Here is a 134,290-nt window from a genome sequence, read left to right on the forward strand (position 1 = left end):
ATTTCATCGGAAATTTTGCTTGTATTTGAATTTATATTTCGAACAAATGTCATTTTTACTTCTACTTGAGTAGAACTTTACACCATTGATGCTTCGAGGTCAACGGGGCAGTTGTTTTCATCATTCACGACGACAAACTTCTAGGATTCGATTTCAACATTTTCTCAACAAGTTTTCGACAATTTGTTTTAGCTCCGGCCTTTTCGTCTTTATTGCATTTTGGCGAGGTTTAAGTGTTGTAAGTTTTGAAGCCCATCTTATTGGCTTTGATCGGCGAAGATAGGTTTTTGAAATTTTTAGTTGCCTGGGTGCAACCCTTACCGATCTGTTCGGGTTTTCTGCAAAAGTTTTTTCATGTTTCTCGTCAGTGTTTTGGTCTGCTGGCGGACAGGTCAACAAGGCCAAATTTTATTTTTTACATTTTCACGATCCCTAGATATGTGTAGTGTATGATGAATTTTATCCGGGACATCGCTTGAAGTGGTGATGAGCCCTTTTCTGATTCAAGAAAAACACTTTTTCGCACGAGTGGCAAACTAATTTTTCCACCTCCTCAACATTTCGTCCTGTCATTTTCTAACGAAAAGAGATAATCAAATTCTGTTTTCGGTTTTAGAAAGCTTATCCAATTTGCTAATTCTTAGGGTTTTTAGATATGCAAAATTAACTGTTAACAGGTTGAACCAATAGTGGGAACCTTGACATTTTCAATAAGGGGACAATTCATATTATTTTACCTGCCGGAACTCTGAAATTCATAATAATGCAGCTCGAGGCTCTGGATACATTGGCCGAGGAAGTTGAAAGCAATCGGGTACTTACACTCGACCAGGGAGACGAGTTAAATTATTAAAAATTATTAAAAGGACAGCAGAGCTACGATGAAGTCAACAATAGTAGTACTGTTTACTTTTGAGTCAAGTCAAACATCGCATCTCTTTGACAGACTCGGCCAGAGTTAAAAAAACTACCATTCGAGTCCTTAAAGGCGTATCTACTGCTGTTCTGTGGATTTTTACGTGCAGATTTTCGCCGTGATAGCGTCAAGCACCACAACCCACACTGCAGTTCCTTCTGTAGACAATTCGTCCCAGACAGCCCTAATCACACCCTCATCATCTTCATCTTCTTCGCCATGTAGATGGAACTATGCCTTGTCTGAAGCGAAGAAAAAGCACTCACGTTAATTGCAAGCAGGATTTACATTGCTAAATTGCATGAGGTGGAGCAGTCAAGAAGACGGGTTCAAAACACATTGGGCCTTGTGCAAAAGAATCTCTCTGTATCGCTTTTCCATATTGGAGCGCAGCTGAAGATTTCATAGAGGCAAAATCAGATTATGCATTTGCTGATTCTCCAACAATTGGGCTTGGAACGGTCATCCTCTGCTGTTGCTGTTCCTCATTCACCGTCGTGATCATCATCATCAGTTTCTGGATACATCAAAAACTAAAAAAAAGTTTTTTAATATTTTAAATTTCTTGTTCAATCGAACATAGGTATATGTAGTCCTTTTTCGTATAACAGCGCTATCATGAAATGTAGTAATCTAGTGATGTCTAATCGTGTATGCACTGACAACTTTTTAATACCAATGCAATTTAATCGTCATGTGAATGTTAAAATGATACGTGTTATTTATTACAATCATGCACAAAATAATTGTGAAATTATTTGTAATTTTAGTTATAGCTGTAATTATAAGTTGTAAATATATAAAGTAACATATTAAGATTCTTATTCTTACTTATTCAGCACAAGCAGTTTTCATTGATTACGCCTTTCCTACCGAATAATACGCTCATGGCATCGCATCTCAGCAATATTCCCGTATTGGAGCTGCAGCTCGCCCTCCTCATGCAACATATTAAACCTACACACTCTACGAATTACTTTATCACGTCTGGTCTCTTGGCATAAGTCAGAGTCCGAATCGCTTGCTGCTGTGGTGGCGGTGGTGGTGGTAGGCTGACGCTCTTCTGTGCCGACTTGGTTTGTTTTGTGGGAAAATGAAAATCAGTTAAATTCTGCATAAGCTAATGAAACTAAGAATATGATTCATTACCATGCTTGTCTGCATATTTCAATGGAATTAATGATAGTGGCGGTGGCGGCGGTGGGACTGGAAGCCTTGTGGTGGTAGCCGGCTCTGCAACGATATCTGAAAAACGGTAAATTTAGTATTTTCATCGCCCTCGCAGTTGTTTTATGAAATTAAATAATGTATGCTTGATTGTCACGTCTCTAATTAATTCTCACTGGCCTGGTGGTGGTGGAAGTGGTGGTGGTGGTGGTAGTTGGCCTCATCTTCAAGAGAGTTTTATCTACTCAAACGCGATTTGATTAAATGAATAGAATTATGAATTAGAATAGTACAAGGACCAATTCCCGATTGATTTATCGCACGGGACCACGGTTGCCTTTCATGAACCGGTCTATAGGTAATATCTCCTATTTGCGCCTCACAAGATGAAGGAAGTGTACCTGTATCAATTATGTTATCTGCAAATTTAATTAGATGCCGACGAAACATGCACAATTTACATCATCTATATATTATTCATGTATTGCATTCAAATATGTATCTAAATTGCATACCTGTGCCATGATCCGTCCGTCACTTCAGCCAATGAGTTGAATGTAGCAACAAAAGCACTATTCTGTAGTTGAAAAACCGTTATAATTTATTTACAGTTTGTTGGTTTTGTCAATATTCAACCATAAATCTAATAACGTTAATCACTCATTTCAATATCACTCAGCTCAGTTTAATATGCAGTTGATATTAAAAAACGGCCAATTTTTAGTTAAAACTTTGCGTATTCACGCTCACGTGTGGCTTGACTTTTGTCGTCGTCGACGCATGATAAGACGCGGTGGTGCTCCCATTCGTCCTCGTCGTGCATGGCTGTGGGGTCGACGCACCCCATTCGCCAACCTCCTCATGGCTCCGCCAACGGGGCTAACCACCCTATCGCCAAAATTGGTCCAAAGCCTTAATTAGTAGGCACAAAAGCAGTTGCAAAAAAGACTAGAATCTTTGAAAATAATATTTTACTTTTTTCTTTGCCGTGGTTTGGCCCTAGAAATCCTATGATTTTCGAAAATAAGACAAATGATATCTACCAGCATATTATGTCACTTAGAAATGTACACTGATGCATCATTTCATTCTTCACTTAAATATATGAAGTATAAATATAGAAATATATGTGAGAGGACACGTCTTGATGGCGGTGGTATAAGCTCGTGGTATAAGCTCGGTACCCATCAGCATTGTTGTCATACCGCACCCCGCACCAGTAATAAGGGTTTACACTCTTCAGGTTTAAGTATTGATTTTTCGCAATATATTAACACCACATCGTTACCGGTTGATAATACCAGTGGGACGGTATTAAAAGTTTTACAGAGATTAATACCTAGTTTCTAAGCGCGTGGAGTATTGCATTGCAAGAAGTCTGGAGACGCCATTATAACATCTACCCTAGTTAGATTATAAATAAATGAACTACATTTCCAAAATTATAATAGATTTGTGTGCTTAAAATTTATTCCCAGTTCGAAACATTAGCATATTAAACTTGAAGGAATATTTTGCCCAAATCTGCTCCCAAATTTACTTGAAGAGTGGGTACGAGCCGTCCGCATTTTTAACCAGACCCATCGCTTCCATTGGGTCAACTTTTGGCGGACCGTCTTCCAACTTCATCAAAACCTCGTCAAACACCAGAGTGGATCCTATTTATTGGGTGAAACAATTGAACAAATTTAGAGAACATGAAAACCTATATAATAAACGCCACTTTGAATTTGCGGAAAACAGGCAAGTTGCCCCAATTATTGGATATGTAGATTCTACACTCGCAATAATTTTATGATACGATTGTTACCGGCGGGGGAATATGCAATTGTACTGCTTCGGTAATATTTTATTTTCCGGTGAGATGAGTTCGCGTCATCTGATCACAAGAAGATGAGTTTGAGACGAGATGAGGCTGATAAATTAGACAGATAAAACGGGATGAGATTAGTCACGAGCTTTACTAACTCATTTTGCTTTCATCTCATCTTTCCCGGTAGTGAGATGAGCTGGGTTAGTGCGAGTGCGTGAGATACAACGGATTTCGGTCTATCTCACTTCATCTTGTCTCACCGGCAACTCTACCAATCCCTCAGTAGCAAAAATACCTCCAACACGGGAGACAGTTTCATACCTTGAGAACGTAACTTATTAAGTTGTATCGTGTTACCACGTGGTGGAATCACATCGAACCTCCAATGCCAACAATGGTGTCTCAAAATTAATGAGAGTGTAGAATTAGTAAAGTTTAATTGCAACCGCTAGACATTACCGTAAACTCAATCGATATTTAGCCCTCTTACCAGCTGGAATTTGCCCATAGTCCTTGTCTCCATACGCTAATGCAGCCGGCATTACATTGTGACGTCGTTCACCTTGCAGTTCATAAGAAAAAAACGTAAGAAGTAATTATTCAATGGAAATTTTAGTTTTTTATGGCCTGGTGCTACCACATTTTTCCCATGTATGAATTAGTGGATTTTTTTGTCTTGGATAGTCAAAAGTACCTCGCTTTAATATTTTCGAGTAAAACTAAGATTTCAGATTTCTGAACAGATTTCTGGCAGAAGTTTTGGCCGAATCTGTGCAAAATGTTTCTTTGCTTTTTCAAATTCTAGTAGCTTTAAAACATTTTACGGAGCGTGTTGTACAGGAAACTATCCAGATTTCTGTACACAAGAATCTTGCGGAATAAAACCCATTGCAATTTTCTGCAGGATATCTGTCGTATGCATCGAGCTTTGGTTGAAAACTACACAATTCGACACGGTCATTTTTACCCGGGAACTTTTACAGTTCCATAGACATGGCCTTCCGAATTTTAGAAAATGATTCTCCTCGTGATTGCGGGTTTGGATAGCCTACGTATATAATCAATTTTTAGAAATTAGACTAAATCCTCACCCACACACATTCCCATGGCGCCAATTTCCGCACCCTTGATGACCGTTCCTTCTCCCATTACGTACGTCATGGGTTCACCTCGGTCCCAACTGGAACCAAATAATTTAATTAGTCATTAATGCCATATTTAATTAAGTCCGGGATGAAATAGGTACACGTCTCCATTTTGACCCAAACCATCCCCTCGAGTTTAACCTCCCCCCCATAGTACATAATAATCAGAGGGCGGCTAGATATATATTTATGAAAAATCGCTTAAGTACATATATATTTATTAGTTAGAAAACAAATATTTACGAAATACTTTCATTTTGCACAAAAGTCTTATTTATTTTTGAGCAGAAAATTTAAATCCTTTGTAATCCTATTTCTTTGAGCCGACAAATTTGCCACAAATTTGATATATTTCAAATTTTAGGCTTTTCAATTGTTTGACTTTAATTTTTCTCAAGTAATGGCGGAAATAATTATAATTATGTATTCGTGTCTAAAAACCAAGATCTATGTAATACAATAAATAGGCGACCCCTCTATTTACCACATACCACATAAAGTCATCCGGATTATATGTAGGAACAAAATGAAACCGTTAATATCCAGAAGTTAAGTTTAACTCGTCTCACATTCGTGTAGATGTTGATGGTGGAATTACTATTACAAAAGTTCATTCCTAAAATATTTAGACAATTGTGATAGTTTCCAAGAGCTCGTGACCAAGGTTGGCGACGTGTGCAACATATATTCTTAAATATTCTTGTTGGAAAAATGTATTGCTAAAATTTAAAATCGGTTTTGCTTTCTGTACACAGATACATAATTTCGGCCAAGATGTGTTTTTCTGAATCAACAATTCATGTCTTCATAGTCATCCTACTTTCCCATCTTCACCTTATCAATACATTATCCCTAAATTCCCTTATCTCAAAGATATCTACCTCGCACGAAATAAATTTTAGGTTGTCATTCCACCCCACATCTCCACGTCGGTTAGTACTAAATTCCTGCTTTGATCTACAACTAATCAAGGGATACTCCATCACGGTATTCTACAGCCTCGAAAGAGCTTCTAATTCACAAGACGACGAAGAATATGATCCCGTTGGGAAGGAAGGTTATTACCTTCATGTCCCACCGACACGATATGGCGGTCAAAAAACCAAAATTTTTATAACGATTGCAAGAAATATGAATGATTTGTCCTTCAAGATTGCACAATCTGGACATGCATTGCGAAACGATCGCAACGTTATATTTTACAATGTTGCAAACTCCGGCGAAATCAAGGGACAGGTTGGGGACCTTTCGAAATTGGGATTCACGTGTCCCATGACCTTCATAACGGTTACAAACCTGGAAATTGCCTTGGGTCATCAACTCTGTTATCTTTGTCCATCAAACGACCGTCTGGTCGAACTTTCCATAAATACTCTTCAATATCCCGCAAAAGTTGGGGAAATTCACACAAAATTATCTTCGAACGGGCGAGGGGCTAAGATCGCTTTCAAAAAAAGTAGAGATTATTTCGCGACGGAAGAGAGCATCAGAAAAAATCCAAAACTGGCAAACTGTCAAAAGTATTTCGACTCAGAACCTGGCTGCCAAAATAATTATCCAATCTATGAAATTATGAAGGAACGGCTGAATGCATCGATAGAAGGTAGAAAGATTTGTTTCTTCAATAACAGCAAAAAAATTGTGAAAAAATCCAACATTCAACATTATAATGACCTGAATTTTTCGACTGGTTTTACTTAAGAAGGTAGATAGAACAATGAACAAATTAGCAAAGTTCTAGGCCAGTAAAATATATCGATAAACAAATTAGGGAATTCTAGCCAAAATTGACTCAATTTTTACACAAATATCAGAGATTTAATTCGTGGATTTGTTTAAACGCATAAACTCGATTCTTTAATGCTAGTTAGCTTTCAGCAATACAGATACTTTTTAAAGATTGGATTACTCAAAATTATGTTTATTTGAATGACCAACTTCCGGATTGACTTTAAGAAAAGTCGAAAAGTTAAGGTCTCTCAATCCTACATTTAACAAACTATACTAAGTCCAGATTAACGTTGCCTTGATAAGGAGCAAATTCTACTCTGGATTTAGTTTACCTTATATAGAGCTCGGATTGTGCTTACTGTGCAGAAGGGTAACATTACACCAAGCGTTAATGAACTAAGCCAAGGTAAATGAATTTTTAATGGATTGATAAATTTGTTCGTACATAATATTCTCAGAATGGAGTACTTGCCCACCACTGGACGATCGAGATGAATACGAATGGGCCCCACTCTACCTGTGCGAACGGCCCATTACCATGAGCCAACCACAACAATTCTCCGACTACCTTCACCCACTTCTTCTCGCCTTCTTTCAGCGGGAGCTGTACCTAATTTACTGCATCAATAAGGCCGACTACGCCGCCCCTTCTTGGGCATGGGTCACCACACCCTTTGACAACCCGACTTGGCTATGCCTTCTAACCACCTTCGCCCTATTCGCCATCATTGGCCGCCGACTCTCCATGATGTTTGACGCCTTGTACTTTTTCATTTACATTGGCCCCCGTAATTTTAACCATTGGAAGAATCCCGCTGTATTCCTCGGTCTAGCGGTAACTTCATTTCTAAGCTATCACTACGAAGCCTTCATGACGACAAGTATCACAGCTCCGTTGGAACTACACGTATTCCTCGATATAAAAGAAGCGATCGACAACGGGTTTCGACTAATTATAGCCGATCTCAATGTCTTGTCGGGATTAAAGCTTCTAATGGGGGTAGAAATCAAGCAGCAAATCGAAAGAAACTTGTCCGATGGAGATGTAGTTTTAGATGTAGGAATTGAACAACTAAATCAGCCATTTAATGTGACATGGCGCGACAAAATGGCTTCAATTAAGGGAACAATTTACATCTATGACACGTTGGCCTACAAGGTGAAAAAGGATAAGGTTGTGAGTCAAGGTGACAACGTTCTCTGTTTCGTGATTAGGAAACCCTTTGGTCCATTTACGGTCACGGTGAACGGCTATTCAAGCATGGCGGCCTCGTGGTTTTTGCAAAATGCTAAGCTTTTTAACGGTCCTTCTGGTATTTACAGAATGTTTCAGGAAAGATACTTCACTAAAGTTGCTAGAAGATTGGGAAAGGATAGAATAAAAATGCTGAGTCTAAAGTACAATGGAGAGGGCGAGGTTGCCGCGCAGATTAGATTGAAACTATATTCAAATTTTGGTATTTTATTTCTTTATTTAATATCTTTTTTAGGGATTAGTTTCGTTATATTTTGTATTGAATTTAGATATAGCTTAGTTTTGACGAAATTCTCTGAAATTTGTTATGAGCGATATAAACTGATCTTTGAAAGTATTACTCGAGCTTTTGGTAATGTGAAGGGAATATTTTCAAAAATTGGTAATAGAATTTCTGAATGTTTGAATTACTCGAAATCAGGTAAATCTTTAAAAACTAGTTGTAACTAATATAGCTGGCCCCAGGCTTTTCACTTCACCATCACTTGCTCCCCTAATCCGAATTTTTAATTGACTAAAACAAATATCACCACGACAATCAAAAATTTCGAGTCGAAATTTTCGACCAATCAAAAATTCTGATTAGGGCAGCAAGTGACGATGAAATGGAGTATGGATCCAGCTTATGTGCATATGTGCTAAATATGTTGTACATGTTCTGAGACTGTCTTTATATTAAGATTATTTGACCTTTAGTATATTTATTGTTTTCGTTCTTGCAATTCGATAGTGTGAAATGTAGCTGCTCGAGTTTGCAATTTTAAAATTACGTGGTCCAAATCAATACAACCAACTCTTCTTGGGGCAACCGCAATGGTTGGGTTTGGTCCAAATATTGGAGGTCCAGGTTGACAAAATGGATGATTTCGTGCCTCACTCCGTCGTCGAGCGATCATACATCATCGTTGACACCACACATCTGCAGTTTGACGACGCAAGTTGCAGCATACGTCTGATTTAGATTACGGCACGTTTCTCCACGATCACAGGGCAGCACAGGATGCAGAGTATATGTAGTCGACGGAGAGAACGGGGGTACATACAAATGACAAAGTGCACGTAGTCGCACCCAAAAAATTAGACTTTCCCCTCGATGTGGAATTTGTATCCATATTTAGGGAAACTGAGATTTCGTGCAAGTACGGAAAAAGTGGCGAAATCTAGAAACAAAGATCACTGGATCGACAGGATACAAAAATGCGACTGTAATTATGTAGTGAATTGTAGGTCCTCTTATACCTGCCAGTATCTGCCTGCCAGTATTACAATTCAATGCAAACTGTGATGTAGATTTGTTCAACGGAACTCCAAAAACTTTAATTTCGTCATACATTGTGGTTTAAGGTAGTTCTAGTTTGCTGCATAATTATTTAAATCTAGGATTACTTAATTTTACTTAGTTTGAAATTTTGTGTTGTTGAACTTGACCATCCAAACAGGCCAGAATGTTTAGAAACACGTAAGTACGTAGATGCATATTTGAGTGTATTGAGACTCAAAATACATGGGCAATATACATGTAATGCCAACTATGACAAAAACCTTGTTCATGAAAAGTATGAAAGCTACAAGGGGAGGAGGTGCATTCTTTTGAGAAAAATATCCGCGAACTCTGGTCACTTAGTCCGCGTCCCCAACCTGTCAGACGTGCCATATAAGTATGTACTTATAAACGGCCACGGTCCCCCGTGACCACAAGTCAATAAACTTACACGACAATGAACAAGTTATAAAATTGCCGTACACTTTAACCCCTAAAACCCATGATTTATATCAAGACGTTCAGCGCATTAGAAATCCAAAATAAATCATACGAGAAAAATCCAAAGCTATCCAAAATAAATAAATTATCTGTGTCGAAATTTAGGAAACAAGAAAGGGAAAGAAGTACATACTTCTGATTTGGTAAAAAATACTAAATGTCACGGATCTGCTTATATAAAGTGTGCGTGACTTTCAGTTTACTTGTGTACGTACATATATGCATGCGTCAATTTAATTAAAGATCTACACATATTTGCCTGTGTATCTACTATTACTTTAGTTACATTTGCAGTCTGTTTATGTATGTAAATATTTAGTCACGAATATACATATGCCTAATGTTCATACCCCGCATAAATATTTTTTTATAAGGCCCGAAATATTTATTTTATATTTTTGAAAAAAGCGCCAAAATATTTATAAAAAAATATTTTTATTTCAACATCTAAAGACTCATAAATTCGAGTATCAACTATAATTCATCAACCTATAAATAAATTAGGCAGAGGTAATTAGATTTTAATTATCAAAATCATCATTCAAAAGTTCAAAGTGAGAAATAAGTTCCACTAACAAGGGACACTCACGACCTGTCGTTTGAGTCCAGGGTACCCATTATGTTTTTTAGAATCTACTAGGACCCCAGATGAAGGATTCATTCATATTTCCGTGTAAAACTCATATTTGGCGCCATGGCGTGGCGCCAAACTTCAAAATTTGTATTTTCGACCAGTTTCAAACCCCCATAACTTTTGCAGTTTATGTCGGATTTTCAAAATTTTATACTTAAAATGATCACAAAAGTTGAAATTTTTGAGAAAAAAATAAAAATAAAAAATTTCTAATTTTTGAAATATTTTTAGCATTTTTTCGACGAACCCCCGTTTATAAGAAAATTACGAAATTTTGCGAAAAGTTAAAAGTGATAATTTTGGAAAAAATTTCATTGGATACGAAAGTTGAACTCCTTGTCATGATTTTTGCCAAAAATTTTGAAAATCCGTACAGGTTTTCAAAAGTTATGGCGGTTTCAAAAATAAAAACATGCAAATTTGGCGAATTTGGCGCCACGCCACGGCGCCAAATATGAGTTTTACACGGAAATATGAATGAATCCTTCATCTGGGGTCCTAGTAGATTCTGAAAAACATAGTGGGTACCCTGGACTCAAACGACAGGTCGTGAGTGTCCCTTGTAAGACATGCTGGCGTTAATCCACAGCGTCTGTCTGAGAAGGAGAGACCCTCTACCTACATGTCATTTTCAGATCTTGATCAGATCTTGCTAAATTGAGGACATTCCACTTCTCACGAATTATTCAAAAACGCTCAAAATTTCAAAAAAGTTGAGACATTTACTGGATACGATTATACAAGTATCTAGGATCACAAAAATGTAAATTTTATCAAAATTCGAGCAAAATTGGATTTTTGTTGACAGTTAAAGAACATAAAAAGAAGTTTGTCAGTGTTGCAAATAAGTCTAGGTTCATGTGACACTTGAATTTCGTCACTAAAAGCCTTTACCTTTATTTAAAAGTCTTTTTTTATCATTTTGGGAATATTCCCACCCATAAACTAACATGTGTCAGTAAAATCACAATAACTTCCTACCCCCACTCATGCTTCGCGTAAAATTTTGTTGTTGTTAACTATGTATTTCGATATTAGATCATAATTTCAAAAAATTGAGAAAAACATGAATGGTGGCAAGAAGTTACAGCGCTTCAAAATTGTCATTCAAAATTTTGAAAATTCAACTTTTGAAAATTTATCAAGTAGATTACGGCAAATAAAATAAAGTTTAAGTTGGAGTAAACTGTTTCAACGATCTGTTGCACGTGATATTTCAAATGCAACGCGTTTTTAAAATTTCGAAAAAAATAATAGCTCGGCCAATATTTGAAATTTAATTTTTTAATTTTTTTGACGTTAAGTTCTTTTACATACTGGTGATTATTAATAAAATAGGGGACAAAATCTGACAATGCGATGCACAATGGGGCCGCCTTATGGTAGGAAATATCAGAAATTATTTTAGGACTTTTTTGAGCTGTTTAGGCATATGAGGTAATTTGGGGACGGATGATACAAATTATATGACTGTAGTGCCATCACACCCCCTGGGAGGAGTTATACCCATTTGAAGGGGTGTGGCTTTGAAAACTATTGCATTCGATAGATCTTTGAAAGCTCACCCAAATTCATATAAGTTACACCAACGTACGACGCTCCAGAGCAAAGTTATTGGCCTCCAAACATCGAAATTTTGCATTCTGCGCCAACTTTGCGCCCTCGTGGCGCAATGCGCGACCTCATTCGTGAGTTAGTAGCTATCTCAAACGATGCTATCTGTGTTGGGCTCTCACCCCAAGAAAGTCGCCAGGTGATTACACGCCCCGTTTGGACGCAGGAATTTTGTGAAAATCTTCCAAAATATAGCCGAAATAGCCTAAATTTTCACACTAAAAAATATTTGTGAAAATTTATTTAAAAATCGTAATGTATATGACTTACTTGCTGCTAGCATTAAACCTAGTAAAGCCCGGTATATGGCTGAAGGGTGAGAGATTTGAGGATGAGGTCCAGCAGAAAAATTGTAAACGTTTGAATTTTGGTTAATAAATACCGGAAGTGTAACCCTCCGATTTGGTTGAAATTTCAAAATTATGTTGTCCAAGTCAATGCAACCAATGTTTCTTGAGGCAGTTTGTGCGATGGTCAGGATTTGTCAAAATAATTGAGGTAATAGTTGAAAAATGGGCGATTTTTCCCTTTGAAGTGAATGAGAGTAGGGTTTGCTCTCTCCGCTTGGTAAAAATCGCCCATTTTTTAACTTTGACGTCAAATATTTTGACCAATTCCAACTATCGTACAAATTGCCTCAAGAAACGTTGGTTGTATTGACTTGGACCACATAATTTCAAAATTTCGACCAATGCGGAGGGTTACATTTCACACCATCGCATTGTGAGACCTATGCCGCAATTGGAAACAGGCCTTCAAAAAAACTGAGTCTATTGTGTTGTAATTCTTGTCTTTATTTAATGTATACATTAAATAAGGACAAGTGTATACACAATGTGTATACACATTAGGAATTAGTGTAATAAAATATCATGAAAATAAGAAATTACGCAAAAGTAAAAAAAAATCAAAAATGCCAACAAATACATCAAAAAACCCGAAAAAATTCAGCAAAAAAGTAAAATATCACGAAAAAAAATATATTTTGTTAAAATATGGAGAAATATTGACGAAAATATTTATATTTGCGAAAAGTCCAAAATATTTTTTTAAAATTGAAAACATTTTTGAATTTTTGATAACCACAAGTGTTGATAAACAACCCCACAAAGTATGGGGGTCGACGTGCTTGAAATCAAAAAGTCATAAATAAATAAATATCCGGGGTATGCTAATGTTATTGAATTATTAATAACGGAATTATCATTTGGCTATCTCGCTAAAATGGAAAATACTCTTAAAACATTGTACATGTACGTATGTATGTTTAGGAATATTTCATGGGAAACATGCAACCATGTGGAACACATGTATTGTACACTCTTAAAAATAATAGAGAGAAACTGCGCTGTAAATTCCATACCAACAATGCGATGACGCCTGTAAATTTTCAAATTTCAAAAATGAAAGAACATTTTTGCACACAATTACATTATGTAATTTAAGAAAAACCTATTTTTCTGAAACTGTCAGAAGCTAATTTTCCATATCCATGGTTTGCTGCATTTTGCAAAATTTTCTAAATTTTCAAAATCTCAAAATTTTTTAGAGCAAATTAACCTCGAAAAAACACTTATAACCCACACAATTTAAGTTTAAACGAAATTATGATGGAATACGTATGTACGTAAGCGAGAATACGCAGCGAGCAAACTTCAAACTGCAAATTCTCTCTCGCTGAGTCCATCTTAACTACGTTTAAACTGCTCATTATAAAAAATTCTGAAACAAATAATTACACTGAAATACATAATTATCGTGGTTTCGTCAAAACCTGAGCGAAACCGCTGGCGTCATCGCATTGTAAATATACTAAATTCAGGGTAGACTTTTCTCTTTACTAAGGAGGGGAGCTTGCGAGGTTGATAATAACAGATCCTGATGCCCTTTGGATATGTGGTAGGGTCCCATGAGTGTACTAAAACCCTGAAGTGGTTTGACTCCATGGCCACATTTGCGCCCGCCACACCCACTCAAAAATGCTCAAAAACCGCTTTCACTCCGGTTTTCACTCACTCAAATCCACGCCAAAAATCCAATTTTGCTCGGATTTTGAAATTTCTTTCACCATTACACTCCCAGATAGTTGCTTTCTTCAATTCGATATCAAACTCAATATTTTCGAAATTATTAGTATTTTTAAAATTTAAAATTCTGAATGAGCATTGTTGTAGTAATCAACAACGCAAATTATCCCTGCGAAATAATCATCAGCAAAATTGAGTTTGATATTGGATTGAAGAAAGCAACTATCTGGGAGTGTAATGGTGAAAGAAATTTCAAAATCCGAGTAAAATTGAATTTTTGGCGAGGTTTTGAGTGAGTGAAAACTGGAGTGGAAGCGTTTTTTGGGTATTTTTGAGTGGGTGTGGCGGGCGCAAATGTGGCCATGGAGTTAAACCACTTCAGGGTTTTAGTACACTCATAGGACCCTACCACATATCCAAAGGGCATCAGGATCTGTTATTATCAACCTCGCAAGCTTCCCTCCTAAGCTCCGATAATCTGATTACGAGTCAGTGTAGCCATATAGCTCAATATAAATATTTAGAATTGAGACTGGAATTACTTTTCAATACGGCAACATTATCTTTTAGCGTGTATTTCCAGAACCCAGAAGAACTGAAAATTTATATCACGCCAGGGAAGTCCGTATTACCCCGGAACGGTTTATACATGTACTTATGTATGTATACCAGAAAAAGTTATCGGGATTATAAAAATAAATTAAATCGTTATAATACATTTGCTAAATTTAACCCGTCGCACATTCGTGTATATCTCGATTGCTGAATTACCCTTGAAAAAATTTTACATCTAAAACATTTAGATGATTGTGATAGTTTCCACAATCGTATAAGTTCGACGATTGGTGATGGGTGGTCTGGTACTAGCATAGATTCCCGTTGATTTTCGAACAATCCGAGTAAAAAAGTACATAGCAGGTAGTTCAAGTTTGCCTTCATGCATACATAATTAGGACCAAGATGTATCCCTCTGAATTAGCAATTCATTTCTTCATAGTCAGTATAATTTTCAATCTCCGCGTTATCAATGCATTATCCGTAAATTCTCTTATCTCAAAAATACCAACGCTTCACGAAATAAATTTTAGGTTATCCCTCCATCCCACATTTCCTCATCGTTTAGTATTAGATTCTCCCTTAGATTTTCATCCAGTCAAAGAATATCCCATCACGATATTTTATAGCCTCGAACAATATACTAACTCGCAAGACGACGAAGAAAATGTTCCCGTGTGGAAGGAAATTTTTTACACCCGTGCCCTACCGAAACGATTTAGCTTACAAAAAATCAAGATCTTTTTTACAATTGCCCAAAATATGTACGATCTATCTTATAAAATTGCCCAATCTGGACACGGACTACGAAACAATTATGACGTCCTGTTTTACAATTTTGCAAATTCAGACAAAATACACGAGAAAATTGGTGACATTACACAGTTGGGGTTCACATGTCCAATGACCTTCATAACGGTGACATCCAGAAACGAGGAAATTACCACTGTCCACCAACTCTGTTACCTTTGCCCATTATCGCACCGCATCTTCCCACTTTTTAGCCCAAGCGTTCTCCAACATGCTTCCCAAGTTATGGAGATTCACGCAAAACTATCATCGAATGGGTACGGGGGTAAAATCGGGTTCAAAAAAGGCAGAGATTATTTCGCGACGGAAGAGAATATTAGAGCAAATCCAAAATTAGCAAACTGTCAGAAGTATTTCGATTCAGAACCTGGCTGCCAATCTACCTACCCGCTCTACGAAATTATGAAGGAACGGCTGAATGTTTCGATGGAAGGTAAAAAAAATTCTGTCCAAAGTTCGATTTTATAATGGATAGAATTATTAGGCTGTTTCTACTTAAGCACTTAAGCTAAATGGAACCATCTCTTTCACTAATTAAACTATTAAAGTTCTAGACCAATTAGATGCATAAGTACAATAAAGACAGAGAAACGTGCACGTTGTTGCCCATATTAATTTAATTTTGGCGAAAGGCAAACCGCTCGTGGACACATTGCCGGCTAAAGATTTATTCAAAGGAATGATAAGCGGCACGTGATTTCTAATTTTTGGTATCATTTTGTCGATTTTGACAATCCCGATGAAGAATAACATTAAACATTACGAGATAATGAAGTGGAGTATAAGAAACAAATTTTTAAGGGATTTTTATATAGTTTTCAACTTTTATGTTCGTGCATAATGAGGGATTTCACCTAAAGTTTGTCTGTCCAGAACTGCGTTAGGTTTGCAATTTACTCACCTTTGATGTAAGTTTGACTTTTGCAACATCTTCCTAATAAAATTACTCATATACATACCCCGCAACAAGCTTCATTTCACACGAAAATTCAAATATTAAACAATCGGATACGATCCTAAAACGTGCGTTTGCAGTTCGTAAGTTTGGTAAAAGTTCGTAAGTCAAATTTGTTACAAATGTGTAAAAGTTCGTAAGCTTGCAAACCTTACACAGTCACGAAATCTACAAACTTCTTAATTTCTTTGACCCTCAATTTTCCTGCAGCTTGGAGTTCCTGTCCACCGCTGGACGAAGGGAATGATTACGAATGGGCTCCACTCTACCTGTGCGAACGGCCCGTTACCATTAGGCAACCAGAAAAATTCTTCGACTACCTTCATCCCTTTATGCTAGCTTTCTTTCAGCGGGAGCTGTATCTAATTTACTGCATAAATAAGGCCGACTACGATCCCCCTTCCTGGACTTGGGTCACCATACCTTTCGATAACCCGACTTGGCTAGGCTTTCTGTGCACCTTCGTTATTTTCGCCATAATCGGCCGCCGACTCTCTATGGTGTTCGACGCCTTCAACTTCTTCATTTATATTGGCGTCCGTAATTTTAAAAATTGGAAGAATCCCGCCTTATTCCTCTCTCTAACTGTAACCTCGTTTCTAAGCTATCACTACGAAGCCTTCATGACGACGAGTATCACAGCTCCGTTGGAACTACACGTATTCCTCGACATAAAAGAAGCTATCGATAACGGGTTTCGACTAATCATAGCTAGTGTTAATGTCCTAGCGGGTCTAAAGCTTCTAATGGGGGTAGAAATCAGGCAGCAAATTGGAAGAAATTTGTCAGATGAAGATGTAGTTTTAGACGTTGAAATTGAGCAACTCAATCAGCCATTTAATGTAACGTGGCGCGATAAAATGGCCAATGTTAAGGGAGTAATTTACATCTTTGACGTATTGGCGTATAAGATGAAAAAATATAAAGTTGTCAGTGAGGGTGATAACGTGCTATGTTTCATAATTACGAAACCTATTGGTCCGTTTACGGTCATGGTGAGCGGGTATTCAAGTATGACGGCCTCCTCATTTTTGCAAAACGGTAGACTTTTTAACGGCCCTTCTGGTATTTACGGAATGTTTCAGGAAAGATATTACACCAAAGTTGCGAGAAGATTGGGAAAGGATAGGATAAAAATGCAAAATGTAAAATACCATGGAAAAGACGAGGTAGCCGCGCAGATTAGATTGAGACTGTATTCAAATTTTGGTATTTTGTTTTTCTATTCGCTGTTTTTTTGGGGGATGAGTTTAGTTATATTTTGTATTGAATATAGATTTAGCTTATTTTTGAAAAAATTTGGTGGAATTTGTCGTGGGCGATATGATCTCATTTTCTACAGTGTCAAACGTGGCTTTGGGTTTGTGAATGGAATATTTTCAAAAATTTGGAATGGCGCTTGTGAGTATCTGGATTATTTAAAATCTTGCAAATGCTTAAAAATAAGTTGTAAATAGTAAATATTCATGTCTAGGATGTAACAACCTGCCATGCTCGTCCTAAAATAAATCCGTCCTAAGTACTAACACGTAGGCCTGTTAAATAACATTTCTTCGTTCAAAATCATTTTGAATTAAAATTTGGCAAAATTATTCTTTAGTTATTCAATTATTCAAAGCTTGAAAATAAATTTACTAAATTGTAATTGTTTATTCGTTTTGCTCGCAGTAAATTTCTTAGTAAACCTCCTTGTGTTAAGTATGGTTTCAAAAATGATGAAAAGTATTCATTAATCCTACGTAAATATGAAATGCATGAAATGAAATCGTAGAGAACGTACCAAAGTGGCTTCACATTCAGGCTAAATGTGATTGAAGTCTTTCGCTGAATGATTCAACGAACGACTTCAATCCCTTCTGTAAATACTGTATAATTTATCGTAAGCTTTGATTTAAAAAAATGTTTTAGGAGATTTCAAGTTTCCAAAGGTATTTTGTGACAAAAAAGGTTTCTTGTTTAGAAATTTGTTGTCCGGGACCTGCATATCTTCGTCCACTTCAAAATTAATTGAAAAATCGGATAAATAGATATTTCGTGAAGTGGGTATTTTTCATTGAAATTTTTAAACACAGACTACAAGCAATTTTGTGCATGCATTTGTAACACATTTAACCCAAAGAATAAAAACCTTGATTACACTACGATAATTGCATATTGAAATTTGTCATTTTTTTCGTCAGATCTTAAATTTTGAAAATTTTGTGTAGCCGATGATGTGAAAGTGATAAGTTGAGAGAATCACAACTGGCTATATTTATCTGCGGTTTAGTACCATGCAGAAATTTTGGTTCAAATCCGTTTCCTTCCTACTTTTCTGAAGTCGCTATTGATCCACCCCTCGTACTCATGGATGCATGCACCAACTTATAGATACCGTAAAAACTCAAATAGTACCCGGGGCTACTATTTACAAAATGGGAGGCTGGGACCCGGCTACTGTTTGGGTGAGGTCACTCTTTTTAAAATTATGAAAAACGGCAGGACTACTATCTGAGCAAGGGTACTATTTGAGCTTTTACGGTGAGTACACATACAAATGTAAAAATGTCACTAGTTTGGTCCAAATCGGCGATCATACATACATACGAAGGAAGACCTCCATGGTTAGTGCATATTTATACGCATTAAATAAACCGGTCCAAATATCGGGGATTTAATTAGGGCAACGTTTCTCTTAAATGTTGTCCAATTCATGACTTCACCACGACATGAATCATCTCCATAATTTGAAGTTACATAACCCAATGAGCGTAGGTATGTACCTTTACCTCCAAAATGTGTTGGAGCACCCACAAGTAGGTAAACTTAACATGACAAGGATACGAAAAAAGTTGAGGGGCTGGTAGAAAAAAAATTACAAATATTAAAAAATGATAAGTACACTCATGTGCCCAAGATTAAGATGCATGATAATTGTCTTACATACATATATTCTTGCCATTGTACGAACATTATAGCAAGATATGTGTATATACCAATATATTCACACTCTTATAAAACTAGCATTAAATCATTATTGACCGGAGGAGGACATACTAAGTCTACCGGCAGTGGTATGTAATAACGGTATATACTTAATTACTGTTAGCGATGCTGTATGTAGTAATGAAGAATTTACTACTCATAATAAAACTAGTATAAATTGGGTGGGAAGTTAGCATGTACCAAATCATTTACACGCTACCAGATTTTTAACAGTGTATGGCTCGTTTTGTGATCCATTGTGCAAAATACTTGTTGCAATGCTTATATCATCTAACTCGTGACTGCAGTATGACTAATTTTTTCTTATACAACTTTTTTTATCAAGATTCCCATTACTCTCGTTCATTCCTTGGGTGTGCATGCATTGTATTTGTCACACTTGCCAGACAGCAGTCCTGCTACATACATATGTATTGCAGACATGCGTTTGTCCATCGCATACCATTGCCTTATCACCTATGTATGTATGTACATATGAATATGTATGGGTCCAACATACAGTGGTCAGGAGTGAGCAGTACCGTACCAACCGTGGTATATGGTGGTACCAAATACCAGGCCCGGGGCCCGCGAGGGCCCGGGCCAGGTCGCTACCTTTACACTAGATATAATGGACTTTCTTGAGCATTGAAGATTTTACAAAAAAGTATTCCACGCAAATAAATTTTCTTACATCTAACACAAAACTGCTAGATCTTATTTGTTTTTCAAGTTCAATTATTTGTGTATGAATTTCATTGGCTTCCACTTTTGTATGAATTTAGAGCTAACGTACTTATGATTTTAATTTTAATATTTGATTTTCGAATTTTAATTAATATGCTAAATTATGATTTTAGCTGAAACTTAATTCAGAAATTAAGTAAAAAAGAAATTAAGCCCATTCAATAAAACCTAAAAGTATGGGTCGACTTATTTCTGAGCTTGAGCAATTTAAAATTTGTGACTTGTAGGGTAAAAATCGGAGAGGATCACTTCATGGCTACCCATTTTTAGTTACAATTTCGACATATGTAATGCTACATATTATACTTATTTTGTGGGATTGTGAGGAATTCTGTGTATGTAAAGAGTTACTACATTACAGGGTGGCCCTTCGTAACTGGTAGTGAAATGAAACGCTGTAGCTTCAACATTTTTCATGCTATGAATTTCTATTAAATTTTACTGGAAAGCCAGTTAATTTTTGAGTAGAAAACAATTTTTAGTTTTCTAAATTTCCTCCCCACGATTTCATGCAGCGCTAAAGACGCGGCTTCCAGCCCTTGATTAATGCACGCACTGAATTCTCGACAAATTGTCTCATTCCGTGGTCAACCATTTTTTTAGAACTTCCACACTTATATGAGGCTTAGAACACACCTTTGCCCCGAACTTTGACCAGCTTTCGTAATTCTGGCATTGAAATACACGAAGTATGATGGATATTCCGAATTGGAGATAAAGTTCGGAATTTAGTTTTTTGGTCGCGCTTGCACCATTTTTTGCAATAAAAGCTGGTGCCGAGTCCTGCTGGAAGGTCCAGTCGACTCCATTGAATACGATCTCATTTAGGGGATGTACCACGGACTCGAAAACATTTTAAGAAATTTGATTCCATCACCTTCCCCCCATTTTTGACAAAATGTAGCGGAATTGCCCTATTTAGCTCTCACCTGTCAAACTGATCAAAAGACCTCGATGTGGTGAACTTTTGACCTTTTTTCTATATGTGGGGATGTCTTAGACATATTCTGCGCCGACAAGGTCTTTTTGTTTGTTAAAAAATTCCTCCACAATGAAAATCTCCTCCTCTGTAAACAGAATCGTTTTCACTTTTTTGGAGCGTACCGCTTCAAGTCGGCCCTGCAGTTAATTCGATGGATAAAGTGCATCGACACTGTCAGCTGTGAGGCTATTTTCCGGTTTTTTAATTTCTAGAATTTCTTCGGATTCTGAACTTCAGCGCCTTCACGATGGTTGTGGTCCTTGTAGGTTTTCAATAAATTGTTCTGCGACTGTTCTTAGTCGACCTGGTCCCCACGAACGTTTTTATAGTCCGTTGGACTAAATTAAAGTGCACGTTCGATTCCTGTCACACTTTTCAAATTCGCCATTTCTCCTCTCATTTTTTTGGTGAAAAATTATCGCCGCCTGCGTGCCTTTAATATTTTCCCTGTCGATATGCTTTGTAATAATTAAACAATTAATTATTGGTTTTTATGCAAAATCGCACGACGAATCCAACGCACCTATCAGATTTTTATTATCTCCAACGGTTTTAAAGTTAAGAGCTACTTACAGGTAGCCTGGGCATGCTATGTATTACCTAATTTCTTGAAACCAAAAATATGCTAACTTTGCAAAATTCAACGTGAAAAAAGCAAAGATGCTTTGTGGCAACTCAAATGTTCCTTGATAGGGGGCAAATTTAGCTTAACCCAGGGACAAACTTAGGTAAATATGAACTTAACTGACTCTTAACTTACAATGCGATGACGCCAGCGGTCTCACTCCGATTTTAACAAAACCACGACAATTATGGAGCCTTTTTACAAATAATAGAAACCGTGTTTCAGGATTTTTCATAATGTTCAGGTTAAACGAAATTATAAGTTTTGTATTGTATTGCTTTATTTCACCACTCTTTCGGGCCAAGCGCCCGATAGAGTACGACAAGAAAATTTTGCATCATTTAACAGTAAAACAATTACATATCAAACTTCAATTTTTCAAAAACAACAGATATTACGAACTTCGATTCATGGAAATAACTAACCAATTTGACAGGTTTTAACATTCTGTTCAAGTTACATAGCAAGATGATTACCAGTACAGTTTACATGACAAGTTTCATACACTAAACGAAATTATATGGAATCGGAACGAAATTATATGGGTGAGAAAGAATTTCCATTTTGACCGTAACATTTTCTCGCTAAGGAGAAAAATACAGATTCTGGCTTACGAATTCCATCATAATTTCGCTTTAAAATGCGTGGGCATGAACTGGTTTCCTCGAATTTTGACGCGGCCAATTTTAAATTGCTCACACAAGGAAATAAGCTGACTTCATTTTCAGCCAAATTTGGATTTTTCAAAGTGATGAAAATTTTTAAATTTTGACCCTATTTAAAAAATGAAACAACATTTTTGCAAAGAATTATATTAAGTTTAAGAAAATTCTACATTTCAAAAACTTTGAGTTTGAGGATTTTCTGGTCTGGAGCATATTTTCAAAATCCCGAAATTGTATACAAATTTTGAACGTTAAAAGTTTTTGGAAACACAGTTTTTGTAAATTTATGGAAGTAATTTTGAGCACTACGTTCTTTCACTTTTAAAATAGCGTTAAACATTCAAGATGAACAACTTTGAAAAATCCTGAATGGGCTGAAAATGTATTGACAAATTCTGACACACCCGAAAACGCGAACATTCAGGAAAACGAAAATTACGGGTCGGGTTGTTTCAGTGTGTGAGTAATTTAAAGGTGGTCGGGTCAAAATCGGAGGAAACCGTTTTAGGTCTACGCGTTTCAAGTTTAAACGAAATTATGATGGAATTCGTAAGCCAGAATCTGTATTTTTCTCCCTCGCGAGAAAATGTCACGGTCAAAATGGAAATTGTCTCTGACGGATTCCTTTATAATTTCGTTTAAACTGAGCATTGTGAAAAATCCTGAAACACGTTTTCTATTAAGTATTTGTCTAAGGTTCCATAATTATCGTGGTTTTGTTAAAATCGGAGTTAGACCGCTGGCGTCATCGAATTGTTAGTCTGACTGCTTCAGGCCCAAATGCTTACAATTATTTTTTTTATTCTTACCGCTTGGTACAATTTTAAAAGTATCTTCAGCTAAACCGTTGGGTTTTCACCATACTGGATGGTTTTGAATATGTCCTGAATTCAAGAAATAATACAATAAGTGGTCTAAGAACTAAAAGGAATTGAGTTTTGGGACCTGCATTTTCGCCAATTCGAAATGAGTCTGGCACTTTTTCAAATTTTTAAAATGGATAGAAAAGTAATTAATCGCAAAGGGTTTAGGAAGCTTTGGGAAGTAGCGAAAAGTATGTCATATTCGCATATTTATGAAACTTAGGTTCATATAATTGATTTTTCTCCGTCCCGCCGATGTTTTCAAAAATATGGCTGAGTTAAAAGCGCAAGTAAATGTCACCATTTTCCCATGGAACTGGGAAAATAATGTGCTCTTAATACTCGTAGAATATTATCTACTTCGTTCCAGAATGCTCTAATATTCTGGAGCGAAAACGATAACATAATATCGAAGATATTGAACTTATGAAAGGGCCCGGCACTTAAGCTCATACCAGGCCTGAAAATTTCGCGGCACGGCTCTGGGAGTGAGTATGTACATACATACATGTATGCATTGTATGCATTGCTTATATGTATATAAGAACCAAGATTTCCATGGTGTTATAATTATTGTTTAAAGAACAAATAACGTTTCTACAGTTAATTGATTATCTACATTAGTCATCCTATCGAACATTTTTGGAAGAAACGTATTTATGTATTTATATATGTATGTATTTAAGCATGCCGTGTAGTTATGTATAAACTTGTCTATATTCAGTAAGTAATTACTAGTGGAACAGAGGTGAGTGATATTTTTTATTTGTCGGTCTTAAAAATATTAAGGGTATTCTCATCGTAAAATACTTATCCTGTTCATGAAGGAATAAAGCTTCATAAAATCGTGAGTTTATTAGTAACGGGCATTCTAAATAATTTGATCACGAATTTGCCACCCTCTGTGTTACTATTGTGCTCAATTATTGGGTAATGGTAAAGTGACGCTTTGTCACTAAACGGGAAATACGTGTAAAAAAAGTGGAACTAAGCACACGTGACCTACACGTGACGCACAGGTGAGAAGTAAAAAAATTAACACTTTGATATTAAGAAATTTGTGTTCGGATAAAAATGCTCAATTTTTTAACATAACGACATCACTGTTTTGTTTATGCGTGTTTGATTTATTTTCCGTTGGCGACATAATGTCCCTGTATCTATTACTAAATATCAAGCGCTATGGTTCCTCGTAGGGTGACGATTTTCTCAAAATTGTTTAGAGTGTTTGACGCTTTTAAATACAAAATTTCGTAACTGTCATAACGTAATTAATTTTACGACAGGAGAAATACTTAGGGTGAACCATGCTCAAAAAATATTTGGTTTTTAAAAATTCAATCAACAAGCTAGACAATTTGAAAAAAAAATATTCAATCAGTATTGAATTATTACAAATTTATTATTCACACAAATATTTATTTATAATGTATTCTTTGTTAACTTTAGCCTCAAATTCGCCTAATTAGCTAGATTTCGCAATACATCCCATGTATCACGGATTGAATGAAAAATGACTAACTCATTGAATTATTTATCGGTTTTTCATGCATATTAAATAAATGAATAGTAATTTATTCAAAATTTATGGAACCAAAAATTGTAAAAAATTATCTCTACTATTAAGGTAGAACGCGTGGTCTTGGTTCACTGCGAGGTTGCCACATTCTCTCGCTCTCCATGCGCTCCCCGACTCAGCCAACCGCCCTGTCACTAGCACCGGCAACATCGCAATGAATGCATGTACTATGTGGGGTGACCAGACTACTCATTAATAGATACAGCCAGGCCAGCGGCGGTAGCGCATTTAAGGCTAATTGCCGACAATGAATGCATTGAGTGCAGCATATATTGCGTGACTATATATATAGACTTATATTGAGTGCATACGCATGCATATGCACACATTGAGTTAATTATACACACTCGATGCTCTGTTGCACTGCTGTTCGACAAGAACATTATAAATTCAAATTTTTAATAACGCTGTAACTTTTCGAATTTTAATCCGATTTCAAAAGTTAAACCCAATTTTTGCTCAGAATAACTTCCCTTAAATTTAAAAAAAATTAAGAAATTAGATATATTAATGCCATGTCTGAATTTTTTAAAATGCCAAAACCAATAATTTTTTCAAATAAAATTTTTGTTTTAAATTAATTTTTGTAATTTTATGGAAGTAATTGTGTTTAATTTTTAAAAATTGCTTTCAGGTAGTATACTTCAAGTAACTGGGTTACGACACTTAATTTCCACCTATTAAGGCTTTTAGATTTTTCTAAACATGCGCCACGTAAGAGCAGGGTTCGTCACTCCGGGTTTTTGGGGGTTTGGGGGGCATCAAATCTCCGGAGAACCCCTAATGATTAATGGGTTTTTGTGTGTTTTCGCGGGGATTTTGTGGATTTTTGCTGGGTTTTTACGGGGTTTTTGTAAGATTTTAAGGCAGATTGAAACAAAATCCCTTAAACTACAACTTAGATCAATGCTAATTAAATTGTCAGATTCACCATGAAGTTTTGACAATTTTTATGTGCGACTTGAATTTCCAAGTATCATTGCATATTTCCAGATCGACTTGTTAAAAAAGAATTTTCGATTCAACAGTCCAAGTAAATGATAATGCTTAATTAAAATTGCACGATAAATTCGGCATTTATAATTCCACCACCACCCAAATCCACCCCCACTTTGGGGGTGGATTTGGGTGTGGGTGGGGTGGGAATTAGAAATGCCGGATAAATTCGTCTATTAAATAAGTTTGTCCCTAATACATAATTTTAGGAATTTTGGTTCAACCTGCCCCAAAATCTACAAAAAACCACAAAAATCCCAATACCCCCGGAAAAACCCCCGGGGTTGGGGGTTTCGGGAAAAACTCCGGGGTTAACCCTGCGTAAGAGCCTGTTATAAGTTCTGATATTTTTTAATTAGAATTAAAAAAAAAACATTTTCATTTCCCGATGTCAATTTTTATATCTTCCTCTATAAGGTCAAAGGCGTCTAGATATTTTCAGAAATTTGACATCGGAAAATGAAAATGTTTTCCACAAGTTAACCATGAAGATAGCAGAATTTAGCACTATCTTTTTCTAAAATTTCGAAAAATTAAAATTGTTAATCCATAAATTGATCCTAATGAAAATAGGAATAGAATGATATCCGTACCTGCTTTGAGTGTTTGCTTTTGATGAATGGTTTATTCGTAATTTGAAAGAAAAAAATCGGAATTGAAAATTTGCCATAATTTCGTAAAAAAAGTTAAATTTCGAAAAATGGGTTTGGGGTAGTCTTTCTCGCCGCATAAAGAATGAGTTTAAAATGTCAGAGTATGAAATTTTAATGCGGTCTCCCTCATCAGTACTTGAAAAAATTGAGCCATGGAGGTTAAAAATGACTGAAGTGTACAAAATATGTACAAATACTTTTGTTGCAATTATATGTGAAATATAAACTACAAATTTATATTTAGTATTTACACTTTTTTGTATTTAAATTAATATGACTTTCGACTAATATGAGGAATATTTGCAAAATGTGTACGTTCGGACTCGAAGTTGGAACATCGTACTATTTGATTATGAGGGCGGACATTGCTCTTGGCTTATGGGTCTCCATCTCATATCTTAGCGAGGCGCAGAGCGCCGGGGGGCGAGCGTAGCTAGTTTATCAATTATTCATTAATATAAAAAATAACGAATGACAATTAATTATTTATTAAACAAATGAACAGCATACAATACGATAAAATAATAATGAACACCCTTAATAATTTACACTTTTGATATGAAAATCCTTAAAAATTGATAAACTTAATCAAAATTTATTTCATTTTTCAGTCCAACAATTTGGCCGTTTTTCCTATCATAACATAGAAAACCCAGAATGGCGTCCCGATCCCCTCAAATGGTCAGCAGCACTCCGGTCATCGGTTTCATGGACATCGACGCATTCGAGTGTCAACTCTGGCAGCGGGAGAATCCTGCCACGAGATCTTTACCCTGCGTCGTTGCCACCCACTCGGAACGAATCGTGTCCGTAACGCATGCCGCGAAAGCGCTCGGAATCAATAGGAAGGACACCCCGACGGTGAAAAAGGCAAAAAACAAGTGTCAAAATTTGCACGTGTTTACCAAACCGGACAAATATGGGAAACAAGACCAGTCAAAGTGTCGCCTGGGAACGTCGCAAATCGTGAAAGCAATCGAAAACTTTTTAGCCAAGCGGGACATCAAAGACGTCATTGTTCAGGTGGAGTCTTCGGACGAGGTTTATTTCGATATTTCCGCCGAAGTTAGTCGAGGTATGGAGTTGAAGGAGAAAAAACAAGTAGCAATGGCGCGACGTAGAACAAATATTCCAGCCAATATTATCTGGGAGCGGGAACGTGAGACGAAAAGGGGACCATTTAACTATTGGCATCCCAATCAAGTGAGCTAAATATTTGGACTAGACAAATATTTAATGATAATCAAACACATTACACCTAGAACAACATGTTCAAACAACATGCCTTCATTGAATATAACAATTTAAAAAACATTCATCATTCCAACTAATTTATTCAAAATTTTGAACTCAATACTTATTCAGAAGTCACTATTCATATCTTATTCGTTTCATCTCAAATTTGCCTCATGAGATGGACTTCTTGTTAAGAACATGATGAATAGTGAATAATGAATAAAAATATTCATTCATTCCTTCTTCATAAATTTGTTGAATAGTTTATTCATTATTTATTGAATAAATGAATGTGAACAAATTTGCTAGTGTTTAACTAATTTGTAGCCGACCACCAACAACGTCGGGATGGCGAAGGACAACAAGTTTTATGCCTACAAGAACCAGGAGCGTCTCATGTTTGGCGCCCTTTTTATGAACAAGCTTTGCACCCACGTGGAAAATCAGACTGGGCTCAAATCCTCCGCGGGCGTAGCGAAGAATAAATTAATGGCAAAAGTGGCATGTTCTTTAAACAAGCCGGGCAAAATTACGGTTCTGGGGGACGAGGCGTTTCGGAGGGTGTCCTCTCTCGTTAATATTTCCAGCATTCCAGGCCTCGGTGGAAGTATGGGTCAAGAACTGATGGAAACGTTTAGCATTGTCAAAGTTTCCAAAATTTTTGGAATACCCTTCGACCAATTGAAGGACAAATTTGGAAACATTGCAGCTCAAAATATTTACAGTTGGGCACAAGGCCGGGATGTGGATCCTGTCGTGGCGAAGGTTATGAAGGATAAGATTAAAGTGAATAAACCGGCTGGGGGTAAGTATAGAAGTTTGACACATACATATGTAACTATTCGTTCAAGAACTAGCGACAAGAGAATATCTGCGACGTTGTCAGACAGAGTTTATTTAATAATAATTGATTTATTGCATCATAGCCAACAGCCTTTGCACATCATGAATGGTTACATATTGAATATCGTAAAGTTAAATAAAATTAAAATAAGTAATTATTGATCAGAACATAGGAATAAGTAATTATTGATCAGAACATAGGGACAGAGTTTATTTACATGAACCAAAAAAATAACAAAAAATGTAAATACTTTTGTTGACCTCTTTTTTGAACGCGCAGTTTACTAGTCTACGAGTATGTATTTATGTATGTAGTTGAAATTTTGAGAATCTAATCAACTTTAGCCCGGAGGGAGACGGGCTTACACGCTAGTGTTGCATAAAATGTATACAAACTTGTCGATTTCTTCACTCGACAGATGTTCGGACCTTGCTAAGATTGGAGTCCATCCTGTATAATCTCATTTTAGAAGTCGGGGAAATTTTACAGGAGGAGGAATCGAGATACTTCCGAACAACTGACACTATCCGATTGGAGTTCAACCTTGCCGGGGATAAAAAGGGATTCAGTGAAGACTTCCGTATTTCAGATAAGGACAAGTTTAACAAAATTTTGAAATGCATCGTGCCAACGGCAAAGTTACAATTTGACACGGACAACGTTGTCACGTCTCTGGCTTTGGTCCTGAAAAACTTCGAGCCAAGGTAATAAATAATCACATATTTACCTTGGAATCCCAGAATTTTTCAAAATATTAAGGAGATTGCGAGTTTAGGTGGTGCAGTAATTAATATTTCTACCAAACCGGTAACACCATTTTGTTTCCTTCTTTCGTTAAGGCGCAATCAAAACAGTCCCAAATTAAACTTGGATTTGGATACCTCTATGCAAAATTTATCACTCGGACTGCCAAACACATTGAAGGTCGACACCAAATCCCCACCGACTGCTTCTGACCTCACTTTTCGTCACAGTCCTGTCGGCTTCTTCAGGATAACGAAAGATTTAACATTCTCCATGGAAAGCAAAGACGCCTTACCGCGTTTAATGGAACTCGAAGATCTCCACTCCCTTGTGGGGTACAATTTATTCAAAGCCTTTAATCCTGCCACACGTCCAACCGTAATTACCGATTACACTTATTACGACGAAATCAAGCATCGCTGTTTCAGCGAGTGGCTGCGTTTGGAGGGGCCCAAATTCAAGGTAGAGTTACCGACGAGTTGGCCTTAAATATGGTACAATTAGCTACCAACTTGTGCATAATTAAATTTAGCATTCAGCATTTTTCTCCCTCTAGATAAATTTGCGATGAAAAAATTTCAAATATCTATCTACATATATACATATATGTATACAAAAAGATTTTTATTTATTTTGATATCAAACTGTTACTAACAGACTGTTAGTAATCAGACGTACTCAAGCTGGCTCAAAATTTTGGATCTGAATTATTTTTGAATTTCCTTATGCAAAATGTATGTATGTGGGACTCAATACTTAAGAATTCAATTTTGCAAAAGTTGGTGACTATTTAAACACAATTTATAATTGGACCCACTTCTTCATGAGAAACCTATATGTACATACACAAATGGGTCCAGTTTAAATACACACACTATAGTTGTTACTGTTAGCCGATTTAGACCTCGTTACAAAACTAAAATTTCCAGGGGAAAGTCCAGTTTATCTCATTTCACGGGAGAATTCTCCGCTCACTGAAGACTATCTGGAACCAGACGTTTGGCGAATGGGACACCTACGCGATGAATGTAAACGGAACGATTTATCTCTGGGATGAGAAAACTCCTCGACCAAGATCACAATCATTCCACTATGCGAGACAATTTATGGGGTGTCTGTTTGAAAATTTGACAACCGGAAAGGGCAAAGACGGACTACCTGAGGACGATATTGAAAAAGTTGGTGTACAATTTACTTACTTTAATTATCAAGTCTTAAAAATTTTCCCGATCTTCACGAACGTTAATTTGTATTAATGTTCAATTTGAATATTGAATTCCACACGATATCATAATTATTCCTACTAATTTGGGCAAATGTAACAAGTAATACTTATAAGTTACTTATTAGTAATACTTATTAGTAATAAGTGAGCCAAATGCTCAGCTAATGGGAGCTTTTTCAGGGTTTAGGGCATAATGAGGACAAACCACTATATTGATGCCATAATACGGACAAAAAAAATGAAGATAAAAAATATCTGGATAACGTTAAAATAAGGACACACTAATGGTGGAAATTTCTATTTAAATTAAACTCATAAAAAATAAGTGTTGTAGGTCTGTAATTTTATACAATTCGCCTTTACATATACATGCCAGTTTCACAAACGCTAATTTAAGGTTCCCAGGGATGACGTAATCTCACTTTGCCCCTATCCAATGTATTCAAATGAAATTTCTAAAATCTAATCAACTCCATGAGTTTTGAGATAAATACAACTTTTGATATTTGAATCTAAAGCTAATTTTTGGTACTATAAACAAGTCGATTTGAAAAAAATTAAAAAATTCGTTTGCCAATTTTTCACAATAAATTTTCATGAAAATTAATTTCTTAATTTTTTTCAAATCGACTTGTTTGTAGTACCAAAAATTAGCTATAGATTAAAATATCAAAAGTTGCATTTATCTCAAAACTCATTGAGTTGATTCGATTTTAGAAATTGCATTTGAATACATGGATAGAGGCAGAGTGAGATTACGCGCCAACGCGTCATCTATGGAACCTTAATAATTGTAGATCTCAAATATTTGAAACCAGAAAGTTTAAACGCTGATTAACTTTCACATAGTACGCTAATTCACCTGTTCCAGGCCTAGGGATATATTACGTAGCAACTACTGACTACTCAAGTTACGGAGTTTGCTAATTCAAAGCTGACCTTTACATTTTGGTGATCGCAAATATATATATATATATTTGCGACGCATCCTTATATAAGGATGCGTTTTTGGGAAATACTGAAATACATAGGCTACTTTGTTACTTCCCAACAATACATGAGTCATTAAATAAAAATCGATAAACTATCTTAAAGATCTTAGCCTATTTCTGATCTCACGCGCTTGTCCCTTTTTGCAATTTTGATAATCAACAAAATTAAGAAGAGAAGTATTAGTTTTCATCATAATAAACCGTTACAACGCATGTAACCAAGGGGTGAAAGGAGTGTCATACGTCAATGTGAATATCAAATTGTTCGAAAATTTGTTAAGATTGACACTTCTGACGTGTTTTCGACTTTTGTGTCTTATTTGTGTCAAATTTAACAGTTGATAACCCTTATGTGACCTTTACATGACCTCTGAGGTCAAAATGGAGGTCACCATTGAATTTGACATTGAAAAATAGTTAAAAATGATGTGTCACATGTCAAAACTGACAAGTGACACTTTTTCGTCACTTTTCGTCACTGTGACGATGTCATCGTCACAGGTGACGTCCAAACACAAAATGACCTGAATTTTCGAATTCCTCGTTGAAAATTAGTTAAAAATGATGTGTCACATGCCAAAACTGACAAGTGACACTTTTTCGTCACTTTTCGTCACCGTCACGATGTCATCGTCACAGGTGACGTCCAACCGCAAAATGACCTGAATTTTCGAATTCCTCATTGAAAAATAGTTAAAAATGATGTGTCACATGTCAAAACTGACAAGTGACACTTTTTCGTCACTTTTCGTCACCGTGACGATGTCATCGTCACAGGTGACGTCCAACCGCAAAATGACCTGAATTTTCGAATTCCTCGTTGAAAATTAGTTAAAAATGATGTGTCACATGCCAAAACTGACAAGTGACACTTTTTCGTCACTTTTCGTCACCGTCACGATGTCATCGTCACAGGTGACGTCCAACCGCAAAATGACCTGAATTTTCGAATTCCTCATTGAAAAATAGTTAAAAATGATGTGTCACATGTCAAAACTGACAAGTGACACTTTTTCGTCACTTTTCGTCACCGTGACGATGTCATCGTCACAGGTGACGATGTCACAGTGTCCATCTTCGAACTCGTCCTGTCCATTGACGTTAGGAGTTTACGTTCAAAATTTCAAGTGTCTATGTCTTTTCGTTCAAAAGTTATCGGAGCTACGGACAGACAGACGGACGGACGGACGGACGGACGGACGGACAGACAGACGGACATAACGATCTTATAAAGGGCTTTCACCCCTTAATAATTTTAGAGGACGCAGTAAGATCTACAAGAAGTTAGAATTTAACAAGTGAATGAACGTGGGTAGGTCTACAATAGATTTCAAGAAATTATATGAAGATTTGCAGCACGAAAATATATAAATTTTCCACATTATAGTGCTGTCCATATTGCACCCTTGTCCAAGTTTTTCTTGTCCGTATTTTTTATCCGTATTTTGTCTTGTCCAGTACCACGTTGTCCCCATTATGCCCGCAACCCGCTTTTTCATGTTCAGCGAAGCTCGACTGAGCTTTTTCTGACGCGATCTCGAGCGAGCCGAGGCATTTTGAGTTTTATGCAAATCAAGCTTGAACGAGCTTTGTATGGATCGAGCTTTTTGAGAAACGAGGTTTTTGGGAATTAATTGAGTTTTATTGCGAATCGAGCCTGACCAAACGTTTTACGAACCAGGCATGAGAGAGTCGAGCATTTTAAAACCGCTGTTAGACTCACGTCTAATAAATTCAAAATGTGAAAACTGCTAAATAAGACCAACCAATGACTAAAATTCCTAGTAAATAGTATCTCTTAACACAAAGTACCATTTCTGCCACTTACCATTTTTACCACCCACTTAAAATTTACAGGTTTTTGTCATTCAAAAAGTACAATTTGGCACGCATACGCTTCTCCTCTTGAACAATGTGGATGCTCAAGACTCTTCCGGAAATTATGTGCAAGTCACTCTTTCCGCGGATCAGACTGAATTCAAAAACAACAACGCTTCCCTGGTCTTAGAGCTCAATTTAAAATTGTGGGCGCAAGCAGTCGTCTCGGGCGCGGAGAGATTGGTCATTGGAACTAAAAACAAGAAAAACCTCTTGACTCGTGTCCAACTCCTTGAGACGGACGAATTTCGCGCTACACTTATGAAAAGGGAGGAAATGGCGAAATGTTTCAATTTTCAGGACCGGTTATTGACCTTCATCAAAATTCACTTGCCAGTAAGTTCACGTCATAAATACTTTTTTCCTCTAAACTATTTCTTCCTACAAAATTCATTCAGTTTAAAAATTAAAAAAAAATATTTATTCGTTATTCATTTATTCAAAATTCAGAAACATATAATTATTTATTAGCATTCATTTTATTCCAAAGTTTGCTCCCATATATTAAATAAGCATATAGTAGGGTGAAAAATGAATAATGATAAAATTACGTATTCATTTTTCATGAATACGAAATGAATAAACATTTATTCAAAATTCGATGAATCAAAAATTAAAAAAAAATATCCATTCATTTATCGAGTACTGAATGAATAATTAATTAATTCTGTATTGAATACATAAATTTGCACAGTTATGCTCCATAGTTGTCTTGCAAATAAACAAGTAAATTTTAAATCAATTTTAGGAACATGATCGTAAACTGGTTAAAAAATTTTCATGGTGTCCTGGGAAACATAACGTTGCCGTGAGCACGGTTCCAGAAGAGGAAGTGGATAATTTACTAATTCCCAAGATTTACTTGAAATAAATTGCACGGATTAATTTTGTGCATTTATGTATTTGGAACTAATGTGATATATATGAGCCAATTCACGTCAACCTTCATTCAAAATTCTGAATGGTTACCTGGCAGATTATTTATTTTTCAATTAGCAACCAAATAACCTCTCAGAAAATTACGGATGTACGAAATTTGACGTGAATTTTCTCAAAATTTATGTTATTTAATTTATTTTCGTGAAATTTAAATAAATTTTTACCCAAATTAATCCTACAAATGTATGTGTATGTATGCTCACTCTAAATAACTTGTTGATGGGATTGTTAAATACCATGTATCATTGAAAAATCTGAAGAATTTTCAAATTCTTTTTGTACAATCACCAGGAACCTTTAGTGCATATTGCAACCAAAATCCAATGATTTTCAATGGTTTGAGTCTCAACCGTGATAAAAGTTAAAATTAAATTATTATTTTTTGACAGGCTGTCAACAAATTTATGCCTAAAGCTATGTAGCTATTTACCTCATGTTTTTCGAATGGAAATGCATAACTTGCTTACATAAACACATTCAAATACAAAAGCATGCAGATCTTGTATTTCAATTAATATATATGACACTGCTGATGTTTCAAGAGATGAATCGAGATGTTTTTTATAGAATTTGTGAATTCTAAAATTTATACAGAATCTAATCTGTAATCTGAGTTTATAAATAAACTCTGAAATACTAACTGCTTCAGGGTACATATGTAACAAGGTTGAGAAAATTACGAGTCTCTGACTTTGATCAAAACAACGCAAAACTATTCGACTTACTGTTACCATAAGCATGCGTATAAATTTAAAGGTCATACGTAGGAACTACAAAAATATTTTGGTATATGCATTTTGGCATATGTACGTAATAGATGATATAAATACATATAAATATGTCTCTAAACAAAATAAAATAAATAAGGCAAAATTTCGGTAACTAATGGAAATTTTTGAATTTTCCCAACTGAAAAATTTGCCATTGTAACCTGACATTTAAACCACCCTGCATATGTACACATACAGGTTTGAAGACAGTGTCTCCATCGTTTCGGGTATGAAAAAGGGAGCAGTTTTTTTATTTCAAAATTTTGAGAAAACTGTATACGTTAAATTTTAAATTTGACCATCACTGTCACCCATTTTAATGAAAGTGAACAGATATGATTATGCATAAGTAGCTACACATAAAACTGTGCGATATGGGTTTTTGTCGTAATAGATGATGCATAGCCAATGTGACCATTTTTCCCTTAGTCGTAATGAGTAAATGCATCATAATCATACCATTTATTGACTACCTTATGAGGGCTGTTTCATAAGTTTTAATTAAGCTTTGTAAATATTCATTAACTGCTGGTGTAGAATATTCTGCTGATTTTATTTCACTCGGAGAAAAACGGTGTTGTATATGTAATGAGGAAACACAAAAGAAATTACTTCTAGAAATTCAAATCAGCATGGTTAATTGAATCTGGGGCAGGGTAAATAAATATGCTACGCGAGGTTTGCTGGGCTGGGTTTTTTTGCGCTTTTGTAAGATTACGTTGTCAAAATATGTATGTACATGTTAAGGTAGAACTACCGTAAAAAACTCAAATAATAGCCGTTGATCTACTTACTGGGCCCACTGTAGCTGTACTTAGCGCTTATCATTAAAACCGCTGGAAATAATGAAAATCTGATATGTGCATTAGATTCCTCATCCGATTTTGCATGAATAACATTGATCAATTTGTAAAATCTTGCAAAGTATACCAGCAGGGAAAATATTGAAGAGACACGGGCGGCGATAATTTTTCACCAAAAAACTGGGACGAGAAATAGCGAATTCGAAAAGTGTGACGGGAATCTAACGTGAACTTTAATTTAGTCCAACGGACTATAAAAACGTTCATGGGGATCATGTCGACTTAGGACAGTCGAAGAAGAATTTTTTGAAAACCTCCAAGGACCACACCCATCGAGAAGCCTCTCAAGCCTGGAATCCGAAGAAATTCACGGAATTCCAACGGAAACCGGGCTCACTGCTGACAGTGTCGATGCAAATTATCCAATGAGTGCTCAAATTGAACCTTAGACTTAGGACTTTTAAATGTGGTACTTGCCACAGCCTGATCAAACCCCAAAGGGGCTAGATTAAAGAAATGCAGCAGTCACCTCAAGCGGTACGCTCCAAAAAAGTGAGCAGGATTATTTTTACAAATGAGGAGATTTTCACATCGGAAAAATGTTTTAACAAGCGAGTTGGCCTAATCTACGCAAAATCGGTCAGAGACAGCCCCCAATATAGACAAAAGGTCAGAAAGTCACATTATCCAGGTTTTTTGATGATTTTGACGGGTGGGAGCTAATTGGGGTAATTTCTCTACATTTTGCTGAAAATTGGGGGGAGATGGGGGAATTAAATTTCTTAAAATATGTTTTTGAGTCCGTGGTACATCCCCTAAGCGACATCCAATTCAATGGAATCGATGGGACCTCTCAGCAGGACTCAGCACGAATTTATAGTGCAAAAAATGACCCACGCGTAGCTAAAAAACCAAATTCAGGTCTTTATCTCCAAGTAGAAATGGTCATCATGTTTGCTGGATTTGAATCACCGGAATATGAAAAATGGTCAAAGTTAGGGGCAAAGGTGTGTTCTAAGTCTCATAGAAGTTTAGAGGTCTGAAAATTTTTTTTGATCACGAAATGGAACACTATGTCCACGAATTCAGTGCGTGCTTCGGAAAAGGACTGCAGGCGGCGTCTTGAGAGCTGCATTGTTGCGGGGGGAGGAAATTTCGAAACTAAAAACTGTTTTCTAATCAGAAATTAACTGGCCTTCGAGTAAAATTTACTAGAATTCTGTAACGCAAAAACTGTTAAAGCAATAGCGTCTTGTTTAGCGTACAGTTTCAGTGGGCCACCTGGTAATAGTAGCCGTGCTCAAATAGTAGCCGTGCTCAAATAGTAGCCGGGTCTATTTTCATAATTTTGTAAATAGTGACCTTGCCCAAATAGTAGCCGGGTCCTAGCCACCGATTTTATAAATATGTAGTAGCCCCCGGCTACTATTTGAGTTTTTACGGTAATTTATTATTCGAATTTAGCCTGAAAATTTGAACATTTTCATATGCAACTTGAGCTAGCAGGTGGAGAATTCATCTTTTGCTGCAAATCCTCGTTTCTGATTTGGCTTACATGTTAAAAATTATCTTTTTAAGTTCATATCAGATATGAAAATTCATGAAAGTTCTTGAATATTGAATTTGTTTCAATCCAACATGCATTTTCGACAAGTTGGTTCCAACTCGTCCCAAAATGTACGAAAACCCAACAAAGAACCAAACAAAGCCATTTGGGTTTTCCAGATGGTGTGCTTGCAACACATTAATTTCTATTCACAAATTTACGCAGCTAATGGATTGGCACAAACATTCCTGGAGACGGGAACAGGTTCAGATCATAATCATACAAGATTCGTATAAAATAAGGCTGCACAAGCAGGCAGATCATCAGTTGAAAATTCAACAAGCAAGAATTGACAGCAATTTTCATCATCGCGATACAGGGCATAATGGCCAAGTTGATTTTTGTTCTGATTTTTATTTGTTCCCTTCTCATTCACTCGAGCATGGCTAGCCCAGAGCAAGGTAAGCAAATAGCTCAGATAACATTTTAAAAATTTGAGATATATTCGCTGAGAATTCTACACGAAATGCCCACCGAATCGAAGGCAAGGTTCGGTACCCTTGGGTTTTTGTGAGTTGTGCTTTTTGTGGTTTTTGTTCATGTTAAACATGAAATTTTGACTTAAAATATCCTAGGCAATGAAGATATTTAAACTTTCATGCTGGATTCGAATATTTAATTAGTTTTACTCTAATATGTGACTTTATGAATTTTGCTTCAACCCGCTCTAAAATAAACAAAAACTCACAAAAACCGCTTAACCCAGGAGAAACCGCTGGGTTTTCCGAACCCTGATCAAGGGCGAATTCGCTATTCGCTAGCGATTCGGCGGACATTGGGAGAAAATGCGTAAAGAATTCTCAACAATTATATCTCAAAATGTTGACTACTCGTTTATATATTTCTACTGGTCACATTTAAAACTTTGGTCTACGTACAGGTGAATGCTGGCCAAAAATGTCCGGACATTCTCAAGCAGTTTGTATGGACACTAACTCCTGCGCTAATATCTGCCGCGGGGATGGACGTACGGGAGGGTACTGCAGTTGGTTAAAATGTTACTGCACTGGATGCTAGTTTAAATCTAGTTTGGTTAAATATTAGATATCCTACCTGATATATCGTATTTTTTAGTTCGTCTGCACTTAAATAGTAAATATGTTGGTACATATGTAATTGTCCGCCTTCAAACTTTATGATTAGATTTAGTTGAATAAATGGTTTGTCAACAATGTAATTCATATTCAGAAAACTGTTAGTAGCTCATAACTAGAAAAAACGCTCAACTGAATAAAATTTGCAACAGATTCCCCCGCGTTAGTAAATTCTACCAAGAAGTACGTAGATCAGACTGGGCCGTCATTTTATCTATATATTTCCTAACTATACAACATTTGGTCAAGTTCTAAATTCCCTGTAGAAAAATATGTGCAAACAGTTGGTACAAAATACAATAAGTATAAGTCTTCACCCTGGAGTAGAAACAAATTATGGGTTTATAAGTGTTACCCAAATTATCGCATATTAGATACATGGGGCAGCCATGGACGCAAAACTTATGACTTGTATAGCTTAACTTATACATAATAATAAATATTCCTAAAATATGCCTACATAATTACTTAAATATACACTTCTCGTTTTCTTCCGGGTACAGACTTGCCGATGCGCAGTGCATAGATATTGCTATTACTATGATGCTGCTGATGATTCAAGAGATGGATCGTGATGTTTTTTTTAGAATTTTTAAATTCTAAAATTTATAATCTCAGTTCATAAATAAATTCTGAAGTACTATGATAATTGCTTCAGTGTATAATTACAGTGTATTACATACACTGTATGTATGTAACAAGGTTGAGAAAATTACGAGTCTCTGACTTTGAACAAAACAACGCAAAACTATTCGACTTGCGTAATTATTGTTACCATATAAATTTAAAGGTCATACGTAGGAACTACAAGTACACTGACAAGGGAACATACCGAGGTGTCCAACGAGTTAAGGATCGACACCTATACCAACATGACCACAACACATGACTTATTAAACAAACTCAAGGAATTTCCGTGTAAAATTCGCTTTTCGTCGCGTCGTGACGAAAAGTGAAATTGTTCGAAGTACTTGGATTTAGATAGGAAACCTCCATTGTAAGAATGTTCGTGCCAAGGATCCGTTTATACAACGCGTGCGTGACTTTCTGCCCAAATGTATGTACCAATTTAATTAAGTATTAGTCTATGCATGTGTATTTAGAAGGACTTTAGTTATATACATATTTATTAGGGTTGCCCCGGGTACCGGGTAACTACCCGGTACCCGGCATACCCGGCCTGTTTTGGGATACCCGGTACCCGGCCGGGTACACTTAAGTACCCGGCCGGGTACACTTAACTACCCGGTCTACCCGGCCGGGTAATTGAAATATTCAATTTTCTTACTTGAAATGCAAAAATCTTACAGAAAACTATAATCCGTCGGAGTTCATTTATCTACTTGGTATAAAATAATATACCTAGTACTCGCAAAAGAAGTGTTACAAGATTTCCCGGGTGAATTAAGCAGGCTAGACATTTTTTTAGAAAGTTGTACTACTTTTTATTGAAATCTCCATGCAATTGTCCGTCAGAAACCATGTTTAAAAAAATTTTGTGACCCAAGGTACCAAATTGATAGACTGGTGAAGAAGACATGTTGCGATTTTTTGGCAACATTTTGGTAAACAAAAAAAAATCATCATTTTTCAATTGCTCAATAAAAATCCGAACTGATCGCAAGATGAGCGACCGAACTATACAACGATCCACTGACACCAGTAGTGTTGATGAGTGAAACAAAGGTGGAAAGGAACGGTCAAAAAGGTCATAAAAAATCATGAAGGTGCAGAAAACCTGACTTTGTCCAAATTCATGCCGGACCCTAAGAAAAATTTCCCTGCTAATCAACGGGTTAAGTAAAACTATGTCCCGGGCCCTTAATCTAGACATTGGACTTATGTCTTAAAGGCGTGAGGAGAAATACTTGCCAATTGCACGTCAAGTAAAAATAGAGCCATAAGAAGCCAGGCGCTGATCGTGCGGTACGCGCTTGAAAAATGAGAATAAATATTTTGAAAAGATGAGCAAACTTTCGCCCTTGAGGCCATACAAAATAAGCAAAAGCACTGTGTCTACACCCCACTAGTCCATATTATTTACACAAATTTCAAAAATATCAATTGGACCCACCATACTGCTTCTGTGATTCTTTAACTGGGATTTTGTCGGAAAAGTGATTTTTCATTCTCAGAGGTCGAAATTTCGTGTCAAAAAATATTTTTTCGAGTTATCGAGCGAATTGGGGTACTAATGAACCAATCTCGACTCAAAAATAGTCACTAGTCATTTAAGGATGGCTCAGGTCCTATTCATGAAGCCAAAATAGTAAATTAGTGATTAAAGTTCAAAATTCTTGACTCCATTTCGGAGCAAGATTAAAATTCATCATCGCCGAACCTCAACCTTCTGGAATATGATATGTGGTCCAAACTGGAGCTAGATACATGTGCTAAACCTCACACAAGTTTGGAGTACGAGAAAAAATCTATCCTCTACAAATGGCACCAAGATCCCTTTGAACGCATGCGTACCGCGATCGTGAAGTTGACACCAAATCTCCTGGCCCGTGTCGCCTAATGAGGCTGAAATTATGAAAGGTGAACAATATTTCCTATAAAGAATTTCATGGGCTTTTCAGTGATGTGCTTATTTTTTCAAAATTCGACAAACTGTGGTTGCTACAATAAGTTGTTCCTGTAACAGTTCTTTTGCGAGTACTGGGTATTTGGAAACAATGGGTACAACCTTGGCCAGCACTTATTTGGAAATTATGATACAAATTTCAAAATTAGTTTGGGCGCACTCACGTGAGCGAATTATCAATCAGTCAAGAAATAGATTTGTTACGCCTAACAAGTTTGCTAATTGATTGCGATGATAAATAAGACATTGTCATGAGTACGCTCTTTGTGTGTCAAACAGGAATCTTTCATTTATGTAATATCCACTTTCTAGCCCGTTTCATTAGTCTGAGAAGTTGAAATTTTTAGCACATGCATATTGGACAAAGACATGGCAAACAAGTTCAAAGATAGGCTACATCGGTCACCAAGTTGACCTTTGGTTGGGGGTCGTATTGGAGCAAAGTGTAACCATAGTGAACCGAACCTTAGAGAATGCGACCCGTACCAAATTTTACAATATATTACTTTCATTTGAAATTTGGTACGGAGGTTAAAAATGAAGTCTGCACTGTAGAAATTTATGTAGCTTGTAATTTTTAGAACTTACAAAATTGTTGCAAATTCTAAAAGAAGTAGACAATTGCCCTTATTTTTAATATTTAAAAATTACCCGCTACCTGGGTACCCGGCAAAAAGTTTAGGCCGAGTACCGGGTAGCCGGGTACCGGGTAGTGCCACTACCCGGGGCAACCATAATATTTATATTGCCAGCCCTTGCAAACATTTATGTAAATAGTCACATATTGAATTATTAATTAACGAATTGCCACGTTGCTGTCAATTCAAGGTGGCACGTACTCAAAAACAAGTTATACATATTTTAAAATCCTTCACGCGAAGCATGCATTTATGTTAGAAATACATAAGCAGTCTAGCATGCACTGTAAAAAATAATGTCGGCCTTTTGATACATAAATGTGTTCTTAGTTCTGTATTATTTAAGTGAAGTATACTAAAGCCAGAGTAATGTAAATCTTATCTAATTTACTCTTTAAATTGATCATAAAAATCTTTCCGTGATCAATTTTGTCTGATCAATTCATTTTTTAAAATTTTCACTGGTAATTTATTCATTTTGTTTTTGGATTTAAAAAAACGCTCGATTCGGGCTGTAGATAAAAAAATTAACAATCTTTATGTGCTTGTAGCATCTCAATGTCTTTTTCCATCATCGAAAAATCCATTTTGCAACTTTCTCCCCCCCCCTTGGATGTTCGTCACACCTAAAATTTTTCGGGATTTTCGATAGTTCCCGGAAATACATCAGTTTGAAGAATGCTGACGTGTGAGACTTGCGTTGACTACAAAAGTTTGTAGCTCATAGTTCAAAAAGTTTTGCACTTACATAATTCTGGCCAGGATGTACGTTTTTGAAATAACAATTCCTTTCCCCGTAGTCATCCTAATTTCCTATATCCACCTTATAAATACATTATCCCTTAATACCCTTATCTCAAAGGTATCAACCTTGCACGAAATAAATTTTAGATTGTCACTCCGCCCTACATTTCCTCATCATTTAGTATTAAATTCCAACTTGGATTTTCAAGTTATCAAGGAATACCCCATCACGGTATTCTACAGCCTCGAAAAATATGCTAACTCGCAAGATGACGAAGATACTGCTCCCGTTGAGAAGGAAGCTTATTACCTCCATCCCCAACCGAAACGATATGGCTCCCAAAAAATCAAAATTTTTATAACGATTGCTAAAAATATGAATGATTTGTCATTCAAAATTGTACAATCTGGACACGGATTACGAAACAATTACAATGTTCTATTTTACAATTTGGGAAGTTATGAAGAAATGATGGGTGAAACAGGCGATGTTACACGATTGGGGTTCACGTGTCCCTTGATCCTCATAACGATCAAAAGCCTGAAAATTACCTCGGTCCATCAACTCTGTTATCTCTGTCCATCAAAAGATCGTCTAGTCACACTTTTTAGTGTAAACGTGCTTCTAGATCCTCCAAAAATTGGGGAAATGCACGCAAGATTATCATCGAATGGGTACGGGGCTAAAATCGCTTTCATGAAGAGTAGAGACTATTTCGCGACGGAAGAAAGAATCAGAAAAAATCCAAAATTAGCAAACTGTCAAAAGTATTTTGATTCAGAACCAGATTGCCAAACTGGTTATCCGCTCTATGAAATTATGAAGGAACGGTTGAATGTATCGATTGAAGGTAAATACAAAGAGCTCTTTTTACTACTAAAAGCTATGAATTTGTATTTTCATAATTTTGCTTAAGTATTACATACATAGGTTTTCTTTCGAGTTAAACTAGGGAGAGCGGAGTAACCAAAGTGTAGAATAATTTTCATTCAAAATTTAGTCATCCTATTTTCTGAATGAAAATTTTCACTCATTTTTTCATAGCCGTTGAAGTTCACTAAATTAAGTAAGGATTGATGAAGTTTTAAATTTGTAATAACAGCTTGGTCTACCTGTCTACCACTGGAGTATGAGGAAGATTACGTATGGACTCCCCTTTACATGTGCGAGCGGCCCGTTACAATGACCCAACCACAAAATACGTCAGAATACCTTCATCCCGTTATGTTATCCTTCTTCCAGCGGGAACTGTACCTAATTTACTGTATCAACAAGGCTGAATACAACCCGCCTTCCTGGACATGGGTCGCCACACCCTTCGATTACCCGACTTGGCTCAGCCTTCTCGCCAGCTTCGCCCTTTTCGCCTTAATTAACCGCCGACTCTCTCTGATGTTCGACGCCATCAACTTTTTTATTTACATTGGTCTCCCGAATTTTAAAAATTGGAAGAATCCCGCCTTATTCCTCGCGCTTGCGATGACCTCGTTTCTAAGCTATCACTACGAAGCCTTCATGACTACAAGTATCACAGCTCCGTTGGAACTTCACGTATTTCTCGATATAAAAGAAGGACTCGACAACGGGTTTCGACTAATTATAGCCGATCCTGGCGTCATAAACCTATTAAACCATGGAATTGGGTTAGAATTCAAGGAACAAGTAGGAAGAAATTTTTCCGAGAGCGATACAGTTTTGAACATTGAAATTGAGCAACTCAATCAGCCATTTAATGTAACCTGGCGCGACAAAATGGCCGCCATTAAGGGGGTTATTTACATCTTTGACGTGTTGGCGTACAAGATGAAGAAAGACAAGATTGTGAGTCAAGGTGACAACGTGCTCTGTTTCATAATTAGGAAACCTATTGGTCCGATTACTTTCATGGTGAATGCCTATTCAAGTATGACGGCTTCCTGGTTTGTGCAAAACGCGGTGCTATGGAACGGTCCTTGCGGTCTTTATGGAATGTTTCAGGACAGATATTTCACCAAGATTGCGCGACGATTGGGGAAGGATAAGTCAAAAATGCGAAAAGAAAAATTTGGTGAGGAAGAGGAGATGGAGGCAGAGCTTAGGTTGGGACTCTATTCAAATTTTGGGATTTTGTTCTTGTACTTGATATCCTTCTTGGGGATGAGTTTGGCCATATTTTATATTGAATTTAAATGTAATTCAATTTCGATGAGATTTTCTAGATTCGTGAATGAAGTAATGGTTGATAGTTTTAAATCCGAGATGAATTATGTGAAGGGAATAATGTTTAAAATTGGGGAAAGAATTAGGAATTCGGTTAATTATTTAGCGACATTCTTTTCCAAACTGTATTGGCTGTCTTTTAAAGTTTCCAGATATTTTACGCGAAATTTCTCACGCCAAGCACATTTCGTAAGGTAGTACATATGAAAAGCTTTGTGGTTTGCCACTTTTTGTCAGTTGCCAGGCCAGAAGTTAAGGAAAGCATTAACTTGAGTAACGAATTAACGATAAGTCGATTGGACTGTTTTTGGTGGTGAAATAAATCTCAATAAATACCAGCGTCAAAATGCAACACATTTATTATTCAAATTAATTAAGTTGGCATTGCTTTCCACACTTTTAAGTAATAAAAATGAAAATTATTTAGCTTTATTTATTTGTTTAAAAATTAAGTTTAACACAGAAATAGATACATATATTTACATATATTATTTATCTGGTATTTATGGATTCTTACACCGAATTCAAGTAATCAGTGATATTGGACAAATGATTATCAAATCAGACAAATGATATGCAATTTGCATAATGCAAATCACTCTGTACCTATACATACATACATTCAGCTGTTTGCGATATCAAACATATCATACATACAAACCATGACTGCACAGATAAATAAATACCAAGTTCAACATACGTGTGCATCAACCGTATGATGCATACATACGACTGGAAATTACGTTTTCGCACATCGTTTATTCCCATTTAGGTGATGCCACGTAAACTAATGTGGTCTCCATTCGTGTAAGTGTGTACATACATTTTGTGTTCTTGACGGCATGAGTAATAAATATAGTTTTCTAGTCTAAATTGAATCCAGTATCCTTAGAAAGTGTGCACTAGTAATTGTCTAATTGAAATACTTACGAGGTGATATTTTCCCAAAAAATAAATATGGATAAGCCAAAGTCTATCCGATGTAAGACAGCCGACGCGTTGGAAATTGATTTGGTGAGTTTTTTTACTTGCATAAATAATTTGAAATTTGTTTAAATTTACTCTATGTACCGGTGACTGGAAATGGATGTTATTTTTGTGTCTTCATTTATTCAACAGATATTGGAAAATATTTTCAAGTACTTAAAACTTAATGATGTCGTAATTTGTCGGACAATTAATCGAAACTGGTGCTACGTCGCGACGCCATTTTTTAAAAGGATGATTTCCCACTTTGAGCTTGATTTGTGTAAGTAAAATATGAAATATTTCGGAAATAACCAATTTGAATAGGGATAGTCCATTTATTGGTTGTAGGTCGAATTGCATAATTTATTAGGGATAATGCAATATGGTATAATTTTTTTTGGCATAAAACAAATTGGTATAATGGTACATAAGGGATAATTTAAAAAGGGATAATTATGCGAAAATCAAAATTAAATTTTAAATTAAATTTTAAATAGTCATGTAGTTGTGAAGGCATTTTCCAATACCCTTGAGATAGTCGAAAGCGTCAAGATCAGTGTTGCATGATTCTACAATCAAGAGGAGTCGCTTATCCAGGTCCCTGTGAATTTTATGCTGTGGCTCTACTTGCCAGATTTCAATTTTTCGATTTCCAAATTCCAATGGCTTGGTTCATTTTGTAAAATTTCAATGGCTTTCCACATAGTATTTATGCGTAAATGCCAACCCTCCACTGAATTGTTGATACAAGTGCGTGCAAATATAGTACTCTGTGTCATTCTTGCAGTTGATTTTTTGGTACAAGTAGCGTAGTAGTTTTCAGTGGACATGGTTGTGAATGTGAGTGTGGAGTGCAAGGAAAGAAAGAATGGAATGAATTTCGGTCCCTTTAAAGCTTAAAATATAATTATCCCGAATAGAATTATCCCTGAGTTTCATTATACCAAATGGTTCCCTTAAATTATACCAACAATATTATACCAAATCAAATTATACCAAATTGTCGTTATACCAAAAAAATTATGTAATTCGACCGCACACCCATTTATTACGACTTGCAAAGGGTTGGGTCTATCTTTCTTGTGTTAAGCTTGGCATGACTAGGATATTGAAGAAAGGGGTGATGTTCGTCTCAAAATCGAAATTTTTCGATGACGTAATACATGGACGTTCCCATAATTTGATAAATAATTTGATGCTTCCATTTTCTCAGCGTCATACGAAGTTCCCCCCGAACTTACTAAATATTGCGAGTACGTATCTACAAGTGGACCGAACTGTGTGAAATACTCGAATTTCAAATTTTACAAGCCGCCAAGCGGAGCCTTATTTTTGGAAAAATGTGGCGAGCACGTGACATCCTTAAGATTTCAGTATGTCTTTGTGGATTCTCTGGAATTCTTGACACAAATGTTAGCACACACCCCAAATCTGGACAAGTTGGAAATTGTCTGGTTATCACTGGACGATCGTTCTACAACTTTTCTCCAAGATAACGTCACCTGGGATAAGTTAATTTTGCAAGTTAGGACGATTTGCATCACGCACTTAGACGGGTATCCAGAAGTAGGACAACAATTTCTGTTAAGAATGTTTCGAGCGTGTCCGAACCTAAAAGAAGTCAGAACCGGGTCATATAATGCGTCATTTCTTCACCAACTTTTGTTAACAGAACGGTAATGAAGTTTCACACTTTTAGTTCAAGCAATCCTATAAAAATAGATTGATTATAGTATTGATATTTCATCAGAATTTTGGTAAATCCGGTAACAAGGTCATTATTATTACCGGTTGTTATATATGCCGCCGTTGTAAATTCCACTATGTCATCTTACGTACACTGAGGGGATAAATTGTCCGTCACGGTTTAACATAGCTATATCTCGTACAATTTCATAGATATCAATTTGAAATTTTGCATAGTTGTAGACAATCGCATTTGTGATGAAATTGGACTCATAGGTTGAAAAAATAATGCAAAGGTCAAAGGTTACGATTTTTTGACCTAAAACCTCAAAAGTCAGCTACATCAAGAAAATTTTTTTCTTGGTATTTTTATTTTTATAAAGTTAGGGCAAGTCATCCTGAGCATTTTGATATGTTGGTCACCTCTGTGCGATTTTTTTTGTGCCCACAGCGATTTTTTGAAAAGTGATGTTTTGAAAAGTTATAACATTGGGCTTACGGGAGAAAATTTCAAAACATCACTTTTCAAAAAATCGCTGTGGGCACAAAAAAAATCGCACAGAGGTGACCAACATATCAAAATGCTCAGGATGACTTGCCCTAACTTTATAAAAATAAAAATACCAAGAAAAAAATTTTCTTGATGTAGCTGACTTTTGAGGTTTTAGGTCAAAAAATCGTAACCTTTGACCTTTGCATTATTTTTTCAACCTATGAGTCCAATTTCATCACAAATGCGATTGTCTACAACTATGCAAAATTTCAAATTGATATCTATGAAATTGTACGAGATATAGCTATGTTAAACCGTGACGGACAATTTATCCCCTCAGTGTATGTTGTAAATAATCATAGTACAATTTACCTTATTTAACTGAATAGTTCGAAATCGGTAAAATTACAAACCAAGAATTAATTCATTTCCCGGTATTAAACTCTTAGCAATTGGTATTGAATCTTCACCGACCTGCATACTTATGTATTTATGACTTCACCCCTGTCAGTCTCAAATTCACCCGGAGGTCATAGTTTGCGGGAATTTGAGACTGACAGTGGCGTATCCTTTCTGCTTTGGCAATTACTAAATACAAAGGTTCAAAATATGTATGTAAGCAGCAATATTGATACCGAATTGGTTACAATCCTTGTCATAAAATTTTTATAGTTAGAAAAATTTCTTCCTGAATAATATTCTTACGAAAAATGGTAAATTACATATCCTAATTATTTTCATAGTGCTGGAAATTTGAGTCATTTAACCCTAGGACGAGTGGATGATCGAACTCTTGAAATTTTACACACAAACAAGAACCAATTTCACTTGAAGTTTCTCAAAATCGGGCAACTCCAACTTTCCGCTGGTGAAAGAAAGATGCTAGAATTTCTACAAGTCCAAGCAAATAGCCTAGAAAGCTTTATCGTTTGTGAACTTTCGAACGTTTTTCCCCACACAAATGGAATTGCGCTTCCTGAACGAATGCCAAAATTGAAACTGTTACGGATTGGTTTGAAACGTTGGGATTCTCCGGAAGGGGAAGTTTTAATGGTAAGACAGCATTTCATTGGACTAATTGTTAAATGTAAGCATAACTTTATCTGTTAAAAAGGGATGTATCAAATTTTGAATTGACGTCAACGTGGTATTCGCATTGCAACTAATTGGCAAAATTGCGAAACTTAAAAAATTGGGTTGTGAGGAAATTCGCAAATTTTTACTCACCAAATCAAGAAAACCTTGCAAATATTCTAGAAGCAGCCTCTTTCATGGATTTCTATATTTTCTCTTGTTTTCGATGGCGAGAATTAGTTTGCGAAATAATTAAAACATGTCAGATTGTAGGATAAATTTGCGAAGAAAAATTATGTACATAATTATGTTAATATTTTCAGGCACCTCTCAACATCCCAAGACAATTCCCGGCCTTGCAAAAACTTTTGATTTCTGGATATGGAAAGCATATCAATTTGTCGGCATTCTTATTAGACAATTGGGATCAGGCGGCGCTCTCCGTGTGGGGATTAGAACTTCCCGCGGGAGGATTGTCGCCCCCAGACATTAAAAAGTTAGGACACTTTCTCCCTAATTTAACCGAATTATCGGTCGGATATCAGTCTGGGCAAGTTTTACGGGAGATTTGGACTGCTTTCCCGGGCGTGGAGTCATACACGTTGTCGGTCGGATTGGACAAAACTTGTAACATTGACACGACCGGATTTCTAAAATTGGACGAAATATTGACCGGGTTTAGTAAAAAGGAGATGAAACGGGCCAAAAGGATGTGTGGAGACGTGGGGAAACCTCGGTTTGAAGGCATCACAAATTTGAAAAGTAATTAATTTTGTTACATCTATACGTTGGGTGCTAAAATCCAGAATTTTTGATGTATATGGATGTCCCAATTTCCCGGATTATAAGATTTTAGTCCGTCAAAATTTGAAACTAACGGCATTATTTATTTAGACTTGAGGGAATTCACTCTTAATAACGGTCCGTTTCGGAATCGAGTAGGAGGAAGGCGACTTAACAACGATCGTGTAACCGACATTGGAGCATTTTATGCCTTGCAAAAATTGGAGTCACTAAAATATCTGGTGATCAGGGGGCACAAGGTATAAATTTTCATGCATACATATTTAATAAATTACCTAAAATAATGTTACCCCTTTGAATACTAAATACACTTTTAATCCTAAATTACGTAAAATATTTGCACTAACCATTTGCATGCCCGACATGTTTCTCACGGATCTTTTTACGTTGGTGTTGCACTCACAATGCAAGTCTTTTACGTGTATAACTCAGATCTGGTTGGGACCAATTTTATTTTGTTCACCACAAAAAATAAGCATACCCGTATTTTTTCATTTTTCATAATGCGCTAATTTGAGCGCGAGGCGCGAATTTTAAAACATTTTTCAGCCAAAACCTCGGTTTTTAAAAATTCTGTAAATGTTCGAATTTTAACACGAATCGAAAAATTCGAAAACATGTCTCTTCAGAATGACTTACTTGACTTAGGAAAAATCCAATTGTCTCGAAATTTTAATTTCAAAATTTTTTGTCAGTTTTTGAAATACTTTAAAATTATAAACTCGTCTAAATTTTAAATTTTTCAAAAACTAATGTAGAAGAATTTTTGATAAGTCAAAGAAGTCGTTCTGAAGAGACGTGTTTTCGAATTTTTGGATTCGCGCCAAAATTCGAAAATTTACAGATTTTTAAAAACCGAGGTTTCGGCTGGAAAATGTTTTGAAATTCGCGCTGCGCACTCAAGTTAGCGCATTACGAAAAATGAAAAAATACGGGTATGCTTATTTTTTGTGGTGAACACAATAAAATTGGTCCCAACCAGATCTGAGTTGCACACGTAAAAGATTAGCATATTCCTGGATGCAACAAGGTTTTAAGTGACAAAAACTTCGTTTTCACCACGTTAAGTCAAGTGCATTTTCAACAACTTGAAACCTTGTTAGATCCGCGTTAATTCTGCAAAACTGCTCAAGTGCCACACCAACTTTTGTTTGTGATTAATTATTTGATTTTTTAGTGCTGATTTTCAAAAAATCCATGAAATCCAAAAAATCCATGAGAAACATATCTGACCTGTGCATTGTACGAAAGTCAAGGGAAAACTTTACTCTTTATCAAGTCGCCGTTCCTCTGGATTTAGTGTAGTTTACTAAAAACAGGATTAAGAGTGTATTTACTTTTCCAAAGTGTTTTGCATTATTTTAAAAGTGTGCTAAATAAAATAAATATCACGTGCATTTAAAAACAGACATTCAAAATTAAATCATTAATTTTAAAATACTTCATATATTTATGTACATATTTACATATTTAGATTTCGCAACCTGTAATGGACGAATTGTGTCGTGTTCGAGAGTTGTATAAGGATACTACATCTTCCTATTTGAGGTTGACGAGCCATCCGAGATCGCGATACGACTCACCACACGTCATGTGTGCGGACGACGATGTGAATTACGTCAGGACTTGAAGTGTGAAAAAATAACAGTTTGTGATTATTTGAGTGAGATTTCTGTACATTTCATATCTTTGATTTCTTGACACACTGCAACATTTTTGTGGGAGGTACGGAGTATGAGACAATTATTTTCACTGCTTGTGCAATAAATTATCCCAACGTTTATTCCAATCGTTCAGACCTGTGTGGTTTGTTGGAGGCTGTTCATAAATTATGCGGAGGAAAGATCGCGATTTTCTAGACCCTGTCGCCCCCCCCACTCTTAAAGACGCATCACAATATTATTGGAGCCTTAGGTTCCGCCCCCTCCCCCTCCCACTGTCACGTTACATAATTTATGAACGGCTCCATACCTACATACATCTTGTTATCGGTTCCATTCATATACATTTGTAGTAAATATTAATTATCATGTATGTACGTAGACAACTTCATTTCAGTGCTTGTGCTATTACAATGCATGAGGATGAATGAATGCGCAACTATTTACACGGTTACGAAGATGCTGATGTGAAAACCGTGCAACATTTCACGAATCCAGAATTTTCATGCTTGAGACAAATACCTACATAGGTTGAGTGAGTTGTGAGGAAATACAATATCCGAGGGGATCTGACATAAAGCACGTGGCCAGATTATGATACCATGGAAAGACCCACCTTTTGCTCGTGCAATGCGGACATTAACATAAGGAAATAAAATCCGTCACATCCATTCCGTACGACCTCAATGGATTTGACGTGCAGCGAGTACAACATGTGTTCTCGTGAAGAATAACAAGTGCACAAATCTTTACTTTCCACGTTTGTAAATTTAATAGTTGGAAGAAATTGGTTGCGAAATTATTTCTCAGCTGCCATGCACCATTACCAAATAAAATTAGCGTACTCAAGTTGAGTAGAGTATTATTTATGTATCCCGGTGTTGGAAAGGTGGCAAAATTTGGCTGAAATTAGATCTCATACGTGATTTACGCATCTGTAAATATTCGTAAAAACCAGATACATTTTCACAGAACGTTTATTTTCACTCGGGTGATGCAGTAGCGGAACTATAGATTCGGGGCCGGTATGTGAGCTGAAATTAGGGGCCTAGGTAAATCTACATAAATGAACTGTTACAAGTGGGAGCCAATTTTTTTGTCAATTCTAGCTACGAAGTTTAATGCTACACTCTAATTCTTCTATTTAATATACATACTCGGACCAGAAGTTCGCGCAAATGCATTTCTGGTGATAATTCACAATGCATTACAGAGTTACAGATCCTATTTGGACAGTGAGAAAAATTGACCAAACTCTTGGACGGATAAGCTTTTTGTACTTCCGCAATTTTGCTCTCAAAACGTAGTGGTTTAGGGTGAATAAGATGTTTGATTAACAAAAATCGGTCAACAAATGCCAAAGAAATCGGCATCCCAAGTTAACCATCTCCTTACGCATTTTTCAGAAGGAAAACTGTCACGAAGGAAATTTGTGGAGAAGTTGAAATTATCCGGATGCAGTGTTGCTCGTTCTTCACCATATCTTGAACTTCATTCCGCTTTAATGAGATCCATATCTAAATTAGCGGGATTGGCTTCCCCAACAAACTTCCAGCTCCCCAAAAAGTTTTCGCGTATCCATTTTCGAAAAATCCACGCCCTTACAAAGCGAAAAAATCTTCTTACCCAAATTGGAAAAGTTGTTAAAATATGTCAGCCGCATGTGAGTTGCTCCAGCGACGACAAACTTGTCAAAAAGGGTCAAAGTTTAGCTTACACGAAATCAAACTTTACAATGAAAATCTAATCGAAAACGATTCAGTATGCAGCTGAGGATGAGTTAAAAGAAATGCTAGGGATTTCAATAATTCCTAATTCCTAGATACCTGCGACCAGTCCTGATGCCACTCCTTTAGATTTTTAATGTGTTTGGACTACTGAAATAAGAGCTTCATTTCAGACGAGCTCTAGTTGCTTTTGGTGTTTCGGAAAAATCTTCAGGATGAGTTGGAGATGATTGCCCTCCAAAATATAGGATAACTAATGAATTCGTGAAAACGGTGATATAGGCTGGCTAACCAAAGGTTAGCCAAACAAATTCATCGATGCCGACTGGAACTTTAAGGTCAATTTTAAAGCCTGTGCAAATACGATCTGTGATCACCAAAGAGCAATTTGTTAGAAACCTTTATGGATGAGCAAGGCACTAATATTGTTCATAAATCATAACTCGTTGTTCATGATTGCGTTCTCCGGCTTGTACGCAAGACTTACGTGTGGCGGAGACTTCTCAATCGCGGCACGTACGGTTTTGATAGAAGAAGCCAACAGTTCTTCAATTGGTATGACCTCAGGCCTTCCACACTGGGAGATTTAGAACAGATGTACTTGTTTCTATAATTTTGATCATCAGTCTTAATTTATAGGATCAAGGTGTCAAGAAGCTGAGGACCGTTCTTTGGATGAAAAAATTCATAAAAATTCGCCCGAAACCAGGTGTTCGCAATTTTCTGTAAGAGCAGAATTTAGTACAAAGGTCTTATGTCGGTTATCGGAGAGTTCGTGGATTTAACGATTGGTCATTTGACGTTGTGAAAATAATTTTTGGCTCCAAATTTTACCCTTTGCGGCAAAAAACAAGCAGAGATTTGCTTTCTCCAGCCAAATCGATCCAATTCACACTATTGTGGTGACTTCATATTAACTTCCACATACTTTAGTTGATTTCAGACAAGTTTGTTAAGCAAAAATCTGCCAATTTTTTCTATTGAATTTCTCTCCAACTGTGAAAAGTCTGGAACACGTTTCTCATGAAAAAACGCGCGTGCCGTGATCGAGCAGTCTCTCACGATTTAAGTCTTGCGTCCAAGCCCGTGCACGAAATCTTGAAAAAAAAGTTATGATTTTTAAACAATATTAATGCCACATTCATCCATAAAAATTTCTAACAAACAGATCTAATTGTTTGCTAATTATCAACAGAAATGCATTTGAGGAACTTATAGTCCGAGTATGTATCATACAGCCTGCATATAAATGATTTTTGTGTAAACTAAAAACAACTTGTAAAAGTGCAAGAAATGGTAACAGATTTAGATTTGCCAGTATATAAATTAATTTAACTAATTATTCCTGTTTTTCCTGTTCTCCTGTTCCTGTTTACTTATTCGTCAATGCAAAAAAATCCAATAATAACTACACACAAGCGTCCGACGGCCGGGGCCGTCTCATCTTGGGGGCCGATATGTGGGACCTCCCCCACCTACCCCTATTTACGCCAGTGGGGTGATGTCAGTTAGATTTGAATTGTTTTAGGTTATGTGATTAAGTTTAGATACATATTTTGTGTTCTCTCGAAGACATAACAGAGTTGTGTTTTCCGGCCGAAATAAAACTGATTGTTCTTAAAAGCTGTGCGTTGTTAGTTGATTTTGTCCAACAAAATTCAGAGGTTATATTTTACTTAAAAATGAATATGGACAAGCCAGAATCTGCCCGATATAAGATAACCGAAGCGTTGGAAATTGATCTGGTGAGTTGTAATTTTTGAAAGTTTCCAGAAATTATTGATTTTTGTGTTCTCATTTACATATGTATGTATGTATGCAGTTATTGGAAAATATTTTTAAGTACTTAAAACTTAAAGATATCGCAATTTGTCGAATAATTAATCGGCACTGGTGCTCCGTCGCGACGCCGTTGATGAAAGAAATGATTTCACAATTTACGCTTAATTTCGGTAAGAAATATTTTCGAAAACTAACGTTTTTCAAGCTAAGCCGATATTTTCTAGCGAGATACATAAAAAAAGCCAAAAATTAAGAATCACATGACGCTTATCGTTCTGTTTAATGTCCCCGTAGAAGAACCATATTGGCGGCAAAATTCAATTTACGGGCTAATTTTCTCCCGCCTTTTCCTCTACGGAGATACCATACCTATCCAAAAACAATTTTCATTCAAAAGTCATTCATCGACATTTCTAACTGAAGATTTTCATTCACATTCAGTTTTAAGCTAGTTTCATTTTATTTCATTAAACTTCATTTCTTACCTCGGCCCATGTATTTGGCATAGGGTAAAAAATGAAATGAGTGAGAAATCATTTAATTCTAAGGCATTCGTGTGAAATGACTGAATCCTTCAATCATTTTCATTCAAATCATAGGAACTTCATTTTCATTCACGATGATCGTTCACCATCATAATCAGTGAAATGAATAAAAGTGAACAGGTATGGGAGAGACAAACAAGGCGGACGGGTAAATTTGCCAAAAATATTTTTCTTCAAAAGGGCCATTCAACCGCAATATATGATGAGTGCCATGTTATTCCTAAATTTGTTGCTTGATTTTTTAAAATCTAACTCGACTCGCTACAAAATCCAGGTGTATCTTGAAAAAAATTTCCATTTAAGGAATAGTTTTCAAAAATAAGTAGTAAACTAATTTATTTTCTTACCAAGCTCAATCCGACATTACTAAATATTGCGACTACGTGTCGACCAGTGGATCTGACTGTGTGAAATATTCAAATTTCAAATTTTACCAACCTCCAATTGAGTCCGAGTTTCTGGAAAAATGTGGCGAACACGTGACATCTTTAACATTTCAGTACATCTACCGAAATTCTCTGGAATCCTTGACACAAATCTTGACACAAACCCCAAACCTGGCCAAGTTCGAAATCGTCCGATTATCCCTGGACTATCGGTCTACACCTACTATTCTCCAAGATAACGTCCCCTGGGATAAGTTGGTTATGCAAATTAGGACGATCTCCATTACCGCGTTCGACACGTCTGAAGAGCTAGGACAAGAGTTTCTTTTAAGACTATTTCGAGCATGTCCCAACCTAAAAGAGGCCATAACGGGGGCAAATAATGCGTCATTTCTTCACCAACTTTTGTTCACAGAGCGGTAATAAAATTTCACACTTTATTTTAGAGGTAAAAATCCTTCGCGAAAATTGTCCTTGTGAAAAATGGTAAATTATCCCAATTTGTATATAGTGCGGCAAATTTGAGTCATTTAAGCCTAGGACACGTGGATGGTCAAATTCTAGAAATTTTATGCACAAACAAAGACCAATTTCACTTGAAGTTTCTTAAAATTGGTCAACTTTTAGCAGTGGAAGGAAAGCTGCTCGAATTTTTACAAGTCCAAGCAAATAGCCTCGAAAGCTTTATCGTTTGTGAACTTTGGAGCGATTTTCCTCACACGAATGGGATCACGTTTCCTGAACGAATGCCAAATTTGAAATTGTTACGGATTGGCTTGAAACGATGGGATGCTCCATACTGGGAAGCCTTAATGGTAAGACAACATTTTATTGGACTATTTTTTTTAACATATATACCTGTTCAAAAAATATTTATTCATTCAAACTTCATTCATTCAAAGCCTTGAAAACAATATTCATTCCTTATAAACTCATTCATAATTTGTTAAAAAATATTCATTAATTAGATATTCAACATTTATTCATACATAATTCACCATTCCTTCAATATTCATTTTATTCAAAATTCACAGCATTGCCCGGGAGAATGTACCCGGCTACGAACATACCCGAACATCAATAAAACCGATTTATTCCTGTTTTCAGGCACCTCTCAATATTCCCAGACAATTGCCAGCCCTGCAAAAACTCTTAATTTCTGGGTGTGGAAAACATCAATTTTTCGACATTCATATTAGAAAATTGGGATCAGGCGGCGCTCTCCGTGTGGGGATTGGAACTTCCGGGGGAGGATTGTTACCACCCGATGTTCAAAAGTTGGGTCGTCTTTTCCCCAATTTGACCGAATTATCGGTCGGATATCAATCTGGTCATGTTTTGCGGGAGATTTGGACTGCTTTTCCGGGCTTGGAGTCATGCACGTTGTCCGTCGGATTGGACAAAATTTGTAACATTGATACTACCGGATTTCTGAAGTTGGACGAAATCCTGACCGGGTTTAGTAAAAAGGAGATGAAACGGGCTAAAAAAATGTGTCGGGACGTGGGGAAACCTCGGTTTGAAAGCATCACTAATTTGAAAAGTAATTAAATTTTGTTACATTGAGAGTATTCAAAATTATGGAAAAACTGTCACCATGCCATGACGATTTCCATTTTCTGCAGTGCCAAAATATTCATTAAGTTCGAGTTTGCATATGCGAAAATTTTTCGAAGTTCGAACTAATTAATCGATTCTGCAGAGATTGCAAGTAATGTTTTGCAATGAATAGTCATACAGTCAAAACAAAACGGTGTCAATATATGACTTAACCGCCTTGGTTACAATTGTGATTCCGGGTAGTAATGAATTTTTTCCGTCCGGTCATAACATTATAACTACAGGTATCAAAATCATCATAACTCGGATTCAACATTGTAACCAAGGCGGTTAAGTCATATATTGACACCGGCGGTGTTGATTTGACAAATTTTTATTTTGAGTGTACATAAGCTCGATTCGGGCTAAATGCACAAAGCATTTTTTTTAGTTTTAAAATTATTACATATGTCCATATGTATGCAAACTCGTCACAAATTGTCTTATTATGAAATTTGAGTCTGTCAGAATTATAAGGTATTGAATGACATTTATTTATTTAGACTTACGGGAATTGACCCTGCATTACGGTCCGTTTAGGAATCGACCACCAGGAAGGCGACTTAGCGACGATTGTGTAACCGACATTGGAGCATTTTACGCCTTGCAAAAATTGGAGTCGTTAAAATATCTGGCGATCCGGGGTCACAATGTATGCAAATATTTACAAAATTGAAATAGGGTTATATCTTTGCAAATTAATTGCACTCTGAATTCTTATAAAGTAAACTATACTTACAATGCACATGTCAGACATGTTTTGTCACGGATCTCCTTAAAACCAGCACTAATGTCAAGCAACTTAAATGCTTCAAGTTGTGAAAATGTGCATTTTCACCCTGGGAAAGCGTAGAGATGAACGTCACACATTTTCGCCGTGGTGAAAACGTGCATTTTTGCAAACTTCTCCGTAAATTTCGCAGAATTCCTCAAGTCCCGCACTAATTAATTGTTATATTTAGCTTCTTGATCTTTTAATCATGATTTTAAGAAGATCCGTGAGATACATGTCTGAAATGCGCATTGTCTGTAATTCCAGCGAAAATTTACTCGTTATCAAGTTAACTCTGGATTTAATCGAGTTTACTTGTAATATAATTTATTGTATTTAACCCTTCAAAAACTTATTGTATTTAACCCTTGTGTTCCATTTTTTTAAAGAAAATATATCGTAAATTAAAAAAAATCAAATTTCCTCATGGAAAGTAAATACAGTCAACAATTTTAAAATCTTTCTAGATATCGCAACGCGTAGTGGACGAATTGTGTCGTGTTCGAGAGTTACATCAGGATACTTCTTGTTCCCATTTGAGGTTGACGAGCCATCCAAGATCACGATATGACTCACCACACCCCATGTGTACGGAGGACGATGTGAATTATGTCAGGACTTGAACATGGTTTGGTGTGTGAAAATCACACCTTGTGAATTCTACACGCTGTGATTTCTTGAACAATTGAAATTGCGATACGAATTAGACAGTACAAAATTGTAAGCTATGTATGATGAAATAAATTTACTCTTTCTTCATTCCATTCCAAAATTAACAGATCCACTTTAAATAAAAATAAATAAAATTTACTTAAGGTTGAGTAAAAAAAAATAATGTAAAAATATTGCCATAAAAAACGTAAAATTCACTAAAAAATATATCCTTTCATTCACAGTCACTCATCTGAAACGATCGAATCTTTCACTCATTTTCATGCAAGTCAGATTAAATTCATTTTTATTCACTATCATAATCAGTCACATGAATGAAAGTGAACAGGGACATGTCTTTGATGCACGAATTTCATGAAAGCGTTCAACATATGCGAAGCCGACATGCGAGAATTTTCATGCACGAAGAACAAAGAGTCGAAGCTGTAAGGGAGTAACATAAGGGGACCGTGCATAAAGCATGTGAATATGTATGTACACGAGACTGACGTATTTTCATGTCCAAATTAACAGGGGTGGGCAAGATAGTTTGGTCGTAAGATACAAGATACAAGATAAGATACTTTCTAGGATAAGATATAAGATACAAGATAAAAGATACATTTTGTTCAAGTACACAAGATACAAGATACAAGATACTTTCCTAAAGATTGAGTAGTCAAGATACAAGATACAAGATATGTATCTTAAGATACTTTTATACTAGATAAGATACTTTCTTTTTCTAGCTTGGTATTCATGCCCAATTGGTCATGTTTAATAATTTAAACGAAAAAATCTAGTGAGTACAAAATTTAAAATCATTCTATAATCATCTTACAAATTTTGTAGACAGTGCTTATACTTCGAAAAATTTCGAAAAACTAGAACTCTACCTAACATACATATTTTGAAGAAGTTGGTATTATTTTTACAATATTCCCTGCTTATCTAAACCCTATAAGATATATACACTAGTTCAGCGTAGGTACATATCATGTAATGTGCATGCATGTGTACAAATGTACTAGTACACATGAACATATATACATATACATATATATATGAATATATGTACATATGTATGTAGAAGTTTTTTACAAATTGGCAAAACATAAACTAAAAATTCACCAAATTCTGGTTACGACAAATTCATGGTCAAATTGACTGCCAGTAGTACGAAATTGACTTTGACTTAAGAATTTTACGGAATTTTTAGAAAAAGTATCTTGTATCTTAACAAAACTATCTTAAGATACTTTTCTGCCAGGCATATCTAGATAAGATACTTACACAAGATACTATCCGACTTTCTAAAAGATAGAAGATACAAGATACAAGATACTTCTCTGATCAGGCGACCAAGATACAAGATAAAGATACTATCTTGTATCTTGTATCTTTTATCTTGTATCTTGACCAAGTATCTTGCCCACCCTTGCAAATTAATAATTAACAAATCATTACTAGGATAAAAGGAATCTTTCAATCAACTGAGTTAAGTCGATGACATGCATTCTGCACGACCCCGAATGATTTAACAGCTCGAGTCACGGCGAGTGCAATAAAACATCAACATGTGTTCTGGTGAAAAATATGAAAAGCAGAAATAATTATTTGTTTAAAAGTTGGGATAAATTGAATTCAGAAGCTGATCAAAAGCATACTGATTAACTAATCGCATTACAAAGGTTAGTAAATACGCATAAGTTAAAAATAATATTATTTATTTGCTATTGTCTACAGATTGTAATTTCCTAATAGTAAATTACTATGGGGAATTGGGGAATACGGTTTACGAAATATGAAATACCTAAGTAGATACTCATACTTATAAAGCTTTTTTAAAATTAGAATCTTAATTAAGGTGCCAGAATAAGAATTTCGCTGAGAAATTGTCGCGTCGATTGGAAAATTTTCCTATCCAAGGGACATAACCAAATGTGGTAAAATTAAACAGGAATTTGTAAATTTCAATTTTAATTAACAGAGGTCAAATGATTTTTATCAAATGTAGTTAAATCATTTGATCAGGTTTTAAAAAATCTTGGGTAGTTTATTTGCAAGGTTTGCTCCATAGAAATATTTCTTAATGGACAGAATGATAAGAGATCGCAAACCGGAATTTTTCCAAGTTCCCAATATTCAGCAGTCTTTTTGCAACTAAAAAAGTTTTTCAACTTGCCCCAAAAGAAACTCAGGGTGCCCCACAAAAGTTTTTCAACTTGCCCCAAAAGTGTCTCAAGCTGCCCAAAAATTTCGGTTCATACCAAATTAGAAATGTAGACGAAATTCTTATTCTGTATTCTTCAAAATAGGAAAGAACTCATACTGCCATGGAAACCAGAACCGTGGAACAAGTCGCATTGGACAATCCCATTGTATGTAAACCTAATTTAATAATCCCTAAATACATAAATGAAAATACGAATTTTTAGTCATCTTCCCAACCTATTTCTTTGTAGATTTTGACGCAAATTTTAAAACAGACCTCCGCCCCACTAAAAACTGCTCGTTTAGTCTCCACTTTCTGGAACGATCTCGTCCTCTCCCTTCCAAACAGCAAACTCTCATTAAAACTGGGTCACGATAATCTAATCTCAAACACGGAAGAGGATCTAATTCTATTTTTCGAGCTATGTTTCGCCCTCGACGCCCGACTTGCGAAACACATTTCCGCAACAAGTATTCGCGGTCGGACGCCGCTTTACTCTTTCGCCACGAAACTGATGCACACCTGCGACAAATTTAGCGACACGGTGCAAATTTTGGACGTTTCCATTGCCCATGAAGCCTGTCTCTCGCCGGTTTATCAAGTTTTGAAAAACTGCTGCCCGAATTTGAAACAAGTCCGGATTTCTTGCACATTTCTGCCCGTTTCAAATTCCGGTTCGGATGATCATGCCGTAAGTCGGGATTTGGTTGTGGGGAAAAAAGCAAATTTGACCGGGTTCGCGTTCACCTCGACACGGGTGACGCCGCGGGTGCCCAAATTAATTGAGGCGGTGGTCGCCGCCGCGCCAAATTTAAGGTAAGACTCATCGCCAAAATTAGCACATTTCTTAACTCTGGAAATTTATTTTTTAATTCTGCAGTACAAATTTGTAGTACGTAGATTAATAGAATGGCGATGAAATTTTTTGGCCGGTTTTAATGGGTTCTAATTTTTTTGGAGGGTTTTTAACAAACTTTTGATCTCTTAGTTCAAAAACTAGAAAACCTTGGAGTCGAGTGCATATTTTTTTAATGAAAAACTGAAAAAAAGTGTAAACTTATGCACTCCAGACTCAGACAGTTTTTCAAAGAGGAGATCTAAAGTTTAAAAAATGCTTCAAATAATTGGAACTTATGAAAACTGGTTAAAAAAACTCACCGTTATCAAATTACTGACTCGACAAATGCGTGTCCCAGAATTTTAAAATAAATTTCCAGACCTGGGAAATTATGAAAATTGTTTAGATTTTGCCAGTCTTGGAATCCTAAATTCTTTCAGAGAAGCCATCCTTCCCTGGGGAATCTATCCGGATTTCGCAAACTCCAAGTTTCTCACCTCTCTCAAGATCTCGCTAGATGGCGTTCAACCAAATCGCCCCGGCCTCGTTGACCGTAACCTTGCCGAACTGACCCGGATGCTGACCCAGGTTTCCGACCGACTTGAAAAGTTATCCTTTCGCCTAAAGTTTTTCGAGTTTAAATATTTGCGAAAAATGTTTCGAACCGGATTCCGCTTTCCGAGAAGGATGCCGAAACTACGCAAATTTCGCAACGAATTAGGCGACGTTTTAGTGAGTGCCGATTTCTTGCGGGATCTTGAAGCGATGCCGGTTTTACAAACGCTCGTGATCTCGGACAGATTGAGGAGGTCGAAAAGTTTGCGTGAAATTTTGCAAAATGTTTGCGACGCGGAAAATAATTTTTTTGCAAATGTAACGAAATTAGTGCTGATGGAGGTACACGATCCCAGACTTGTTGGCGGATTGAAGACAGCATTTCCGAACTTGGAGAGCTTAAAGGTAGACACGTATGACGAGATGGATTCTGACGGGCGAATGAGCAAGATGGGGTTGGGCGTCGTTCTTAGCGCGTGTGTGGGTTGGGAGAGGTTAAAATGCTTGAATTTAGCGCTGCCCATGTATCCAGGAAGGATTGGGGATGTTATTGAGGCTCTAATGGATAGCAGAGAATTGTATACGCGTGAGTGCCAATTTATTTTAAGGAAATGTCGATGATTCTGGTAAAAAATTAACACATTTTTAGTAATTTTTCGGCTCTGGGAATTTATTTAAAAATTCTGAAAGTCAAATTTTGTATGGCAAGTTCCGTACAATTTTTATTAAACACTTCAGATATTGGAAAGAGAAGATTTCTAGTTTATGACGCCCTCAGAAAATTGGTTGTAAATAATTTTGCAATAAATTCGCAAAGTGGAGAAATTTTTTAAGATGTGCTGATTTTGGAGATGAGTAACCCAGTGCTATGTTAATTTAGCTCCTCCATATGTTCGCATACATTTGCGTAATGTCAAATTACGCAAATTTTATTTGGCATAATCCATCATAATTTCTCCCTTGGTTTAAAATTAAATTTAAAAAAATCTTAATTCATTCTGGATAAATTTCAGATCTTAAGACGGTCCTAATTAGGACGTACAGTGAGAGCCACGTGCTCCACCACGTGGCAGAGGACGATATGGATCGGTTCATTGAACTACTTATCGCAATGAATGGAATGGAGGAGATTGTAATTTCAGAACTTTATGTGAGTTAAATAAATAGTTAACTAAATTTACTAAGTTAAAATTATCTGACAATTAGTGGAGGTATCACACCTACTTATTAACGTCGATTTTAACAAATCAGTGTGAACTGATCAATTTTTCTATTAATATGAAATTTGCAAATAGCACTCCGCAAATTTGGCAGAGCCATTTGTATCCAAAGAGGAGAAAACATGCATGAAGGTTTGAAAGTTTCAACTTCGAAGCACGTGTTCCTCTCTTTGGACGCAAATACATATCTTCACCAAACCTGAGCATCGGAAATTAGTGTCATATCCAAATTTTATGCTAATTAAATTTGTGATCGATTTACAATAATTTGGTAAAAATCGGTCAGCATACGCTGCAAAACCACCATTCTCTGTAAAATAATTCTAAGTCTGACTGAATTTGTTATTATTTGCTTACAGTTTTCTAACAAATCAGCCGAGAACTTAGACGCTTTCATGGTGTCGAATAACATGTTGAGGTCAAAATTCAGGATGATAAATACAGACTTTCCGTACGAAGCGGACCAAGATAACTGTGATGAAGACTTCAGTTCTAGGAATATGAGGAGTAATAATCCCACTAATGTTAATGTAATTACGTAATTCGTTAAATACAAATATTTGCTGCTCGTTTATCCAAATATGTACATATAAATTATTACTTATTATCGGATTATATCAATCTGATTTTAATCTTTACGATCATTAATCGTAAACTGTCAATCAACATGCTTAATTTGTAATGCTTCGATCAGAATTGCGTAAAAAAATTATGTTCTTACATTATGTTACTTTGAACCTGGTGAACCAAAGTTCTACGGTATTACCATGTATAAAGTCATAATAAATTGAAAAAAATAAGTATGAAAGTAAGTATGTACATACATAAGTATGATGCAATACCAAAATTTAGGTATGGGTTAGCCTCACCGGCTAGAGGATTAAATGTATGTATTTATATATTATATAGTGTTTCATAAGACAAATAAAACGGATAATTATGTTCAAATATTTATTTCTAACTTTGTCTTTATAAAACAAGAATGGAACTTGAATAAACAAACTAGCGAGATAAATGAGTTGGTACGTGCATACGTACGTATGTACGTGCGAAGTGCATATGTAATTGATTATTGTATAATTATGTTTTTAGAGTCTGGTTATTTATTGCGAAAAAATCGCGGAAATAGTTATATATTAAATTGAGGAATCATGAGTTGTATTTATTTACTTAATGCAATACAATTTATTAACGCGTGTGCATGTACATACATATGTATCTGCTGCATAAATATGGAAATATTGAAACTATTTACACCCTAAGGAAAAACGTAAAATTTATTCTCGGTTCAATAAAGTAGAGCGTCGTTCACCGCTTTATTGGCCAGCCGTAGCATTCTGCAGATTTCTGAAAATGAATAACCGATCTCTACTGACTATCGATTAGCAACAGAGGGACTGAGACTTAAATAAATGTTTGGTACAGTGGAAAACTGTACTAGAAACATATTCAGTGGACTATTTTACTAGCATGGAAAATAATGGGTAATCCTCCTGTTTTAACGTTATCCTATTTTTTCTTGCTTCCCTCTTTCAGTCAGGTTGACTTATTTTTTGAAAATTGTATGGTTCACGTTACATCAAATAATCGAATTGATTTAAATTACAATTTCTTCGAGGATTCGTCAAGCCCTCGGATTTGGTCGTCACTGGAAATAAATTATTCGGATTTAGTACTAAAAAGTGGGTGGAGGCCGCGTGGTCATGGTGATCCTTGCGCGGTGCTTGTCATTCTGGCTGGTCGGCAGGAGGAAGGCTTAAATATGGCGGGTATTATCGACTTTATGAGGCGGTCAGGTTTTGAACAAAATGAGGAGTTCGTGTTCGTCATACTTGTGGAGGAAAGGAATTATTTGAAATTTGTGACGTCTTGGAGGAAACACGTGATCAAGGAGGAGTTTTATGCAAATGTTTTGATTGCGGAGAGAAATTATGGGGCGAAAAGAAGGGATGAAATTAAGGTAAGGATTTTGTCGTAGTAGAAACTAAAGGGTGACAAATAAGTAAATTGAGCGAAATTTGCTGGGGCGAATTTTGAAGGGTGCACTAGTTCAGCGGACTAATTAAATCTGTTCAGGCATCGACAACCCTAATAGTTTCGATGAATTACGGATTAAGTCATTAAAAACTTTCTTGTAATCATAGGATTGAAATTACTTTGCTTAATTAGATGAAACGGATTTAATCTAGGATTAATTCATTGTGGATTATTTTTTTAAAGTTATTTTAAAATTTCTTATGAGATTACTAGATTACGAGGCACAGTTATTCAGATTAACTAATCTGATTAAAGTAATCCTGGCGTTGACAATCCCTGAATGAGTTAGGTTGATATATACTTAACGCGTACCAACTTTCCAATTTTGGTGATGCTTACTTTCAATATGCTTTATCCTTTCTAGTCTTCGACCTTTAAACATAAAATTAGTCCACAAATCAAGTAACGAATTTTATTTCCCGTCAACAGTCCTGGATGCCCTGGTGCAACACAAGCCCTACAAAACAATCCACCTTGGCGGGACAAAGTATCCAAAACTTGAGGCAAATTAAATCCATCTTCAAAAATCTAGCGCGCTCAGTAAATCACACCTTCGCTAGCATCTTCCCACTCCTGGGTTTCAGCAGATTGGACGCCTTTCGGCGAAAGGATGCCGACACTAGGAGCTGGTGGAGACGCGGGAAAATGAGCCCAATCGATGAAATGATCCTCGCCTGGATGGCGAACCGATACAATTTTATAATTCCTTCAAAATCTCAACATCCCCGCGCCACTATATGTTTCCGAGATTGCGAGTTGCCCCGAAACAGTGGGAAGTCTCCGAAAGTCGTGCTACTCCAGGTCAACCGGGTGTCCGTGATTTATTGTGTGCTCGTCAATCAAGTCACGCTGGACGAGGTGGACTGGTTTTTTCCCCTGAAAACGTTCGGATCTCAAGTTTGGGCTGCGATCTGTCTGGTCGTGGGGGCAATTGCGATTTCACATAGGAATTTGGGGGCAGGATTGTATGTGATTTGGTCCTTTTTGGGACAACACGGGAAGGTATGCAGAATTTTGAAATAATTTGCACCCGTAAGAATTATGCAACTTTTGAATTTTCCTCGAATTCAGTTGATCATTTTCAAAAGACTGTTTTTGGAAAGTTTCGTTCACGTGTAACAATCTTGTAGGATGTTGCAGAATTATGCATAAATGGTCTTTCGCAACCGTACCGTGTCTGTATAACATCTCTGTCTGATCATTACTGCATAACCGTTTGTGCATAATTATGCAAAATTCTGCGCAGTAATATCGTTCTGCATAACCATTTTTCTGCCGAGAGTCAGTTCAATTTTCTGCAAGAAAGCTACATACAAACGGTCGATTTTAGACCTTGCCCCAATTATGCGTAACTATGCATAGTTTACTCTGCATACATTTTTTCGGCACAACCATCAGAAAATTTTCGGCACGAAAACAGCCTTTTATGCCGAAAATATTGTACTTTTAGACTTGGTCGTCCACCTCGATCTGCTTTTTCGCGCTGCCCGTTGTAATCTTGCAAACGTGGTATTTGTGCTGTTTCACGTCCCATACGATTCTTCCCCTGCTCCCCACCAGGATTCAAACTGTTCGGGAAATGTTTTCTGCCGGGTATCGAATCGTCAATCCAGAGTGGACCATTGTCCTAGGAAACGTAACTCTAATGACACATCTGGGAAGTAGTGACGTTCGCAGGATGCCACAGCTGACCAAGAATGAAACCGTTGAATGTAAAGCGATGGGAATCTCGTGTCTTGCAAACATGGCGGGATGGGCGAGTCGATTGGTATATGCGGATTATGCGGATGCCTATATTGCCGATATTATTAAGGTTGGGATACTATTGTTTGCAGTAAATTTTACGTAAGGTTTATGCAATTTGATCCATTTTCGCATGCACGTATAAAAAGATGTAAATCGGTAAAAAGTTTTAGATTTGGGGAGGAAATTTTTTTTGACAGTATTTTACATTTTCAGAAAAGCAGGCAAACAATAATTTAAAATACAGGTGTCGTATTGACAAATTTATGAAGTTACAAACCTACGTGAATTTTTTTAAAAATTAGTAAAATAAGAAATTCTTAAGTTTTGTTCAAAATAAGAATTGAATTTCATTCCATGTTGAACCCTAATTTTTTACTGATATGTATGTAAAATGAGTCTTGTGCAAAGTAGCTTTATGCAGTGGACATTATGTAAAGTGTCCGAAGGCCTATATTTAACTGTAAATACTTTTAGTTTTTAACCTTTTGCTAGAAGTTAAGAAGGTTTGGCTCTATTTTTTAAACGACATGATAGCAAATTATTCGAATTTGGCCTGGTTTAAATTCTAAATTTTAATATGTTCATGTACCACTTCTTTTTTTCTCAGGTTGTCCCTGGAGTATCGTGTTACGCAGTTAGAGAGCCATGGACCACGGTACGGAATATTTTTACGATTGAAGGTCACCATTCTGGACCCATCTACCGTGACATTTTAAGAATTCAGACAGTGGGAATTATGACCTTGTGGGACATGAATTACCGTTCTGCCGTGCTGCTGAAGGCTCGAAGGATGTTGGCGATTAGACTGGCAATACAACTCGGGTGGCACAGGATCTCGCTGAGTAGTCAAATTTTAGTGATATTTACCCTATTCGCGGTTGCCTTAGGGGTCGGGGTGGTCCTCTTTGTGTTGGAATACTTGTGGTATAGATCAACGAGTCGGATAAAATACACTTTAAGAAATCATGTTCATGTATTACAATAGTACCAAGAGGTAATGATATTCCCAAAATGGTAGTGATAAGAAATGCTGTCTAGTAATAGATTTGTATTTAGTTTTACCATATCAGTTTTAAATTTTAATACCAAGCGGTAGAAACCTTAATAAAGAAAGATTAAGCTATAAATTGAAATCTTTCGAGTTTTGACTGTATTATATCAAATTAGTTAATGATTGTCTTAGTTCTTAATGTTTATAAGTAAGACTAACATTTTATGTACATAATCGATTTTTACTACCCCCTGCCCTCTAAATTAAGTTATAAATAATTGACGCACAAAGTAAACCACGATACTTTCACTTGTGAAAGTATTGTGTATTGTTAATTTGATTGTAATCAGATTAACATTTAATAAGAACAGTTAACATTTAACATTTAATAAGAACAAAACTTAACTAACTTCCGCTGCAAATATTGCAAATTAGTTCTATCGCGTAGAACAATGTACAAGTCGTGATTAAAATGGAATATAGATAAAATACAACTAAAAAATTTCCTTATATCTTCAAACTCTTTGGATCATCATTATTTTTAATAACTGAACGATTCAACCCATTGAACTTAATCCTTCTTAAAAATCTTAAATATTTTGTCCAGAAATTTATCATCCCTGCCTGAATTAAATATTGTGATCTCACCTCCAATTTAGCATCCAAACTATAAGATACCAACCATCCGAGTTCTTCCTTAAATAATTCATCCTTCCCTTTAGCAATATTGGATTTTGGTCTCAAAAATTTCAACTTGGCTTCATATTCATTAATATCACTTCCATAAACCACCATGGCTGATTTATTGCAGGACACAATCCCATCCAGAAGGGTATATTGTGCTCTCGCTTCACAACGAATAGTCTGGATTATAGATGTTGTTCAAGGGCTAAAATCTTCTCGGAGCTATAATCTGTTTTATACTATTTTAGCCTCATTCCGAACTCGTGAAATGAATTGGCCAGTCGTGAATACGAATTTTGACTTTCCATGAACATGTGTCGTATGGGGTGATAATACTTGAGCACGGGAACAAATAAGGTGAATTTGTGGTCTATTAACTCCTTAAAGTTAGATATGAATGTACCCTTTAATGGTGAAGTTAACTCTGTTACATTACTCCCTCTGTATCCATTACTAAGAACGACAAACATTAAAAGCCATGGCGCCAAGATGCAAGTCGAAGACAGCAGCTTGTTTCTAAAGGTCGGAATATTGATGCCTTGTTCTAGCAAAAGAGCTAGTGCTAGAAGTAACGTATCGCTTAATACTATGACTTTCCCCGAACTGTGAATAAATTTTAAAATTATGGCAGAAACGAAGCCTAGAACAAGTAAAGCCACCCATGCCTCCATGCCATATGCGGAAACAAGGTTGCCAAATTTTGGCCCACTCAATTCCCCTTGCAGCAATCCGTCGCAAGTTAAAAATTTATACGAACCTGGCGACATACGAACATTTGGAGCCTGGGTTGGTTGGTTTATGTAAATTACAATTTTTCTAGGCTCACCTATGCTTGCAAGGTCATTTGTACGACTGGAAATTTGGAATATAAAACTATTGTTAGGATATATGTAGGAAAAGGTTAAAACATCGACGGTAGCATTTGTTGATATTTGGTCGAATTTTGTAGCTGTTCCGTCTTCATTGAGTGGACAGGAACTTCAGAAAATACGTCAGAAATTTGAAACTTGTTATCGGGGTGAAAAGTAGTCGCGATTTTGTAAAACGATTCAACTATAGTTGTCTGATCAGTTGGGATGTGTTGATGAAAGGTGAACTTTTTCGGGTGACATGTCCGACAAGAGATGTACCATTCGGGTAGTTGGGTGGATTTCGAAATGTATACGATCCCAGTGTAGGATTGTGCTGAATGAGAAAAAAGTAGCTAATTAAATTTGAGTAGATTTGGGTATCGAAGTGTCATCAAATTGGTAACAAATATGTATAAACCAAGAAATTGCCCTTACTATACCCCAAAACGGGCAATTCAGTATCCCACAAAGTTAAAATATAGAAACATTTTGACTACCTTTTGAGCCTTGAACGCGTTCAATTCCTCTCGCCCATGTTGCCCAATTTGTAAAGAATTTTCGATCAGTGAAATAAATCCAGAAATCTCGATGTCGAAAAAGGTTGGAAAATCCAGCCTCTCTTCCACTGATAGGTCCCGTCCAATACTCCTTGTAATAATGGGGGCATTCAAACTGGCTTGCATAGTGCACGGTGGTTGGCATTTCAGGAAATAAAAATCCATGGAAGACACATTTCCACCGGAAACTATCCTTCTGACGACGTGTCAAATTATCTTCTAAGCGTTCAATGTTATACCCGGGGTCTTCTAAGACTATTGGTATTTCGGGTTGATGAATATCCAGATGTTTGTAATTTATGAAGTGTATCAAACAATTAGAGAATTGGTTAAGGAGATCGTTAAGGTAGGACACGTTGTATGCACTAGGCAACGTGTTTGTATTCGGTGTTGCATTCGACATACCCAAGCTTTTTGAAAGGCTTGCAGCAAAGGAAACAATGTAGACGCAGAATTTAAACAAAGTTCCCATTTCTGTTGTTGAAGTGTATACAGTGAACATACGTCGTCAAGAGAGTTATAAAACGTTACGATTCCTCAATCATTATATGAAGCATCATGATTCATGAAACGTTATGTATCGTTACGATTTGAACATTTCGAAATAAATACAGGTCTTTCCTGCAATGACAAAATTCAGTATCACGAAAAAAATCAGTATTGCTTAATGTGCCCCATTCATTTACATAACTCATAGCCTTAGAGTTCACCTCTAAATTATAGATCAGAGTCGCAGATACCTAGCAGTTTGCCCACTATTTTTCTGAGCTTTGACCATTGATGCAATAAACACATCGGATATTTATACCCCTCTGGAAATCAACACTTTGCGTTCTTTACAGGAAGTGAAGTTGATAACTGTAACACTGGTTGAGCATAGCATTCAAGCCGTTCTAAATTTGGAAACGGTTGACGTACCTCTTCAAACATGTATGATACTTCCTCGTAAAAGTGCGGATGTATTTATGCTGACAATGTACGTGGGATCTGTTACAGAGACACTATTTTGTTGTACACCCATTCATCCTTTTTCACAAAAGATATGTACAAGTTTTTGGTAGGAATTTCCTGCTGAATAAAAAAGTTTTGATGTATAATTTCCCCAACATTTCCCAATTTTTGTATGTGCTTACCTATATATTAACCTAGTCGTGATTGAGAGAAAATTATGCATATGCACAAATAAATACCTATGCGTGCCCGGATCATATTACTGAAACGAAATTATTATCACGCAACTATAAATTATAACCAACCCTTCAAACTACGAAATAATAGTTTGAAAGTTAAAGAAAACACTGTTTTCTGAAACTATACTGTCTGCAACTTTTTGTTTTCTTAAATATGTATGAACTTAAAACCGAACAACTTGTTACATGGGTAGCAGACGAAGAGGGAACTGATTTCAAATTTATGTTAATTCAATATACAACCAACCATTCGTAACGTTTAAATGTTTACCTTCTTCCTTACAACCATTTACATAAATAACTACGTAAGAATACACACCTTTGACGCTAACAAAAGACAAAGCCTCATAAAGGATTTTTTAGCAAGACATGTGTATCTAAATATGTACGTATGTAAATACAATGTAGCCAAGGTTAACTATTACGCGAATTATACATATATAATTAATTACGATTATAAACTGAAATCTTAACTCAAAGTCTTCAGAGTGAACAGATTTATCTTTCCAATCAGTTAGAACTATGTACAAAGGTATGATTTTCCTCCAGCAACGGAATTTGGCACACACTAACGATGGTGTGTAAAATTAGGGTGGTTTTTGGTGCCCTGAGCTCCCAGCATAACCACTGTAAATATCCATTAGACGCAGTTTTTAATACTAGTCCTATGATGTAACAAAATTTCCGTGTTAAAATGACATTTGGTCCAGTTGTGACGACTTTAGTGACACGCGGAATGGTCACTGTCGCCATGCTTTTACTAGCGTTTCACCACACGAGGAAAAATTTTCCATTGTACCGTGACATTTAAACCACCCTGTACATACCTCATAGAAATAAATTGTTCGGTTCTAAAGATTTTAAACCTAGTGGACCTGGTGAATTTCGATAATGAAGCATAACACTTATCATTACGGGAAACTCGGGGAGACAAAGCTAATTGATACTTGAAAATAATAGGATTTTTTAAAAGAATTTTTACTTTATTATTATCATTTTGCGAACACATTCAAATCAGGCATTATATTTGTACATTAGAAAAGCTGACTGCGAATGAGTCGAACATAAAATTCCCTAACCTGAATAAAAAAAGTCGTATACTTAGCTAAAAATGAAGAATATGAATTATAATTCGCCGTGTGTAGCGGTGTTGTAAATAAAAGTATTTGACGTATAAAACTATGTAATTGCGTTGTTTGCCATAACCAGATTGATTAGATGACTGGTAATTAAAATATCATAATTAGCACTCGTTAATTATAAACTTATGTATGTAAATATGTATGATAGTTACATAAATAAATCATTAAAATACTGGATATGCCGCATTTCCATGAACAGCAAAAAACAAAGTAATTAAAATTTACAACGTCGGAGTTAATTTCTACTGAAGTGAAATGACGCACATCTGGTCGAATTGCTCAAATAAGTCGGAACATTTAGAAAGCATTATGTACATACTTATGATTGAAAAGTTGAAGTAAGTTATCCATATAACTTGAAACACGTACTTGTACAAGGGGACCAAACAAATGGAGTCGGTGGGGTGGATCAGCGTCCGGTCCGTTCTTTGTTGTTTTCAAAAATATCTGATCCAATCGAATCTGTTGTTCGAAATTTCGAATAATATCATATCCTATCCGGTTGAATGGCATCGGGGCACGGATTATAAAAAAACGTTTATCCGACCCAACTCTGCTGACAAATTAAGATAAGGTACATCTTTCTACGATATGCAACTTTTGGCCCTTACGTAAAACCAACAACAGGGTATCTTATGAACTAGAGACATTACATTAAGAAGTTATTAATAATTTAATGGCAATGTGTTTTTCGTTCATGTCTATGGTTTATATATGAATTAGACTTTTTTTGAATAAGAAGCACACACAAAAAGGGATCCAATTGTAATCGACAATTACCATGGAATAAGGAAATTCTCTGCCTAGAGTAATTACGTAGGCGGTAATTAATGTGTGTGACACGTATCCGCCTAATGGCGAAAGTGTTTCGTTGAGCGATTTGACACTTAAAAATAATGTTATAAATATACAAAATTAAATATAATAATTAAATATAATAATTAAATAATAATTAAATATAATAATATAATAACAATTAAATATACAAAATTAAACATTCATAATAAAAATTACGCTAAAGGAGGATAACACAACAATTGGGTAAAATTTATACCACTGGTCGGACGAATTTTGCACAAATGTTTTACAAATTTTACCCAATTGGAAGCCTTTCTTGGATAAATTTAACACAACTTTGCTTAGAGTGCAAGTAAACTTTGTTCTTTACAAAGTTAGCGTTACTCTGGACTTTGCATAGTTTTCCTAATATAAAACTCGGAGGGCATTTATTTTTCAAAGTGTGGGATTATTTTTTAGCGTGCTCACGATATATGTACACACATCTATAATTCAACGAAGAAAATGGTAACTGCACACATTTATTTCCATTATCACCATAATGGGCGTACTCACGACAACTTCTTATTTCGCATCGCAACTCATTTAGCAAACTTGCGAAGATCAAAATAATTCTGTCGTGAGGAGATTCGCAAAATATGACTTCGCAAATCTCTCTAATCTCGCAAAACTACTGAAAAACACCTTTTTTGGTATTATTTCCATAGATTTCTGTAATTCTCTTGCTGGTGATGGCAAGGATGAATTTGCGAAACAGTTTTGCGAAATAAGAACATGTTCAATTGCTTGGTAAATTTGCGAAAAAAATCCCATGGTTTTACAGCAAAATTTTTGCGAAATCTTGCATATAGGTCGCAAAACTTCGCAAGTTATATTTCTATGCTCAATTTTCGAGATATGCGAGATATGCGAATTTTGACGTGAGTACGCTCAATCTATTGGGCACATATGTATTCCCCCTTGAGCGATGTATGTACATTGCTCCCATTTACGAATAATTAGGGAACGTCCATAAATTATGTCTGCAAAAAATTCCAAACCCTGCCGCTCCCCTTGTTCCACGTTACATACATACACTCCCCAATTATAAAAATGTGGCACAAATGACAAATGGGCCTATGACGTAAAACTTTTACCCTCTCACCCGCCCCGTTGTATGTCACATAATTCGTGGACGTCGTCTTATACCAGAGAAATAATCGCTCCTGCGATAAAATGCCTATCAATTTTGGTACCATTTGAAGAATACAATTTAGAAATTGGTGCATTAATTGAGCTGCTAATTGTAACAGCACACTTGGGTAGCTTCTTAAGCAGCTACGGTGTTTATAACTGTAGAAAATTTCTACTAGAAATATATAACAAAGGAAAGGGTCATGCAAATAGATACATACATACGTAACCTACCTTCTCACAATTTTAATTAAATCTTCCTCAGTAGTACTTATCTTGATCTACACGTGGAGCGGCGACACCAATACGAACTACAATTAAATAACTTGTTTCCTTATAACCGCTGCACTCTTTGCAAAATGGTATTGAATTATTACCGACCAGAGTAAATACGTATATTTTTGACTCACCGGCCCGGCACGTAGTGAGTATGCGACTTCACCACATTTCTAAGAGTGTAGAATATCTTATTATTTTCTGCTTAGCTCGTGCTTCATATCATCTAGAAGATCTTTTAATTAAAGGAAGTATCATTTTCAGCAGTGCTTTATTTTCCACATACTGATTATCAAGGTTCTTCTTCCCCTTTCTCTGATTCATCAATGCACAAGCCATTCTTAAAGTAATATTTTCCCCGAAAAATTATGATTTTCGCTTCCGACAAATATTTGCGGCTTCAACTTTCCCTTTCTGCTCGTTTCTCCTGCCTCGACTTTAAATGGAACGAGGCAACCAAAAAAGTGGTCAAACTTCGTAAAAACTCCAACCTCCAATTTAAAGTAAAGCTCAGCAAGGTAATCAATCTCGCCTATGTGATACTCCAACTTGTCACTATTCTCGGAAACGATTCCACCACACCGGAAAAACTCGAGGCGCTCCTGTTCTTCTCCATGTACGCGATCGTGGTCGCTCTACGATTCGGATACGTTGGCATAACGCCGGGACAAATGCTTAACTCGCTGGACTTGTTGGAACAGAAATATGGCAAAATATACGGTAAACTTAGTTATGTAGAAATTTCAAATTGAGGCAATTCACGTGGTAAGACATAAATTAGGCGATTTTTGTAAATGAAATTTACAAATCTGTACTAATTAAGTAGATGCCCTTAATGAACAAGTTTGCATAAATTTTATTTCGAATTATTTGTAAAATTTTTAAATGTTTGTACAATTTATAATGTTCTCCAGGAATTGCCACGTATTAGGAAACTTAATCTAGATTTTTCACCAAACTATATTTTTTCAGGGTCAAACATGCTCCCAAACAGAAAAGAGTTCCTGATCGCACTTCTCCAACCAGTTTGTTACCTGAGCTGTCACGTGATTCCTGTAACGCTTATCGTCTTACTGTACAACCGACCCTACCAGCCACCTTTTCTTGGCTCAATTCTCCACCGTAACCATGGCTACGTGGCCCGATTCGCCATCCTGTTCCTGGAATTCGTCACATTCACCCAGGTCGTCCTTTCCGGCTCGTTCTACATCCTGTACGTAGTCTTCGCGGGAATCTGCAGTATTTTAAAATACTCTGGAGCAGTCTTCTCATCCCGCCCCGCCTGCCGGAAGGAAGCCAACATCTTAGCATACCGTACCCTCCACGTGGCCACGAGCCATGTCAACGACTGCATTAGACACACCCTTCTCCCCGTCTGCATCATAGGTCCACCCATTTTGCAAATGTTGGGCTCATTTGCATGCATAAAGCTGCGAACCGAAATAGATTGGCCGCTTTTCGCAGTGTTTCCGGTGATCGTGTTGATCTCCTTTATTCTCACGGTGATGCCGCTGCTGGCGGCGGGAAGGATATATGTGACTTCATGGAGATTCATGAACCAGTGGAGGTCGAATTATTTCGGAAGGGAGAGCAGGTATTTTAGGCGAGTTGGAAAATCCATGAAACCCTTAAGGATCCATTTCGGCAAGAACTTCGTCGACGCGTGTACCCCGCTGGTCGTCCAGGATTTTTGCATGAGACAGATCGCAGGATTGTTGATGTATTATAATTCGTATGAAATGTAGATTATTTAATTGGTCAAACGAGTATACATACATAGGTATGTAAATTTAGGACGAAAACTTTAAGCAAAATTATTTATTGTATTCAACAACTTGTGTCTGTATGTTAGCTAATTACGGGGGCTGTTGAGATAATGTTGATAGTTAGTAAATTTACGTAAGCCTACACTCTTAAAAACAGTGTTACCCTTTTGGAAAATAAGTGCGCTATCAATTCTAGATTAAGTAAACTATACTAAAGCCAGAGTATGTATTTAGCTAAATCTATAGACCTAAATCTAAATCTAGCTAAATTTGAGCTAAATTTAGCTAAATCTATTTATCTAGCTAAATAAGTTGGTAAAACTAAAAGTTAGTCTGGATTTAGAATACACTGCCGAGCGAAATAAATTGTACGGATGCTGCGTCCAGATTAAAATTGCTACAACTTCACGAGTTGTCGGGCTATAATATTCAACTTTATTTTATTTTGTGACAAAATCTCATAATTTAGTACCAAATGAAACTCTACTTAACATGTAGGTCCCCTTTAACTTGAAATCACTGCATTTTCACAACCAGCTTCTTGTAGCTTCTTTGAGTGAGAAATCAGAGTGCAATCACTTTTCAAAAGGGTAACATTATTTTTAAGCGTGTATGTAGCTAGGGAGGGGTAGTCTAATCTTATTAATTTACTGAATCGCTGAGATATTAAATTGTAATTTAGTTTAGTATCGATGGATTTTGGAATTCAGCACTTATTTTCCACCTTACTATCTGATTCGTATTTAACTAAAGGCATACTAAATAAGTATGTAAATATACCAATGTATTTTGCAAGGTAGGAATAATAAATATTTAATTATATAAGCTATCACCGATAGCGAATATTGATGTTTATTTAGGTAATTAAAGCTACTTACATACGTTATAGCAAAGTTTCCACTGATAAATTGCATACAAGAAGATGGCGAAAATGCATGAATTAATAAGAATCTCATTATCGCATAGAAATTTTAGCTTAATGAAAACCAAACTCATCTCAGATACAAAAAGTAGATTTTTATATAAATTCAAGGGTTTTATACATATAGCTGAATTTATTAGAATACGTATCTTAAGACAAGGATTAAATTTGGTTGCAATCTAGCGAATGCTTATTTGGCTTTCATTTAAGTATGTATTATGCATGCCCTGTCATCCAATCAATTATTATATACGATTCGCTTTAATGAAGAACAACTTCTATAACGAATAAATAATTTATGGACAGAGATGTAAATATATGTATGAAAGTATCGGTTTATGACGTAATATCAAGCTGACAATCGTCTCAGGAAGTTAACCCCCACTCCAATGATTGTAATTACCCTGTTAATATGTCCCTGGAATTTACATATCTATTCAATTAAATTTCATGATGTGCTGTAGTGTTCTCAGTAACAGCATGCAGCATTCGATAAAAGAGGATCTATTTACATAGCAACAAGAAGCGACCGTACAGGAACGCAACACTATCCGAAATGACGGAAAAAATTATTTCCTCACATTTGAAACGTCATTTAAACCTTGCCACCAAAATATCCGCTCTAACGTACGTTTGGGGCGATAAGGATGAAAAAGTCGGTTCGTTAAGAAAGCGTAGATTAGTCAGGATAACAATTGTTCTCCAAATTGTTTACTTGATCTGTGTAATATTCGGTATTTGGGTTAAAGACGTCCCCACACGAGATAAATGTGTATCTATGTATCTTCTATTGCCCCATTTTACCGTGGTAGCTCTTCAATGGGAATGGGAACCGAATCCGGAGTGTGTTCAACTATTGAACCGAATTTGTCGTGGGAATTCAAGTGGTTCTAGTAATTTAATAAATATTTTAATAAGTTAAAAGTGGCAATCACTAATTGTTACTTACTTAAATATAATTTATGTGTACAAGACTGAATACAATTTTTCCAACGATACGGAATTTTTAGCAAAATTCTGAAAATATTAATACATATTCGCAATTTTCCTTATACACTTTGTATATTAGAGAGATTGCGCAAGAGATATTTTTTGTGATTGTAATTTTGATTGTAAACACATTGAATGTGTATGCATACATTTGTGGCCCCTCTACAATCAAGATTATAACCACAATCACAAAAAATTACTCCAAAAATTACTCAAAAAATTATTAGAGAGATTGCACAAGAGTAATTTTTTGTGATTGTGGTTATAATCTTGATTGTAGAGGGGTCACCAATGTATGTACATATGCACATTCAATGTGTTTATAATCAAAATCACAATCACAAAAAATATCTCATGCGCAATCTCTCTAATATTGTTGAAAAACACTTGACAGATTGATATTCCTATATTACAGGTGATAAATCTATTCCACGGATACTTCCCATCCTTCTAAAGCTTCTCTTATCCTCTTTGGAAACCAGCTTTGTCATCTTTCCTTGTGTCATTGGCCTTGTCACATTCTTCAACCCGTGTCAAATCCCATTTCTTGGTGGTCTGCTTTTCAACCGGGAATCGTGTCTGGATTTCTCGACAAAAATTTGGATTCGACTTCCCCTCGCACTTTTCGAATTTGGCGTCATGCTCAGACTCTGCGTGATTGGAGGATTCTACGTCGTGTATGTCCTCCTCATGGGCATCCTCCATTTGTGGATCGAGTCGATTTCCGGTCCGACCTTAACATTCAGGAAATACAGAAGGGTACAAATTGTCGAAAAACTGGTGAACGGTTGCAACCGATTCCGCATCTTTCCTACGGTCGCAGTCATCTTTCCCGCGGTGCAAATTATTGGAGGATTTGCACTGATTAGGTGAGATGAGAGGGGCACATTTACATATATCATACATGTTCATATTCAATTCAATAGACAATGAATAAATTATTCACTCATTATTCAGTAAATTCAAGAATAATTTGTGAACAATTTCCTCAAAATTTGTGAACGAACAAATATAAAAAAAAAAATTCCTTCATTTCAAATTCATGAAGAATGAATGATTGGATGTATTATTCATTTTTCACCCTATGCTTAATACGCAGGAGATATGGAGAAATACAATTAGTATGACGGATTTGAGTTAAAATGAGTGAAAATTGAATATTCAAATATGTATATAGTTACTTTCAAAGTTTGCATAAATGAATAATGAATGAATAATGATTTTTTTCAATTTCTACATTGATTGATAAATATTTTATGAACAGGTATGCATCTGCTATATCGGTGGCGCAAGTTGTCTTTCTGGTGGCACAATTTTGCGATATTTTCGTCGCCAATGTTCTCCTGTTCAGTGGATCAGGGGTGGTCAATCGGAAAAGTGCGGAAGCTGTCAAGGTGATGCAAATGAGGGTCGGGCCTAAGGGGAAAATTGAGAGAAAGGTGATTGCATCTTTGACCACGGTGAAGGTCTGGTTTGCCTCAAACTTCGTGGATTCCTGTACCCCGCTAATTATCCAAAGCTTTTGTGCGAGCCAAACTATGAATTTGCTGTTATTGATATGAATTTCAAATCTAAGAACTTACTTAAATAATTGCTTTCATAACTAAATTTTGAAAGGTTTAGCGTTGATCTATATATTTTTTAAGGTAATAACAAAGTTTAAATCACATATATTTAGTTCTAAGTATATATGTAGTTTCGTAATAATTATTTAACTTAATTAAAATAAAGATTGTTATACATATGTATTGACGTGGACTACATAATTTTAAAATTTCAACCAAATCCAAAGGTGACACTTTTCACCATCGAATTGCTACATATGTATGTAGGTGATAACATACGCAAAGTTATAATGCATCGTATTTATATTTATGTGTATGAGCGATCTTGTAGATATATACGACTAGCTTTTACACGATTCCTCCGCGGGTCATCCACCACCACCGCTGCCTCGAATCTACCCTGCTCGATGTCTTTCTCGCATGGTGGTGGTTATGGTTATGCGTGAACCAATCATAATGTTGCAGTCTGAGTGCTAATTGCACTATTCTCTTGAGTATTTTCTTCCTGGTACTAATCTTACAGACGAAAAGACTGTGTATTCCTCATTCCATAAGGATTGCTGTTCTATGATAATACATGGAGTTTAGGGATTTAGTTGTGCAGAGTACAGTGGCAGTGCTTTTATCTTCACATGTAAACAAGCAGATCGGGGTGGGGTCCATCCAAATGTGTATATAAGTGGCTCTATAGACCGTGGTCAGAAGCATTAGGTAAGTATTACGCAAAAATTATTTTGTAAATAATTGTCATAAAGAAACAATAAGAATTTGATGGTTATCGTAATTTGATAGTTACCATAAGGACATGGTACCTGGAAGATGACATGAGTTTTAACGAGTTTTAACCTCGCAGAATCTATACATACAACAAATGCTTCGTGTATGTGTGTATGGGATTGTAGGTTACTGTGCATTTATCATAACTGATCCGCGATTACATTAGCCTAATGAGCGGAATTATTTTATTATTTTACACCAGTTATTTTTACTTTGGCTTATAAATCATACGAAATTGTATAATTTAATTTAATTTTCTTAAAATATGAAATACATATTAATTGATCCTTTCAGGCCGACACCGTGCGTATCAAACTAGAATTTGTTTCCTGCTGAAGATTTTACCCTGTTTGAGATATCCTGTCGCACAATAACATTGCTATTTACTTAACTTTAAAGATCAAATTTTCATTTTCTAGTTTATAGTTTATTGTTTCAATTTCACGAAAAAAAATTTGCAATATCATTTAACTAATATTGAAAATAAATCATTATGAAATTTGTTACCAGAATTATTACCGCGTGGTTTGATTTGTAACGATGAGCAAGCAAATGAGGTAATAACCGTAACCAGATGATAAATAAGCAGTAGTTACCATGATGGTAATTATTCATTACAAAACAGTATAGATTTTATCCCACACTCTTAGCATAGCGGTGTTAAAATCCACAAAAAAATCATAACTGTCCTTCATAGATAACAAAAATGACCGGTACGGACATTCATAAGTAATCTTGTCTCCAAAGGTGTATCCGTGAAGATAGAAATGTAACACCGTTAATATTAATCGTGGTCTCAATAGTGGGATGGCTGGCTTAAAAAATTGCTTTGACTAAGGAATTTTATATTGCTGGAGGATATAAAAGGACAACTTTTTGTGCGCGATAGCCTAGCCAGGATTGCATCTTATTACACTCAACCGGATTTGCCTGTGAAGCCATTTCCGCCTTTAGAGGCGATGGCTAATACTGAGGTATACTTTATTAGCAGTCGGTTTCACTGGGTATGCAATTCTCTTATAAATGCTAAATTTAAGCACGCTTACTTTTTCCAAGAAAGGAAGACTCAAACAAAGAGTTTTACGAAACCTAGGACATTAATTCCTCTTTTTCTACTAACCGAAACAAGTTTAACAATAAGTCAACATCCCACGAGGACTGAAAAACCTGATAGTGAATGGAATAAACAAATCCGTTGATTAAAAACTTATGATACATTAATTACACCATCAAATTTGTAGAATTTACATAGTATGGGATGGTAAAATTTAGGAATAAAAATCTTTTTACCCGTCCATTAGCTACGTAATTTTCTTATATAAATCCGACTAATTCTAAATACAACTAATACACTTTGGGAAATAATGTTACACAAGTTACAAAGTGTCGTCCCTATTTTCGCAATTTTTTGCCGGATATAATTAATAGCACCTATAAAAATCTCTAGGATTAGCTGATATCGTTCATGAACAATTCTAAAATATTTGACTATAAGTAAGTTGCACTTAAATTCAATACAAAATATAACCAAACTCATGCCCAAGAAAAACAGCAAATACAAAAATAAAATTCCAAAATTTGAATATAGTCTCAATCTAATCCCTGCTGCTACCTCGTCCTCCACACTATGCTTTGCATTCTCAATTTTTATTCTGTCCTTTGCCAAAGTCCTCGCAACGTTTATGAAATACCTGTCCCGAAACATTCCGTAAAGACCTGATGGGCCGTTCCAAAGCCCCATGTTTTGCAGAAACCAGGAACTCGTCATGCTTGAGTAGGAATTCGACATGACCGTAAATGGACCAATGGGTTTTTTAATTACGAAACAGATCACGTTATCGCCTTTACTCACAGTATTTTCTTTTTTCACCTTGTACGCCAACACGTCATAAATGTAAATTAACCCTTTAATGGCAGCCATTTTATCGCGCCAAGTAATATTAATTTGATAAGCGCTATGCTGCATTCCAGAGACAACAATTAGATCCCCGTCGGAAAAATTTCGCCCGACTTGCTGCCTGAATTCGGGCTCCATTTGATACCTTAATACGCCTAAGATAAGCGGATCGGGAACAATTAGTCGAAACCCGTTTTCGAACCCTTCTTTTATATCGGGAAATATATGCAGCTCCAATGGAGCCGTTATACTGGTCGTCATGAAGGCTTCGTAGTGATAGCTTAGAAATGAGGTTAGCGCCAGGCTGAAGAATAAAGCGGGATTTTTCCAAGCCTTAAGATTAGAGAGGCCAATGTAAATGAAAAAGGGCATCAAGTATCATGGAGGATCTGCGGCCAATTATGGCGAATAGGACGAAGGTACATAGAAGGCAGAGCTTAGTCGTGTTGTCGAAAGGTGAGGTTATCCAGGTCCAAGAAGGTGGGTCGTAGTCGGCTTTATTGATGCAGTAAATCAGGAACAGTTCCCCTTGAATGAAGTATAAGAGCAGGGAATGGAGGTAGTCGGAGCTATCTTGCAGTTGGTCATTTGTAATTCCCACTTCGCAAAGGTAGAGTGGGGCCCATTCGTAATCGTCTTTGTCTTCCAGTGGAGGACAGGAACTCCAAGCTAAGGGAATATGTAGATATACATTTTCAAAACTTCATCAAGCAGTTAAAAACTGTTATTGTGCTTATTCAATTAATTCCTAACTTTATCTTGGAAATATTATAATATTCGAATATATATAGGAAATTGTGATGTTGTAGTTGGAGTTTGATTTCAGGCAAAATGGGGAAATCCCAACAACGAAAGAAACATTTAAGAAGGTTCGTCCTTTTAAAAAATATATATAAGAACATTAAACGACCAGTTTGTGACCCTTGCCAGACTATTTCGCTATAACCGCATTTAAATGGTAAAATTGTTACAATACGCTAACCTCTGCACCGATTAAATTAAAACTAAGGTCTATGAATACAAACTGGAGCAAGGACACCATCTAAACGCTGACAAAATTGCCTAATATTTAAAACAAAATATTTACAACAGTCAACACTTAAAAACTTGTATACCTTCTAGTGACGCATTAAGCCGTTCCTGCATAATTTCATAAAGTGGATAATCACTTAGGCAGCCAGACTCAGAGTGAAAATACTTTTGGCAGTTTGCCAATTTGGGATTTTGTCTAATGTTCTCTTCCGTCGCGAAAAGTCCTCTACCCCTGAAAGGGATTTTAGCCCCGTACCCATTCGATGATAGTTTTGAGTGAATCTCTCCAATTTGCGAAGGATCTTGGAGAACGCTAATGGAAAGTATGAATAAGCGGTCTGTTGCTGGGCAAAGGTAGCAGAGTTGATGGACCGAGGTAATTTCTATGTTTTTATGACTTAGGGACCTGACCGTTAATAAGGTTTAATGTCACCGACTTCATGATTCAATTCGTCGGAATTTGCAATATTGTAGAATAAAACGTCGTGATTGTTTCGCAATCCGTGTCCAGACTGTGCGATTTTATGCGATAAATCATTCAAATTTTGTGAAATTGTTAGAAAGATTTTGAATTTTTGCGAGCTGTGTCGTTTCGGTGGGGCGTAGTAGTAAGCTTCCTTCTCCACTTGGCTTTTTCCATCGTGCGAGTCAAAAGATTTTTCGGTACTGTATGAAATCGTGATAGGTAATTTTATGATAAGGTGAAAATCTAAATTAGAACGATTTGAAAATATGAGGTGCAGTGATAACCTAAAATTTATTTCATATTAGACATGCACCGAGTACCGAAAAAGTCGACTCGGCCGAGCACCGAGTACTCGGCTATATTTTTGCCGAGTACTCGTTTCTGCTCGTTTGCCGAGCACCGAGCAAGCTCAGCAATCGAGTACCGAGCAAGGCTCGGCCACCGAGTAAATTGTCAAAAAGATCACCAAAAAAATCATTGTTTACATAATATTTAATTACCAATGCCTTTATTTTGAGAACTGGTGGACAGAATGACGTGAAACTACTGATTCTTCCGCCTGTTCCAACATTTCGATTAAAGTTGATTACCGAATAGAATTAACAAATTTCATGGGTGTATTTTCAAGTAAGTTTGATTTTGATTGCAAAAATCACATGATAATTTGAACTGCACGGTGTATGTAAGTATCGGGTAAAGTGGTACTGGATACATATAAAAATTTAAGAAATACTCGGCCGAGCACGCAAAAATACTCGGCCGAGTCCGAGTAGTGAGAGTACGGCCAAAATCTGCCGAGTACTCGGCAGCGCCGAGTACTCGGTGCATGTCTATTTCATATATGGTTCCTACTTTTGAGATAAGGGAATTAAGGGATAATCCGTTGATTGGGGAAAGATTGGAAATTAGGATGACTGCAAAGAAATTAGTTAAGTCGGAAATGTACATCTTGGTCGAAATTATTCGTGCAAAAGTTTGAAACGTTTAATGTTCTAGTAAACCATTATGACGAAATGTAAAAAGTGGATGAAGCTAATATAATAGTACCCTACTTGAAGTGGCTGATTTTGATATATTTCGAGCTGGAACTAGTGTAATTTAATGTACTCAAACCTTTTTGTACGTAACGTTAGAAGGAAAAACTCACTAGCCCTACATTGTAACTTGTTTTACTTATGCGATATACATATTTACATAACTACATACATACATACATATTTGAGCATTCTTGGGTTTCGTGCAAAAATCGAGACGGATATGTATACATATATGTACATACCCTACCAGCAAAAACGTGAAGGTTTCTTAACCAGTCGGTACTGGCACACTGGCGAAGGTAAACTACCGATTTGCCCCATTTGCCAGTACCGTTTGTGTGCCAATGATCGGTGAAGTTTCGGTGCCGCTATGCCATCACTTCAACCAACGCCGATGCACCGGTACCTGCTCGGAACTTCCAAATCATTACATATATGCACCAATTTCCAGATATCGTTACGGTGCAATAACATGGGTGTGAAATAATGCACAATTTTAAATGGTTTACATATTTATTATGTTAAAGAACAAATTCACAATTTATAGAGTATAAATATATAATCTACTTACAACAATCAGAATTGCATAATGGAACAATATACCCTAGATCACTATCTACTTTCCTTAAAAACATACATTTTCTCCTTAGTTTTATAATATGAATTTCCACAGTTTCACATAATTTTAAAACTTTACAAACGCCTAATTTAGAACTTTGAGTTTTATACCACTTAATATCGCATACATCTAAATACTGTACACATAATGGGTTAAGGCATTTAATAATACAATATCTGCCATCGTCTGTTAAATAGCAGTTATCTCTATCATTAATTGATAGAGATTTGCCTCGCGTAAAATTACCAGCAGCAGTTGTGTGATTAAAATTATTTCGAGTAATTTCTTCCAGACGCTTGACCACCTGGGATAAATGACAAGAATTGCTTCTTAAAAGACGCTTAATTTTTTCCATGAAACTCTCAAATTCGAAAGCACTAAATCTATCTAAACAGCCATGAATTCTAACTTCGTCAGTGATATGAGTTAAACTGTGAAAATTGTACACCATCATTTCTTTATAATATAGCTTTGGAATTAGTGAAACAAATTTATCTATTAATTGTTCTGCAAAGTTAAGCCATTCATTAGATTGGGTTTCAGTTGCTAATATATACATAGCTGTATGTAAATGTAGAAAATGATCGAATTTTTCTGTAGTCAAAACCCTTTTTAATGAAAATGGCCCTATGTACAATAAAAATGTTCGATATTCTGTAGCTTTGAAATGACGAAGTTGATCCAAACCTCTACATTTCCTACTAAAATTTGATGGAATATATTTTCTAAATGCCTCAAGTTTATTTGAAATCAACCTTACTTGTTTAACGGAAAGTTTGTGAGGAAGCGGTCCTTCCACCCAAACAGTTAACAATTTTTTCATGATTCCTAAGCAAACTAAATGCATGTAGTCGAGTGGAATCTGAAAAATCATGTCCAGTTTTAAAATCTCTAAAGGCGAGGTGCCCTTATGGTGAGATTGGTACCACCGTTGCCTGTACGAATCATTTGTATACGCATCAGCCTTATTTTTAATTGGATATGTTACTCTATTTCGATACCATTTCCCACGCCGGTAACATCGTTCGCATCCAAAATATGCGTTGTGCGTTTTTATGTTTTTCACAAAACTACGAGCAGGAGCATCGGCAACAATGCAGCGAATTCTAATATTAAAGAGTGTATTGTTAAATTGTAATCCGTTTTGTTCTAAACTATTCATTTCATTAACAAAGGGGCCCAAAAAACTTTCGATATTGTCTGGTTTTTTAAGTCCACAATATAAACTAATCACAAAAACTTGTGATGTTTTATCTTGGTCAATTCGTCCAAGAATGGGCCAAAATTCGTACGTTGAGCTCTTTTAAATAGGAAGCCCATCGATGCCAATAGTTATGGTCAATAGATTAGAACAATTTAAGCTATCAAATTTTGGCAGTGAAAAGCTGAACAAATTTTGTTGGTTCAGAAAGGAATTTATATGGGGAGTTATACCGAAGTGGAAAAATACCCCAGCACCGAGAGGGACTAAAGTTATTTGTTTAGGGGATTGGAGAAGTGTGCTGGGGTCAACTGGAAAATTATCATTAGGAAGCCAATTTCTAATTAAACCTAATAAATCAGATAGAGCTGAGTGGGTAACATTATGTGTCAATGCCCAATTCACTAGTTGCGACTTTTTTGATACAGTTATAGAGCGGTATGCCTCTAATTCTATTCCTAATACTGGGCCATCAACTAAATCATCTGTAATTTGTTGGCTAATTAAATAATTAGGAGGTGAATCAGTTACACTACTACTACTTGAATCGTTAAAAACATCCACGCTATCTAAATTATTTTCGTGTGAGTCGATAACCTCCATACTGTCTAAATTATTTTCATGTGCGTCAACACTACAACAAGTTGCCTGCCTGATTTTCAGAAGTGACGCCTGCACCTTCTTCTGTATTTTCCTCTCCATGGTTCTCCTCGGTGTTTCCATCGCTGCTAACGTTTCTCCTAGATCCGCTGCCTCCTTTCCGATCAGGGGATTGTCGGAACCATTTTGCAATTATTGAGTTAATGTTCTTGTCGGTCGCGTCTTGGTCCTCCTCTCGAGTAAACTTTACCGCCTCTGTGAATTTACATGAATATAAATACTTTCATAAATACAAATACACAACACGTACAAATTTACAGAAAAACGCTAAACTATGACAAGATTATACTAATTACCTCTAACAAGTCTCGCCAATTCTGACCCTTGGAGTTGAACTTTTCCCGAAGCATCAGTCCACCTTATCTGAAGTGCTAACTCATGAGCAAATATCGAACCCAGTGTCGAATAGATATGGTTTAATAAAGATCCTCCACGAATCTTTGTCAATGCTTTGAACTAAAAACGTATGAAGCAAGTAAAATTAAATTTTTAATCTGATTGTAATTTTGTGTATAAATCAAATCAATGTAAGTAACCTCGGCAGCAAAATTTTTCGGATCTTTAATTAATTCGTCCACAGTTTTAAAATCCTCCAATGTTCTTAATGGCCATGTTGAAGGGGACGGAACAGTACCAGTTGACGAAAGTACTTGCTTAACTAATTTTGTTAAATCGTTAATTCGAACCAACAATTCGGCTTGGTTATGAAGAGATTCCTCTTGGAATCCTAAAAGCAAATACACATTTAATGTATTGTTGATTCGAGGGATAATTATACGATTAACATTTTAAGAATTACTTACGACGAAATTCTTCTTGGAGTTGCGTAACATCCGGATTGTGGACTTGCAGAAAGAGTTCCTGACCTAAATATTGTATATAAATAATCGAATCTAAAAATTAAGATTTTCATACTGTACGTTTTGACAACAACAATTATTATGATAGTAAATTCTACCTGATCCGGGTGCTTCACTTAGAGACTGAGGATTATCGTGAACCTCACGTCGTTCATGCTGTCGACCTTCTTCCTGGTCTGATGTCAGGAAATTATTTAGTTTGGCCGATTCTCCTGAAATTTATTTAGTTAAATTAATAGAAAATCATATTATATAAAAATTATTTAATAAGCCTTAATTAATGTTAATATAATTATGAAGTTGCTGTCTTACCTAAATTTGAATCCGGTTCGATTATTTGTTCCGACGGTAATTGTGGTGGAATGTTACGTCGAGACTTCCTCACCTGTTCAATGTCACTAGTTTCGAGTCCTTTGACCACACTTCCAGCCTTCTTGTTAGCTCGCTCGAATTTGTCTGTGTATAAAAAATTAGTAATTAAATACCAAAAATAACTAGATTACATGATTATGTGGATTTACGTTTTTACCATAAGACTTGATTATCTTTATGTTCCACAATGGCCAAGCAGAATTGTAAGGAGAGTCAGGTGTAGATTGTAATTTTTGCAGCCCTTTCGGTTTATTTGACGGAAACGAACCACGCGTTTGGTCCGGGGTTATCCAAGTCGACGGGATAACTTCATAACTGTTTTCGTCGACGAAATGGACAACAGAGAACTTTTTTAAATCCATATTTATGGTTTTTATTCGCAACGTGCAATCTAACTCGTCACTGCAGATGATGGATTGAGACCCCCGCCAATTTACAGTCTCATCAATCCCTGATCGATAACTGACAGGTACTCTTGTTATGTGTACAAAAATCAAGCTGCCGAGCCAGTACCGATTGGGTGACTTAAAAATCGTCACCGATATTTACCAGTACTAGATAGGTACCATATGAACGGTGTAGGCTGTATACCAACAAACCGGTGCCGAATTTATACTGAAGGTGTGTCAGTATTGGAGGTACAACCAAATATAGTACTTATTCGGTACCGAAGCGGTGTAAGTTTTGTTGCACCCATGACATCGGCAAGAAATCGGAATTTGCCAGCACGTTTGCCTTCATGAAATCGTCACTTGTGCGCGTAGGGTATATGTACTGATAATTTATAAAAGTGCTCTTCGCAGTGTGAGGGCCACATTAGCTAAAGTTATTTTTTAGGTTCTGTTATGTGACATGTTTAAGCGTGTAGTCTTGAGGAACCTTCTCGTAAATATTTTATTAATTCGTGTTATGAATTTGTTTTTGTCACATACAGAGGTTTTGGCTTCAAAGATGATTAAAATTCGAGCCTATCAATTTAGCGCATTATGGGTAATGCAAACATACAGGTGGGTTTATTTTTGTGCTGAACAAAATAAAACTGGTCCCATGGAGATCTGAGTTTTACATATAAAAGAAATGTATTGTTAAAATTGAACTTTATACTATATACTACAACTAGTTGTAGTAGTATATAGTCGGGTCTACGGGGGTTCCATGACCTGATTGTGTTGTGATGGGGAAAGGGGCAAGTGGGGGTGCCGTGGACCCCAGCTACGGCTTCCGTGGGGGACGCGGGAAAGATCCCGCGGTCCTTGGACAGTCCCCGCCCAGCAACCTTCAACTGTTTAGTTCCGCATGTATGTAGGGGCCACCTTCATTTGGATATCACCACCACCCCACGGAATCTACCTATGTATCTCTACCATCTACTTCCATAAAGCGTTAGTGTTAAGTTCTGCCTGGGTCCCTGTGGCTCTCAATGCACATTGCCCCGTAGAGGAGACAAAGAAGCAAGCGGAGCAACGGTTGCATGCATGAATTTTCTGCATGAGTCTCACTTCGCCTGCACGTGACTTTCACATACGCTTGCCATCAATCTCAAATTAAATGTCTTTGTATATTTGCAGTGTGCAAGTAAATTGAGTGAGTGAGCAGTATACATACATACATCACTCATCAATAGTGGTTATCATGATAAGTGATCTTGATAAACACTATTAATTAATTATTTTAGTTTGAGAAACTCCACCCACAGCGAGTGGCATATCAATTCGAATGTATTTTTTACGCTGAATCCAACGCCATTAATGGTTTTGACCTCCGAGGCCCCCGTGACCTTGCCGTGACCGTGGTGTCCAAATATGGCTTATTCGTTATGTCGCATATCAATTCGAATGTATTTTTGATGCTGAATCCGAATCCGTCAATAGCTTGGCGTTAATTGTAGAAGTTAACGGGGTTTATGGAACCTAACGGGAGCGTGAAGCGTGGGAATTTAAATAGTTAGCTATGCAGTTACTCCCACGCGACGGGAATTTAAGTAATTAACTATTCAACTACCCCCACAGGGGGAAATTAAATTGTACTGTGACCAGGTTAATTAAAATGCAGTATGACTTGGGCAAACCCTCACTCTGATGTATGTATGTAGTATGACAAAGTCTTCACTGCGAATTATTTAAAGTATAGTATGACGGATTTTTCGCTTTGGGCACACCCCCCACTCTAGAACCCGGCCTTGGCCGGGCTATACGCTAGTACATACATATATTGCTCGACCTGGTGTCCGATAGTATTTGGCCGAATTGTTCTCTGGTGAGTAATGATTTAATACCGGTTTTCTCAGAGTGTGTTAATAAATATTTCGGCCATTATTTAAAAAATACGTACACATGTACACATATTTCGCTAATTATACAACGATGCTCAGGATTGTTATTACTCAAAGTCTGTCTCTCAGATATGAACAACGTTGCATTTTTTTAATTAATTAGACGCGACAATTCCCAACTAGACAGCAAGACAAAAAAATGTTATCGTAGGACGAAACAGGTTGTCAATAAGTGTCACCGATGTGAATCCAAGACCAACTTGATTCGTGTTTAGTTATATAAGTAAGTGGACATTCAGGAATTGAATGATGGACATTTTCATTTTTATGCAACTGCACAGCTCTCAGTGACTCGTTTTCCTTGGTTGTACATTTACATACTTGGTAATAAGACACCCTAAATAAAAGTTGTGCTAAATGTTGTGTCGTTCAAAAGTCCTATTTCTGCGTGAAAATTTTCGTTCACATTCAGTCATTTTCGTTCAAATTCATTTCATTTCACTTTATCGGGCTTCATTTCTTACCTCGCCCGAGCATGGGGTGAAAAATGAAGGGGTGAAAAATCCTTTCATTCTCAGTCATTCACCTGAAATGACGGAATCTTTCAGTCATTTTCATTCAAATGACAGAAAAATCAAATTCTAGTCCAACATAATTTCTGAATTGTTTCTTGACCAAATCCGGACAATTTTGAGACAAAACTCAAAATTAGCTAAAAAAAATTGACACATTTTGGCTGCAGCGTAAGAATCGCCCCGCCAATATTTGATATTACGGCTTCTTCATGTACACAAAATTACGCAAATTTTAGACTATCATACGTGACAATTTGCCCACGGTTGGATAAATTTTAGCCAATTGTTGTGTCAACCTGCAAATTTTCCACAACTTTTATTTAGGGTGGACTCACACATTCAACTATCGGGTGCAACCTAAGAGCATCTAATTATCTATAATAGCTAGGCTGGAAAAACACATTTTTGTTCTAACACAGACGAAAATATTTAAGGGTGGAATAATTTTTGTATAAGGGATCGTCCATAAATTATGTATGCAATTCAAGTGACTGATTATGATGGAGAATGATAGTAAATGAAAATGAATTTCCTGTAATTTGAATGAAAATAAGTGAAAGATTCAGTAATTTCAGATGAGTGACTGTGAATGAAAGGATTTCTGACTCCTTTAATACGTGGGGCGAAGTAAGAATGATGTCAGATGAAGGGAAATGAAATGAGTTTAATAGAAAATGAAATGTTGAGTGCGAATGAAAATCTTCAGTTAGAACTCGGCATGAATGAACTTTGAATGAAAAAAGTTTTGTTTGAACAGGTATGAATGAATGTGAGCAAGTGGATGGCGGAGTTGTAAGACTACAATAATTTATGAACGGCCCACAACAATTATATTTGTACGGCAAAAAATTTCCAGACAGATTCACAGATTATATTTTTACTTACTTACTCAACTTCATCACCTTTCCTATTTCAGTTGCATTAAAGCTTCTAAACTTGCATAACGTGACAAACTTCTATGGAAACCATGGGTAATTTATTCATTTATTACTGGCAATTTTGGTGCAAACTATGTTCAACCCGGATTATTTTTCGACTACCTCAATTTGAAATATCAACTCATTAGAAACAACATTTAGTTAGTGCCACATTGGTACAAATTTGCACATATTTGCGCAAAATCGAGGAAATTCTATCCACCATAGGTTCACGAAAATGCTCCATTTCCAGGATGAGAAATGTCGGAGCTTGTTAGATTCTGCTGATAACGAAGTGATTTCGCGAAATTAATGCTTGGATTTTTTTGCATTGGTCATATTATGTAGATGTTGCTAATACAGTGGTGTTCTGGCGAACTGAGGTGATCATAAGATAATCCGGGTCGAACATGGTGTGTGCCCCCATTTCTAGAAATTTTAGTATGTACTACACTGACTAATAAGTTTGCTAACTGCTTACAATGCGACGGTGTGAAGTGTAACCCTCCGATTTGGCTGAAAATTTAAAATTACCTGGTCCACGTTATCACATTACAACCAATGTTTCTTAAGGCATTGTCAAAATATTTGACATCAAAGTTTACAAAAATAGAGGATTTTTATCAAAATATTCAACTTTGACCTCCAATATTTAGACAAATTCAAACTACCGCACAAAAAACGTTGGTTGTATTTATGACCTGGACCATATAATTTTAAATTTTTCAAGCAAAACGGAGAGTTACACGTTGCGAAGTCGCTTTGTTGGTGACTCGTTTAGTAATTTTTTTTGGTACGAATGTCAAGTGGCGGGGTACATATAATTGTAAGTGTCACTCAGGTATTGGAATTGTAATTTTGCAGGCTTATCAATACTAGTGGCGATTTTGGCCTTAATTTGTGGTATCTCATACGCTTGGATGACACTATCCCGAACGGCAAGATTACTAGCGAGATTTCCATGTCCGGGAAAGTTTCCTATTGTGGGCTCGATTCCTTACATACTCGGGCCAATTGATGGTATGATACTTAAAATAAATCCTGAATTTTACGAGATAACTCACTTCAACGTATGCAACCTTCCTAACTCCGGAAATATTGTAAACTTACAAAACTTTAAGCCCATTTCTAAGAAAAATTGACTTACGAACTTTTACATATCTATAAAGGCAGGTTTTTGATTAGTAAAAAAAGTCATATTTAAATAAATAATTCGATTGTTTGATTTTTGACGGAAATATTTGTGTACAAAGTCAATCCACATCGGCAGTTTGTAAATATACCTGTGAATCTAACGAAGTTACATTGTTACATACAATGTTGACGTTACATCCCTCAATATTTATTTATTCTAGATGCTGCTATCCGTCTTGAAAATTTAATTCGAAAGTTTAGCCGTCGTGTCGTACTCTGGTTCGGTCCTGTACCTCTCGTACTACTTTCAGATGCAGATGGCGCACAAGTAAGAATCTACTTGGAATACAATCTAATTAAACCGTTGAAAACGAACTGTAGCAAACGGGTGACGCGACACTGTCCCCGCACGTCAAAACCATATCGATTTTTGAAATCTACGCCCACGTCGAAAAAGTGTGAAATAAAAAACTCGAGATCTTTGACCGTTGGCGTCATCACCGTGGCGGCATTATCTTATGACCTAGTACAGCCATCTTCGAACATATCCGTACTTCAAAAATTAGAAACACTGTGGCGAAAACCGCATATCGAAATTCGAATCCGTTGTAAAGTTATCGTGGAGACAGACACACGGACAGACCGATGGACAGACCGACGGACAGACGGACAAGACATCTATTTCCATATAGGGATTTCGCTTGGCTTAACCCTTTAATAATACGGGGACTATCCACGATAATAAATTGTCACCGACTAGTAATAAATTCGATAACAGGCAAATATGATTAAGGAAATAATGTTTTTTCACAATTTTTAAATGTCTAATGATTGTATGTGTAACCCGTCAAGAAAATCTTGTCATCCGTCACCTGCCTCGACAAAGGGCTCGCTTACTCCGAACTCACGTGGTTGTTCGGCAAAGGCCTCCTCACTTCGAATGGGAAAGTTTGGAAAGGGGACCGAAAATTATTTAGCCCTTCCTTCAAGTACCAAAAACTTGCCGGATTTCTCCCCTCTTTCAACAAACATTCAAAAACGCTGGTCGAAATACTGACAAAATTCCAAAATCAAGCGACCAACCTTCACCCGCGACTGGCTCGAGCAACGATGGACTTCATTTCTGAGTCGGCACTTGATCTAGATTCTAGCTATCAGGTTAACGATGCCGACAAATTCTTAAGGGCGACACATATGGCGCTGGATTCGCTTCGATTGCGACTAACGAGACCTTGGTTACCACTTTGCCCCATAATTTGAGATTATTTTGGGCTAGGAAAACAGGACAAAGTTTGTACAGAGTTGATTAACCAAACTATGTCGGAGGTAAGAATTTGCAGTGACGTATGCAGAAGGTGTATAGGCATTGTTTCGTTTTCCCGGTAAAAACTATATATATTTTTTTACCACGGTACATATTTGCATAAGTGTGAAAATTGTTTTTTATCGTTCACAATGTTAAATTATACCGGTTGTAAAATTTTGTGTTTATTTTAGTTATGAGCAGAGGTGCATAACTTCTTTATTAATAAATATTTTCAGCATTTAACTTCATCTCAAAATTGTTCGAATCGAACAATTTTGATTGTTTTCCAACTTTTCGATATGAATAAATATCAATTGCCCGAATTTAAACTTATTTTTTCCGAATTTGATAGAAAATATTAATATGAAGTCAAAGTTTGAAAAGATTTTTGAATTTTTCCATTCCGAGTTTTTCCATTTCTTCCATTTTTCCCATTTCCATTCTGCCCATCAGAAATCGTTCTTGTTTCATGCAGTAGTCAAATGTACATATTTAGCAATTTGTAAAGAAATATAATTTTATAATTTCAGGCAATTGCAAAGCGTAAGATTGCTTTAGAGGAAAAAGTTACATCCACCGAAACAGATGGGAGGTCCAGAAACCTTTTATTGATGTGCTTTTGGATTCAAAATCAGAGAGGGACATGATTGGCCACATATTTACGATATACGGGGCGGTAAATAAGTATTTTGGACTCTTCTCCGCCATCGATTTCTCCCTCAAACATTTGTACATATTTTTAGTTCGAAAATGTTTAATTTTAAGGGCCGTCCATAAATTACGGAACACAAAATTCGCGATTTGCTATACCTCCCTTCAACATTTGGAACCTTAGACCCCGCTCTTGCGTTACGCAAGTTGCGTAACGTAATTTATGGACGGCCCCTTAGTGGGAACACAAACAATGGAGGTTTTCCAACATATGTATATGCTCACAGATTTGGACCAAACTAGTGTCAATTGATCGCAAGTTTAGTTAGTAGGTATTACATTTGCAAATTGCACTAGATATCTACCAATTCTGAGGTTTAGCGGAGATATATACCGTAAAAACTCAAATCGTAGCCGGGGGCTACTATTTACAAAATCGGTATCTGGGACCCGGCTACTATTTGAGCAAGGCTACTATTTGGGCAGGGTGACTACTTATAAAATGACGGAAAGATGCACGGTTACTATTTCCACACAGCTATTGAATTGTTTCCAGAATCAAGCTCAAATTAGATTTTAATAGAAGCAAATTTCTCCCCTAGAATCGCAGTCTATGACAATTCTATTGCTTAAACCTGCTCTTAATCAATTTCTTCGATGAGCCGAATTTCGTGTTCACTTCGATTTTTTGTATGTAATTGTGATTGAATTGAATTATAATTGAATTACTTAAATGACCTGGCTAGGAGATGTGTGGTTAAGTTGATACACGGCTATAATTCGAATAAACCGTAGTAACGTTAGAAGTAGCTCACCCTGTCATAATGATTTGTATATAACTTTCCACCAAAGGTACGGAATAAGCGGACAAAATAGATTATAACTCTCCTAGATTCTTGCACCAATTGTGCAATATAACCGGAAACATAATTCTGAAAACTTTGAAAAAATTGTCTGGTTCTTTCTCCCGACATTCTGCATCACTGGTGCGTAGGGCGCCCCTTCCCCAATTATTTATTATAAAATTTATATATTTTAGCGTCAATGGAGCAGAATAATCGAACAAATAGAACAGCATTCTGACATGATTTTTGAGGGACATAGATGGCCCAATTGTTACGCATCATTGATTTTTGGGGGGAAATAGATGACCCAATTGTTATGCATCATTTTTAATAACCAATTGCTCGGTACTAACGGTGCTACTTATTCCAAAATTATAGTCCTATCTCAATCTATCTGCTCAATTAACTTGCACCATTTGCGTCAACGATTGTTTGATACCACTGGTGCTCCTTAGTCCTTTAATAATGGAGCAGGGACTTATTAATCAGCATCAATTGATGCAAAAATGTCGTTAACATACAGACGGACGGACGGACGGACAAGAGGAATTCAATAGCTCTCGTGCTACGCAGGGTGAGCTAATAATGCTACTATTTGAGCAGGGCTACTATTTGGGCAAGGTCACTATTTTTAAAATTATGAAAAAACGTAGGGCTACTATTTGAGCACGGCTACTATTTGAGCACGGCTACTATTTGAGCAACGGCTACTATTTGAGTTTTTACGGTATTTGCACAAAAAGTGGATAAAACCCGCAGTAAATTCGGAAAGTGTAAAATGTATCAACTTTGTGGTGCGTTTTGCACATTTCATATTTGCGATAGATTGACAATGCATATGTAGGATGACCTAAACCCCCCAATCGCTAAAATGATGATGCAATATATGTACGTTCCCTAAATATGAAAAGTAACCATGCCTTCGTTTTAGGGGTTTGAGACCACAGCCAGCGGAATGAATTACACCTTATTTCTCCTGGCTTTGAATCCATCCGTTCAAGAAAAGGTGCATTTCGAGTTGGACTCCATTTTTGGGAGCGACACAAACCGTGATATCACATTGAAAGACTTATCGGACATGAAGTATTTGGAAATGTGTGTCAATGAGGCGTTACGAATATACCCACCCGTTCCCAGCATTGTTCGCCACGCGCAGGAGGATATTCCTCTCGGTAATGATTTATTACCATTTCTGTAAAATCATATACCCCGAAGAAGATTGAAGCCAAGTGTTGGCTAAGACGAGAGAGATCCGTGAAGCGGATATTTGAACATGTGATTGAGGAGTCTGAACAGTCATACCTGTTCAAAATTTTGTTGTCATTCAAAGTTAATTCATCCCGATTTCTGACCGAAGATATTCATTCACATTCAGTCATTTTCTGCAAAACCATTTTTTCAGGCAACGGACAAATCGCGCCGAAAGGAGCGCAAGTGATGATCCTCATCCGCGAAATTCTGCGAGATCCGGCGCATTTCCCTGACCCCGAAGTTTTTAATCCAGACAAGTTTCTTCCTGATGAATGCGCTGCCAGGCATCTGTTCGCCTACATCCCATTTTCCTCCGGCCCTCGAAATTGTCTGGGTAATGCCCAAAATCGGAAAATTTTTAATGACCGGTTTTACGAGTTTTAACATTTTGGTGAAACAGGTTTTCGGTTAATGGAATTTTGGGTAATTTTTAGGAACCATTTTTCCACTCATCGAATTTTGGGAAATTTTAAACACCCGGTTTTTCACTAATCGAATTTTGGGCAATTTTAGCAAACCAGTTTTTAAAATCGTTTCTAAATATAGTTCTAAAAAGTTTGTATATAAATATAGTAATCAAAAATTGAATGAGAAACCAAAATTAATTGTAGATTTGCAAATAATCTGTTACAGAACAATTAATTCTTATCTTAACAACAAGAAACCCTAAATATCAACCTAAAAAAAGTTTACATCATTAAAAACCGAACATCCGTTTTATTTTTTGTATTTACAACTTTGGGGAAATTTTTACTCCCATTTGGGAAATTTTACCCAACCAGTTTCGTCATTTCAAATTTTGGAATAAATCTATACAGAATTTATTCAGAGTGTATTAAATAATATAATACGCATGAACTAAGTATTTGACAAATTGTAAATATTCTCCATAAATAAATCAAAACTTAATGTCTTCAATTCCTTTCAGGAATGAAGTACGCCTTGAAGCAAATGAAGACTTGCCTGGCCCACATATTTCGCCAATTCCGTGTTTCCACCGTGCAAAAACGAGAAGATATCAGTCTCCTTTATGGGATGGTTTTGGAACTAAAACCAAATCTGGAACTTATTCTAACACCGAAATAATTCTAATTTTTCAATCTTTACCACCTAAACTTATGATGTTCCAGGTGCTAATGATTATTTAATAAATAAATTATATATGTAGATTTATGCGTTATTAATTTAAGATTTGAAAAATGAGCTATAATTTTGATAATTTTAACCCGGTGTTAATGGTGTGCATATGTGGCTTTACCAAATTGCGATAATGGGAGTACTCACAACAACGTCTTATTTCGCATCGCAACTCATAAAGCAAACTTGTGAAGATCAAGAAATCGCAAATCTACTGAAATCCACCTATTTTGGTATTGTATCCATGGATTTTTGTAATATCTTTTGCTTGTGATGGTGATGATGAGTTTGCGAAATAAGAACATGCCCAATTGCTGGGTAAATTTGCGAAAAGAATCCCACGGTTTTCCAGCAAATTTTTTTGCGAAATCTCGCATATCTCGTAAAATTTCGTAAGTTATGTTGCTATATTCAAAAATTTAAGAAAAGATAAGATAAATACAGATTATAATTTAGATACAAAATGAGAATTACAATGTAGTATAATTTTACTTATTCGCGTAACAAAATTCCGAATGCATATTTATTTTTCAAAAGGGTAACAATGTTTTTAAGAGTGCGGCCTGCATTCCAGACTTTTGACAAGTTACATATATATATTGAGATTAGATGTAATATTTGGGCAATTGTTGGCTAATTATTGCTACTTAGGAACACTTCAGTTACACAGTACAGACATGGTCGAATAACAATATATGTATACAGGTTTTATATCTGTATAAAATTTATGGTAAACCCCTCTTTAAAAGAATACAATTTCACTGACTAATTATTTACCTATTCCATGAGCTCTTATCAATTCGTCACACTTCTTAATACACTTCTTAATTAGTTCCATCCTTTTCTCTTTGTTAGCCTCCATTTTTACTTTGAGCTTGCAAGAATAATATTTCACCAACCGCATAAAGGAGGCAATGTCGGTACAATTATCATAAATCCAGGCGGTTTCGCCCTTCTTTAATTTTACCGCGGAGGTAAACACTTTTTCATTATTGTAACACAATCCCAACATTGCAACCGCCATGGTGAAAGAGATGCCTATCATGTTTCGACAGGTTAATTCCGATACGTTCGGATACAGGGAAATGCCATCGAACACGTGCGGAATCGCGTTAAGGATCAATTCATTACAACAATTTATTGCAGCTTGTTTGTTTCCCGGGAGAAGAAAGTCGTCCAATTTTTCGGCATACTTGCTCCAAACCTGTTCAGAAAAATATTTTTTCATTCAAAATTCATTCAAAGTAAAAATTTAGTAAATCGTTCTTTATTATGTAACTTGTTCAAAATTTAAAAATAAACCTGTTCAGAAAAATATTTCTTCATTCAAAATTCAGTCAATGTAAAAATTATGTAACTTGTTAAAAATGTAAAAATAAATATTTCTGCATTTTTTGAACTTTTGTAAGTTTTTCATAAAAAATACTTAAATCTGGTTGAAAAATATTTTATGACAAGAAATCTGAAAAATTTCAACCAAGGGAATGCTACTTTTAATCCACACCGTCCCCAGTATTGATTTTTTTGGGGGGGAGCAGTATCGCCACATTTAAACTAAATGAATGAATGTGAACAGGTACATATTATGTATGTACAGTATGTAACAAAAGTAGAGCTGACATATTTTTTATCTCGACATGATGCCGTAATATTTCAACCTTGAAACTCCGTACAAAAATGTCAAAACTATCTGCCGACAATTTCCTCGTCGCCGATTTTTAATGTCGCAGATAGGTCAAAGGTCAGGATTATTTTTCTAAAAAAATTTGAGGCGTCGAAAAAAAAACTTCGTGGATAATTTTTTTTGAACTTTGCAATATTTTTTACTGGATGCGGCATGCGTTTTGAAGAATAATGAGCTTTGGTCGGACCGTGTACGATTTTTTTCGCGCCCACAGGAATTTTTCGCCCAGGACAGGTTGTAGGTCTAAAATCGCCGCCTTGGCGAAAATTAAAAAACTGAAATATACGTTTGCATATAGAGGGTCCGGATATGCAAACGTATATTTCAGTTTTTTAATTTTCGCCAAGGCGGCGATTTTAGACCTCCAACCTGTCCTGGGCGAAAAATTCCTGTGGGCGCCAAAAAATCGTACACGGTCCGACCAAAGCTCCTTATTCTTCAAAACGCATGCCGCATCCAGTAAAAAATATTGCAAAGTTCAAAAAAAATTATCCACGAAGTTTTTTTTTCGACGCCTCAAATTTTTTTAGAAAAATAATCCTGACCTTTGACCTATCTGCGACATTAAAAATCGGCGACAAGGAAATTGTCGGCAGATAGTTTTGACATTTTTGTACGGAGTTTCAAGGTTGAAATATTACGGCATCATGTCGAGATAAAAAATATGTCATCGTAGCTATACTTTTGTTACATACTGTACAAACCTCTTTCGGCCAGAATATTCTGGGCTGCGGGATCTGCAAGAGATCTTCCCGAATGTCCCGAATTATGTTAATTTTTTGCAGCAGGAGTCTCGCCGAGTTGCAGCCGGACCGTTTCGCCTCTTCAGGGATGCTAAATGGTGCGCAAACCTTGGTGGCGATGGTCAATTCGATGGTATTAATGCCCACCAGGCCGGCCACGTAGTAACAGTATTTATCGTATTGGGCAAGACTGATGATGTCCTGGTCGAGAAATTCATTCATTCCGAATCCCATTTCTTTAATCGAGTCCGTTATTACACGTTGCTCGACAGGTTTTAGCGAATTGTAGCATTTTGCAAGGTTTCCGTACTCTTGAAGGAGTCGAATTTCGTTCGGATTCGCGCCAACTATTTATGAGTTTGGTGGAATAAAATTATTATCCACTTTTTCAAGTATTTATTACACTCTTAAAAATAATGTCACCCTTTGGAAAAATACATGCACTCTTAAGTTAACTGTATACTCTCAATAATTTTTTGAAAAAATTTCTACGGGCGGAGTGTGGGATTTTTAGTAGTTGTTGTACGCGAAAGAGAGCAAAAATATGTTTAGAAGAGGTGGTACGAGGAATCGAACCTCGTGTCTTTCTCATGCCTGGAGAACACCTTACCACTGGGCTAACCGCCCTTCTTCACATCTATTGCTCTCTTTTACAACCACCAAATTCCACTTATACTATGAGATTCTACCGTGTGGTAACACTATACCAAATTGTCTTCAATACTAGTAATATTTTTATTATCTGAGAGTTGACCGTGGGACCTGAGCAGAATTTAGGCCCTGTATATATGTTACAATTCGGCGAGGGTTGCATAGTACCTACATACGCCGGTAACAAATACGGCAAAAAAATTATTGAGGGTGTATTAAATATCGAGTAAATTTTACTCTTTATCCGGTTAGATGCATGAAATTACTCAGGATTTTGGTGTAGTTTAGTTGACAGTAATTCAGAGTGTGCTTCAAAATGTGCGACATTATTTTTAAGAGTGTACAATTTAATGAAACCTTACATCCAGGCAAACTCCAATTTTCATCTCCTAAATGTGTATAAAATTCACAGAGAGGTTTTTCCTTTTGTTTAGATGGTACTATCATGTCGTCCTCTGGGTAAAATAAAAAAATCAACATGTTACATGGTAATTATGTATATGTATGTACGTCCACTCTAAGAAATAGTCCTACCAATTTGATATTTAATAATTAAATGCAAGCTGAATTTTGTGTTAAGTAGCGTATGTATTCTAAATATTCAGAGTAACCTTGACTTGATAAAGAGAATGTAAAGTTAACTCTGGGTTTAGTACAATTGACTTAATACAAATTTCCGCGTGTATTTATTTACTCTTCATGAAGGCAACACCATTTTTAAGAGTGAATCTAACAATGCCATTGTGTGAGGTGGTTATCGCTGATATCGACCGAGACTAATTTTAAATTGTTCATACTTAAAAATAACTTGACCTGTATTTTTGTCTTTCCCTCAATGGGTATGTTTACGCCCGTGGAGGAATTTTCAGAAAAAATTCAGCCAAAATCCGGATTTTTAAAAACGCCGTAACTTTCGAATTTTAACCCGATTTCAAAAATTAAACCCAATTTTTCTTCAGAATTTCTGAAATTATAAAAATTCACTTTCATAAAACTAAAAACGCATCGTTCTTAGCATGTTATAAAGTTCAGAAATGACATTAAAACATCAAGTTTAAAAAATTTTTTAAGATGAATTTTATAATTTCATGGAAGTAATTCTGACCTAAAATTAAACATAATTTTTGAAATCGGGTTAAAATTCGAAAAGTTACAACGTTTTTAAAAATCCGGATTTTTGCTGTTTTTTTTTAATTCCGTAAATTCAAAAAAACGTAAAATACGGGTCCACTTATTTTTGAGTGTGAACAATTTAAAATTAGCCCGTTCAATATCGGCGATAACCACCTCACACCTCCTCCTTGTAAGTACGACATTAACTATTTGATACTTTTTCTCACCAATTGAATCCAGTGCTCTCGCTATCAAATAAAATACAGCAATTGGTCTCACAAAATCTGGGTGAATTCCTAATATCACGAAGTAAAAACTTCTACTCGTTTTCCTCAAGAGATCGAAACACCACTCCCACTCGGGGCTGTTGTTCTCAAGTCGATTTTTTAATTTAGCCTGCTTAACTATTAGTTTAGTGATGGGGATAATTTCGCCCGGGTGTGAAACATATTTCGACATCTTGTACAAAAATAGGGTTAAGATGGTGAAAAAAATAGCTGCAAAAATTAGAGTGATATCCATTTTGTTTAAGTCAAATGCAGGATTTTATTCTGTCCGAGGATACAGTTGGAGGAATGAATAGTAACTGAAGGATTTTGCAAATCGCTAAATATCTTCGTGACACAGTGGAACAGTGACGGGTTTTTAAGGGTATATGTATGCAGTTTTGCGTTATATGTATGTACATATGCTTGCCAATGATGGATTAATGATTAAATCGCTTGATATTTAGCTTGAGCATTTTAGTAACAATTAACGTGATTAGTAGAGAACCGGTTTTCTAAAAGATGTATGTACACGTCATACCTGTGCAGCTTCACTCAATTTACGGAAATTGAGGCTTCATTCACGATGAGGGAGTGAAGGAGAGTGAAGCTGAGTGAGGGAGTTGAAAACTTTCATCGAGTGAGTGAAGGTGAGTGAGGGAGGCCCAAACGAGAAATGAGTGGAATGAAGGGTGAAGGTGTGAAGGAGATGAAGCTTCATCTCCTTTACTCCTTCGTCTCCTTTACTCCTTCATCTCCGGGGAAAAAGGGTGAAGGAATGTAATTAGTTTACTAAAATCGCTGACGCAATATTACGACAGTCTCATATCACCCCTGTGTTAGGTATATGTATGCCTACGTAGATATGTATATGTAATTAGTTATGAATCTGTACTCACTCCATCTTTAACTCTCTTCCAATAAATACTCTCCTCTGTCTCCTCTCACTGTGTACCACTTATTTATGTATAATCATATGTACATAACATTGGTGGACCGTCGAGTACTTTCTTTCGCTCCTCCCACTCAAAATGGATTTCAAAATTTTCAAAATTATTCGCAAGACATTTCCTACCAAATTTTCTACGACGGCGACGACTAAGCAGCTTGACCACCGCCCCTTAGAGCATTGTCATTTTGCTTCCGATAGGGAAACTTCCCAAATCTCTCTTCTCAAGACCTTGCGTAAACTGTGTGATTTTCCTGTGAAACTTTTTTTGTGAATTTTCGTCATCTGGTCTGTAAATTGGATTATCCTCCCGGATGCTATCAGGTCTGTAAATTGGTTCTAAACCACCCTGAAAATATTCCCCCATTCTTAAAATTTCCAAATCTCCAGTCCAAAATTTACATTTCATAATTCGAGCAAATATGCTAAATTCAAAATTCCGTTATTTGTTTTAAACACGTCAAAAAAAATATATGCAAAATTGTCCTTCAAAATTGTTAAAAAATCGTAAAAATATTGTAAAAAAATTCCGTTTAAATTCTGAAAAATTGTCATCAAAATTCGTTCAAAATTTGTCAAAATTTCTGCATATTATATGAAAAAACAGTCATTTTTATTCATTTCGTCTGGAAAAGTGTCCCAATTTTTTATCAAATGTTGTTGCAAAAATGTAATCTGATTCACTTTGTCTCAAAATTCTGCTGAACTTTTGTGCTCGATCTGCGTTGTCACTACTTTCCCAGGCTCAGAATGAAATATAACGCCTTGAGATTAATGTTTGTAATGAGCAACGTCTACATATTATTTGCGTGTTCAAGAATGGAAATCCACATTGTACATAGTTCCCCTTTTTTAACGCGTCACGGTTATGGGTCACCCACAGAAAACCCTGCGTCTTCGAGTTGTCCGGTTATGGGTCACCCAGATAAAACCCTCACAAGTCTGCGTATTTATGTATCTCCGATGTCCCGATGGACCACATACCACGACCATAAAAATGTATTTTTCTTTGTTCATCGTTTTGTCCCAATCTGCAAGTTTTATATGAGTCAACCACCACCACGCCTGAGATGACACAATTCCACCACCGATTGCGAGCCATACCATCTTCTCAAGTTCCAGCCCTGCAAAATTACTGCGTCATTCGATATGTGTATTAAATTGTTCAGTGTTATTCATGCAAAATCTTTGTTCATGTTTGTTTTCCGGAGTCATTTCATATTTCATTTTTCTATGAATTTTACCTATGTCTCCAACCCTCAAAATTTCTAATTCAAATTGTGACTACTGAAATTGTTAGTTTGCAAACCTACACACTCTTTCAGACTATTTTTCAGGAGAAAAATTTTTTCGTGAGAGGGTAGTGTTAGGTATATGTATGCCTACGTAGATATGTATATGTAATTAGTTATGAATCTGTACTCACTCCATCTTTAACTCTCTTCCAATAAATACTCTCCTCTGTCTCCTCTCACTGTGTACCACTTATGTATAATCATATGTACATAACACCTGGAAATAATTATATTACCGCAGCTAAGTTTCACATTGCCCCAGCCCAGTCTCACAGTATCCAAGCCTAGTCTCACATTGCCCCAGCCCAGTCTCACATTGCCCCAGCCTAGTCTCACATTCCCCCGCTAGATGGCGCCAAAATATTTAAATTCTGATGACACGAGGGACTTGATTGAATGGAAGAGTGAGGAAAATAGGTGAGTGAGGGGAATGAGTGATGTTAGAAGAATGAGGGAGTGAAGGGAATGAAGGAGTGAGAATGGGATTGATGAGTTGTCAGTGAGTGAAGCCTCACTCAGCCTTCCTTCACGCGAGTGAGGGGAGTGAAGGGCAACTTGGCTAGAGGTGAAAATGAGTGAAGTTGAGTGAAGCGAAATTCGCTTGCACAGGTATGGTACACGTGTACTGAAGCCTGTACGGAGATGCACTCTTAAAAGTAATGGTACCCTGTTCAACATATGTACCTGATCAATTTACCTGCTCACTCACTTACTTAATATGAAATATTTGTACACACTCTCTTAACAATACCCCTCGAAAAAGTAAGTCTTCTCTCAATCCTAAATAGATTAAGGAAACTATACAAAATCCAGCTGGACTTGATAATGAGGAAAGTTTAATGAGGAAAGTTGAGGAAAGTTTAAAGAGGAAAGTTTTGCACAGTTTACAAGTAGACAAAAATGGTGGAAAATTACTCAAGGTTGAGAAAATAAAGAGAATGACAGGTAATTTATAATATTTATGTAATCCTTGTGCATTTGTCATTAGGAATATCAAGAAGGAATACATTTTTTGATGATGCTGCTATGTAGATTAGTGTAACGTATAATCCAATTTTTTGTTGGTCGTTATGACTGAAAACTGAAGTCGAATATGACTGAAGTATTGGCGTCAGTTGGATGCTGACGACACTAAGAAGACATGTCATGCAAGGCTAAGTAGGCCTAGAAATTAATGTATCGAGTTGAACAAATAATACGTCGAGCGAATAACATGCACTCGTAGAAATGTAGTTCAGACATGTAGGATTTCTCGACATTAAAATTTCCACAAATTTCTAGAAACATTTTACCACCTTGTGAAAATAATTTGATGTGGAAATCACGCGCTTAGAAATTATGTACATAGTAGGGCCAATTGTAGTGACCAACGCGTTCCGCGCGCCAAAAAAATTAGTAGGACTTATGTTATAGATTTGTACTATTTTTTATTGAAATGCCCATGCAATTCCCTATTAGAAACCATGATCCGAAAATTTTTGCGACCCAAAGTACAAATATGATATACTGTTGAAGACGGCATGTCGAAATATTTTAGCAACATTTTTGTAAACAAAAAAATCCGGCATTTTTCAATTGCTCACCAAAAATGATCCACTGACACTGGCAGTGTTGATGAGTAAAACGTAAGTGGACAGGAAAGGTCGGAAAGGTCATAAAACATCATGAAGGCGCGGAAAACTTTAATTTGTCCAAATTCATGCCGGACCCAAAGAAATTTTTCCCTACAAATGAACGGGTTAAGTAAAACCATGTCCCGCGCCCAAGACGAGCAAAGTTTTACAATTGAGGGTAAATAAAATAGCAAAAAGACCGTACTCACGCCCTATCAGTCCAGACTATCCATAAAAATTTCAAAAACGTTAATCGGACCCACCATTCTGCCTCTGTGATTTTTTCATTGGGCATAAGTTGGATTTGCTCGAAAACTCGATTTTTCTTCCTTTGGGGGTGAAATTTCGTGTCAAAAAATATTTTTTGAAGTTATCGAGCGGAATGTGAAACCCCCTAACCTCTTCTAACCCAAAAATAGCCACTAGACATTCAAGGAGGGCTGAGGTCCTGCTCATGAGACTGTAATAGTGAACGGCTGGTTGAAGTCCACAATTCCTGACTCCATTTGGGACCAAGAAAAAAATTCACCATTGCCGAACCTCAACCTTCTGGAATACGATATATGGTCCAAACTGATGCTAGATACATGTGCTAAACCTCACACAAGCATGGAATCTTAAAAAAAATCTTTAGCCTAGAACTGAGACCAATATCCTTTAGAATGAGTGCGTACCGCGAGTGACATGATTATACCAAGACTTCGGGCTGGTGTCACTTCAAAAGGGGATAATTTTTAAGCTGGTTGGTCTATCTTGAAGAGAATTTTATGGGCTTTTTCGTGATATCGTTAATTTTTCAAAATTCCATACACTGGGGTCGCTACATTAATTTATGCATTGGTCATTATAATTGGCCCTACTAAGTATGGAGCGAAAGTTGATGTGCGTAGGAATACAGACACTGGTGAAAATATTTGCTGGTGTGGTGATAGTTTATTACTGAGCTACGTATATAGATATTTTTGCAGCGTAAAGATGTAGATTTAAATGCATATAAGCTGCCGTAACCGTGCGATTTGCTGTCACCAAAGAAAAACAATTGTTGTCGCGAGCTTTGCCTTCTATTTAGATATATAGTTCTTTTCCTTCATTGAGTCCTCGTTATGGTGATGTCTTTATTATCGACTTATTCAACATATATACAGGAAAGTAAGTAGAGGGATGTAGCGACATATGTAAAATTTCCATCGCGTTTTCTCTCCACTTAGAAAGATTAGGGATCCATGTATTTTGCTAAAATAGACATGCGACGGCAGTCACGAATTTGCAAATGTCGTGGTCATTAATAAATATTTATACATCTTAACATGCATGTCCACATGGTGGATGAAGTGGCAACCTTTACGGAAGGCGTTAACTAATTTTTTAAAAGGTTCGTGACAAACGCTCAATACGATTTCAAACCATTTTACCATAGGTACATACGTAGCAAAATTTACACACAGAAACAATGGACGGTAAAATAATCTTAAAAGATAGCTTATGTACGTAAGCTATCTCACATACCTACGTAGATATGTGAGGCCCCAAGATGAAAACCAAATGTCATCATCGTGTATGGCAATTACATAGGTATTTTACATTAGAAATGAACGCGCACGGATCATTGATTGATTATTGATCGTAAATCCATTATCGATGATGATTATGATGCATATATACATCTGCATTATGTACAGATATAATACTTGTGCTCCATACTAGTATTGATTTGATACTAATTTGATACTAATTACGAAGGTAGTAGTTGGTTTCTGAAGTTGGTTTCTGGTAAGTTTGTATAAGATGTGACAAGATAAATGTGATTAAAATTTAGCCAAGGTGGCATACAGATGGGTTTGGCATTTAAGTGTATACAAATTTGGCCTTGCATAATCTCGGAACGGTTTATCGTAGCGGGTCAAAATTTTGAACAGACGAGGATGTTATCCTCAGATAGGTGTGTGCAAAAATTCAACTCTCTACTTTCAACAATGCCAACCATACCAACAAAACAAACCACTAAAATCAAATAAACAGAGAAGAGGATCGCCAAAAAAATGAAAAATTGAAAATTGGTCGAAATAACTATTATTGGAAATCATGGATCTTTCTGTAATTGCTTGCTACCAGATGTATGTATTGTACCTAAAGGAAATTTTATCTATTTAAAAATAAATGGTGAGAAAAAGGTTAACACGCTACCAGATTTTGGAACTGATTACCATGCATGCAAAATATTCTGAAGTACGTATATTTACTTGGGATACCTTTACGCCAAAATAAAAACAACCTTGTGTTAAATTAAATAATTTATTGCCTTATTCGGGTAATGTAATGGCGGATCATTTGAAACTTTTATATCTAGCAAATGGAGCGGTAAGTTGACATGAATACCCCCAGTATGTGTAACGTCCCCTGGGAGAACTTAATTATGCATAGTTAAGTTCAAAAGTTTAACATCCTGCACAAAATAAAGTGCACACAGGGAACAATTTAGTGAATGAAGTATACGTTTATTTAAATAATTTGCTGAGTTATGCATAAAAATAAATTTATCCATTCCACCAAATCTTACATGGTTACGGTATTTTTCATAACATTCGTTCATAAATTTTTACATTAAATATATTTACTTATTCAAACGAAATTACATTTACAAATAGTGAAGTCTATTATCTTGTCAGACACGTGTTACGATCATTTAGATGATCTTGCAAAAATTACAATTCATTAACATAATATATGTATGATGTATATTTCACAATTAATACAGGGTGGTTCCAATGTCACTCTACAATGGACAATTTTGCAAATGTAAAAGCCCCTAAATCTCTATTAGTTACAAATTTTGGGGTTTGAAATTTTTATTAATTATTATCCAAACTGATGGAAAACCCAAAATTCTTAAAATGTTGACATTCAGAGACAAAATTTATGGAAATTTGCGAATTTTTCTCTGCGAAAAATTTTTTTAATTCTAGGTAGCGTGAAATTTAAATCACATAAATTTGTTTGTATTCACATGAATTGGAATTTGTAAATGCTATATGTGTAACTTTCATAATAAAAATAATATCTCATTTTCACAAATTGGGCGACCATTTTTACATAATTATTTTCCCTCTGCTCCAAAATAAATGTAGTTTTGCCAATATTTAACAAACCCTTGACCTTTCCGATGGCAAAAAGATTATCGCGTCAAGGATGGAAAGCATGCTGTTGTTCTTTTAATTTTTTTAGGGAATTTCTGTTTAGAAACATGGATTGTATTTTGTAGATAAATAATTATGCTAATTTTAAATCCGCGGAATATAAGAATTCCATAAATGCGGAAATGTAAATTTGTCCTGGAGACACATTCCAATTGGTTTATTTTTAGATGTACAGTTACATAAGAGTAACTGTTGTAGTTATGTTGTAACGTATGTATGTACATGTCAGGTCAAGACGATGTAGCGAATTCCATAAGTTCTATTTTTAGCATGAACTCAGGAATTGTGTACACATACCTGAAGGTTCTATTTTTAGAGCTATCAGTTTTGGCGTTCAAATTACTGAACGTATACCGGCTTCCAGACTAAATGACCATGCCTGGGAGGTTGTCTTTCCTACAGATCCAAAGAAAATGGCATTTATTGGGCAAAATATTGCAAAATTTGGAAATTTTTTTAGCAACTCTCATGAGCTGTAGGGTTGCGATCGCTCATGATATAGACGCCTAATTTGGTGTCCATGATTGCCGGGAACTCAGATCTGATGAATAAATTAAGATAGAGGAGAAAAGACAAAATTTTCGAATTTTGCCAAAGTTCATAGGTCCCTTTGATCAGAAAAAATTTAACATGTGATTTCCCATAAGGAATTGGCCAAAAATGACGAAAAATGGCAAAATTCTCACCACCCGCGGGAAGGCTCATATTTTGCACATATATTGGTACCCACTAACCCTTGTTTTTTAATAGAAAAAAGTTTCAACTTTTGCTTTGATATGCCTAGAAATTGGCAAAAATGTCAGTTTTTGGCAAATTTGGAGCACATGCCAAACGTTTTTGATGGGTCACACCGACCCGAATCACCTATTTTTTGGGTCTACATAATATTCCAGACAGAAATTGGCACATTTCAATACTTTAATTTTTCACCCTCAAAAGTCCTAAGGGGTACCCCTTAGATGTTTGAAACCTTGAAAAAATTGTTGTCGAATTTCGCGGGCAAATGGTGACCAAAATTTGCCTATGGTATCCAGAAGTTGTCTCCAGAGAAATGAGCCAGATGCAGTGTGACCCCGAGCTGGGGGTCATCTGTTTGTCTTTACAAATTTTCCAAAATTTCAACGTTTTCGGGACCGTTCCGAGTTGTACAAAGACCAAATCCCGGGCGATCCGTTCAAACGTGATTTTTTTATGTGCCCACATACCTAAGGAATTATTCCAGGAACGGGCTGTCCGAATTTAAAGAATCTGTTGAAACCCCAGGGGTCAAATTAAACTCAATGGGCGTCATCGTTTCTCCCCGATTTTGCTCAGTGTTTGGTGACCCACGTTTTTTTAAGCGCGACTACTAACCTTATCGCCATTGCATAATGTTGGTGGATAGTTGGGGGAAATTAGGTAGTGATTTCGACCCTATAGATGTATCACATGGTCACCAGGATAAGGGTCAGCCAGACAAAACGGTCTTCATTTACCGAGTAATCAATTTGTTACGCTATATTTTACTCTTTGTGTATGAGAGTTGCATCCTTCCGGCGCAGGTGAATAAGGAGGACTCTCCCCGCCTTAGGATAGACCCACCCGGAACCCTCCAACCCAAGGAATTATGAAATTCCAGCTACATAACTACATACGTACATATGTATGCTCGTCAAGAGCACTACCCGCCATAATTCATCTAATGCACGTTTTCATCATGTTGCAAGCAGATTTGGCAAACGTGAAGCAGGCATTATTTTTAGGCACTCAAATTCCCTACAAATTGCGCGGTCAACCAGCGAAATCGCTTGAGAACTGGCATAGCTGTGAGCTAAACCTTGCGGGCAATGTCGTTATTAAGGAACCTTGTATGGTCCATTATTTCAATTTGTAAACTTTTGCTAGTAATGGAGGTCTCCCAACGTATACGCCGAGCGTTTTAGCAAATTAGGGAACGTCCATATATTATGTCATCAAAAATGAGCACGATAGCAAAGGGGTAGGTGGATCGTCTACAAATATCTACACTCTTAGAAATGGGGTTACGATTATAACCAAAAAGTAAACGTATGTGACTTTACCGCCGTGGTTATAAATTTGTCATCGAGTGGTTACAATTGTCACCGACTAATTATAAAGCTTCACCGACTTGGTATTAATTTGTCACCAGAGCTAATAAATTTTTAACCACTTGGTGACAAATTCGTAACCACGGCGGTAGAGTCACATACGTTTACATTTTGGTTATAATCGTAACCCCATTTCTAAGAGTGTAGACGTTTCTTGATTACGTAATTTGTGGAAGTTCCTTTAATGTCAATTGATCAAAAATTTAATTAATATGAAATTTACAAAAGACGCGATCAGCTAATGTGCGGATAGAAAATTTGTCAGCACTGTCTGGTGCTTGTTTTACTTGGAAAAAATACCGAAATATTCTAAAGTATTTGTACTGTCACATATACATATAATGCATAACCTTCCGTATTATACTTGCATGTAAATATGTTAATGAAAATATCATACCTGAACCTCGGTTCGAAGATGGAGAGAATAAAAGCCCAACATCCTGTACACAACAGGAGACCCAGATGACTCAAATTTAGCCACCTAAACCCCACTCGTCTCATCAAATCCAGTTTGAAAAACATAATTAGCACCACAATAAATGACAAAAGGCCTACAAGCCCTGTTATCCACAAAATCTCGACAGTTTGTTCCTCGACTAAATGCATGTCTGATGTCACACAAACAACGGCAGCGATTGTTGAGAATTGCAATGTCAGAATGCCAAAGATTCCCCTGAATATAAAATTAGTTTGAATTAGGTGAGTATAAATACTTTAGAAATGATGACGTATTTTTTCGCAAACCTTACAAACTTTCTGCGCACGTTGAGATCTTCAAATTCGCGAGCAGGCAGAGATATTGGAATCACTTGCTCATTAACGGTTCCCATTTTATGGTATACAAAAAATCAAAATGCCGCTATTTTAAAATTCCGCCCAAAAATTTTTGACCAAAATATGTCACAATTATAATTGATGTCTGTAATGTTCTGCTATGCAAAATTGACCGAGTATTTTGCAAACCCACTTTGCCTAACCATTTTTTTTAAAGAAATGCCAACTTTTGCCTACAATTAATCTATATTATAAACGAGAATGTCTGTCTGAAACGGAAGTGAAAGTAAATTTGTCTGTGACGGAAGTTTGTCCGTGACGCAAGTGAAAGCAGGGAAAGTTTTGGGCGTTACCTTATGGTTATCTAGGGGTGGTAGTTATCTACGGGGTTCTGGTTATCTAGGAGTGGTGGTTATCTGGGGGTGTTGGATATTTTTGGGTGGTGGTTATCTGGGGGTGGTGGTTATCTAGGGGTAGTGGTTATCTGGGGGTGGTGGTTATCTGAGGGTGTAAGTTATCTGGGTCAGATAAGCCCAAAGTATCTCGATATCCGAAGATCCAGTTATCTCAATATTATTGATATTCTTAATATTCTCGATATCCTTGATATTCTTGACATTCTGAATATTCTTGATATTCTTGATAAATATCAAGAATATCAAGAATATTAAGAATCAGAATATTCTGATTCTTAATATTCTTGATATTCCTGATATTCCCGATATTCTTGATATTCTGAATATTCTTGATAATCAAAACAATCACAATATCAAGGATCTTCAAAATATCAAGAATATCAGGAATATCAAGAATATCAGGAATATCAAGAATATCAGGAATATCAAGAATATCAGGAATATCAGGAATATCAGAAATATCAGGAATATCAAGAATATTCAGAATATCAGGAATATCGAGAATATCAGGAATATCAAGAATATCAAGAATATCAAGAATATCGGGAATATCAAGAATATTCAGAATATTAGGAATATCAAGAATATCAGGACAAGCCAAGTAATTTAGGTTTGCATACATTTGGCTGAATGAATTTAATTGCACTGCTTGATATTCTTGATATTCTTGATATTCCTGATATTCTTAATATTCTTGATATTCCTGATATTCCCGATATTCTTGATATTCTGAATATTCTTGATAATCAAAACAATCACAATATCAAGGATCTTCAAAATATCAAGAATATCAGGAATATCAAGAATATCAGGAATATCAAGAATATCAGGAATATCAAGAATATCAGGAATATCAGGAATATCAGAAATATCAGGAATATCAAGAATATTCAGAATATCAGGAATATCGAGAATATCAGGAATATCAAGAATATCAAGAATATCAAGAATATCGGGAATATCAAGAATATTCAGAATATTAGGAATATCAAGAATATCAGGACAAGCCAAGTAATTTAGGTTTGCATACATTTGGCTGAATGAATTTAATTGCACTGCTTGATATTCTTGATATTCTTGATATTCCTGATATTCTTAATATTCTTGATATTCCTGATATTCCTGATATTCTTGATATTCTGAATATTCTTGATAATCAAAACAATCACAATATCAAGGATCTTCAAAATATCTAGAATATCAGGAATATCAAGAATATCTATATTATAAGCGAGAATGTCTGTTGGCAACGGAAGTTTGTCCGTCCTAAAATTCTGTTCGTGACGGAAGTGAAAGTAGAGAAAGTCTAGGCGTAACCTTATCTAGGCGTGGTGGTTATCTGGGGGTCTTGGTTATCTGGAGGTGTTGGTTATCTGGGGGTGGTGGTTATCTTTGTTTGGTAAGCCCCCAATACCTCGATATCCGAATATCCAGGTATCTCAATATTCCTGATATTCTTAATATTCTTGGTATTCCTGATATTCTTGATATTCTAAATATCCATAATATCCATAATATTTTTTATATCGAGAATATCAGAATATCGAGAATATCAGGAATATCCAGCATATCAGGAATATCAAGAACATCAGGAATATCAAGGATATCAGGAACACAAGGAATATCAGGAATATCAAGAATATTAGGAGTATTAGGAATATCAGGAATATCAGGAATATCAGGAATATCAAGAATATTAGGAGTATTAGGAATATCAAGAATATCAGGAATGTCAAGAATATCAAGAATGTCAAGAATATCAAGAATATCAGGAATATTAGGAATGTCAAGAATATCAGGAATATCAGGAATATCAAGAATAATAGGAGTATTAGGAATATCAAGAATATCAGGAATATCAAGACTATCAAGAATATCAGGAATATCAAGAATATCTATATTATAAGCGAGAATGTCTATTGGTAACGGAAGTGAAAGTAAATCTGTCCGTCCTAAAATTACGTTCGTGACGGAAGTGAAAGTAGGGAAAGTCTTGAGCGTGGCCATATGATTATCTGCTGTTGTTGGTTATCTGGGGGTGTTAGTTATCTGGGGGTGTTAGTTATCTGGTACTGTTGGTTGTCTGGGGGTGCTGGTTACGTAGGGGTTGTGGTTATCTGGGGGTAGTGGTTATCTGGGGGTAGTGGTTATCTGGGGGTAGTGGCTATCTGGGTAAAGTAAGCCCCCAATACCTCGATATCCGAATATCCAGGTATCCCAATATTCTTGATATTCCTGATATCCTTAACATTCTTGATATTCCTGATATTCTTAATATTCTTGATATTCCTGATATTCTTGATATTCCTGATATTCTTAATATTCTTGGTATTACTGATATTCTTAATATTCTTAATATTCCTGATATTCTTAATATTCTTGGTATTCCTGATATTCTTAATATTCTTAATATTCCTGATATTCTTAATATTCTTGATATTCCTGATATTCTAGGTATTACTGATATTCTTAATATTCTTAATATTCCTGATATTCTTAATATTCTTGGTATTCCTGATATTCTTAATATTCTTAATATTCCTGATATTCTTAATATTCTTGATATTCCTGATATTCTAGGTATTACTGATATTCTTAATATTCTTAATATTCCTGATATTCTTAATATTCTTGGTATTCCTGATATTCTAGGTATTATTGATATTCTTAATATTCTTAATATTCCTGATATTCTTAATATTCTTGGTATTCCTGATATTCTAGGTATTACTGATATTCTTAATATTCTTAATATTCCTGATATTCTTAATATTCTTGGTATTCCTGATATTCTTAATATTCTTGGTATTCCTGATATTCTTAATATTCTTGATACTCTTGATATTCTGAATATCAAGAATACCAGGAATATCAAGAATATTCAGAATATCAGGAATACCAAGAATATTCAGAATATTCAGAATGGTTATATATACGAGAATATTGTGATTATTAAGAATATCGAGATCGAGAATATCAAGTGTCGAGGATATAGAGAATGTCGTAAATCATGGGAAATTTTGTATGCTCTTGACGTTTTCGATTTACTCGACCGAGACTATTAAGAACAATCAGAATATTTAGAAGATTAGGAATAATCTCAATATTCTGAATATCTACGTATATCATGTTAGCAACGGAGGTTAAACTAAATTTGTGTGGCACGATTTTTTTTCTGTGACAAGAATTTTTCCGTTGTACAAGTGAATGTAGGGAAAATAAAGTTTCTATTGGCCCCTAAATTCAAAATAAATTGGGTTCAAAACACTGAATTTGGAGATGGGGCGTGTAAAAGTTTTGTACGCTGGTTGTACATAACGGCCTGGTAAGTTTACTAGGCGCGTTTTGGTGAATTCTGTGGGCAGATATGTTTACTGGGCTGAGCGCTTACTGGGCTGATGCGTTTGCTGGGCTATGCTCTTATTAGGCCTTGGCGGTTACTGGGCTATGCGTTTACTGGACTGATGCGTTTACTTGGCTGGTGCGCTTACTGGGCTGGTGCGCTTACTGGGCTGGTGCGTTTACTTGGCTATGCGTTTACTTGGCTGGTGCGTTTATTGGGCTGGTGCGCTTACTGGGCTTTGCGTTTACTGGGCTATGCGTTTATTGGGCCAGTGTTTTTATTTGGCTGGTACAGTAACTAGGACAGTATAAGAGTTTGCTTAAACGATTACCACCATCATGAATATTTCTAGATGTGCTATGATAATTTCGCAAATTATCTTAATTTAATTTACTTTTGTTAATTTTGCTTTGTTAACCTTACTCCGTTGCGGACAGACATTCGAGGTGTCAAATTTATCGCCCGACGGAAGTCGGGCTTATACGCTAGTATAATATGTAGCTCATCCTGCCACAGACAACATTACTAAATAAATTTATTACGAGTTCAATCTATTTCAATTTAAACGAACATGATTGCATGTCCAGATTTTAGCTGTTGTTGCAAATAATGCGATGTGCATAACGTATATGTGTCATTCTTGAGGGGGCGAGGGTCACAAGATTTGCACACCAACCCCACTTCATTCCATGCATTTGAACGAATTGTTTTCTTTGTTCAACACTTTGACAATAGGCGTACAAATGTAGATGGCATGTGCAGATACTTATCGTTTGATTGCATAGTTCGTGTTTTAAAAAAACAATAAAATTCGCAGAATTTTGCGACTACTTTTATTATATTTAGTATTTGCGGATACTACGGCATTACTCAGTATGAATAGTTGTTATAAGTTTAGCAGTGGTAAGGATTGTTGTTTTAAATTGATATGCAAAAAATTCTCGGAAATTGTGTTGTTTGATTTGTCATAATTGAATTGATGCAAATATATGTATAGATATTCTTACACGTATGCTGTTTGTATGTATGTTTATGTATATAATCCATAGCACGCAATAATTAATTTCATAGACGATACAGTATAGGATTTATTACTATGTATTTATGTCTGCCTATGTTCGTGAGACCAATCTTACGTGCATTCTTTTATGTGGGCATGTAATAAAAAAAATTGCCAAATTGTCCAAACAATCAATCAATGAAAAAATATCACCTTGTTCATCCCCTAACTTCAACCATGCAAAATTAATAATAAAAGCCTAGAAAATGTGTGTGCGGATAAGTACCTAATAAGATGACCAAAATTATTCACACGCAGTTGAAACACGCTATTTCATATAGTTCTCTACAAGCTTGTACTCACATTCGTAGATATTTTAGCATTTTCACTGATTAAGGATCACGGAAAAATGGGTTTGACGCGTAATGAAGAAATGACTGGTTCTGGGATTTCTCCAAATGTACAGTCGCCGATAAACAGGCAAATGAGTAGGGAATCATGCAAGAGGATTACCAAGTAAAGTAAACAAATATTAATGCCTTATCAGTTATTTGCCAACAAAAGCTACACAATAAAGCAAAGAATTTGACGTCAAAAGCGATAACATGAGACTTACATTATCATCCATATCAGAACACGTACTTACGAATATACACATGGTTCCATTTATTTTGGCATCCCACACTCGACTAATTTTCTCCATCGTTTATTTAATTCAGTCACGAAAATGCGGAATTTACCTGAACTGGCTGTATCAGAACTAGTTACAAAGCCAATGCCCTTGCAGGAATTAAGAAAGTGGGACATATTTAACACTATCGACGACAACTTGTTGCTAAATATTCGTCTCGCCCATGTCCACGGAACGTTTGGATTTTTAATAAGTACGGTGGACACTGCATACGTAATAGGCACCGGGACTGATGGATGTCTTGGAATCGGCCACATCACATCAGCGCTTTCACCTGTCAAAATTGACGTACTGACTGGACAATTAGTTAAAGGTAAGAGTACTGCCCAGAGTGATTAATGTGGGACTACCTTATTTGTCATTTAATTTGGGTTTATAACAAATGTTCAGAGACTTTCCCTATCTTATAAATGTTTTTAATAATAAGCTGATCGTCGCTGTTCGTGCAAAAGTTGTCTGTTTAAAACCCATTTGTTCTGCCCATTTTACGGATACTTTGGACTCAATCACAATTTGACAAGGTGGATTTTCTTCATTTTTATTAGACAACTTTCCCACTGTTTCCAAGTGGTCTTTCAGTCGACGACTTTTGCACCAACAGCGGCGCTATGTTACCAAAATAATATTTGCATCTCGTTTTTTTCAGAATTCGTTATCAGTGTGGAAGAGAGTTGTTTTGCACTAACAGAAGATGGACGAGTTTTCGCTTGGGGCTTCAATTCGAGTGGCCAACTCGGAATAGGAAATACTGCAACAATTACAACTCCTCAATTAATTCATGTCACTGGAGGCGTCAAAATTTCTCAACTCGCGGCAGGATACACTCACACGCTAGCTCTAGCAATGCACACTGGACAGGTTTTTGCATGGGGTTGGAATGGATATGGCCAACTTGGCCAGGAAAATTTCAACGATCGAAATGAACCTGGGAATGTTGAGTTAAACCCTGATATCAAAATTAAGCAAATTTCTTGCAGCGGTGACGGCTCGTTCGCTCTAACCCAATGTGGGGAAGTAAGGTTTTTATTCAGATTTAGTACGAATTAATTATTTACATTCACATTTTTATATTTTACGCAGTTGTACTCGTGGGGACATAATATTGGAGAATTAGGGATTGGCATCTCCACCCCGACCTACATACCAACCAAAGTTATCTTTCACAAACCGATAAAAAAGGTAAGAACATCGCAAAAATTAAAATGCAAATGTGATCATTTAATTTGCATTAAATTTATAAATTATATATACATGTTCAAAAAATGTTTATTCATTCAAACTTCATTCATTCAAAGCCTTGAAAACAATATTCATTCCTTATTAACTCAATCATAATTTGTAAAAAATATTCATTAATTATTCAACATTTATTCATTATTCACGATTCCTTCATTATTCATTTTATGCAAAATTCACAGCATTAGATGAATTTCTCAACCCTCCCTATGTATTAAGCATTGAGCAAAAAATGAATGATGAAAAAAAATATTCATTCATTATTCATCCACACGAATTGAACAGATACATATTCCTTCAATGTTCCTTTATTAAAAATCAGAATAAAATATTCATTCAATTATTGAATATTGAATGAATAATTTATTCATTCATTATTACATGAATGAATGTGAACATCTATGATTTAAATACTTTCATAGGTTTCCAATGGGGCGAATCACACCCTTGTTCTCACCACATCTGGGGAGCTGTATGCATGCGGTCGTAATGCGGAAGGACAATTGGGCATGGGAAAAACAACAGATGTGAATGTGCTGACCAGGGTGGCAGCAGATTTAGGAATTATTGATGACATATCTAGCATACCGTGGATGCATCAAAGTTCAGCAAAATCAATGGACAAAACTTTCGTTTGGGGCGAAATTAATGAAGGACTGAACTATTATAGTCCGACAGAGTTCAAGTTGTTTAATATGTCACGCTCTACTTCCTTTCTTAAGGAGGAGGGACAATTTATGCATAAATCGATGTGTGGGTCAAACCGTACGTAAAGTGGGCTGACCACTGGAAACTGCTATGGTGCAATAAAAATCATTGTCAATAAATCAATAAACACGACGAGAATTACTTCAATTTTTTTAAATAAAAATAAAACTTGTCCAGATATTTACAAAACTAAAACTTAACTGCGCATATTTTTTGAACATAGTGTCAAACATTTGTAAAACTATCTTTGTTAAAAATATTCAATGAAAAGAACCAAAAATCACCATATTAGTTTCACAAAATAAGGATTGATTCATACTTCGTGGCACGATTTGAAAAGGCGTTCATTACTAAACGATGCTTTGAAATATTAGCAGTGCCATGATTTATGAATCAACCCTTACATGAATTTATTTTTATTGGATTTTTGGATAGAAAGATACTTCCACTTCGTCATATAATTTTGAGTATTGGAACACTTGGATAGTTCCGTACAACCAAGAATCCACCAGTTCAATGTAATGTGGTAAATTGTCCATTTTTGGGAACCGATTCAATAAGGCTGTTCTCATTGCGAGGTAGTCCGATACGTTTGCGCTGAGAATAAAAAAATCGGGTTGTGGGCCTCGATTTACGATTTCATAATTCTTAAGGTAAGGGACGTTCATAAATTATGTAACACAAAAATCACGATTTTCTAGACTCCCCGTTCCCCCACTTGCGTAACACAATTTATGAACGGCCCCTTACTATCTACATAAAGATATCCGATCTTACTTGAATCTCTTGATCTCACTCTGAAGTACGCGTACTATCGATTCTCCACCCAATATTCGCATCATTACGATGTCCGTAGCATCTCCGTTCTTGACGTCTTTTTGTACCCCCAAAATATCATTGATCATGCCCCCGATTTCACCCGCGATCTGCATCCATCTCTTAAAGTAAACACTTTCCCGGACAGAATCATCCAACTGTAGTTCCTCCAAAGTGAACATTACTTCTGGGTAGATGGCGAGGGCGATATTCTATAAAAATAAATAATTTTTTGCCTGGCATCAAACAATGAAATCATAAAATTATCGAAAGTTATGAAACAGTGGAGCGGTAAAAACACGAGAAGTTGCAGGTAAAACACATAAATATGTATCCACTAAATGACGTTGACTTAATTCGTCCGATTGGTTTTTGGAACTCGACACAAGTTTACAAAAAATGGCACAAAGTAAAAAGAAAGGTGGAAAAGGCATGATTAATATAAATTTCGAAAAGACTAATTAGCAGTTTGCTTTTAAGAATAAAATACCTCTAAATATTCGCCAGTTTTTATGTGCAAGTTTTCGAATACTGATAGGAGAAATCGGACGAATTAAATCAACACCCTTTATTTAACATTTCGAGCTTTACCAGTCCTCTAAAAAATCGGTTGGTATATTTTGAATATACTCCTTTCTTCTGTTCCGATTTTTCCCAAAGAAACGCTTCCGCGAGTCGCTTAACTTCCTGGTCCATCACGGTTCTATCCTTGTCTCGGAATTCGTCAAATATGTTAATAAATTCTTTTACAATTACGGCATACAGTGGATTTTCCAACATCAGCTGAACTGCTGCCATCTTGCCGCTTTGGTCGTTCTCTTTGTTTCCTATTCAACAAAATATGCATAGATAAATTGTCATTAAAATATTTTAGTGTTGCCAATGAGTTGTAAATTAGTCGGTGATGAGTTCACCCTAAGTGCAGTATGTACAAATAATCATCAACTTGTGCATACATCATTGAATTACTAATCATTTTTGGACTCCCAGATAAATTTACATAGGATACGATGGCATAAACTGAAACGAAATAAAAATTGTAGATTAAAAATTCCAGCTGATCTTCGACTTATTTCTGGCTCATAAACTGCTTGGTCACGAAATCCCCCTTCTTGCGTTACGAACGGTCCCTCATCAGCACCACTTCAAATATAAATTTACAGAAATTTGGGAACTCACCATCATCCCGCTTTTTATCCGCGGACGGATAAAAATCCAAGAATGCTTTAAACGACTCTCCACTACTCCCACAATCCGTTTCTTTCTTAAACCCTCGCTGATTATCGACAATAAAATCCCAAATAATCCCTGGAAACAATAACTGAAGAATGATTGACATAATTTCGTTCTGCGGGGGTACACTAGGAAGTGTCCATCTCGCATAAGAAAGTGCGTGTTGGGCGGCTTCCTCCAAAAATTCTGGCTGTAATGCGACAGAATACGAATCTTTAAACGACTCAATCCTGTCTTTGTACAAGTCTTGAAATAGTTCGTCCTCCACTGCATCATTTCCGGTTCGGTGAACACGAGGAATGAAGAAATTAAGATTTATGCTCAACTCAGAAATGCCTTTGAAAGCGTCTTTAACCTTTAAAAAGAGTAAAAATAAATCAACAATCAATCAATCAATTGACTACTTTGTACACTCTTAAAAATAATGTTACCCTTCTAAAAAGTAAATTCACCCTTAATTTTGTATTCAGTAATTTAAACTAAATCCAGCCTAAACTTTACTCTTTATTAAGATAACGATGCTCTAAATGGTTTATGTATTTAATTAATTTGAAATTTAGAGTGCATTTACTTTTCAAAATGGGAAACTATTTTTAAGAGTGTAGCTGTACCGAAATTGTATTAAAAGCAGTAAAAAAACATACCATGCTTGGAAGATTCTCGTTGATACTCGCAAACCTTAATTTTGTATGAACATCCACCACTTTTAAGTCAAGATTTAAAGTTTCATTGTTCTTTGATTCTTCCATTTTTGCGTATTAAAACTAGATACTTTCAATTTTATGTAGTGTGCAAAATACGGACAAATGTGCACACAGTTGGCTTGAGTTGAAATGTAAAGAATAAAATAACGAGCTGAAACTACTTTTACTTGAAGTGATGCGAAATTGTTGCTTTGTTTGGCCACTTAATTTCTCTTAATTTCATTTCGATTCCACTAAATTACGTAACAATTCTGTATTTTCACACGTGGCAAGCATATAATTTAATCTCCGTATGTATCAGTAATTCCAATCCAATGTCGACTGAGGTGAATATGTAGGAAATTTTCTACGTGGAGAAGAAATTCTGCACAAATTATAGACAACAAATTGCTGTGGATTTCATAGTACCTATTCCGAATTTTCCGAATTATTGTTGATGGAACAAATTTTTTGTGTAAAAACGTGTTATGGATGAGTATTGTGCAATGGCGTTTATGTATTTATTGTATAAGACAAAAGTCAAAAGGTACATAAATCCTTACACGTGGCAGTCATCTAAATTACATGACACAATGTAATCTAAACGTCGTATCAGTAATTCCCACGTAAAGCCTCGTAGGATAATTTAAGAATGCCTGAATATTAAAAAAAATCTGTTATTTGCGTACATCTAATTGCTCTAGATTTTATTATGTCGTATAACATATATATATATATATGTACTTATGTATGTACATCTTATACATGTACGAGCAGGAAATCCCATATTCATGTTGTTTTCCTGAAATCAATTAAGTAATTATAAATATTTCTTACATATGACATAATCATGGAGGGTATTTTAATAAGCGTAATTATGATACGGATCTCTACACATACACAGTGCCGGTGTTTTTAATGCCAACTATATAACAACAATAACACGTGGCACAAAAAAAATATTTTTACGAGTTTGTTCTTAAGGTTAGGGGTTTTTAATATGCAACTGCTTTGTAGTCAGCTGTCCCTACGTGTAATGTGTTTGATATGATAACGTGTGTGCAATTATAATGTAAAAATAAAAACAACCTTTACTTTAAAAAAATATTTATTTTGGAGCAGACGGGAGATAAAGCTCTAAAAATGTTCACCCAATTTGAAGATCTTGTTTTTATTATGTGTGTAATACGCACAAAATTTATTCCGAATGGTGTGTCAATATTGATATGAGTACATATTTATCAATAAAATTTACTAGATACATAGGTGAAAACAAAATTCCACAAATTCGACTCATTCCATATATGTACATGCAAGCAATGTAGCGCAATATCGTACATACATATGTAATGATTTAATTTTGCAAATTTATTTATAATCAACGATTTAGTCAAAAATAATTTGATAAGATACAATTTCTTGTGTATTCTTGGTTCACCAATTCCTTACAAAGTTACATATTCACCCAATAATTTCCATCAGCTTGGTGATATCCATATCGCTCCCGAGCACGATCAAGTGTTAGTAGTATTTATACTACCATTGCTTACTTTTGCCACCGTAATCGATGTCCTAATGTTATTAACATTGGTAATTATGCAATTGCGTCATAATTATTGAACCGGTTTTTGGTGGTTACTCATGCTCATCCCGTGATCACTCTTCCGTGACCCCCTTTGATTGTGGGTTGTGATATGTTTGGGTGGTATAAGTGTACGGGGGTGTGGTGCTGGCGCTATGCGCTGGTGCTCCGCCCGTGCGCCTGATTCGGCAACGTATGCATTAAAATATTATAAAATACCAAAAGTTCTATTGAAATACAATTAAATACTATGTATTGAAATACATTTTTATTAATAAGAAGTGTGTCCACCACAACGTTTATCTGGCAATTTCATGTTGCAAATCTTCCGCCGTCGAAAAGCCAAGTCATTGCAAATTTTACCTGGAATTATTGGTATTATATCATATAATTCTTGCAGTCCAGGTTCATTAATAATAATTCTTCTCAGAAGCTGCTTGGTTCGGCATAAATTACGCCCAAGTTTTGCAGTCATGGTCTCCTACGGATCAAAAAATTACTATATTATAATACTCTGTTTACTGCGAATGCATCTCACTTTTAGAATTGACGATGTGTCGTTCTTTAAGAAATCAAGAATTATATGATCAAGTATAGGCAGGGCGGTGTTAGTCATCTCTGTCGACGCACAGGAAGGTATATTCACCATTGGCACATTGGTATTGCCTGATAGAGGAATGATTTTTGCCGTCGTTGTTGCAAGGAGTGTTGACGCTGCTGCTGTCGTCACCTCTGCAGTCGACGGCGTGGTACTCATTAATATAAACTCCGTACTTATTGGAACGGTGGGTGGATTTTCTACCGCTACCTCGGTGGTCGCAGGGAGTGGTGAGGCTGCTGTTGCTGTCGTCGTCATTACAGTCGGCGCCATAGTGCTCATTAGTATAACCTCTGTACTTATTGGAAAGGTGGGTACATTTTCTACCGCTATCTCTGTGGTCACAGGGAGTGGGGTGGTGGTTGATTGGAGGATTTTAACAAGTGCCGGGGAAGAGTTTCCAACAACTGCATCAAGCTCGAGACGACTTTTTTCTGAATCAAGTGGTAATGTGATTCTTTTTGCCAAAAAGTCTGTAAAAATGTACAAATTTGATGAGCAATCAGACTATTCTTGTATCTTTAGTAATTTTCACATGCTTATCATGATCTAACCATACCTCTCAAGTATTGCTTGCACCTTCTTTCACTTCTATAAACAATGTTCACATGGGTGCCCATCGATTCAGCCTTAGGTATGCAGGTCGGTCCGACACGGTCCAGGAGAGCAAAAACACATGCTGCATCCGGTTGTTGAATACAGACGATGCAATCAGTGACCAATTTACGTGCACGTATAACTTCACCGGACATGAAGAGTATAATAAACCTGGTAATTAACATTTTAATTTGAAAAATGTGAAACTTTGTCTAAAAAATATCAGTGTGATAAGAAAATGTGAGTACGTTCTGCTGGTTGCTCATCATCTGCAAAGAATTGGGATGGGCTTATTGCTGACTACGAAGGAGTCTAATTACATATAGCTTGAATTCTGCCGAGCTGTATATAAAGTGCATCAATAAGCGAAAACATTTACATTATACATCTTACCGGCCAGCCAAATTAACCATGGATAAAACTACAATTGTTCTGGGTTATGGACTCGACCCGGCCGACCTGGCCACCATAGTGGAAACTTTGATTAGGGCGACCGGGTCATCCCCACGTCAACCTGATCATGGCCTGTGTCAAGATAAAACGGTGTGGTTTTATAGCACTGCCGACTACGACAAAATCCTAAAATTTTGTAAGAAAAAATACCCTGAAGTTCAGGTATTTCAGAAGATCACGCAAATCTGGGGGCAAGAAAAGGCCATCATTTTAACTTCAAATATATTGAAGGATGTAAAACCAAATGAAATTATCCAACTTCTTGGAAAGTGCGAAAGCTTTCCCAGTCCCTGTGGCACGCAAATTAAGAATGGTAAGTTTTCAAATTGGTGAATATTTAATTGCCATTACATATTTAAATCGATATATTAGTACTGGTATATTACTTGTATTATACTTTTATCTTAATTCCAGGTTGTGTTCGAATTGTCTTCAGTCTTGGAGAGGAAGACAATCATTTGTCATCAGAGGAGTTCATTACGAAATTTCATCCTACTCTCACCCCTCAACAATTGCTGGCCTTGAAGAAGCACATCATCGATTGCGACTCGAATTTACTAGATAAATTTGTATGGCCAAAATAAATTTTTTCAACCAAAAACTACAAATTTCCAAATAATTAGAATTTAAGCACAATAAATTTGAGAGATTTGTAAAATTGAATAAATACATTGGTACTTAGTTGCACAAATAATTGCTGAACTATTTATTTTCATACTTTTGGTCTTTAAAGTTCACAAACTAACAAGTTAAAGAGGTGATGTTTACCAACTTTTCTCAAATGCAGTCTCAGACTTTCATAAAAAGACAGCCCGCGTAACTTAAATGCTCGTAAATGCTCATATTTTAGTTTGCAAAATAGAAAATTAAAAATCAAGTTTTAAATCCGTTAGTAAATAAACAACTTTAATAAAACGCAAATTGTAAAATGTAAGAGTTATAAATCTTTATTTAACATTTTGTCAACACCAAAAGTTTAATGATTACAACAAAATCCGAATTATATAGTTGACATTTAGCCAAGCTGGAATCATGGAGAAACTCCTTGCACGAGTCCCCTGCCTACTTGAGCATCACGGAGAAATTTCTTGCAGGAACCAACAAACATACGCATTTCCCCAATGAGTAGCCGCACCTACAAGTAAACAAACAAATTTAATTATAAATAAATTAGGCACACTTTAGTATTTAATTATATTACCATAGGTCCCTTCCAACCCCCAAATTTTGCAGATTGTTGCTCAGAAAACTTCACACCAAAAGACGACGGCCAAGGCTCCACCGCTACTCATAGCTCTAATCTTCATCTTGGAACCATACAAAGTTTTGGCGATGTCATCACTAATCCAGAAGTAATCATCATAGTAATCGGTAAGTCGACCGGCAGCAGTTTTCAATGATGGTAGTTCTTCGCCAATTTCCAGAATGTCGTGACTTTTGATTAATCCCTCGACAAAGTCTACAGACTGCTTCATCTCGCTTGCGTTCCAGCTCATGTAATTCTCCTTTTTTTTGGCGTTAGCACTTCTACGGAGTTGTTGGAGATACAGAAACCAGTTTTCGCGACGCTTATCATACTTGAATTTCAAAGAAATGTCCCCAAATTTAACAACACCGTCTCCCTCGAAAAATGACTTTTCTTTCCACTCGACGCATTCAATGTCATTCATGGGTAGCGTTGCACCATCCTCACTAATCCCACCTCCTACCCATTCTTCCAGGGTCTTGGCCTTCTTGGGAGTGGGGTCTTCCGTCAGAGGAGCAGATGGAGTAAATTGGCTTTGGGAATCCATTTCAAAGTTCAAAATTTTCGTTGAAAGTTCCTTGCTTGGTTTAATTAATTGAGGTTGGTATTTTCGTGTAGATTCTTCTTTGCTCATGGAGACAGAGTGAAATTTAACTAGTGGATTCAGCCATTTATATTGCCTACTTTACCTGCGAACGTTGCTCAAACGACCTCTTGGAAATTTCTAGACGTTTCACTTCATGGCGGACGGATATGGTTGTATGGACCACTGAACAGGCCATCGCCTGAACAACCAGTGAAATAATTTATTCCGTTTTTATACATTGTTGCAAGATAATGATAATATATACCTAAATTACCTGTCATTCAAGTTAATTAGAAAAGGAGAGGCAACTGATCATGATGAGTTTGGGAAGAACACAGGAATCACAAAGTCAGGTACATGTCGTTATGGTCAGTCGTCTGTTCACGCGGGAGATGAACTCATCACATTTTGTTCTTTTTAACCAGATAGAGGAAACGTAGCTTATTTCGCAAAGTCAAGCACACGTTTTTAAGGTCAATTCAGGCGGGAGAGCTCATTTTTGCTAGCCAACGGAAATGTAAGTTGTCTTGAGTCTACCACAGTGGCGTGTCTGATAACTTGCCCGCGTTTTACGCGGGATAGGACTTCCTGTCTAATTAATTTCATTGTTTTTCAGAATGGCGACTCTTGATAAATGGAATGGACTTGTACAATGTTCGACTTCGGTCGGAGCACCATGGATTAAGTGCATAAAAGGGAAGCATCGACACAAGCTCTTTGGCATTCTATCATGGACCTTGATACAATTCCGATCGGAAAAAGACCAATTGATCAAGTTAATTTCTACGCGAAATACAAAGTCGACAGGAAAACATACTTGCAGTGTTGCAAGTTGGCGAAGAAACCTCAAGCCACCCGAAAAGTCATTACCAGAATTTTAATAGTGCCGTCTGCAAGCCAAGTAAAGGCAATTAATATTGTAAATCGAAACTTTGCATCATCGGAGCTATTGATCGTCGGAGAAGGTAATTTTTCATATCGGTCGCTTCATATACTGGGTCAGCTGCATACGGTGTCCGAGGTATGTACTGCACATTAAAAAGTTTGAAACGTAACCGTATTATTTTGTTGGTTTAAGGCGTGACCCATCACAGTTTACTAAACCTGCCAATCTCGGCTAGAAGTTTCAAAGGGTTATATGACTTAAAATTTGTGCCAGGAAAGTTCGCCGCTGAGAAACTCCGGAACCTGGACTTTTTAATAATTGATGAGGTGCTTAATTTTCGGTTTAGCAAAAAGCAAAATTCTTAGTCACATTTATTTACAAAATTTGGATCAATTATTAATTTCAGATCTATTTGTGTGCCCTTTACGCACTACAATATATTGATTTTGTACTGAAAAAAATTAAACACTGTGATCTCGAATTTGGTGGATGTAGTATAATATTAGTAGGCGACATTGGACAGGTAATATCAATAATTCAACATAAGCATTGTTTTATAATATAACCAACTTTCAGCTCGACTGCGTGGCAGACTTCCAATTCTTTTGTATCCCAGAAAAATTAAAAGACAACGGCCTCGTTTCAATTCAGGAGCTCTATCAGTCGTTCGAGTGCATCGTCCTCCAAGAAAATTATAGAGCAGACGATCAAGACTACCTTCGTATTTTGAGAAATTTCAGGTAGCAGCGTGTAGTATGTGTTTTAGATTATAATGTAAAACAAAGGCACACGAATAGATTCAAGAGAGTTTGCGAACAGAACGTAGCTGCTTTGGCGACTCGCTGCATTAAGTTGGCTACCCCCCAGGAGAAGGAGCGTTTTGCTGACGCACCTGTGGTTAGTTGTCACAACTTTTGGCTTGTTTCAGTTCCAATAATTGAGAATTAATTCTAGATTTTTCCAACAAATGCGGACTGCGAATCTTATGCACGTGATGTAATTAGAAAATTACAAGTTCCGGTCCTGCGGCTCTCGCCCGTGAACGCACCTTCAAGTGAAAACGATTTACTCGTTTACGAAGGTGCAAAAGTACAAATAATCACCAATATTTCTGTCAACGCTGGTAATGTTTAATAGCACCGATCAAAAATAAATAGTAGTGATTAATGATTTTATTCACTTGAATGTGGTGAGGAATTATACAAATAATTACAGGTTTGACTAACGGCCGACTTGCACGAATCATTCGTCCTATTTATTTTAAATCAACTAAATATCCCGACTTGATAATTTTGGACGTCGAAGGCTGGAACGGGCAAACCATTTTTGGGGGTCTACCAGTTAAAGTTCAGCTGATTCAAAAAACCAAACAAAAACAGTTTCCAATAAGGCAAGCCATTGCCCAAACTTTGCACAAAAATCAGGTAAATGCAAACAAATTATCGTCTTTGCTAAAACACTAAGGTTTTTTTCACACTGGGATTTTATGGGCAGGGGAAGACTTTAGACAAATTGGTTCTTAATTTTACATCCAATGAGCGATTTCCTAATTATAGCTATACCGGTAAGCCTGACTTGAGTAACTTTTTATCAGAATAACATTCTGAAAGTACGAACATTTTTTACCAACGTTAATAATGTAGGATTGTCCCGAGTACGAAATCTGCAAAGTTTATTAATTGGCGACAATTACCTTCCCTTGGGGCGATTTGGAAATCGTGAAGACTTCCAACGAGGATTTGAGATACAGGCGAAAGAACTGCGACGCTTGGGTGTCGAAAATGAAGTTGGGGTTGCACATTGACTTGAACTAATTTCCAATGTCGTGCTGCACAACTTGTGATTACTTTTTACAAGGAGCCCACCACGGACTCCAAGAGTTAAATAAAAAGGTGCTACGTGGATCAGTTTCTCTCTCAGATTCTATTGTTCCTCTCGCAAGGGAGGTAATATTAGGAGAATTCGTCTTATGCACTTCACGTATGAATAATTTGGAATATTTATATAACAGTGCCTCTAATGTAACTGAGTTGGGTCAATTAATTTGCCACCCAAATAACTTTAATAAGCAAACATTTATAGACACTGTGAACAAAGGGTCACTCTCTCAAAAATACGTAATTCCAGAGCCTTTGTGCGACGTTTTAATCGGACTTGGAATTAAATGTGGGGAAGCTCAGTGCAATTTCCAACGTTGCTAAAATGTATCCGCCTCCAAATATTAGTGCGATCCGCATTGCAGATCGTACCGCTGCAAGAAGGATGGGGAGAAAAATAGTTTGCGCTGGAGCAACTGCGAATTTTCAACCACAATGGTACTTTGATTAACTCAACGATACAAAAATAAATAATTCTAATGTGATGTATTTATCATTTTGAATTTATTGTGAACATTTCAGTGGGAAGACTACGACAACCACACATCGATTCACCACTGTATGACCTGTCTATGCATGGTGGAGAATCTACAGCAACACCACGATTGTGTACCAAATGCAGCCCAAGATGGAGGTGGTGGAGCCACTCCTTCTTCAACAACTTCCGTTCCACTCTTTGACTCAACTTCCGGTTTCCACTCAACTTCCTGTTTCGACTCAACGCTCATGTGACACTCGTCGACGTCTCATCGATCATCATCGTTACTCTGCAACTTCGTCACCGTTTGGAAACAGCAAGTATAAATTCAAAATTAAAAATGAATCTATATATATACATACTAATATTAATGGTTTAAGATCCAAGTTTACTGAGGTTTTCAATCTACTCCAAACTTACAATGTAGCATTTTTGGCCTGTACAGAATCAAGACTTGATATAGGTAGCATTCCTTTGAATATGTTTGCAATTTCAAACTATCAAATGATTCGAGAGGATAGAATTTCGAATATTAAAAAGTCTGGTGGTGGAATTATGATATACATTCATGACTTGTTTAGCTTCGAATTAATTGAATGTAATATTAAGTTCCCGAATCTAGTTGAAATCCAAATAGTTAAAGTCTTCAGAAAGTTTGTCAAACCAATAATTGTTGTTGTTGTTTATAGACATCCTGACTCTTCTAAGGCTAAGTTTCTTGTCTCATTTACTGAACTTCTACTGTTTCTAAGTAATTTTAAGTTTGAAAAACTATTTATGGGTGACTTTAATTTCAATCTATTACACTTCAAGGACACGTTTGATTCTGAAGTACATAAACTTTTCCTGCTGTGCAAATCTTTCAATCTGTGGCAACTGATGGTAGGACCGACCTTTCAAGGAAAATCTCTTCTCGACCATGTGTACGTAACTGATAAATCGAACTATCCTTTTTCTGGTCATTTCTCTTTCGCTGGTTCGGATCATGATCTTTGTTTAAAAAAAAGGTCGTCTTTATTGATTCCCAATTTTAGCCATTACATTTGAATTACAAGTGAACCAAACCTCACATAAGTGAGAAATAGATGGTCACAGGTTACTAACTATGGTGCCCGTAGTGCAATGGACACCGCACAGACCTGTGCAACAAGTCAGAGAGGAAAACCACAAGGGAAAAAACTCTCTGCCAGTACTGGGAATTGAACCCAGTACCAGAACGACAATGTTAATATTCCTTTGTGGTTAATGAAGAGATGTGTTAATTCGTTTAGTATCCAACTTGCTGTCCTGTTTAGCCACCTTTTACATATTTTGTATGTACCTACTCTTTTTAAACATTCTATTATCTTACCATTGTATAAGGGCAAGGGACCGCGTAATGTGCCCAAGAATTACAGACCGATTGTTATCCTTAATTCCTGTAAATTATTTGAGAGGTACCTATATCATAGGTTAAAAGATAGAATAGATGCTAAATTAATAGATGAACAGCATGCCTATCGTAGCAACAAATCGTGTCACTCTGCGATTAGTGCTTTCACCACTTTCACCTACTCTGAACTTGACAAGAAGAACGGTATTGTGGGAGCAGTTTTCATTGATCTTAAGGATGCTTTCTCTAGTATTTCACATGACAAACTGGTTCGAAAATTGTTATCCAATTTTAAATTAAGCAAACGACTAGTTAAACTGATTTATTGTACTCTTGAGAATAGAACTTACAAATTTGTATCTGGTGATGATGTTTATTGTATTAATACGGGCGTAGGTCAAGGTTCAATTTTGGGTTCAATTCTTTTTTCTGCATTCCTCGACGACGTGAAACCCTCACTGGAGCTACAATTTTTATGTTATGCTGATGATATTATTATTTATTTTGGTTCTGACGATATTAACTTAATTGCTTTGAAATTACAACAATGTTTGCAATCCTTTTGTGATTGGTGTTTACTTAATGATCTTAATGTAAATTTTGACAAGACAAAATGTACGTATTTTCATAATGAGAGAGTTCCTTTAAAATCAACTGTAAATTCAAT

The 134,290-nt window shown here is 36.2% G+C and overlaps 8 protein-coding genes across 9 annotated transcripts; 6 read left to right on the top strand and 2 right to left on the bottom strand.

Annotated features, from left to right (window-relative positions):
* The first annotated feature begins 28,028 nt into the window (after positions 1 to 28,028).
* On the top strand, positions 28,029 to 34,444 carry LOC118436969 (DNA polymerase eta-like). The gene is made up of 6 exons (XM_035855691.1): positions 28,029 to 28,499; positions 28,957 to 29,242; positions 29,378 to 29,744; positions 30,212 to 30,460; positions 33,357 to 33,713; positions 34,126 to 34,444. The coding sequence occupies exons 1-6, from the start codon at positions 28,043 to 28,045 to the stop codon at positions 34,246 to 34,248; spliced, it is 1,839 nt and encodes a 612-aa protein (XP_035711584.1). The 5' UTR covers positions 28,029 to 28,042; the 3' UTR covers positions 34,249 to 34,444.
* Positions 34,445 to 45,526: 11,082 nt separating this feature from the next.
* LOC110854996 lies at positions 45,527 to 51,574 on the top strand. Its single transcript, XM_022103428.2, has 7 exons — positions 45,527 to 45,772; positions 45,878 to 46,007; positions 46,941 to 47,403; positions 48,650 to 48,959; positions 49,304 to 49,742; positions 49,875 to 50,023; positions 51,259 to 51,574. The coding sequence occupies exons 1-7, from the start codon at positions 45,716 to 45,718 to the stop codon at positions 51,412 to 51,414; spliced, it is 1,704 nt and encodes a 567-aa protein (XP_021959120.1). The 5' UTR covers positions 45,527 to 45,715; the 3' UTR covers positions 51,415 to 51,574.
* A 2,739-nt stretch (positions 51,575 to 54,313) lies between these two features.
* On the top strand, positions 54,314 to 59,035 carry LOC118437086. The gene is made up of 7 exons (XM_035855875.1): positions 54,314 to 54,917; positions 54,995 to 55,124; positions 55,851 to 56,304; positions 56,397 to 56,700; positions 56,993 to 57,428; positions 57,988 to 58,136; positions 58,724 to 59,035. The coding sequence occupies exons 1-7, from the start codon at positions 54,855 to 54,857 to the stop codon at positions 58,877 to 58,879; spliced, it is 1,692 nt and encodes a 563-aa protein (XP_035711768.1). The 5' UTR covers positions 54,314 to 54,854; the 3' UTR covers positions 58,880 to 59,035.
* Positions 59,036 to 60,457: 1,422 nt separating this feature from the next.
* LOC110855071 lies at positions 60,458 to 64,685 on the top strand. Its single transcript, XM_022103502.2, has 6 exons — positions 60,458 to 60,598; positions 61,226 to 61,288; positions 61,373 to 61,938; positions 62,401 to 63,101; positions 63,529 to 63,665; positions 64,095 to 64,685. Exons 2-6 carry the CDS (start codon positions 61,244 to 61,246, stop codon positions 64,275 to 64,277), a joined length of 1,632 nt encoding a protein of 543 aa, XP_021959194.2. The 5' UTR covers positions 60,458 to 60,598; positions 61,226 to 61,243; the 3' UTR covers positions 64,278 to 64,685.
* Positions 64,686 to 87,734: 23,049 nt separating this feature from the next.
* LOC118437062 lies at positions 87,735 to 89,706 on the bottom strand. The gene is made up of 7 exons (XM_035855837.1): positions 89,510 to 89,706; positions 89,285 to 89,466; positions 89,071 to 89,184; positions 88,916 to 88,978; positions 88,649 to 88,839; positions 88,409 to 88,568; positions 87,735 to 88,307 (listed from the first exon to the last, which is right to left on the bottom strand). Exons 1-7 carry the CDS (start codon positions 89,704 to 89,706, stop codon positions 88,087 to 88,089), a joined length of 1,128 nt encoding a protein of 375 aa, XP_035711730.1. The 3' UTR covers positions 87,735 to 88,086.
* Positions 89,707 to 93,105: 3,399 nt separating this feature from the next.
* On the top strand, positions 93,106 to 99,462 carry LOC110854849 (cytochrome P450 4c3). Of its 2 annotated transcripts, none has more exons than XR_004835867.1 (5): positions 93,106 to 93,162; positions 93,973 to 94,128; positions 94,464 to 94,570; positions 95,095 to 95,568; positions 96,079 to 96,213. XR_004835867.1 is itself a non-coding variant. In XM_035855859.1 (5 exons), exons 2-5 carry the CDS (start codon positions 96,192 to 96,194, stop codon positions 99,379 to 99,381), a joined length of 615 nt encoding a protein of 204 aa, XP_035711752.1. In that variant the 5' UTR covers positions 95,432 to 95,568; positions 96,079 to 96,191; the 3' UTR covers positions 99,382 to 99,462. The 2 variants fall into 2 exon arrangements, 1 of the variants encoding a protein (XP_035711752.1); XM_035855859.1 differs by lacking the exons at positions 93,106 to 93,162; positions 93,973 to 94,128; positions 94,464 to 94,570 and adding exons at positions 97,976 to 98,216; positions 98,447 to 98,629; positions 99,224 to 99,462 and having other exon boundaries at positions 95,432 to 95,568; positions 96,079 to 96,224.
* A 19,793-nt stretch (positions 99,463 to 119,255) lies between these two features.
* LOC110854850 (RCC1 and BTB domain-containing protein 2) lies at positions 119,256 to 121,308 on the top strand. Its single transcript, XM_022103278.2, has 4 exons — positions 119,256 to 119,585; positions 119,919 to 120,286; positions 120,353 to 120,451; positions 120,931 to 121,308. Exons 1-4 carry the CDS (start codon positions 119,309 to 119,311, stop codon positions 121,279 to 121,281), a joined length of 1,095 nt encoding a protein of 364 aa, XP_021958970.1. The 5' UTR covers positions 119,256 to 119,308; the 3' UTR covers positions 121,282 to 121,308.
* A 246-nt stretch (positions 121,309 to 121,554) lies between these two features.
* On the bottom strand, positions 121,555 to 124,082 carry LOC118437090. The gene is made up of 5 exons (XM_035855879.1): positions 123,910 to 124,082; positions 123,212 to 123,620; positions 122,624 to 122,859; positions 121,994 to 122,244; positions 121,555 to 121,813 (listed from the first exon to the last, which is right to left on the bottom strand). Exons 1-5 carry the CDS (start codon positions 124,012 to 124,014, stop codon positions 121,633 to 121,635), a joined length of 1,182 nt encoding a protein of 393 aa, XP_035711772.1. The 5' UTR covers positions 124,015 to 124,082; the 3' UTR covers positions 121,555 to 121,632.
* Positions 124,083 to 134,290: the final 10,208 nt, after the last annotated feature.

The sequence above is a fragment of the Folsomia candida genome, unplaced genomic scaffold (genome assembly GCF_002217175.1).
Source record: "Folsomia candida strain VU population unplaced genomic scaffold, ASM221717v1 Fcan01_Sc011, whole genome shotgun sequence".
NCBI lineage: Eukaryota > Metazoa > Arthropoda > Collembola > Entomobryomorpha > Isotomidae > Folsomia > Folsomia candida.

Coding starts and splice junctions, on each gene's coding strand:
- LOC118436969 (XM_035855691.1), top strand. CDS start 28,043: ATGGCGAAGGACAACAAGTTTTATGCCTACAAGAACCAGGAGCGTCTC. Junction 28,500..28,956: donor AGTGAATAAACCGGCTGGGG/GTAAGTATAGAA, acceptor TTCACTCGACAG/ATGTTCGGACCTTGCTAAGA. Junction 29,243..29,377: donor CTGAAAAACTTCGAGCCAAG/GTAATAAATAAT, acceptor TCTTTCGTTAAG/GCGCAATCAAAACAGTCCCA.
- LOC110854996 (XM_022103428.2), top strand. CDS start 45,716: ATGGATAAGCCAAAGTCTATCCGATGTAAGACAGCCGACGCGTTGGAA. Junction 46,008..46,940: donor CCACTTTGAGCTTGATTTGT/GTAAGTAAAATA, acceptor CCATTTTCTCAG/CGTCATACGAAGTTCCCCCC. Junction 49,743..49,874: donor AGGCATCACAAATTTGAAAA/GTAATTAATTTT, acceptor TTATTTATTTAG/ACTTGAGGGAATTCACTCTT.
- LOC118437086 (XM_035855875.1), top strand. CDS start 54,855: ATGAATATGGACAAGCCAGAATCTGCCCGATATAAGATAACCGAAGCG. Junction 55,125..55,850: donor ACAATTTACGCTTAATTTCG/GTAAGAAATATT, acceptor TTTCTTACCAAG/CTCAATCCGACATTACTAAA. Junction 57,429..57,987: donor AAGCATCACTAATTTGAAAA/GTAATTAAATTT, acceptor TTATTTATTTAG/ACTTACGGGAATTGACCCTG.
- LOC110855071 (XM_022103502.2), top strand. CDS start 61,244: ATGGAAACCAGAACCGTGGAACAAGTCGCATTGGACAATCCCATT. Junction 61,939..62,400: donor GCCGCCGCGCCAAATTTAAG/GTAAGACTCATC, acceptor AAATTCTTTCAG/AGAAGCCATCCTTCCCTGGG. Junction 63,666..64,094: donor TTGTAATTTCAGAACTTTAT/GTGAGTTAAATA, acceptor ATTTGCTTACAG/TTTTCTAACAAATCAGCCGA.
- LOC118437062 (XM_035855837.1), bottom strand. CDS start 89,706: ATGGATTTAAAAAAGTTCTCTGTTGTCCATTTCGTCGACGAAAACAGT. Junction 88,979..89,070: donor AAGTGAAGCACCCGGATCAG/GTAGAATTTACT, acceptor TACAATATTTAG/GTCAGGAACTCTTTCTGCAA. Junction 88,308..88,408: donor ATTGGCGAGACTTGTTAGAG/GTAATTAGTATA, acceptor GTAAATTCACAG/AGGCGGTAAAGTTTACTCGA.
- LOC110854849 (XM_035855859.1), top strand. CDS start 96,192: ATGATTGGCCACATATTTACGATATACGGGGCG. Junction 96,225..97,975: donor TATTTACGATATACGGGGCG/GTAAATAAGTAT, acceptor CCTTCGTTTTAG/GGGTTTGAGACCACAGCCAG. Junction 98,217..98,446: donor GCAGGAGGATATTCCTCTCG/GTAATGATTTAT, acceptor CCATTTTTTCAG/GCAACGGACAAATCGCGCCG.
- LOC110854850 (XM_022103278.2), top strand. CDS start 119,309: ATGCGGAATTTACCTGAACTGGCTGTATCAGAACTAGTTACAAAGCCA. Junction 119,586..119,918: donor GACTGGACAATTAGTTAAAG/GTAAGAGTACTG, acceptor CGTTTTTTTCAG/AATTCGTTATCAGTGTGGAA. Junction 120,287..120,352: donor CTCTAACCCAATGTGGGGAA/GTAAGGTTTTTA, acceptor TATTTTACGCAG/TTGTACTCGTGGGGACATAA.
- LOC118437090 (XM_035855879.1), bottom strand. CDS start 124,014: ATGGAAGAATCAAAGAACAATGAAACTTTAAATCTTGACTTAAAAGTG. Junction 123,621..123,909: donor ACGAGAATCTTCCAAGCATG/GTATGTTTTTTT, acceptor CTCTTTTTAAAG/GTTAAAGACGCTTTCAAAGG. Junction 122,860..123,211: donor GGATAAAAAGCGGGATGATG/GTGAGTTCCCAA, acceptor TTTGTTGAATAG/GAAACAAAGAGAACGACCAA.